The sequence below is a fragment of the Notamacropus eugenii genome, chromosome 5 (genome assembly GCF_028372415.1).
Source record: "Notamacropus eugenii isolate mMacEug1 chromosome 5, mMacEug1.pri_v2, whole genome shotgun sequence".
Lineage (NCBI taxonomy): Eukaryota > Metazoa > Chordata > Mammalia > Diprotodontia > Macropodidae > Notamacropus > Notamacropus eugenii.
This window is the reverse complement of record NC_092876.1, coordinates 250,167,860-250,312,038: the sequence shown is the minus strand read 5'-3', so window position 1 is coordinate 250,312,038 and position 144,179 is coordinate 250,167,860.

Here is a 144,179-nt window from a genome sequence, read left to right as displayed (position 1 = left end):
CATCACATGCTCACTGAGAAATTTCTCTTAATTAATTTGAAAAGAGAAAACTTCTGGAAAGCCAAATCAATGACTTTCATTCATAAAAATCACAATTTTCTTAAATCATGCATATTGAAGTTTCCAGAATTTCCTAGGTATTTGTTCAGTTTTTCATGTGCTTTGCTAATATATATATATTATCATCAGTGAGACACATTTTACTTTGTTATTGTTTTTATTTTTTCCTTCATGATCATTTCTAGAGTATACGATCATAGTTCTAGCCTTAGAAAAGAGGATAGAGGTTATCTACATCAATTCTCAACTTTACAGGTAATGAATTTGAGTCCCAGAGAGCTCAAGTGACTTTCCTAAGATCACACAGGTAATACATGGCAAAGCTGGGATATGAAATACGGTTGTGACTCTAAAATGAATGCCCTTTTGCAATGAAACCAATCTTACTAGCTTATGAAAACAGACATGACCTTCTGGCCAGTTGTTTAATTGAGATTCAGTTTCCTTAGTTCAAATTTTAATGGTAGGGGAAAAGAGTGTATTTTCTTTTTCATTTATTTATTTACTTATTTATTTGTTTATTTTAATGTTCTATAATCACTACATAAAACTCAGATTTCTCCCACCACCACCCCCCTCCCTCCCCAAGACGGCACACAATTCTATATGAGATTTACATATACTTTCCTATTGAATACATTTTCACTGTACTCATGCTGTGTAGAACAACTAAAATAAATGGAAGAAATCATATAACAAATCAAAACATAATACACACACACACACACACGTACACACAAACATGATCTGCTACATTCTGCAGATGAATGCCACAGTTCTTTCTCTGAGTATAGAAGACATTTTGCCTTAGAAGATCATTGGGAATTTTTTTTAAATTCTTGCATTGTTACAAGTTTCAAGCTTACCAGAAAAAACTCTTGCACGCTGTGGTCGTTGCTGTGCACAAAGTTCTCCTAGTTTTGTTCCTTTTGCTCAGCATCAGATCATACAAGTCCTTCCAGACCAATCTGAAGTGTTCTTGTTCTTCATTTCTTATGGGGAAATAGTACTCCATTACATTCATATACCATAATTTATTCAGCCATTCCCCAGTTGAAGGGCATCACCTTGATTTCCAGTCTTTGGTCACTGAAAAGAGTGCTGCCATAAATATTTTTCTACATGTGGGACCCTTGCCCATTTTTATGGTCTCTAGAAGCACTATTGCTGGGTCAAAGGGTATGCACATTTTTGTAGCCCTTTGAGCACAGTTACAAACCACTCTCCAGAATGCTTGGATGAGCTCACAGCTGCACCAACAATGAATTAGTGTTCCAACTTTCCCACATCTTCTTCAACATTTATCATTTTCCTGTTCTGTCATGTTTGCCAACCCTATAGGTGTGATGTGGTACCTCAGAGTTGTTTTGATTTGCATCTCTCTAATCAAAAGTGATTTAGAGAAGTTTTTCATGCGATTATGGATATCTTTACTTTCTTCTTCTGAAAATTGCCTGTTCATATCCTTTGACCATTTATCAATTGGGGAATGACTTGTATAGTTGTACATTTGAGTCCGTTCTCTATCTGTTCTAGAAATGAGGCCTTTATTCCCGAAATTAGCTGTAAAAATTTTTTTCCCAATTTACTACATCCCTCCGAATTTTGGTTGCATTGGGTTTGGTAGTGCAAAAACTTTTCAGTTTAATGTACTCAAAATTATCCATCTTTCATTTTATAATGCTTTCTGTCTCTTCTTTAGTAAGAAATCCTTCCCTTCTCCATAAATCTGAAACACTATTACTTGCCCATCTAGTTTGTCCATGGTATCAATCTTTGTAACTAGACCGTGTACCCATTTGGACTTTATTCTTGTGTATGGTGTCAGGCATGGGTCTATGCCTAGTTTCTGCCACACTGTTATCCAGTTTTCCCAGCAAATTTTGTCGAACAGTGAGTTCTTACCCCAGAAGCTGGGGTCGTTGTGTTTATCAAACTGGAGGTTGCTATATTCCTTGCCTTTTGTGTCTTGAATGCCAAGTCTATTCCACATGGCTACACTTCTATTTCTTAGCCAGTAACAAGTGATTTTGATAATTGCTGCTTTATAATACAGTTTGAGATGTGGTAGTGGTAGGCCACCTTCCCTAGCATTTCTTTTCATTAGTCCCTTTGATATTCTGGAACTTTTGTTCTTCCAGATGAATTTTGGTGTTATTTTATCCAGCTCTAGAAAATAATTATCTGATAGTTTAATTGATATGGCACTAAATAAGTAAATTAATTTTGGTAGAATTGTCATTTTTATTATATTAGCATGGTCAACCCATGAGCAACTGATGCTTTTTCTGCTTCCTTAAATCTGACTTCATTTGTGCAAAAAATGTCTTGTAATTGTGTTCATATAGTCCCTGGGTTTGTTTTGGCAGGTAAACTCCTAAGTATTTTATAGTGTCTCCCTTAGCTTTAAATGGAATTTTTATTTCTATCTCTTGCTGTTGGACTTTATTGCTAATACATAGGAATGCAGAAGATTTTTGCAGGTTTATTTTGTAGCCTTCAACTTTGCGAAAGCTATTTATTATTTCAAGTAGTTTTTTAATTGAATCTCTGAGATTCTCTAAATATACCATCATATCATCTACACAGAGTGATAACTTAGTTTCTTCTTCACCTATTCTTATTCCTTCAATTTCTTTATCTTGTCTAATCGCTACAGCTAACATTTCTAGTACCATATTGAATAATAGTGGTGATAATGGACATCCTTGTTTTACTCTTGATCTTATTGGAAATGCATCTAGCTTATCCCCATTGCATATGATGCTTGGTAAAGCTTTTAGGTCGATACTGCTTATTATTTTATGGAAAGTTCCCTTTATTCCTGTGTTCTCCAGTGTTTTTAATAGGAATGGGTGTTGTATTTTGTCGAAAGCTTTCTCTGCATCTATTGAGATAATCATGTGGTTTTTGTTAGGTTTGTTGTTGATATGATCGATAATGCTAATAGTTTTCCTAATATTGAACTAGCCCTGCATTCCTGGTATGAATCCTACGTGATCATAATGTATTATTCTTGTGATAGGATGCTGTATTCGTTTTGTTAAAATCTTGTTTAAAATTTTTGCTTCTATACTTACTAAAGAAATTCATCTTCAATTTTCTTTCTCTGTTTTCTCTCTCCCTGGTTTAGGTATTAAAATCATCTTTGTATCATAGAAAGAATTTTGGAGTACTCCTTATTCCCCAATTTTCAAAAATAATCTGTATAGTATTTTAATTAACTGTTCTTTAAATGTTTGATAGAAGTCACTTGTAAATCCATCTGACCCTGGAGACTTTTTCCTAGAGAGTTCATTGATGGCTTATTCAATTTATTTTTCTGAGATGGAGTTGCTAAGTATTCAACTTCCTTTTCTGTTTATCTGAGCAATTTGTATTTTTTAAAATACTCATCTACCTCATTTTGATTGTCAAATTTGTGGGCATAAAGTTGGACTAATGAATTTCTAATTATTGTTTTAACTTCCTTCTCATTGAAGATGAGTTCACCCCTTTCATTTGTGATATTAGTAATTTGATTTTCTTCTTTGTTTTTTTTTAAATCAAATTGAACAAAGATTTATCAATTTTATTAGTTTTTTGTAAAACCAACTGTTAGTTTTATTTATTAATTCACTAGTTTTCTTTATTTCAGTTTTATTAATCTCTCCTTTGGTTTTCAGTATTTCTAATTTTGTACTTTAATGCGGATTTTCAATTTGTTCTTTTTCTAGCTTTTTCTGCTGCATGCCAAAGACATCTCCTCTTTCTCTATTTTATTTATATAGACATTCAAAAATATAAAATTTCCCCTAAGAACTTTTTTTGCAGTATCCCTTAAGTTTTGGTAGGTTGTCTCATTATTGTCATTCTCTTGAATGAAGCTGCTCATTGTTTCTATGATTTCTTCTTTAACCCATTCCTTCTTTAGGATTAGATTATTTAGTTTCCAATTGATTTTTGCTTTATCTTTCCATGAACTTTTATTACATATATTTTTTATTGCATTATGATCTGAGAAGGATGCATTGATTATCTCTGCTTCCCTGCACTGGATTGTGAGGTTTTAATGTCCTAGTGCGTGGTCAATTTTGGTAAATGAGCCATGTACCACTGAGAAAAAGGTATATTCCTTTCTATTCCCATTCAGTTTCTTCCAGAGATCTAACATATCTACTTTTTCCAGAGTTTTATGTACCTTCTTATCCTCTTTCTTGTTTATTTTGAGGTTATAATTATCAAGTTTACAGAAGGGGAGGTTGAGGTCCCCCACTAGTATAGATTTGCTGTCTATTTCTCCCTTCAACTCCCCCAACCTCTCCTCTAAGAATTTGGATGCTATACCACTTGGAGCATACATGTTTAACAATGATATTTCTTCGTTGTCTATGGTACCTTTTAGCAGTATATAGTATCAATCCTTATCTCTTTTGATTAGATCTATTTCTGCTTTTGCTTTGTCTGAGATTAGGATTGCTACTCCTGCTTTTCTTGCATCAACTGAAGCACAATATATTCTGCTCCAACCTTTGACCTTTAACCTGTGTGTATTCCCCATTTCAAATGTGTTTCTTGTAAACAACATATTGTTGGATTATGGCTATCTGTCTCCATGTTATTGGAGAGTTCATTCCATTCACATTCACAATCTGTGTATTTCCCTCCATCCTCTTTCTCACCATTTGTGCTTTTAGCTCTTCAGTCTCCCTTCCCCTGCTCAATAGTTTTCACTTTTCACCACCATCTCCTGCACCCTTCTATTCCTTCTTTTAACCTCCCTCCCTGTTACTCCCCTTTATCCTTACTGCTTCTTCCCTCCCTTTTATCTTCCCTCCTCTTTCTTCCACCTTCCCCTCCTACTGCCTACAGAGCTAGTTAGGCCTACAGAGCTAGTTAGGATTATCTACTTGAGTTTATTGTTCCCTCCTTGAATGAAATCAGATGAGCATACCTCTCACACAATGCTCATCTCCTTGTCCTCTTACCCTCTATTGTAATTTTCTACTCCTTCCTATGATGTAATTTACCCTTTTCTGCTTCCTCCTTTTCAAACCTCCTCTTACAATCCCTTCATGTACTTAAATCATATTTTTAATATGACCTCATTTACTTTATACCCATTCCCTCTTTATATATCCCTTATCTATATTCTAATAGATGCACAATTCTCAAGATTAACAGGTATCATCTTCCCTTACAGGGAATCAAATAGTTTGCCCAAATTGAATGACAAGTTTTTTTTTTTTCCTTCCCTTCCTCCCCCTTTTACCTTGTTATGCCTCTCTTGAGACCTGCACTTGAATATCAAATTTTCTATTAAGTTCTAAGGTTTTTGTCAGGAAGGTCTGAAAATCCCTTACTTGGTTGAACCATCTCCTTGCCTGAAATGTTATGCTGAACTTTGCTAGGTAGTTGATCCTTGGATGTTGTCCCAACTTCTCTGCCTTGTGGAATATTGGATTCTAATTCCTTCTATCTTTTAACGTAGAAAGATTAATGCAGAAAGGAGAATCTGACCAGACTTTGGAGGTGTAGAATCCAGTGGGTGACAGACGTTAACAGATTCGGAGCCCAGGTTGGACTGGAAGGTCCACGGGAAGGATCTGTTCCGCGGGGGTAAGCCCCCAGCGCACAGCGCAGCGTGGTCAGTGCAGCAGGGCGGAAGGGACCTGAGAAACCCGAGAGTGGCAGCCAAAACCAGCGGAGCAGGAGACAAGCCAAACCAAGCCGGTGAGAGCCGCTGAGCGCCAGATATCAGCGCAGCAGCCCTTGCAACCTTCAGCCTGAAGACTAAACTTCGTTAAGTCACCTATTGGAACTTCCGGGAGCTAGGATGGCGGAGTGATCAGTAAATGCTCTCTCCTCCCCCCTGATGACCGTGAAAGAACCATAAAATTCTTCCCCAGATAAATCCTGGATCAGCGGGAACAGCAGAAGGGGGCAAATAGTCTCATAACACCAGAGGCTAGAAAAATAGCAAAGGGGGATTCTTCCTATTGTGGCGGAGGTGATCTGGAAGGACAGATGACCCAGGGCAGAGAAAATTTGCACTGAGACCCAGCCTCAGCACTGGGAGACGAGCCCCAGGAGGGGCGGGAACACGCGTTAGCTTCTAGGCGTGCCCCAGCCCTGCAGGGGAAAAGGGAAGACAACAGGGAAGCTGGGATCACCATCCCCTGACCTTGCCTTTGCCTCAGGTCAGCTGAGGAGATCTCCTGAGACCAGACCACCCCTCCCACACACCTAACAAGCTAACCCCAGGGTTGATCTGGGAAACAAAAAACAAAAGCCTGCTGTTAGCCTAGACACATCAGCTCAATTTAAAGATCTGTACCTTCTGACTGAAAGAACCAGAAGCTACAACACTCAGTCAACATCATGATTCGGAAAAAGCAGACGAAAAGTGAAAAAACCATAGAATCTTTCTATGGGGATAAGGACCAAAACACAAACACCAAAGAGGTCAGAGCTGAGACTGTACTTCCATCAGAAACCTCAGATGGGAGTATGAATTTCTCGCAAGCACAACTAGATTACCTGGAACATCTGAAGAAGGATATAAAAGAAAAACTGGCAAATGATCTTAAAATTATAAAAAAAGAATTCACTGATAAGAACATCACTCTGAAAAGGAAAATTGAACAAATGGAAAAGGAAGTTCAAAAATTAACTGGAGAGAATAATTCCCTAAAAGGAAGAGTTAATCAAATGAAAAAGGAAACCCAAAACCTAATTGGGAAAATTGATCAGATGGAAAAGGAAACCCAAAACCTAACTGGGAAAATTGGTCGAATGGAAAAAGAAGTACAAAAATTAAATGGAGAAAATAGCTCCTTAAAGGGAAAAATTGGTCAGATGGAAAAGGAGATGCAAAAGTTAACTGAAGAAAACAATACGATCAAGATTAGAATTGGGCAAGTAAAAACTAATGACTCAATGAGGCAACAAGAATCAGTCAAACAAAATCTAAAGAATGAAAAGATAGAAGAAAATGTAAAATATTTAATTGGAAAAACAACTCACCTGGAAAATAGAGCCAAGAGAGAAAATTTAAGAATTATTGGCCTGCCAGAAACCCATGATGAAGAAAACAGTCTGGACAATATCTTCCAGAGAATCATCAAGGAAAACTGCCCGGAACTACTAGAATCAGAGGGCAAAATAGTCATCGAAAGAATCCACCGTTCCCCTCCCGAAAGGGATCCCAAATTCAAAACCCCAAGAAATATAGTTGCCAAATTCCAAAGCTATCAAGTGAAGGAGAAAATACTACAAGGAGCCAGAAAGAAACAATTCAAATATCAAGGACACACAGTCAGGATCACACAGGACCTTGCAGCTTCTACATTAAAAGATCGAAAGAATTGGAACCCAATATTACGTAAGGCAAAGGAGTTGGGACTTCAAGCAAGGATCAACTACCCAGCAAAGTTCAGCATAGCCTTTCAGGCAAGGAGAAAGTCATTCAACGAAATAAGGGATTTCCAGAGCTTCCTGACCAAAACACCAGAACTCAATAGACAATTTGATCTTCAAATGCAGGTCTCCAGAGAATCATAAAAAGGTAAACAGAGGGGAAAAAACAAAAACAAAAACTTGCTACTCAATTAGGGCAAACTGTTTACCTCCCTATAAGGGAAGATGAAACCTGGTAATCTTGAGAACTGTGCAGCTATTAAGATAAAAGGGATATATGTAGAGGGAACAGGCAAAAAGTAAATGATGTCATGAAAAAAATATGACTTAAGTATAAGAAGGGATTGTAATAGGAGGTGTGAAAAGGGGGAAGCAGAAAATGGCAAATTATATCACAGGAAGAAGTACAAAACTATAGTAGAGGGAAGGAGGTGAGGAAGATGAGCATTGTTTGAGAGGTACTCTCATCTGATTTGTTCAAAGGAGGGAACAATAATCTTAAGTAGATAAGCCTAACTAGCTCTATAGGTAGTAGGAGGGGAAGGGGGAAGAAAGGGGAGGGTGGCTAAAAGGGAGGAAAGAAGCAATAAGAGTAAAGGGAACTAAAAGGGAGGGGGGTCAAAAGAAGGAGGGGAAGGCTGCAGGAGGAGGGGGAGAAAAGTGAATACTATTGAGGAGGGGAAGGGAGACGGGAGAGCTAAAAGCACAAATGGTGGGAAAGAGGTTGGAGGGAAATACACAGATTGTAATCATAACTGTGAATGTGAATGGAATGAACTCTCCCATGAAACGGAGACGGATAGCAGAATAGATTAAAAGCCATAATCCAACAATATGCTGCTTACAAGAAACACATTTGAAATGGGGGGATACACATAGGATAAAGGTCAAAAGATGGAGCAGAATATATTGTGCTTCAGCTCATGTAAGAAAGGCAGGAGTAGCAATCCTAATCTCAGACAAAGCAAAAGCAGAAATAGATCTAATCAAAAGGGATAAGGATGGAAACTATATCCTGCTAAAAGGCACCATAGACAATGAAGCAATATCTTTACTAAACATGTATGCTCCAAGTGGGATAGCATCCAGATTATTAGAGAAGAGATTGGGGGAGTTGAAGGAAGAAATTGATAGCAAAACTATACTAGTGGGGGACCTCAACCTCCCCCTGTCTGAACTCGATAAATCCAACCTCAAAATAAACAAGAAAGAGGTTAAGGAGGTAAATAAAACTCTGGATAAGGTAGATATGATAGATCTTTGGAGAAAATTAAATGGGAATAGAAAGGAATATACTTTTTTCTCAGTGGTACATGGAACATTTACAAAAATTGACCATGTACTAGGACATAAAAATCTCACAGTCCAGTGCAGAAAGGTAGAGATAATCAATGCATCCTTTTCAGATCATAATGCATTAAAAATTACATGTAATAAAAGGCCATGGAAAGAGAAACCAAAAATCAATTGGAAACTAAATAATCTAATTCTAAAGAAGGGTTGGGTTAAAGAAGAAATCATAGAAACAATCAACAATTTCATTCAAGGGAATGACAATAGTGAGACAACATAACAAAACTTATGGGATACTGCAAAAGCAGTTAGTAGGGGAAGTTTTATGTCTTTGAACACTTACATAAATAAAATAGAGAAAGAGGAGATCAATGACTTAGGCTTGCAGTTGAAAAAGCTAGAAAAAGAACAAACTGAAAATCCCCAAGTAAATACCAAATTAGAAATACTGAAAACTAAAGGAGAGATTCATAAAATTGAAATTAAGAAAACTATTGAATTAATAAATAAAACCAATAGTTGGTTTTATGAAAAAACTAATAAAATTGATAAACCTTTGGTCAATCTGATTAAAAAAAAGAAAGAAGAAAATCAAATTACTAATATTAAAAATGAAAGAGGTGAACTCACCTCCAATGACGAGGAAATTAAAACAATAATTAGAAACTACTTTGCCCAACTTTATGCCCACAAATTCGATAATCTAAACGAGATGGATGAATATTTTAAAAAATACAAATTGCCCAGATTAACAGAAGAGGAAGTTGAATACTTAAACAACCCCATCTCAGAAAAACAAATTGAAGAAGCCATCAATGAACTCCCTAGGAAAAAATCTCCAGGGCCAGATGGATTCACAAGTGAATTCTATCAAACATTTAAAGAACAGTTAATTCCAATACTACATACACTATTTTTGAAAATTGAAGAAGAAGGAATCCTCCCAAATTCTTTCTATGATACAAATATGGTTTTGATACCCAAACCAGGAAGAGACAAAACAGAGAAAGAAAATTGTAGACCAATTTCCCTAATGAATATAGATGCAAAAATTTTAAATAAGATTTTAGCAAAACGAATACAGCACCTTATCACGAGATTAATACATTATGATTAGGTAGGATTCATACCAGGACTACAAGGCTGGTTCAATATTCGGAAAAGTATTAGCATTATCGTTCACATCAACAACAAAGCTAACAAAAACCACATGATTATCTCAATAGATGCAGAAAAAGCTTTTGACAAAATACAACACCCATTCCTACTAAAAACACTGGAGAATGTAGGAATAAAGGGAACTTTTCATAAAATAATAAGCAGTACCTATCTAAAACCTTCAGCAAGCATTATATGCAATGGGATAAGCTAGATGCATTCCCAATAAGATCAGGGGTGAAACAAGGTTGTCCATTATCACCACTATTATTCAATATGGTACTAGAAATATTAGCTGTAGCAATTAGACAAGATAAAGACATTCAAGGAATAAGAATAGCCAAAGAAGAAACTAAGTTATCACTCTTTGCCGATGATATGATGATTTACCTAGAGAATCCCAGAGATTCAAGTAAAAAATTACTTGAATTAATAAACAACTTTGGCAAAGTTGCAGGTTACAAAATAAACCCACACAAATCTTCTGAGTTCCTATATATTAGCAACAAAGTCCAACAGCAAGAGATAGAAAGAGAAATCCCATTTAAAGCTAGGGTAGACAGTATAAAATACTTAGGAGTCTACCTGCCAAAACAAACCCAGGGATTATATGAACACAATTACAAGACACTTTTTGCACAAATAAAATCAGATTTAAGTAAGTGGACAACCATTAGTTGCTCATGGGTAGGCTGTGCTAATATAATAAAAATTATAATTCTACCTAAATTAATATACTTATTTAGTGCCATACCAATTAAACTATCAGACAATTACTTTCTAGAGCTGGATAAAATAATATCAAAATTCATTTGGAAAAACAAAAGGTCCAGAATATCAAAGGGGCTAATGAAAAGAAATGCTTGGGAAGGTGGCCTAGCGCTACCAGACCTCAAACTGTACTATAAAGCAGCAATTATCAAAACCACTTGGTATTGGCTAAGAAACAGAGAGGTAGACAAGTGGAATAGACTTGGCACTCAAGATGCAGTAGGCAAGGAATATAGCAACCTTCCGTTTGATAAACCCAAGGACCCCAGCTTCTGGGATAAGAACTCATTGTTTGACAAAAATTGCTGGGAAAACTGGATAACAGTGTGGCAGAAATTAGGCATAGACCCATACTTGACACCGTACACAAGAATAAAGTCCAAATGGGTACATGATTTAGGTATAAAGATTTATACCATGAATAAACTGGAGAAACAAGGAATAGTGTATTTATCAGATCTATGGAGAAAGGAAGAATTCTTTACTAAAGGAGAGATAGAAAGCATTATGAAATGCAAAATGGATAACTTTGATTACATTAAACTGAGAAGTTTTTGCACAACCAAACCCAATGCAACCAAAATCCGGAGGGATGTAGTGAATTGGGAAAGAATTTTTCAGCTAAGCTCAGGGACAAAGGCCTCATTTCTAGAATATATAGAGAACTGACTCAAATGTATAATCATACAAGTCATTCCCCAATTGATAAATGGTCAAAGGATATGAACAGGCAATTTTCAGAGGATGAAATTAAAGCTATCTATAATCATATGAAAAAATGCTCTAAATCACTATTGATTAGAGAGATGCAAATCTAAACAACTCTGAGGTACCACATCACACCTATAAGATTGGCAAACATGACAGAACAAGAAAATGATAAATGCTGGAGAGGATGTGGGTGAGTTGGAACACTAATTCATTGTTGGTGGAGCTGCGAGCGCATCCAACCATTCTGGAGAGCAATTTGGAACTATGTCCAAAGGGCTACAAAAATGTGCATACCCTTTGACCCAGCAATATCGCTACTAGGACTATATCCCCAAGAGATCATAAAAATGGGAAAGGGTCCCACATGTACAAAAATATTTATAGCAGCACTCTATGTAGTTGCCAAAAACTGGAAGTCAAGGGGATGTCCATCAATTGGGGAATGGCTGAATAAATTATTGTATATGAATGCAATGGAGTACTATTGTGCCATAAGAAATGATGAACAAGAAGACTTCAGAGAGGCCTGGAAGGACTTATATGACCTGATGCTGAGTGAAAGGAGCAGAACCAGGAGAACTTTGTGCACAGCAACGACCACAGTGTGTGAGAGTTTTTTCTGGTAGACTTGGAATTTTGTAATAACGCAAGAACTTCTTAAAAAAAAAAATCCCAATGGTGGTTGTCAAGGCAAAATGCCTTCCACACTCAGAGAAAGAAATATGGAAGCCATTCACAAAATGTAGAAGATCATGTTTGTGTATGTGTTTGTGTATCATGTTTTGATTTGTTATATGATTTCTTTCATTTATTCAGTCTGACTACATAGCATGACTATAGTGAAAATATACTCAATAGGAAAGTATATGTAGAATCTATACAGAATTGTATGCAGTCGTGGGGAAGGAGGGGGTTAGTGGGGGATAGGTGGGGGGATAAAATCTCAATTGTATGGCAGTGATTGTTAAACATTAAAAAATAAAAAAATAATAAAAAAATAAAAAAAAAGATTAATGTAAAAGCTGCAAGGTCCTGTGTGATCATGACTGTAGCTCCTCGATATTTGAATGGTTTCTTTCTGGCTGCCTGTGGTATTTTCTCCTTCACTTGGTTGTTCTGTAATCTGGCAAAAAAAAAATATTTCTTGGGGTTTTGTGTTTGGGATTCCCTTTGGGAGGTGCACAGTGGATTCTTTCGATGACTATTTTGCCCTCTGAATCTAACACTTCTGGGCAGTTTTCCTTGATGATTTCCTGGAAGATATTGTACAGACTCTTTTCTTCATCATGGGTTTCTGGCAGGCCAATAATTCTTAAATTTTCTCTCCTGGCTCTATTTGCCAGGTCAGTTGTTTTTCCCATTAAATATTTTACATTTTCATCCTTTAGATTTTGTTTGACTGATTCTTGCTCTCTCATTGAGTCTTTAGTTTCTACTTACCCAGTTCTAATCTTTATCAAATTGTTTTCTTCAGTTAACTTTTGCATTTCCTTTTCCATCTGTCCAATTGTTCCTTTTAAGGAGTTGTTTTCTCCAGTTGATTTTTGTACTTCTTTTTCCATTTGTTCAATTTTCCTTTTCAAAAAGATGTTCTCATCAGTGAATTCTTGTTTTTTACTTTTAAAATCATTGGCCAGTTTTTCTTCTATTTCCTTCTTCAGCTGTTCCAGGAGAGCTCTTTTTGCATGTGAGCAGTTCATAGTCCCTTCTGAAGTTTCAGATGGAAGTACAGTCTTAGTACTGACCTCTTTGCTATTTGTGTTTTGATCCTTATCCCCATAGAAAGATTCTATGATTTGTCATTGCTTATTTTGCTTTTTCTTGTTCATAATGGTGATTGTGTGTTGTAGCTTCTGGTTCTTTCAGTTAGAAGCTGCAGAACTTGGTGTTGAGCTGACTTGTGTGAAAAACCTAGAAGCAGGTTTTTGTTTTGTGTTTCCCTGATCAACCCTGGGGTTAGCTTGTTAAGTGTGGGGGGTTGCCTTATTGTCTTCCCATTTCCCCTGGAGTGCTGAGGCAAGCCTAGATGCTAGTGCAAGTTTCCACCCCTCCTGGGGCTCCTCTTCTGGCGCTGATGCTTACCTTGGTCCTAGTGCGAGTTTCCTCTGCCCTGGGTCCTCTGTCCTTCTGATTTGCCTCCGCCACAGTAGGAGGAATCCCCCTTAACTCTTTTCATAGCCTTAGGTATTATGAGACTATTTGCCCCCTCTACTGTTTCCCCAATCCAGAATTTTTCAAGGAAATATTTTATGATTCTTTCAAGGCCATCGAGGGGGAAGGAGAGAGCATTTACTGATCACTCTGCCATCCTGGCTCCCAGAAGTTCAAGTAGGTGACTTACAGACATTTCATCTGTGGCCTGAAAGTCTCAGAAGCTGCTGGGCTGATATCTGATGCTTAGCGGCTGTCACTGGCTCTGCTCTGCTGGTCTCCCACCCTCAGCTGCCAGTCCTCTGGTTCCGCCTGCTGTTCTCAGCTTTCCTAGGGTCCTCCTGCTCCACTGTGCTGGACATGCTGCACTCTGTGCTGTGGCATCACTCCTGTAGAAGAGATCCTTCCTGTGGACCTTCCAGTCTGTCCTGGCCTCCAAATCCACCACAGTCTGTTTCCCACTGGATTCTGCACCTCCAAAATTTGGTCAGATTCTCCTTTCAGAGGTATCTGAAGGAATTTGTCCAAGAGCTTAGGTGAGTCATTGCTCTCACTCTGCCATCTTGACTCCACCCCAAAAGCATGTATTTTCAATTGCTTGGATGATTTATCTCAAGAAATCACTTAAATTTGACTTGATATATTTTTAACCAGACATTTTGGTGGCTTCCTAGAAATTGTTATTGTTATCATTAAAGAAAATTCCAGATTGAATTATGTGATGGAGAGGATTCATTATGTTCTAATTTTCTATGCTTAAAATGTAGAAATTAATATAGTTGATCTTCCAGACATATTAATACTGTATGTGAACATTAATACAATTTCTCTATTAGCTTCACTTTTCCATTTGCTAATTTAATTCTTAAATGCAAGATTTGCATTACTGATGTTTGATGACTGAACAGCTCTAGTGTGGAAACGAATTTATCTGCTTCTATTCTGGTCCAATTTGCTAAGTGTCATCATTGGAAAAATAATTTTAAAGGATAGATGAAGTTAATGGTATGTGAGGATTTTTAATAACTGTAGAGTTTGTCCTAACCCAGAAATACCATGGTGAACTCCATGTAACACATATTTGGAAAGTGGATGATTGTAGATAACTTGGGCACTAGCCACAACCACTTCAATACTTGAAATTGGTGTGACTTTAAAAGCAGAAATCATATATCCTATGATATCTTGACCCTGAAATACCCTCAACACCTTGATAATATATTGTAGATTAAGATAAGTAACTTCTTTGGAGAAAAGGGCTTTTTAGGTTAGTAAATTCTACATTTTAATTCAGAGTTAAAATAATGCCTATAATTATTAAAGTGAAACATGAAAAAACTGCCTTTGTGGAAAACCATAAAATGTGAATTTTAGTCCACAAAATTTGCAGAATAACATTTGAAATTTTCCTCTTTCCAGAAAACCAATTAATTATTTGATAAATGGAGGGCATCAACATATAAAAAAGAATTTAGTCTAATTTTACCCTGCTTTGTGGGAAAAACAAAAAAAGGTAAAAATTAGTTGATAAGAATCCTTGAGAAATAGAGAATCCTGATAAACTACCTCAGCTAATTATAGGCTAGTCATTTATACCTATTACAACAAAAATTCAAGTTAATGAAATGATGATTAATAGCAATATCTCAATCTATCCAATGAAGAAATTAAGTTTTTTCACATCAATGCAAGGAAAACACAGAATGTCATAAATTCTTTCACTAATAAGAATAAAATAACATGGATTTTCCTTTGGAACACCTTTTACTATGAATTCAATGTGGAGGTGCTTTCAGTGTTGTGCTAGTGTCAGTTCTAACCAAATATCTTGACCATTGGTATATTTTCAGTGTGAGAATTTATACCTCAGATATTTGCATTCACAACAAACCAGGCCTTGATTTATCTTATTAGTTGTCTAGATTTAATAAAGTGTTACAAAGCAGATTAAATTGTAAAGTGTGTACATTCATTTTTTTCATAGTGTTCAGTTCTTAAATGTTTACCAAAATGTGCCTGTAAGGCTCTATAAACACCTCTTGAGTTTAGTAGAAGTTCAATAGGAGGTTTGGAGAATGAAGTCATAATCAGAATGAGGTCTGATTTCTATTGAATCATCATTATCATCATCATCATCATCATCATCATCATAAGATAACAGTAATAATAATCAAAGCAATAATAATAGTAATATAATGGTGATGATAATGCTGTATCATTTTAAGTTTCCCTCAGTGTTTGACATATATTACTACATCATTTGACCTTCACGACATCCTTAGATCTTTTGAATAGTATAATTGTACAAAGGCAGCTCAAATTCTATTAGATGCATTAAATATTTTTAACCTATTGACATGCTTTCATGACATTTAAAAATTATTTGTACTTTGTGAAAAGTCTTTCATAACAAAGTAAAACAGCTTCTTAATATTAACAATACGTTGACTTCTTTGGGTGGTTCATGCAACATTTTGCATCTGTAGGGGAAAAGAAAGAGAAAGGGAACGCACATATATTACAGTCAAGTCCTACAAATAGTAATTATCTGAAGGTGCATTTGAACTCAGGTCTTTCTGATTGCAGGCCCAGTGCTCAATTCGCTCTGTCACCTCACTATAGTTTGTTAAAGTTAACAGAAAAAAGTTCCTGTAAAAAATACCTATGCTGATGGAATTATAAGCTCTGCTAGGTCTATACCCAAAAGAAATAAAAGAAATGAAAAAGTACTGTGCACAGAAATTTTGAGAGCTTTACGTGGTTATAAAACACTGGAACTAAGGGGATACCTATCATTTGAGGATTGACTGAAGAAATTATGGTATATGATAATGATAGTGATGTGTATGTGTGTGTGTGTGTGTGTGTGTGTGTGTACTTGGACAAATATTTGTGTGTTTATTGTAAAGGCACATATTTATATATAAATGTGTAGATTTCTGTGCATATGAATGTAATTCACTTGCAATTAATGGCATCATATTGATGATGTCATGATCCTCTTCAAGAATGAAGGGCAGACAACAATGTGTGTACATACAACCATCTGGGAAATTTGCTTTGTTGAACTGTGCATATTTGTTATAATGCATTTTGTATCAATTGATCAAACAGAAACCACACATTAAGCAGGAAAAAAAAATCATTCAATCAAGACAGAACAGCAAAGGGTCCCCACCATCCTGGAACACCAACAGAGACGTGGTGATATGTGTCCCTTAGCCCCAAGACAGAACCAGTCACCCTGTTGTGGGCCCTGGCAGAGTACCAGATCAAGTAATATCCACGAGTTCCACACAGCCTTCATGCAACACCAGACAAGAGGACAGCCACCTCCCTCCTCACCCTGGACCTGGTGTAGCACCAGGCTTCTTGTGGCCCTACTGCAATTTCTGCCTTTCTGCTCCCTCCATCATGCCATGGGCCCAGTACAGCACAAGATATAAACACACTCACTCACACACACACACACACACACACACACACACACACACACACACACAAATTCTGGCTCCAATGCAACACCAGGCAAGAAGTTAGGTCACTTTTTGGCTCCAGTACATTGTCAGGCCCCCCTGTGGTCTCAACACAAGACTAGACTAGAAGCTAGGGCCTGCAGTCCAATAGGAAGTCCCCTGACATACACAGGGGAGACTTGTTATCACAGGATCTTAGATGTGCATTTATAAAAGTTCAGGCAACTTATGAGAGGGCAATAATCACTTAATCAAGCACATGTAACATTCACTTAGTTCAGGAAAAAAGTCAGCATCCTTAACTTCAGAGAAAATACAGAGACATCAAAGGTCAACAGACATGCTTCCAAATGTCTTACATAAGCAATACATACATAATAGATCAACAGATAGATCCAACTGTCTGACCATAGTTATCAGACAGGGAGTATCAACAACTGGGTTTTCAGAGCTGGGGCAATTCTTTTCTTCTTCCCAGAATCTCATCTCACCAAATAAATACTGCCAGTAAGTAAGTCACAAAGTAAAACCCCACCCATAGAATATTTATGTACTTTTTAGAGCTGGAGGGCATCACAACCCTTGAGAACTAGTGCTTCATTAACAAGAGGTGTGGACCTTCCTACAACTCTTACCAGGCCCATTTTTGGGTAAGCAAGATCTTCTTTAAACATATTCAATCAGAGGCACTTGATTGTACTAAAACAAAAACAGCCAAAGATCTTACTTTGCTTTCCATCACACGTTTCCTGCAAGAGAAGTTTGAGACAGTAATCCCTCAACCCCAAGAGCAGAGCTCAATTTTAAAAGTAACAAAATAGGCTAGAAAAAAATGATCCAAAACCAAAACAAAAGTAAGTAAAAAATGAGAATCAGATCCTAGAAAGCTGTTATGGTGATGAAGAAGGTCAAAAAATCTCAAAAAAGACTTCAAAAATCAAATAAAAGAGATAGGAGAAAAACTGGGAAAACAAATGAGAACAATATAAGAGAATCATGGGGAAAAAGTGTCAAAAGCTTGAAAAAGTCAGCATGAAAAATGCAAAAAGATGGATACCAATTTGCTGAAGAAAATAACTCATTAAAAATTAGAATTATACAAGTGAGAGCTAAAACTCCACGAGACATCGAGTCAATCAAACAAATTTTAAAAATGAAAAAAATAGAAAAAAATAAAGTATTACATTGAAAAAACAGCTGACCTGGAAAATAGATTCAGAAAGGATGATTTTAAAATCATTGGAGTACCTGAAAGTTATGATAAAAAAGAACAATATGTGCCTGGACAATATCTTTCAAGAAATTACCAAAGAAAAACTGCACTGACATCCTAGAACCAGAAGGCAAAATAGACATTGAAAGAATCCAAATTATGTCTTGAAAAAAATCCCAAAATGAAAACTCCCAGGAACATTATAGCAAAATTCTGTAATGCTTAAGGGAAGGAAAAAAATATCACAAGCAGCCAAAAAGAACATTCCAATACTGTGGAGCCATAGAAAAGAATACATAGAATTTAGCAGCTTCCACATTAAAGTCTCAGAGGATATGGGATGTGATATTCCAGAAAACAAAAGAGCTAGGACTACAATCAAGAATAACATATCCAGTGAAAGCAAGCATAATCATTTGGGGGAAAATGATCATTCAATGAAATAGAGCAATTTCAAGCTTTCTTGATGTAAAGATCAGAGTTAAACAAACAAATTGATCTTTAAACACAAAACTCAAGAGAAGAATAAAAATGTTAAAAAGAAAGAGAAAACATATGGATTCAATAAGGCTAAATTGTTTGCATTCTTACATGGGAAGATGATACTTGTAACTCTTAAGAAGTCTTTTCATTACTAATGCATTAAGAGGAGAATACAAGGAAGAGAGTGTGGGAATCAGGACAATTTGATGGAATGACATAAAAAAAAATTAAGTGATGAGAAAGAGGGTTATACTGAGACCAAATGGAAAGGAGAGATAAAATGAAGCAAATTATCTCAAATAAAGAGGTGGGAAAGACCTATCACAATGGAGCAGAAGATAGGACAGGCAGGTAAGAGGCATCCCTTGCACCTTACTCTTACAGGAATTGACTCAAAGACAGAATAATATATGCAATAAGTTGGATATAGAAACCTCTCTCACCCTATAGGAAAGTAGGAAATGAAAGAATAAGAAAAAGGGTGGCAATTGACAGAAGGGAGGGCAAATTGGAGGAAGCAGCAGTCAAAACCAAAACACTGGTGAGGAGAGAAAGGATGAGAGGAGAGAAAAAAACAGGAGGAAATTTAAGATGGGGAGAAATATACAGCTAGCAATCACAATTATGATAGACAGAAGAGTGGATTAAAAGCCAGAATTCTGCATTATGCTCTTTACAAGAAACACACTTGAAGCAGCAAGACACTCAGGAAAGGTGAGGATCTAGAACAAAATTCAGTACACTTCAGCTGAAGTAAAAACTTAAAAAAACAAACAGGGGTAGCAATCATGATCTCATATAAAGCAAAAATATAAATAGATCTAATTAAAAGAGATTAGGAAAGAAACTGCATCATGCTAAAATAGACAATGAAGTAATTTCAATACTAAATTTATATGTCTGAAATGGTATGGCATATTCAAATTCTTAATGAGAAAATTGGGGGTGGAGCTAAGATGGCAGAATGGAAAGATGTACATAAACTGACTCCCCACACAGCCCATAAAACACCTGTAAAGAAAGACTCTCAACAAATTCTAGAGCAGCAGAAGTGGAGAAAAACAGAGTGGAGGAGATTTCCAGCCCAGGGTGACATGAAAGACCGAGGGGAAATGTCTATTGCACCAGATGCGGAGCAGAGCCCAGCCCAGCCTTGACAACTGCTCTGGGAGGAGGACACAAGCAGGCCTCGAGGCTGGAATCCCCAGTCTCAGTAGCAGCAGTTCACAGATTCCCTCAACCCACAGGCACCAAAGGGCAATGATAGGGTTTTTTCAGCTGACCGAGAAGGGCCGTCCCATAGCTCCAGCCTCAGGCAGCTGCCCCAGAGGCCACAAGGGGCAGGCAGCAGTAGTTCCTCCAGGAACCACTACAGCGGCATCCATTGTTGGATCATAAAACCCCTGGGGGCACTGAGCCTCTGATTCTTACCTCAGCCCTGTGTAGAGGCCCTGAAGCAGCTGATCTTTATCTCACACTGAATGGTGGCCCTGCCCCCACAGCTTAAGTGAAAATCAGCCCCCAGTGCTGGCTTGGCTGAAATGGAGGCAAAGTGGTTGTGAAGATGAAACTCTACTAAGATTCTGGGCACAAAAATCTCTGCTTGTTCCCAGACCAGTATGCATGCTTGATTGTGCCACCTTGGAGGAAATGAGATCTTACAGATCCCCAGAGTATACCCTACCCTTGATAAAGGACCCAAAAGTCAAGGAACTGGTTGGGAAAATGCCCTCAAAAAAAAGGAAAAAAATTAGACTATAGAAGGCTACTTTCTTGATGAACAAATATCTCCTTCAATCCTTTCAGATGAGGAAGAACAATGCTTATCATCAGGGAAAGACATAAAACTCAAGGCTTCTGTATCCCAAACATCCAAAATAAATATTCAGTGGGCTCAGGCCATGGAAGAGCTCAAAAAGGATTTTGAAAATCAAGTTAGAGAGGTAGAGGAAAAACTGGGAAGAGAAATGAGAGAGATGCAAGAAAAGCATGAAAAGCGGGTAAACACCTTGCTAAAAAAGACTCAAAAAATGCTCAAGAAAATAACACCTTAAAACTAGGCTAACTCGACTGGCAAAAGAGGTTCAAAAGCTAATGAGGAGAAGAATGCTTTAAAAAGCAGAATTAGTCAAATGGAAAAGGAGGTTCAAAAGCTCACTGAAGAAAATAGTTCTTTCAAAATGAGAATGGAACAGATGGAGGCCAATGACTTCATGAGGAATCAAGAAATCACAAAACAAAACCAAAAGAATGAAAAAATGGAAGATAATGTGAAATATCTCATTGGAAAAACAACTAACCTGGAGAATAGATCCAAGAGAGACAATTTAAAAATTACGGGACTACCTAGAAGTCATGACCAAGAAAAGAGCCTAGACATCATCTTTCATGAAATTATCAAGGAAAATTGCCCTGAGATTCTAGAACCAGGGGGCAAAATAAATATTCAAAGAATCTACTGATCACCTCCTGAAAGAGATCCAAAAAGAGAAACTCCTAGGAACCTTATAGCCAAATTCCAGAGTTCCCAGGTCAAGGAGAAAATATTGCAAGCAGCTAGAAAGAAACAATTCAAGTACTGTGAAAATACAATCAGGATAACATGAGATCTAGCAGCTTCTACATTAAGGGATTGAAGGGCATGGAATATGATACCCCAGAAGTCAAAAGAACTAGGACTAAAACCAAGAATCACCTACCAAGCAAAACCGAGTATAATACTTCAGGGGAAAAATGATCTTTCAGTGAAATAGAGGACTTTCAAACATTCTTGATGAAAAGACCAGATCTGAAAAGAAACTTTGACCTTCAAACACAAGAATCAAGAGAAGCATGAAAAGGTAAACAGGAAAGAGAAATCATAAGGATCTTACTAAAGTTGAACTGCTTACATTCTTACATGGAAGGACAGTATTTGTAACTCTTGACACTTTTTTCCAGCATCTGGGTAGTTGGTTATCACACACACACACACACACACACACACACACACACACACAGAGCACAGGGTGAATTGAATAGGATGGGATCATATCTTAAAAAATGAAATTAAGTGGTGAGAGAGAAATATATTCAGAGGAGAAAGGGAGAAATGGAATGGGTGGGTTATCTTTCATAAAAGAGGCAAATAAAAGACTTTTCAGTAGAGGAAAAAAGAGGGGAGGTGAGAGAAAAAACATGAAGCTTACTCTCATCACATTCAACTCAAGGAAGGAATAAAATGCACACTCATTTTGGTATGAAAACCTAACTTACAATACAGGAAAGTGGGGGAGAAGGGGATAAGCAGGGTGCTGGGGATGATGGAAGGGAGGGCAGTGGGAGGAGGGAGCAATTTGAAGTCAACACTTGGGGAGCAACAGGATCAAAAGAAAGAATAGAAGTAATGGGGGGCAGGATAGAATGGAGGGAATTATAGGTAGTGTTACACAATTCAACTATTATGGAAGCCATTTGCAAAGCTACACAGATATGGCCTATATTGAATTGCCTGCCTTCCCAAAGGAAATGGGTGGGAAGGGAGGGATGGGGAGAAGTTGGAGTTCAAAGTTTTAGGAACAGTTCTGTTGAGTATTGTTCTTGCAACTAGGAAATAGAAATACAAATAATGGGGTATAAAAAGTTATCTTGCCCTATAGGACAAAAGAGAGGATGGGGATAAGGGAAGGGAGGGCTGTTAGAAGAGAGGGCAGATTGGTGATAGGGGCAATTAGAATGCTCGGTGTTTTGGTTTGGGGAAGGGGAGAAATGGGGAGAAAATTTGGAACTCAAAATTTTTTGGAAATTAATGTTGAAAAGTTAATAATAATTTATTTAAAAAAAAAAGAAAAGGAAAAAAAAAGAAAAGAAATGAAAGAGCCGGGATGACAGAGGAGGCAGTCTGTTGGAGGAGACAGAATGAAATAGCATAACTTGAACAAGATTTAATTGCCATCTTTGTGCTGATGATTTTCAAATCTGCCTATTCTGCCCCTAACTCTTTGCAGATCTCCTAGTTTACATGTCCAACTGCCTTTTAGACATTTTGACCTGGATTTCAGCAGACATCTTAAACTCACCGTGTCCAAAAAGATCATATTAACTTTCTTCCAAACACTCTCCCCATTTATACCTTCCCTCTCACTATAAAGAATAATCCTAGTCCCTCAAGCTCACGAGCTAGGAATCATCCTCCATCCCTCCTAACCTCTCATCCTATATGTCCCAATTTTTTTTGAAAAAGCCTGATGCTTTTATCTTTGTCAGCTCTCTCAAATATGTTCACAACTCTTCTCTGACTTTGGTGCTACTCTAGGGCTGGCCCTTTTCACCTAATGCCTTGATTGCTACAATAGCTTTCTAACAGGTCTTCCTGCCTCAGCTCTCTCCCTATTCCATTTCATCATCTATTCAGACACTAAAATGATTTTCCTAAAGTGCAGGTTAAATTGTGTAACCTCATCTCCACTCAATAAACTCCAGGGGCTGCTTATTGTTTCTGTGATCAAATGGAAAAAGCAACACTGAAGAAAATTAGGAATGAATGAATTTGCTCACTAAGACTAACAATATAATAATGACTATAACAACAATAATAGAATTTAAATAGTACTTAAAAGTCTGAAAAATGCAAATATTATTTCACTTGTTCTTACATCAACACTGAGAATTCTTAGCACCAATTTTACATATGAGGAAACTAAGGCACAAAGAATTTAAATTTCTAGGGTTACATAGCAGGCACTTTAGGAAGGACTTAAACAGATCTTCCTGATTCTAAGTCTAGCACTCTATCCATTTGATATCTGAGCCTTCAGTGATTAATTCAAGTGGAATATAGAACCACACAGACATGCACACACACACACACACACACATACACACACACACACACACACACACACACACTATACCAAATGAACACCTGTCTTGTTTCATGTCTTTTTGAAGCTGATTTTCATTTTAGTTTTCATCGTGTCCATAGAATCTTCAATACTTTTCAGCATTTTCCCTTAGGCCTTTCTTTAAAATTTATCACATTGTTGAGGTTATTTATGTGTCTAATTCAGAATTCTATCTACTGATTTGATTACTTCATTTGAGGTTATATGAATTATAATCATGGAGGGTTTCAGTATTCCCCTTCAGGCACTCCAGTACTCCAGTCATTTGCTACTAAGATTATATACCATTCTGTGTCCACCTCCATTCCTTGCACAGGCTATACTTTAATTCCCAGAGTGTTCTTGTTCACTTCTGCCTCTTGGAATTCTATCAAAGCTGATCTCAAGTGCTACCTTCTATATGAGACCTCTCTAATGTATCCCACCACTTCCCAACTTATCCATGTTTTTATTATTATTTTGCTTATATTTTTAAATTATTTAAACAGCATGTGCTATTTTCCCCCAAATAGAAGGTAAAACAGAGTGAAGGGAAAGATAGTTCTGGTTTTGCTCTTTAATCCCCACCTAACATAGTGACTGCCATATTATAACAACTTATTTGATATAATTGAGTTGTTTCACCGTGACTAACTTTTTTTTGTTTTGATGACCTCCAGATCACAAAAGCAGGTGACTTACTAATAGTAGTCCAATTTGATTGTAAAATATATTACATAAATAGGAGCTATTGCTGTTTTAGTAGTTTGTTGTCATACCTGACTCTCTGTAACCCCATTTGGAGTTTTCTTGGCAGAGATACTTGAGGGGTTTACTATTTCCTTCTCCAATTCATTGTACTTATGAGGAACTGAGGTAAATGGGGTTAAGTGACTTGTCCAGGGTCACACACCTAGTAGGTATCTGAGGACAGATTTGAATCCAGGAAGATGAATCTTCAAATGCAAAAATGCTTTGTAAAATGATCAATTCTGGCAAATACACCTCTGATTCAGATTAAATCTTTTTAAACTTCAAGAATCATGCATTTAAAGCTGGGCAGAGCCAATGAAGTCCTCTAGATCAACCTCTTAATTTGTAAAACGAGGTAATAGTGGTCCTGAAAGAAGATACATGTACAAATATATGTTTATCAATGGTAACCATACTAGCAGGGAACTATCAGATTCAGCACTGAATCCATGTCTTGTGACTACAAGTCTAGCGCTCATTTCAACTGTGCCACAGGAAACTTCCTCAATAATATTTAATAAAGACATGAGTTTTGTGGATTTGTTACTATGTCAATCAATGCTTTCAAATCTTGAGCAAATTTTGCATAATTTTCAGGAAAAAAATGGATTTTTCATCAATTAACTTATTAAACAGACATTTATTATCAACTCAGTGTAAGGTTCAGTGCTAGATGCTTTGGAAGATAAAAAGTTAACTAAGACAAAGGAGTCCCTTTTGTGAACATTATCATTGCTATCATTATAATTAAGGAAATAGATGACATACTAGAGGAACCTAGTACCAATGCAAGATGGAGTTTGGGGACAGGGTGAGAGAAGCGATGAATGGGTTCAGGTTTGTTATTGAAGAATTATATATAAGCAACCAGTTGGTGTGATGTCTTTTGGGCCTCTACTTGCTTTCTCAGGTGTGGAGTTTTTGTTTCTGGTAGCATTTATATGGCTTCTGTGGAGGTGGGAGGTTAATGGAATATGCATCTAAAGTGCTGCCATTCTAGGAACGTATTTTGAGTTAAGATAATTAAGATAACACTTCAAACTAAACACACACACACACAAATGCATGAGATACATAGGTACAAATAAGAACTAATGGTTAATAAGAATATTATTTGGGGAAATGGGATAATACAATTTTACATTTAGACCTGCATGGTGTCATCAAATCCAACCAATTCCCTTATTTTGAAGATGAGAAGATTGAATCCTCGAATGGTTAAATGACTTGCTCAGTATCTCACAGTGAATATTTGAGACAAGGTTCATATCCAGATATTCTTGACTCTAAGTTCAGAACTATCTTGACTATATTACACTAGATATTTTGTTTGTTTCATCTGTTTACTTCATAGCAATATAAATCAGGTTCTTGTGGGAAGGAATCACTTCTTCTCTCTTGTCCTCTATTTACACTGAGTCCTAAACTTCATTTCTCTTTATCTAGGAGTGGATACATGTGCCCCATTTGTTGTAATATTCTGTCATGAAGAAAATCTTTTTAAAAAGTTTTATTGATATCTTCTGTTTCTTACCTCATCATAGATATTTCAAGTATCCTCCCTTTTCCCTCTCCCAGAGAGTCATCTTATAAAAGGAAAATAAATTCATCACAAATGACTTTTCAGCACAACAATTTTTCAATACATGGAAAAATTATGAAAACCTGTGTAATATGCAGCAATAAAGTTACCCCTAATTTATCCTGTGGATGTCTTGCTTGAAAATGGGTTTTGCCTGTTGTTTCCCCATTAGATTGTAACTTCTTCAGGGAAGGGATTTTCTTTAGCTATTATTTGTGTCTGAGGCATTTAGCACAGTGCCTGACATATGGCTTGATAAATGCTAGTTGACTATTTGAAATTTTGAGTGAATTGTATCCATCAGTTTCTATATTCTTCCAGTATTCCCTCAAATCAGATAAAAAAAAAAAACAATGAAGAGGGAAGCAATGGCAATTATTTTAGTTTTAACAATAAAATTAGTTAATTTGATACATAGTATTAGTAAAATGCATTACATACTATAACTTTTGCCCATATATGTATATATATATATATATGTATTATATATATATATATATAATACATATATATATATATAAATTCTATTTGGGCTATATTAGGCACAGTAAATGTATGGATATAATCCGTGGTTAAATACACACACACACACACACACACATACACACACTGTGTGTGTGTATGCATATGTATGGATTGTGCTCATAATTTTAAGTAGTGATTTTTCTGTTAATGCCTACTGAAGCCAGCACGAAAGAGAAGCCAAAATGGATAACAGTTTAAATTTCTCTTCCTAATGTACCTAAATAATTTGGTTTGAAATACTATATGAACATAGAGAGAAACAACAAGGTAGAGGCAAATAAGTTTTTAAAATTCTAGAAATACAAAAGACTTTGTCAAGAACTAAAAGAATATTTATTACCAATGAAAAGAATCATGCCACATATTATACTTTCCTAAACTATATGTGATATATAGTTCCAAAGCAGATTTGTAACAAACTATGCTATGAAGTTAGAATTAACATGAGAAAAGGAATAGTTTCTTTCTTAAAGCATACTTGTGGGAATAAATATTTCATTAGTCTAAATTCAGTGTGTTGAGAATAATTATTATGTGGACAAGAACCTTATAAATTCTGCATAGTTTACAATTCTTAAATTTTAATACATCTACAGCACTGCATTTTCTTTTTATCTTATGATATCTTAGTTTACAAAAAACTTAGTAATGGTAGTTCCAATTATGCTAAGTACTTTGAGGAATGTATTTCTTTCCTTTAAAATAACATCTTATTATGGAAGCCAGGAAACTTCTTAACATTTAGTTTGGAAATAATCAATGGCTTCCATCACTTCCCAATAACTCAATCCTTCTTTTCCTTTTAGAGCATGACATATCTTTCTCAACTTTATCATAGTAGAGGACATATTTTATAGCACCCTCCCTATGAAAATTTTAAAATAACAATGAAGCTGAGGTGCCTTCATATGTATCAGTCTTAAATTCTTCTTAGTAATAAGTTAAATTCAATATATGTGTGCTTTTACATAATTTCCTGTACCCACACTATGTCTATCTATCTATCTATCTATCTATCTATCTATCTATCTATCTATCTATCTATCTATCTATCTATCTGTGCAAGAAATGTTGTCATCTCCCTTTTAGGAGGACAATTAATTTGAAGTGGTTTTAGTAGGAGAAAATTTGCACTAAGCCATACATAAGTTCAATGAAGTTCAATGAAATTCACATAATTTCATGCATAATTGATGTTTTGTAGCTTTTAAATGTTCATAGAATGCTTTACAAGCATGACTTTATTTAATCTTTTCAACTACACTGCAGAGCAGAAGATAATTTGAGGATAATTATGCCCATTTTACAGTTGTGGAAAGTGGAGATCTGAGAGATAAAATAACTTGCTTAAGGCCATAAAGGTAATTTGTCACAGGCAAGATAATCACTGTTTAGAAGGGAGAAGTTAATGGGGTATTCTGGGAGGAGTAACACCCCTGATGTGAGGACTTGCTGAGTCCTTTTCAAGACTACTCATCCAATTATCCTGTTCATCAGGCATTCAATTCTCACCTGTGGCTCTGAGAAGCTTTAGCAAGCACAATGGTCACACCTTAGTTAAACCACCTTGGCAAATGGGCTAAACCATGATGACAGGTCTCAAACCCATTAGTGAGGTGGGGAGTGTCTACCTTAAGCATGTGAAAACCTCCTGAGGAATGGGCCGACAAGAACAATTTATTTCAATATCTATGAAGGCAGCTAAAGAAGGTGATGTAGTAAGCTTAGCGCTCAGTCAGATATTAAAGATGTCAAAGTCATCCAGCGCATCCCAGGCCATTGTCACTTATTTTGACTTTTGTTCTGCAATTGGACTTTGATGTCTCTTGAAGAGAAAGTAAGGCTGATAACTTTTTGCAACAAGTGTTTCCCTTAAATCCAGTTCATGCCCAAGTCAAGAGATCTTTCTATGATGTCATTTGTTCTGTGAGAAACTCAAGATGAACACTCAATAATAGAAGTGAGATGTTCCAGATAAGAGAGCTGATAGTTCTAATGTACTCTGCCCTGATCACATCCCACGTGGAGTGCTATGTTCAGTTCTGAGCATAACATTTTAGAGAAGTCACTGACAAACTAGAAAGTATCTCAAGGATGGCAAACAGGATAGTGAAGGCCTGGAGTTCATTCTGTATCAGGTTAAGTTGAAAAATGGTTCTAAATCTCTCACTGAGGCATCTTTAATGGATTATTAGTTAAAGGAGAAGTACTTTCAGGATTATCTTGCTGAGGGAGTAAATGCTAAAACATCATCATGAGAATGTATCAGACCATTAGGGGACAATGTATATAAAGCAGATGAGAGAATCTTTGGAGACACACAGTTTAGATGGTGGGGAGAAGAAAGGGTACCTGAAAAAGAGAGAGAAAAAAGACTTTCAAAAGATTCAGAAAAAATCAATGAAAATGCAGTGCCAAGTGAAGAAAGCTTCTAGGAGGAGGAGGTGGTCTATTGTGTCAAGTACCATCAAAAACTGAAAGCAGATTTAAAAAAAGGTGATTAGTTTTATTGATCAAGAGATCATTAGTGATTTTGGAGAGAGTAGTTTCAGTAGAGTAGTTGCAGTAGAAGCCATGTTATAAAAGTGCTATAGCTCTGACCAGTAGTCAGTTCCCCCTAAAAGAATTGCTTTTATTAATAGCAGTTTCAATTGGTAATGATTAGGTAAACAATTATTGCTATTATACAGCTAGAATTGAAGGACAAAAAAAAATGCATTTCAGTGTAAGGGAATGCTAAATCTAAGTAGAGATCCTGTCATATTATATCGTTAAAAAAGGGGAAAAGAAGCAAGATCAATAAAAGGTACTAACTGCATGAAGACAATGACTAACACATTAAACCACCTGCTATTTACTTACTGGAAATATGCTTTGAGCGATTCTGAAATGCTTTTCTGAGTTATTCAGGATAAAAATGAGGCTGGGCAAACATCGTGGAAACATCGTCAGACTTAAATCTAAATCTCATCAGCATTCCTGTCCAGATTCTGTAAACTCCTAAGGGAGGGAAAAGGATTAACTGCATCCTTGTGTGTTTGTATGTATGTGTGTGCGTGTGTGTGTATGTATGTATGTGTGTGATATACAATGTATGTATTTGAATCAAGTTCCATATATAATGCACTAAATGATTGTCTGAAAATTTACCCCATCAAACCTGATCATAACTGACATATTAAGATGATAAATTCAATGTAGTTCTTCTGTCACTTTCTGTAATGCATTTTTGCACATATATTCAAACAGATATCTTTGAATTGAAAGCTGTTGCTCCTAGAAACATCTGTGCATGGCTGACTTACAAGCATACATCTTGTTGAAGACTTATAGAATCTATAGCCTAAGACATCAATACCTGCCATGATATCAGCAAGAAGGAAGATCTTGGAGAGAAAAAAAAATGAATGAATTGTCTGAGAAAAGACAGGCATCATGATGTAGTAGATAGAGTTCTTAACTTATAGTCAGGAAGATACAGGTTGAAATCCTGCATCTTGATACTTATTGGCTATATCACCCTGGGCAATTCACTCAGTCTTTTTGCATATTTATTCCCTCATCTGTAAAATGCGGGATTTGAAATCCTTGAAATCTATATTTCCTTCCAGTTCTGAGTTTGTGAGCTAATGTATCAACATTTGCTAGGTGACACAGTGTGTAGAGTCTAGAGTCAGGAAGACCTGAATTCAAATTCAGTTTCAGAAATTTACTAGTTATGTGACCCTGGGCAAGTCACTTAATCCTATTTGTCTCAGTTTCTTCATCTGTAAAATGACCTGGAGAAGAAAATCGCAAACCACTTTAGTGTCTTTGCCAGGAAAATCCCAGATGAGGTCATGAAAGGTCAGTCACAACTGAAGCAACTGAACAACAATAGTTTCGATCTATTAGCAGGCATTTCATAGGAAACGATGATAAGAAAAACAGAAACATTCCTTATTGTATCTATATGTATGGGGTATCTTTCTGGTAGAATGAATGCTTTTTGAGGCAAAACACTTCTTTTTTTAATGTATTTTTTCTATCTTCTGTGCTTATCACAGTGTCATGCACATACTAGGTTCTTTCTGTTCAATAAATTGACAATCTCATAAAGTTCGGAGTTGATGGGCATTATAGGGACGTGAAGAAGAGGAAGAATTTTCTTGTACAGATGGCTACTGTTACCATTACACCTTCCTCATCACTGTCTCTACTGTCCAGCTAAGCAACTGTGAGAGTAAATTGATATGAAAAAGAGAAATTACAGGCATGGAACTGTTTACACTGAGCTTAAGCTAAGTGTATTTGAATTATAAGGTCAGAGTTCAAAGTAGTAGCTGAAAAGTACATAATGGAAAGGACAGGGGAAAATGTCAATTTTTATGGACTGTAAGATAGCTCTACTTGTTTGTTAATGGGTTGGCTCTCAGTCCTGTTGCTGAATAAATTTTTTTTTCCCAATTAGATACTTAATAACTTGCAAAATTTACTTTAAGTTTGAAAATGAGTAAGTAATCTCATAAAATGATTCACTGAATTCTAGAATCAATTCTTCATTTCTCCCGGAAGACTATAATTTCATCTCTGTGAGGAAATAACAACATAGAAATGCCTTCTATCCTCACCAGTCAGCAACTTCTGCAATATGTTGTCTTAGAGAGATGCTCCAGGGACATTGATGGGTTAAGGAACCTCTGGCCATATAGCTTTTATGAGACAAAAGTGTAACTTGAGCCCCTGTCTTCCTGATAGCAAAGTGATCTCTTTATGTACTATCCAATATTGCCTTTCCAACTTTTGATATTATAATGAAATCAGTATAAATCAATGTTAAATAAACTCAATATAGTGTTCTTCTTTTCTTTCTTTTTTCTTTTGGATGTAATTGGAGTTAGATGGCCTGCAAGTGTCACAGAGCTAGTAAGTTTCTGAGATCAGATTTGAATTCAGGTCCTCCTAACTCCAGAGTTATTTTTCTACCCAGAGCACCACCTAGCTGCCTTAGCATTCTTTTTCTAAAAAAGATAGATCTGCGATTTCAATGACATATATAAATTCACTAAGGAAAGATCTTCCCATTTTAAATAGGCAACTTCGGAATAAATATCTACACAATACATATGTGTGTATGTATGTACATTCAGACACATATACACACATACATATATAGATATAAACATGTATATAGATAGATGTGAATCTGTGTGTGTGTTTCTGTGTGTGCATATTCTTAGAAAGTTGTCTAGGAGCATTGAAAAATTAGTTAAGTGACTTTCCAAAGGTCATAGAGCTAGTGTATATCAGAGGTGAGGCTTGAACCTAGGTCTTCCTGACTCCAAAGTTGTTTCTTTATTCCATAACGCTGCTTCTCTCTTACTTGTGTTAATTCTGCAAGCATTTAGCACTATCCACTGCTAGAAAACTGAGGCTTTAAATTCATTCATATTTACAGAAAGCAGTAGTTATCTAAACCGGTAGCTTTAGTACTTGTGAGAATCTGACTTTCTTGTACTTGGTATCTTGTATAGATAGGGGAAAGAAAACACTTTAAAATTAAACCTGTATGAAATGAAAATACTAATTTCCATTTCAAAGCTTATCTATCACTATGATCACACATTAAGTAATCAAGAGAGGGCTTCTATTTGCAGCTGTTTCACTATTTTAAGTGTTCTGAAAATTGAAGGCATCCTCATATTTGAATTTCAGCAGTCAAACCACGTTCCATATTTACTTTGTGTTTCAACTCTTCTGATAAAGTATGCATCTAAAAGCTAAAAGTTGAGCACTCTGCCTGACACATAGTAGGTGCCTAGTACATATTTATAGACTGACTCCCATTCCATGTCAGAGAAGCAGAATTTTTACATGGTTAGACATCTATAAAATAATTATCCTACTACATTGCCTTAGGAATTAGGCATCAGCCATAGAGAACAACTACTTCCTAAAGAGCCAACATATTTTATATTTCTGGAGGAACTTTCTCCAACAATATTAGTTGTTGACATTTCCCCCCCAAGGTGTGACAAAAGAAGCATACATGTTCCATCTCCTAGTCTAGCTCTCCTTAGCAGTGTTCTGCCTATTCCTCTTAGGAAAAAATCTCATTATGAAAATAAAATTGCCCTTAATTCTATTACTGCAGATGGCTCTAGATGACATATAATTAATTCTGTCATTGTACACATTTGAGATAAAAACCACTCACCATTCTCTTTGTTATGTACACTTTAATTGACAAAAATTCTGTTAATCATAGGATGGACTTAAACAAATTAAATGATGGAATGCAACATCCCTTTAACTGATAGATGATTTGCTAGCTTCTTAGTAGACAGTATCTTTATAGAAGATGAAACATTGTACTTAAGGTCACCTAGGTCAATAGAGAAATATAAATTATGAACAGTTCTTCCTCCATTGATCTAACAACAGACCTATTATTGATTCAACAGTCAACATTTTATCTCGATCATGTTTCTTTTTCACATTGACAATTAGAGTAAACTACTCTTATAGGGGAAAGAAAGAAAAAATGCATGTTACCTAAACTCAGATGAACAATACAGAAGTGAGACCTCCCCCCAACAGAATTTTCAGAGAACACAATACCTACAAGTTCTCTTGTCAGGAGAATTCATGGGTACCTGTAATAAAGATATATTGGGAACAAAGATTCTCATTTCCTTTTTTGACAGGCTTACCAAACTGACAAATTAGGAAAATATTAGAGTTTTCAAGAAGAAGTTCTATGAGCACAAAAGAGATTTAGGCTTAAGGTAGTAAAATGAACTAGGTGAACTCTAAGGTCCCCTCCAACTTAACTTTCATTCAGAGGGCACACAGTTTACCAGCCCCTCATTTTAGCATGGGGCAAGTTTGCACTGTTTTATGTCTTAGTCTACAGTCTGTCATTCACCAGTGATTACCTTTACCTGCAGTACCCTCTGATCTAAAATAACCCTTTTCTTTCCTCCTTCACTGCCAAAGATTCATTGATCCTATTGTCAGCTATATATTGATATAATTTAAGCAATCTACCCTAAGCTAAAAATGACTTAAATCTCCTACAGTAGAAGATAAATGCATCCCAAACAATGGTTGTGTTCACCCAAACAAAAGTTCAAGGAAGATGCTTTTGAGCAAGGTGACGTCTGGTACTCCTTGCCCTTTCTACTCCTAGGGGTTTTATTCTCTCCCTAACACTTAACTGGAACAGTGGATAGAAAATTTGACAAGGAATTAGGAAAACTTGAATTTAAATCCTGCTTAAGTCGCTTATTAACTGTGTAAATCTGTACAAGTCACTTAGACTTAGTCAGCCATTTCTCCATCTTTATGATGAAAATAATAATATAATCTACCTCAAGGATACTTGTGAGAATTGAGTGAGGAGAGGAAAAGTGCTTTACAACCTTAAAGTGATAGTTCATATTATTATTATAATTCATTCTCCCATATCCCCTCTTTTCAATGCTGAATCAGCATTGTTAGTGCCTTGTTCTCTTGCTTATTTTTGTGAAATCTTTAGTTTTGAAAAATGTATACTACCTTCCCTCTCTCCTCCTCCCTTCCCATTATCCACTCATGATCATGAATGCAATAAGGTCTTAATTCAGATATTTCTTTTTTTTTTTCTACTGGCACTACATATAGTTTTGCAAATGATCTATTCTCTAAACCACTGTATTCCCATGAGAATCTGAAAAAAATTACCTCTGTTGGAAAAGAGACAGTATATTTTGCCACAGCAAATTTTCAAAGGGAAGATTGCTGAATCCAGACCTGTTGCTCATCTTTGCCTTATGGATGGATTCAAGATACTATTGACTCCCCACTCTCCTCTGCTTCAAAGAATCTCTAGCTTCTTTTAAAGGTCACTTCAAGCCCCACTTCCTCTTTGAAATCTTTCCTGAATTCCTTTCAATTTTAGGGTACCTCCATATTTTATATTTGCTTACATATATGCATTATCCCTCCTCATCCCCAATGTAAGCTTTTTAAAGGCAGAGGCTGGTTTTATGTTTTTGTATCCTCATTGCCTAGTTCAGAACCTGATGTACAAATAATTTATGTGGATGGTTTTAGTTTTTCTATTAGAAACTCTTGATTGGGTTCTGCTATCACACCCAACTCCTAATTATTATCCAAATACTGTTATATAATTTATTAATTTATATAACAACTTTTTGTGCCTTGTGTAAAAAGTGCTATTGATTCTACTTAGAGCTTTATTTGTTCAGCGCACTTTTGCTAGAATTATTGTTGTTCAGTCATATTTCAGTTGTGTCCAACCCTTCATGACACCATATGGGGTTTTCTTGGCAAAGATACTAGAGTGGTTTGCCATTTCCTTCTTCAGCTCATTTTATGGATGAGAAAACTGAGACAAACAGGGTTAACCAACTCTCTCAGGTTCATGCCTTGTTTCCCACAAGACAGATTGCAAGGGTTATTTGTTTTCTCATATGGAAAAGCATGTGATCCATCATCTTGTTATTAAAGAAGATGGTAAAGCATGTCTTCAATATTAGCTTTACCTTCTATTAATTTTAGACTAATTTAAAGAGCAACAATAGCATGCTTCTGTTTTCACTGTGCTGGACTTTACAAAGTTTTAAGATCTTATTGTAACTAAAGTTCCTGCAACAAGATTTAGATAAAATAACAACAACTTACTTCAATCATAGGAGGGTTAAAATATCCCATTCTACAACAGTATATAAATTGGTATTCTAAAATTCACTAAAATTCTCTCTCTTAGCACGTGTGGAGCCAAGAGGACAGTAGGCTCCGCTTCTTTTCTTTCTCTCTCCCCTCCCCCTCTCTCTCCGCTTGTACTTCTACTTCCAATCCCTTAAGCTTAGCCTCCTTAGGAAATCTCTCCCTCTTCCTCCTAAGGAAGACGCCCCTGCACTTGTAACTAGACCCTGTAATAAAGCTCAACCCCTGTTCGACTCTGGAACATCCTTTCTCTCATACGTTTATCCGGTTTGGCCAACCGAAGACCTGGGACAGGTAAGAAAGACTCGGGTAGCCCAATACAGGGCTCTAGGCCTGGCAGTTTGCGCCCCAACAGGGATTGGGAGCGTAGATAATCCTGGGTGCTTTTGGGGTACACCCGGAAGGGGCTGTGAAAGAAGCGAGTCCCGAATCCTAGATTCGGAAGGAGAGAAAGTGGAGAGAAGCTTCCCAAACCCCTGGGAAAAGGGCAGGGATGAGGAATCAATTGCCAGTAATAAAGCCAGAGGAACAGGAGGTCTGGGCTGAGACACTTCACAGGGAAGGCAGGGAGGCGGGGGTCACAATAGAGTTAAACGACCTCAGAGAATTTTGTAAGGAAGGGCCGAAGAGGCCAGGGCGGGATTGGAATAAGAGTGGAAGCGGAGAGAGGGGAGGGGAGGACCCAGGCAAGCAGAAAGTTAAGCGGAAAGTTAAGGAGCGTAAAGAAAAAATAGGTTCGGAGCTCCATCTAGCGGATGGGAAAGGCGAGGCAGGGGAGAATGTACCGTGTCTTCCCTCTGCGCCTCCTTATAGCACGCTCCATACTGGAGTGGATAGGACCTGCCTTAGCGGTCGCTCAGTACCCCGGCACTGGAAGCTCAAAGAAAGCCAAAGACCAGTGTGGGGAATAGGAGGGTGCCAAAATACCTTAGAGACAATGCACCCAGTAAAGTGGGAGACAGAGGATCGCCAAGGGACCGTATGGCCGTTGGTGATTCCAGGACTTAGTTTTAACATCTGGGGCAGAGACATTATGAGCCGCCTCAGGATGAGGTTATCAAATTTTTAGTAAGGGCCATTGCTGTTGCTCTGGAGTCCCCACCCTTGAATTGGAAGTCAGACACCCCGATTTGGGTGTAGCAATGGCCTCTGACTCCAGAAAAACTCCAGGCATTACAAATATTGGTTAAGGAGCAATTAGCACCCTGGAATGCTCCTGTGTTTGTTAAAAAGAAAAAATCTGGGAAAGTCAGGTTCCTTACAGATGTTAATGAAGCATTTGTAAGCACCTGGCAGCAGCTATACCTAAGTAAAGAGCCAGTATGCATTCTTATCAATCTTACCTTGAAGGCGATCCTCGCTAAACAAAGAAGGGGAAAAGGTCGCCTAATACAATCAGAGCTTGATACAGCTGTCTCAAGGAGCGCACATACTACTCCAGCTATGAGACATTTTAAGATACTAATATGGGGTCGAGGGTATGTTTGTGTCTCCACAGGAAAAGGTCATGCGTGGATTCCCATTAGAAGGATCCGTAAGTGGGAACCGATGTCGGAGGGCCCGGAGACCCCGGAGAAGGATCATACACCACCTGAGCCTGCTGCTGACAGCTTTAACCTTGCTGCCCAGAGAGAAGGCAGCACTCATCACAACCACAGACACTGCTGCTGACAGCTTCCCATCTAGGCATCTTTTTCAGTGGCTGAAGGAGGACTTTGATATCACAAACCCAGGACATTGGGGGGGGAAGGGGTGACCAACTTTTCACCTGAATACCACAGGCTTGGCCATTCAGGCTTGGCCGTTGAGATCCATTTGCATGACTGAGGGAGCGGTGATGTAAGGCGCCTACACCAGCTGCTCCTCTTAAAATATGCTTTGGGATTAGTTGATTGCACTTCCCCTGTTGTAACTCAGCCATTTAGTTTCATCTTTGTTTTATTTGATGCCTCCCTTTGTCAGTTGTGCTAGCTGCAGATTTCTGTGTGAATGAAGTCTTGTTGTAGGGTACTCATATGCTAAAGGCCTTCCTAATCCACTCAGCCTCCAGCCACTGTTTGCTCTAGAGCCAGGTGCGCTCCGCACATAACAAAGAAGGGGATATGTTGGGATTGGAAGCTCAATTCCGTGTGGACGGTCTCGGGCGGGTAAAAGTGGGACTTCTAAATCTTAGAGTCTTACGAGGCCCTCCATGAACAGCGGGGATTCGAGAAGGTTAGATTGAGCTAGCTCGGCTAGCTCGGGTATTTCCACCTCTCCCCGGGAGATACGTGATGGGTGGAGTCTCCCTGCCCTCGAGATTGTCCCAGATTGGAGCACACCTAGTTACCTAACAGAATGGTATTGAGATGCAAACTGTGCGGCTGAAGGTTAAGTAGGATTGAGGAAGCCTGAAAGCTCTCTCTTAGCACGTGTGGAGCCAAGAGGACAGTAGGCTCCGCTCCTCTTTTCTTTCCTCTCTCCCCTCCCCCTCTCTCCCCACTTGTACTTCTACTTCCAATCCCTTAAGCTTAGCCTCCTTAGGAAATCTCCCCCTCTTCCTCCTAAGGAAGACCCTCCTGCACTTGTAACTAGACCCTGTAATAAAGCTCAACCCCTGTTTGAAAAAAAAAAAATTCACTAAAATTACAGAAAAATAAATAATAATGTTTAATGCTAAAGCCAAGAGACCAAAAAATTGAATATATAAATGCTAGAGGTTCTGTACATTATACAGAAAAGGCAACATTATGCATCATGTTCTCTTTCTATTTAAAATAATTTTCTTTACTAGACTACAACCAGAAAATTGGCTGGACAGTTTGAGTGGCATGTAGATCTTGGACAAAGTTCAAAACAATCACAAAGATTATCAAAGAGATGGAAAGTAGAATATGGAATTTCCCTTACATGTGGAATGTCATGTAATAAGATTGTTTTTAGGGGAAAAAATTATCTTAAAATGGAAAACAATGATTATAAGTAAAAAGATGGTAGATTTAGAGTTTGAAGAGACCTAAGCAGCCATCTAGTCCAACTTGCTCATTTTAGAGAGGAGAGAACTGAGACTCAGGTTGATTGACTTGCCTGAGGTGTCAGATGTTAGAAGTTAATGTCTTAGGTGCTCTGACTCCAAATATCAAGTTCTTTCCAGTGTACCTTATAGCTTTCTCCATTTTCCCTAGTTCAAATGGAGATGAGGGATTAGTGCACATGTATCAAACTGACTAACATATTTAGAGACTAATTTGTATTTTAATTAATGCTCCATTTTGAAAATATATTTTCAATTATTTTGATTATCCTTCTTTCTTTTCTTCTCTTCCTAAGATCCATACTTGTAATGAATATCACAAAGGTCATAACTCAGATCTTTCTTTTTTTACTGACTCTATATTCAGTTTTGCATGATAATCAGTTCCCTAAATCCCAAACCACATGCTTCCAAATGGTAATAATAAGGAAAAGAAATAAATCAATGCCATATTTCCACTGTGACCTGCCCCTGAAGGATGCATCAATATTACAGTGACAATATCTCATGGCAAAGGGCAAACTGAAACATTCTCTGTCCCTGGTGTCTTCCCCTCTCTTTTGCAAGCTGTTACTCTGCATTAGGATCAAATATGACACTGGACATGCACAGAAATGAGTTCATTTAGGCTCCAGTAGATAGTCATAGTAAAAAATAAAGTGTGAATTCAGGACAGTGAACGGTTATTTACTCCAAGGAGGGTTCACCTTCACTAAAAACAGTTTGAAGTAAAATAGCAAAGGTGAAAATGAAAAATCATAATAGTTCCATGTTATAGAATGGTTCAGTATGATAGAGCCTTTCAAAATTCATTATTTCTTATTATATCACAAAAACTTTGTGAGGCAGGTATTATTCAAAAGAAGAAACAAAGACTTAGAGTATTTATGTGAATAGCCCAAGGTCCCAAAATTAACGGCAAAACTTCATTTTGAACCGATGTTTTAGTTCCCAAGACCAGTAGTCTTTACTGTGCCTAAATCAAACGTTTTCCAAGCAAACATCTCTGGCTAATTTGTTATTCTTTTCCAATTTTGCATATAACTGGATATCATCCACATTCAACAATATCTGTAAATCTGCTTCTGGCTACCTTTTCAACACTGGTAATGAAAGAAAGACTAGAAGTTGTGGTTTACACTAATCAAGAACTATAATTCTGATTATGGTTTGTCCTACTCTTCCTATGTAGAAAGCAGTGGCTATATTAATCTAGATAGTGAGGCCTATTTCTCAGTCTTGGAGCACTGCATTCCAAATATTGACTATAACACTGTCAGACAAATCAGCATATCAATTTTGGAACTCCTAGAACAATTACAAATTAAAAAACAAGTTTATCAAAGAATTCTGATATCTGACTCTGCTACCACTCTAACTTCGAAGCCTGAATATGAGTCAGAACCTACTCTGAGGCTATATACTACAGATTAACTTTCCTTAATCCATTTTTTTCCTCACAAAAAGAAAATAGTTTTAAATCAATCATTGACAGCATCTCATCCTTCAGTATTAATTAAATGTAGAAAACAACATTATCTTCTATGTCATCTGGGGGTATTTCCAGTCACCCTGAGATATATTTTACCATTTAACCCAGATGATTCCATTGAAGAGAGTGAGACTGTGGATCTTGCACAGCCTTCCTTCACTTAAAGTCAATTCACTTGCAAGTCATAGCATCACCTTCCTGATGTCATGATCCTCTTCAATAACAAAGGACAAACAAAGTATGATAGAAGGGGATTTCCCACCAATTAAGCTGCTGAGGTATATTTTTTCTCATATTTACCTTTTTATTAGTTCTTAGGATGCAATTGTATTTTAAAAAATGGTAACAACTTAAATACATTCACACATATATGTATATAGGTATGTGTATATATATATATATATATATATATGTATACACATATATTTATGTATGTATATATACACACATATGTTTATCTGTCCATACACATAATGCATATGCAAATGCATATGTATCTATATATATGTGTGCATATATGATACATATTTTTCTAATTCAATAAAACACACAAATTGCAGAGACATTGACATCTATAGATCTTTCTCTGAACATAGTATTTTTTTTAATCAAAATGACAGATTGAAAATTAAGTTGCTAGAACTGTATGATGTGATCAGTGAATCATTTCATTCCCATATAGTAACAGTGACTCAGAATCGCAGTGATTTGATCTTTGAGCGGGGGGCAGAGCCTAGATGGCGGAGTGAAGGCAACGACTCACCTAAGCTCCTGGAAAAACTCCTCTAACAACTTTGGCAAAGTTGCAGGTTACAAAATAAACCCACACAAATCTTCTGCATTTCTGTATATTAGCAACAAAGTCCAACAGCAAGAGATAGAAAGAGAAATCCCATTTAAAGCTAGGGTAGACAGTATAAAATATTTAGGAGTTTACCTGCTAAAACAAACCCAGGGATTATATGAACACAATTACAAGACACTTTTTACACAAATAAAGTCAGATTTAAGTAAGTGGAAAACATTAGTTGCTCATAGGTAGGCCATGCTAATATAATAAAAATGACAATTCTACCTAAAATAATTTACTTATTTAGTGCCATACCAATTAAACTATCAGACGATTATTTTCTAAAGCTGGATAAAATAATATCAAAATTTATTTGGAAAAACAAAAGGTCCAGAATATCAAAGGGACTAATGAAAAGTAATGCTTGGGAAGGTGGCCTAGTGCTACCAGACCTCAAACTCTACTATAAAGCAGCAGTTATCAAAACCACTTGGTATTGGCTAAGAAACAGAGAGGTAGACAAGTGGAATAGACTTGGCACTCAAGATGCAGTAGGCAAGGAATATAGCAACCTTCTGTTTGATAAACCCAAGGACCCCAGCTTCTGGGATAAGAACTCACCGTTTAACAAAAATTGCTGGGAAAACTGGATAACAGTGTGGAGGAAATTAGGCATAGACCCATACTTGACACCGTACACAAGAATATAGTTCAAATGGGTACATGATTTAGGTATAAAGATTGATACCATGAATAAACTGGAGAAGCAAGGAATAGTGTATTTATCAGATCTATGGAAAAAGGAATAATTCTTTACTAAAGGAGAGATAGAAAGCATTATGAAATGCAAAATGGATAACTTTGATTACATTAAACTGAGAAGTTTTTGCACAACCAAACCCAATGCAACCAAAATCCGGAGGGATGTAGTAAATTGGGAAAGAATTTTTAAAGCTAAGCTCGGGGATAAAGGCCTCATTTCTAGAATATATAGAGAACTGACTCAAATGTATAATCATGGGGGGTGGAGCCAAGATGGCGGAGTGAAAGCAACGACTCACCTAAGCTCCTGGAAAAACTCCTCTGGATATCTCTGCGCGGAGAGTCTGACCAGACTTTGGAGGTGTAGAATCCAGTGGGTGACGGACTTTGACAGATTCGGAGCCCAGGTTGGACTGGAGGGTCCACAGGAGGGATCTGTTCCGCGGGGGTAAGACCCTGGCGCACAGGGCAGCGCGGTCGGCGCGGCAGGGTGGAGGGGACCTGAGGGGCCTGAGAGTGGCGAGCGAGACCAGCGGAGCACGAGATAAGCTAGGCCGAGCCGATGAAAGCCGCTGAGCACCAGATATCAGTGCAGCAGCCCTTGAAACCTTCAGCCTGAAGACTGGACTTCGGTGGGTCAACTACTTGAACTTTCAGGAGCTGGGATGGCAGAGTGATCAGTAAGTGCTCTCTCCTCCACCCTGATGACCATGAGGGAACCATAAAATTCTTCCCCAGATTAATCCTGGATCAGCGGGAACAGCAGAAGTGGGCGGGTGGTCTCATAACATCAGAGGCTGGAAAAGTGGCAAGGGGGGATTCTTCCTACTGTGGCACAGGCGATCTGGAGGGACAGACGACCCAGGGCAGAGAAAATTCTCACTGAGACCCAGGCAAGCCTCAGCACCGGGAGACGAGCCCCAGGAGGGGCGGGAATACGCGTTAGCTTCTAGGCGTGCCTCAGCCCTCCAGGGGAAAAGGGAAGACAATAGGGAAGCTGGGATCACCATCCCCTGACCTTGCTTTTGCCTCAAGTCAGCTGAGGAGATCTCCTGAGACCAGACCACTCCTCCCACACACCTAACAAGTTAAATCCAGGGTTGATCTGGGAAACAACAACAACAACAAAAAAAGCCTGCTTTTAGCCTAGACACACATCAACTCAACTTAAAAGATCTGTATCTTCTGACTGAAAGAACCAAAAGCTACAACACTCAGCCAACATCATGAATCGGAAAAAGCAGACGAAAAGTGAAATGGGGATAAGGACCAAAACACAAACACCAAAGAGGTCAGAGCTGAGACTGTACTTCCATCTGAAACCTCAGATAGGACTATGAATTTCTCACAAGCACAACTAGATTACCTGGAACATCTGAAGAAGGATATAAAAGAAAAACTGGCCAATGATTTTAAAATTATAAAAAAAAGAATTCACTGATGAGAACATCACTCTGAAAAAGAAAATTGAAGAAATGGAAAAGGAAGTTCAAAAATTAACTGGAGAGAATAATTCCCTAAAAGGAAGAGTTAATCAAACGGAAAAGAAAACCCAAAACCTAATTTGGAAAATTGATCAGATGGAAAAGGAAACCCAAAACCTAACTGGGAAAATTGGTCGAATGGAAAAAGAAGTACAAAAATTAAATGGAGAAAATAGCTCCTTAAAGGGAAAAATTGGTCAGATGGAAAAGGAGATGCAAAAGCTAACTGAAGAAAACAATATGATGAAGATTAGAATTGGGCAAGTAGAAACTAATGACTCGATGAGGCAACAAGAATCAGTCCAACAAAATCTAAAGAATGAAAAGATAGAAGAAAATGTAAAATATTTAATTGGAAAAACAACTGACCTGGAAAATAGAGCCAAGAGAGAAAATTTAAGAATTATTGGCCTGCCAGAAACCCATGATGAAGAAAAGAGTCTGGACAATATCTTCCAGGAAATCATCAAGGAAAACTGCCCAGAAGTACTAGACTCAGAGGGCAAAATAGTCATCGAAAGAATCCACCGTTCCCCTCCCAAAAGGGATCCCAAACTCAAAACCCCAAGAAATATAGTTGCCAAATTCCAGAGCTATCAAGTGAAGGAGAAAATACTACAAGCAGCCAGAAAGAAACAATTCAAATATCAAGGACACACAGTCAGGATCACACAGGACCTTGCAGCTTCTACATTAAAAGATCGAAAGAATTGGAACCCAATATTCCGTAAGGCAAAGGAGTTGGGACTTCAACCAAGAATCAACTACCCAGCAAAGTTGAGCATAACATTTCAGGCAAGGAGAAAGTCATTCAACGAAATAAGGAATTTCCAGAGCTTCCTGACCAAAACACCAGAACTCAATAGACAATTTGATCTTCAAATGCAGGTCTCCAGAGAATCATAAAAAGGTAAACAGAGAGGAAAAAACAAAAACAAAAACTTGCTACTCAATTAGGGCAAACTGTTTACCTCCCTATAAGGGATGATGATACCTGTTAATCTTGAGAACTGTGCAGCTATTATGATAAAAGGGATATATGTAGAGGGAACGGGCATAAAGTAAATGATGTCATGTCAAAAATATAATTTAAATATGAGAAGGGAATGTAATAGGAGGTGTGGAAAGGGGGAAGCAGAAAATGGCAAATAATATCACAGGAAGAAGTACAAAACTATAGTAGAGGGAAGGAGTTGAGGGAGATGAGCATTGTTTGAGAGGTACTCTCATCTGATTTGTTTAAAGGAGGGAACAATAATCTTAAGTAGATAAGCCTAACTAGCTCTATAGGTAGTAGGAGGGGAAGGGGGAAGAAAGGGGAGGGTGACTAAAAGGTAGGAAAGAAGCAATAAGAGTAAAGGGGAGTAAAAGGGAAGGGGGCTAAAAGAAGGAGGGGAAGGCTGCAGGAGGAGGGGGAGAAAAGTGAATACTATTGAGGAGGGGAAGGGAGATGGGAGAGCTAAAAGCAGAAATGGTGGGAAAGAGGTTGGAAGGAAATACACAGATTGTAATCATAACTGTGAATGTGAATGGAATGAACTCTCCCATAAAACGGAGACGGATAGCAGAATGGATTAAAAGCCATAATCCAACAATATGCTGCTTACAAGAAACACATTTGAAACGGGGGGATACACATGGGATAAAGGTCAAAGAATGGAGCAGAATATATTGTGCTTCAGCTCATGTAAGAAAGGCAGGAGTAGCAATCCTAATCTCAGACAAAGCGAAAGCAGAATTAGATCTAATCAAAAGGGATAAGGATGGAAACTATATCCTACTAAAAGGCACCATAGACAATGAAGCAATATCATTACTAAACATGTATGCTCCAAGTGGTATAGCATCCAGATTCTCAGAGGAGAGGTTGGGGGAGTTGAAGGAAGAAATTGATAGCAAAACTATACTAGTGGGGGACCTCAACCTCCCCCTCTCTGAACTCGATAAATCCAACCTCAAAATAAACAAGAAAGAGGTTAAGGAGGTAAATAAAACTCTGGATAAGGTAGATATGATAGATCTTTTGAGAAAATTAAATGGGAATAGAAAGGAATATACCTTTTTCTCAGCGGTAGATGGAACATTTACAAAAATTGACCATGTACTAGGACATAAAAATGTCACAATCCATTGCAGAAAGGTATAGATAATCAATGCATCCTTTTCAGATCATAATGCATTAAAAATTACATGTAATAAAAGGCCATGGAAAGAGAAACCAAAAATCAATTGGAAACTAAATAATCTAATTCTAAAGAAGGGTTGGGTTAAAGAAGAAATCATAGAAACTATCAACAATTTCATTCAAGAGAATGACAATAGTGAGACAACATACCAAAACTTATGGGATACTGCAAAAGCAGTTATTAGGGGAAGTTTTATATCTTTGAATGCTTACATAAATAAAATAGAGAAAGAGGAGATCAATGACTTAGGCTTGCAGTTGAAAAAGCTAGAAAAAGAACAAATTGAAAATCCCCAAGTAAATACCAAATTAGAAATACTGAAAACCAAAGGAGAGATTAATAAAACTGAAATTAAGAAAACTATTGAATTAATAAATAAAACCAATAGTTGGTTTTATGAAAAAACTAATAAAATTGATAAACCTTTGGTCAATCTGATCAAATGTATAATCATACAAGTCTTTCCCCAATTGATAAATGGTCAAAGGATATGAACAGGCAATTTTCAGAAGAAGAAAGTAAAGATATGTATAATCATATGAAAAAATGCTCTAAATCACTGTTGATTACAGAGATGCAAATCAAAACAACTCTGAGGTACCACATCACACCTATAAGATTGGCAAACATGACAGAACAAGAAAATGATAAATGCTGGAGAGGATGTGGGAGAGTTGGAACACTAATTCATTGTTGGTGGAGCTGCGAGTGCATCCAACCATTCTGGAGAGCAATTTGGAACTATGCCCAAAGGGCTACAAAAATGTGCATACCCTTTGACCCAGCAATATCGCTACTAGGACTGTATCCCTAAGAGATCATAAAAATGGGAAAGGGTCCCACATGTCCAAAAATATTTATAGCAGCACTCTTTGTAGTTGGCAAAAACTGGAAGTCAAGGGGATGTCCATCAACTGGGGAATGGCTGAATAAATTATGGTATATGAATGTAATGGAGTACTATTGTGCCATAAGAAATGATAAACAAGAAGACTTCAGAGAGGCCTGGAAGGACTTATATGACCTGATGCTGAGTGAAAGGAGCAGAACCAGTAGAACTTTGTGCACAGCAACGAGCACAGTGTGCAAGAGTTTTTTCTGGTAGACTTGGAATTTTGTAATAACCAAAGAACTTCTTAAAAAAAAAATAGAATCCCAATGGTGGTTCTCTAAGGCAAAATGCCTTCCACACTCAGAGAAAGAAATATGGAAGTCATTTGCAGAATGTAGCAGATCATGTTTGTGTATATGTATGTTTTTGTGTATCATGTTTTGATTTGTTATATGATTTCTTCCATTTATTTTAGTCCGACTACATAGCATGACTATTGTGAAAATGTACTCAATAGGAAAGTATATGTAGAACCTATACAGAACTGTATGCAGTCATGGGGAGGGAGGGGGGTAGTGGGGGGTAGGTATGGGTGGGGATAAAATCTCAATTGTATGGCTGTGATCGTTAAACATTAAAAAATAATTAAAATAAAAAAAAGAATTGCAGTGATTTGATTATTGTGTTTACATAGGTTTGTTCATCTGTCTAGGGATTTGGGGGGGTGCTTTTTTTTGCGTGTTCTATATTTAATCACAGATGAATTAGTGCTCTAGTATCTCTCCCAGACAATGAGACATTTAAAAATTCTGTTAAACAGATATTTATTGAGTATTACTATGTTCAAGTCACTGTGCTTGCTGTTAGGGATGTAGAGACCAAATGGAAAATGATTTCACATTCTACTGGAGTAGGGGAGGGAATGCAATACCTACACAAAGAAGAAAACACAAAGAAAGAAAGAAATGTGATTGCAGTTTTAGGTTTGCATGAGAAAAAATATTAATTTATCACACTTCTCAATTCAAATACATTTTGAACAGGACAGTGAAGAGCTAAAATATCTTGTAAACATTTTAGGAGATATTTAGTAAACATCAACAATTATCTATGAAATTCCTTTATTATTATTACTTCTCTTGAAACCTTTACATTTTACCATTTTAATTGACCCTGCTATACATTGTGGTATTGACAGTTAAAAATATGCTAAAGAGCTTTCATGATATTTTCGACATAAATAGCTAAAACACTAAAGTGTGACAGGATTGTCAGTAAGAAGCAGAGGATTTGTGCCTTGGGCTAAAACTATTGAAACTGTGTTTGAAAGGATTAAAGTGCTACATGTAGGGAAATATTTAAAGCAGGGAGGTTACAAATGGGCTTTATCAAATTTATAAATTGATGTTTTCTTTCCTAACCTTTGTGTAACTAAACTGTAAATATTTAGATTATGCCCTTAAATACATAGGGTAATTTAATCATTCTTAAAAGATTTTGTCATAAAATTCCCTACCTTTTCTGTATGTCTGTGTTCCTCATGTTTTTATCACTCATTCATTCACTCTTTCAGTCAACAAACACTCCTAAGCACCTAAAGGATATAGACCATAATACTCCGGATAAAATAGTAAGGATAATAAAACATGTTCTCTGGACAAAAGGAGTTTTTCATTTTAGAAATGAAGAGAGAACATATACAAAAATATGTTCAATACAACACTGACCATAAGTATGTAACAGAAATGCTAACAGTGAGTTCAAAGGTGAGAAAGGTCACTTCTCTCTAGCAGGGTCAGGGAAGGCTTTTGATCATAGACATTTTAGGTAGATCTTAAAGGATTTAAAGAATTTGAAAATATTGAAATGAGGAAGTGGCATTTTAGATATCTGGCCCAATATGAGTGAAGGAACAAAAATGAGGATAGCACAGAATGTATTAGATGGACAGCAGGCTTGTTTGAACTGTCCACCGAGAAAGGATGAGAAGGAAATAAGATTATGTTATACAGTTGTTCTAAAGAGAAAGCTAATTCTTTATGAATGGGATCAAGAAAATAGTGTTACATTGGTTGTAGTCTTCACAAAAATAATGCTAGAGTAAAGATACCATATTATCCTTATCTGGGATAATTTTTCATTGTTTTTGAGTTGTTTCATCTACATCTGACTCTCTGTGACTCTTTTGGATTTTTTTTTTTGGCAATGTATTGACAAGTTATAAGGTATGGCTTATTTTACAAGTGAAATAACTGAAGCAAACAGTGAAATGACTTAACCAGAACCATAAAGCTAGTAAGTGCCCATTGCAGGATATGAACTCATGTCCTCCTGACTCCAGGGCTGGTCCTCTAACCATTGAAATGTATTTTCTTTGGCTTCATGAACTTTCTAATTTGTTTTCCTACTTGAATTTTAAGTAACTTTGTACTCATCATGCATGAGTTTGTTTGGAATTCACATTCATTTTGAGTAGACTTTAAATGTAATATGAATTTAAAAGGATAACAGGAATTGTTTAAATATGTAAAACAAGTGTATTTTATTTTAATAATATCAAATTTTCTGTTTAGAGTTAAATGGAATAGAAGCAAAGCATAGAAATCTCTGTCAAGTAGGAATTTTGATAAGTATAAGGTATTCCAGGCTTCTGAATCATGAGTTCCTCTGTTTAAATATTTTTAGATGACCAAGTTATCATTTCAGAAGTTGCCAAATAGCCCACAAGATAATACTACTACTCTTTAGAAAATAATCACACTGTCTGGAAGAGGAGTATGAAAAATGAGAAATTGGTTCCTCCCCTTTTCCCCTTTAAAGACCAGCCTTGACTGAAGCCAGTTTTGAGCATATGCCTAGGTCCTGTGCGGAAGAACCCCTTTGAGGAAGGGAAGGTGTTCAGTGTTCAGCGCCCTTGACCCATCAGTGGGTCCTTATTGTTAGATTAACATACATTGGGTTACCATGTCACTAATGCTTGTAATGTAAACTCCTTGACATTAGGAGATATTTTACTTTTGTCTTTTATCCTCAGTACTTTTTTAGAACAGTGTCTGCTGAGAGAATTCTGGGAGGATAGAGGAGTAGGTCAGAAAACTTTTGTATCTCCAAATTTCCTTCAGAGGAAAAGACAGGTTATTGCCTCAAAGGGAGTGTAGAGGAGAAGAAATAAATAAAAGTCAGAGTAAAGCAATTGGTCTTCTAGGACAACCTGAGAAGACTCCAAGAAAGACCTGACCATGGTTCTGGGAATGCTATATTTCACAGAGCACAAGAGCTGGGATTACAATGAAGAATAACTTTATAAGCAAAGTTAAGTATAATCATGAATGAAAAAAATGGACATTTAACAAACTGAAAGACTTTCAGGTATTTGTGACAAAAACAGCAGAACTCAAGGGAAAATTTGGCATATAACATCTAGGAGAAATACAAAGTAAACATTAAGGATCAGTTATAAATAATTTAATAAGGTAAAACTGTTTACTTGCATATGAAAATATTAATAGTTCTTTTATGAATGGCATTTTGATTTGGGTAGTTTGAAAGAAAGACTTGGGCTGAGCTGATTATGATAGGGTGATTTTTAAAAATATCGAAGGGAAAGTTAAAAAGGAGCAATTATCTCATACAAATGAAGCAAAATATATATAGATATACATACATATATATAATATACACATAGATACATATATATACATACACACATACACACACACACACACACATACACACACACACACACACACACACATATATATATATATATACATATATATATATATATATATATATATATATAGCTAATGGAGAAAGGTGGATAGGGCTGAAACCTTAGTCTCATTTGGAAAGGGTTAAAGAGAGAAGAACAATTATGTCTACAAGGGTATAAAAGTCTTCCAAATTCAGAAAGAGGGCAAGGGGATAGAGTAGAGGGAGAGGATAAGGTAAGAATTCTTGGAGGGGTGAGTAATTTAAGGAACACAAGGGCAAGGTAGTGAGTAGAAGGAAAGCAGAGGAGGGATAGGATGAAAAGGATAGTGAGGCAAAATAGAAAGGAAGAAAATATACAAGTGAGAATGGGAATGGGATAAATTTACCCATAAAATGAAAACTGATAGCAAATTTGAATTGAGCAATATGTTGCTTTCTGACAATGCTACAAAAATGAGAAATGCACACAAATGTAAAATAAATATCAGGTGTAGAATTTATCATGCTAAAACAGGAGTAATAATAATAGTAGTCACAGACAAAATTAAAGTTAAATTAGACTTAATCAGAAGAGAAAACCAGGGAAACCACACTATGTGTTGGGCATATTATTCAATATTGTGTTAGACCATTTAAAATAAGAACATAGTAGAAAATATCTGAGATTATGCCTACCAAACCAGATACAGGGACTATGGGAACTTAAGCATAAAACAATTTTTATACAAATAAAATTAAATCTAAATAGTCAAAGTAATATTTATTGCTCATGGGTAGGTAAAGCCAATATAATAAAAAAAAATACAGTTTTACCTAACACCTATTTATGTAATGACTTCTCAATTAAATTAATAAAAAATGTATGTTAATGAGAAAAATAATGATAACAAAGTGCAGCTGAAAGAATACAAGGTCAAGAACTTTGGAGTGGTGTGCGAGCCAAGATGATAGAATACAAGGATGAAAGTGCTGTAGCTCTACCCCTCCCATAGTCCATAAAATACCTGTAAAAAGTGACTCTAAATGAATTCTAGAGTAGCAGAAGTCACAAAACGACAGATTGAAAGAGATTTTTCAGCTCAAGACAGCCTGGAAAGCTGAGAGGAAAGGTCTATTGCATCAGGCTTGTAGCAGAGCACATCCCAGCCTTGGCCATGTGTCTTGGCTCAGACAGGAATTGAGCAGGATTTAGGGCATGAAATCCCAGGTAGAAGCCTTATACATCCCTAGAGTACACCCTCCATTTGACAAAGAACTCAGAAGTCAAGTAACTGCCTGGAAAAATACCCAAGAAAGGGAAAAAAAATAATACTATAGAAAGTTACTGCCTTGATGAACTGGTATTTTCTGTCATCCTTTTGGATAAGGAAGAACAAAGCAGACCATCAGAAGAAGATGTAAAAGTCAAGATTTCTGCATTGAAAACCTCCAAAATAAATGTGCAATGGTCTCAGGCCATAGAAGAGGTCGAAATGGGCTTTGAAAATCAAATAAGAGAGGTGAAGGAAAAATTGGGAGGAGAAATAAGAGTAATACAAGCAAATAATGAAAAGCAAGTCAACAGCTTGCTAAAGGAGACCCCAAAAATGTTGAAGAAAATAACACATTTAAAAATAGCCTAACCCAAATGGGAAAAGAGATCCAAAATGCCAATGAGGACAATAATGCTTTAAAAATAATTAGTCAAATTGGAAATGGAGGTTCAAAGCTCACTGGAGAAAATAGCTTTTTAAAAATTAGAAAAGAGCACATGGAAGCTAATGATTTTATGAGAAACCAAGAAATTACAAAACAAAACCAAAAGAATTAAAAAATTGAAGACAAGGTGAAAAATCTCATTGGGAAAACAACTGACCTGGAAAATAGATCCAAGAGAGACAATTTAAAAATTCTGGATCAACCTGAAAGTCATGATCAAAAAAGTAGCCTAGACATCATTGTTCACGATATTATCAAGGAAAATTGTCCTAATATTCTAGAACCAGAGGGTAAAATAAATATTGAAAGAGTGCTCTGATCACCTCCTGAAAGAGATATGAAAACAAAAACTTTTCGGAATATTGTAGCCAAATTTCAGAGTTCTCAGGTCAAGGAGAAAATATTGCAAGCAGCCAGAAAGAAACAAGTTGAGTATTATGGAAATACAATCAGATTAACACAAGATCTTGCAGTTTCTACATTAAGGGATCAACAGAGCTTGGAATATGATATTCCAGAAGTCAAAGGAACTAGGATTAAAACCAAGAATCACCTACCCAGTAAAACTGACCACAATACTTCAGGGGAAAAAATGACCATTCAAAGAAATAGAGGTCTTTCAAGCATTCTTGATGAAAAGACCAGACCTTAATAGAAAGTTTGACTTTCCAACACAAGAATGAAGAGAAGCATAAAAAGGTAAACATGAAAGATAAACCATGAGGGATTTACTAAATTTGAATAGTTTATGTTACCACATGGAAAGATAATATTTCTAACTCTTGATACTTTTCTCAGTATTTGGTTAGTTGGAGGAATTATATACACACATATAGACATAGAGCACAAAGTGAATTGAATAGGAAGGAATGATCTAAAAAAATAAAATTAAGGGATGAGAAAGGAATATACTGGGAGAAGAAAGGGAGAAATGGAATGGGGTAAATTATCTCTCATAAAATAGGCAATAAAAAGCTTTTTCAATGGAGGGGAAAAGGGCAGAGGTGAGAGGGGGAAAATTATATCATATTTGGCTTAAGGAGGAAATACTATGCACACTCAATTTGATAGGAAAATCTATCTTACACTAGAGGAAAGTAGTGGAAAAAGGAATAAGTTAGGTGTGGGGAGGGATGATAGAACAGAGGGTAAATTGGAGGAAAGAGTAATTAGTAATAAAAATTTTGGGAAGGGACAAGGTCAAAAGAGAGAATAGAATATGTGGAGGAGGGAGTACAGGAAGGAGGAAAATATAGTTAGTCTTTCACAACATAATTATTATGGAAATCTTTTGCATAACTACAAATATATAACCTATATTGAATTGCTTGCCTTCTCAGTGGGGATGAATAAGGAGGGAGGATGTGAGAGAAATTGAAACTGAAAATTTTAGGAAGGAATGTTGAGAATTGTTTTTGTATCCAATTGGGAAATAAGAAATGCAGGTAATGGGGCATAGAAATCTATCTTGCCCTACAATAAAAGAGAGAAGATGGGTATAAGGGAAGGGAGGGATGTGATAGAAGGGAGGGCAGATTGGGGAAAGGAGTAATTGGAATGCACAGAGTCTTGGCATGGGGAGAGGGAAAACATGGGGAAAAAATTTGGAAATCAAAATATTTTGGAATTGAATGCTGAAAACTAAAAATAGATAGATAGATAGATAGATAGATAGATAGATAGATAGATAGATAAATGAATGAATGAATGAATGAATGAATGAATGAATGAATGAATGGATTTTTAAAAAGGTCACCAACTTCAAAGAAACCAGCGAAAGAAAGATGTAAAGGAAAGAGATTCAGTAGTATCAGACCTTAATCCATATTATAAGGTGAGAGCACTTTTGAAGTGTAAAATGGATCATTGTGACTACTTTAAATTAAATTGTATTTTTTAAATACAACCTGTGCTCCCAAGAATAGGAGGAATGCCCCCAAATGGGGAATCAATTTCATAGATAATTTGTCAGATATAATATGATTGGATTTCACCATTGCTGCGGTATAAGAATAATGAACTGGTTTATTTAGAAAAAAGTGAAAAATGTTGGATCTATGAATGAAGATGCTATCAGCTTTCAGAGAAAGAGATAATAAGTAGAAATAAGAATAGTACTGTCTTATATATATGTGTATGTTTATAGATATCTATGTATGTATGTATGTGTATGTATGTATGTATATATACATATGTACACTTGATCTCAACCTTCTTTGGGGTGAGGAAGAGGCAGGGAAAAACAAAATAAAAAGTGCACAGCATAAAACAAAAGAAAACCTGCAAAGAAGCAAAGAAAATCTGGACAGCTTTGACAACAATGTGTAGTATTTATTATAAAGATTTTCTTGAAATGGAAATTTATTGTTTTATATTGAATCTTTTCTTTTGTTGTGCTGTGTACCTAGCAATATTTTTTTTTTATTTTCTTACTTTGTATTTGTTTCAAATACATTAACAACTTAGAAAATAAAAAGAACAGATAATGCCTGGCAGAAGGCAGGTATTAACTAAATTGTATAGCAAGCCTGTCTCCCAATGGGTATCATGGAAATATCATTATATAGCTCAAAGGCAGGCAAATTGACCTCTCTAGTCTTTTCTCTCAACACTCTTCAAAAAGGGGAACTTTACTTCCTGGAAGGGTTAGAAACAGGAGGTTGGGATCAGAAACTTGCCCACATTGTTTTCCTCATTGAGAGGAGGTACTGGACTAGAATTATGTCTCTTTACTGTCTTACGTATTCAAGTCAAATTTCTGATTATAATTTTGAATAACATTTTATTGTCACCAATTACATATTAAAACAATTTTAAACATTTGGGGGTTTTTTTGTTTGTTTTGAATTCCAAATTTTACCACTGCCTCCCTACCCTCTCCTCTCCTTGAGATGGTAATATAGATGCAATCATGTAAAACATTCCCATATCAGTCATTTTGTACAAGAAGACTTGAAAAGAAAAAAAAAAGAAACGAGAAGGAAAGAAAGGAAGGAAGGGAGGAAAGAAAATGAAAATAGTATACTTCAGTCAGTATTCTGATAATATCAATTGTTTCTCTGGAAACAGCATATTTCATCATGAATCCTTTGGAATTGTCTTGGATCACTGTGTTGCTGAGAATAGCTAACTCATTCATAATTCTTCATTATACAGTATTTTTGTTACTGTGTACAATGTTTTTCTGGTTCTGCTCGCTTCACTTTGCATCAGTTCATGTAAGTCTTTCCAGGTTTTTTCTGAAATCAACCTGCTTGCAATTTCTTATAGCACAAAAATATTCCATTACAATCCTATACCACAATTTGTTTTGCATTTACCGTACTGATAGACATCCTGTCTGTTTTTAATTCTAGACCACCTCAAAAAGAGATGCCATTAATATTTTTGTACAAATATTATTTTTATTGTTTTGGGATAGGGATCTAGTAGCATCAAGCTGCTTCAAAGGGTATACACAGTTTTGTAGCCCTTTGGGCATAGTTTCAAATTGCTCTCTAGAATGACCACATGTTCACAGCTCCACCAACAGTGCATTAGTGAGCCAGTTTTCCCACATTCTCTTCAACATTTATCATTTTCCTTTTCTGTCCTATTAGCCAATCTGATGGGTGTAAATTTTAATTTGTATTTCTCTAATCAATAGTGATTTAGAGTGCTTTTTTATGAGTAGACATGGTTTTGATTTATTCATTTGAAAACTTTCTGTTCATATCCTTTGACCTTTTTCAATTGAGGAATGACTTGTATTCTTATAAATTTGACTCAGTTCTCTATATTGTACAAATGAGACCTTTATCAGAGATACTTCTTGGAAAAATTTCCCCAGTTTTCTGCTTTCCTTCTAATTTTGGTTGCATTGGTTTAATTTGAGCAAATCTATTTAATATGATAGAGTCAAACTTATCTATTTTAAATTTTATAGTGCTTTATTTTATTTGGTATAAACTTCTTTCTTTATCTGAACATCTGTCAGGTAAACTATTCAAGTCTCTTCTAATTTGCTTATATTATCATGCTTTATGTACTCATTTTGACTTTATCTCAGTACATGTTGTGAGATGTTGATCTATACCTAGTTTCTGCCATACTATTTTCCAATTTTGCCAGCAGTTTTTGTCAAGTGGTTTTGTCCCAAAAGCTTGGATCTTTCAGTTTATCATTTCCTAGATAACAATGGTCATTTGCTGTGATGCATGATGCACCTAATCTATTCCAGTGATCTGTCACTTTATTTTTTAACCAATACCAAATTGTTTTGTTAGCTGCTGCTTTATAATACAGTTTGAGATATGATACAATTAGGCCACCTTCCTTCACAATTTTGTTTTCACTAATTGCCTTCATATTCTTGACCTTTTATTCTTCCAGATTAATTTCATTTTTTCTAGCTCTATAAAATATTTTTGATAATTTTATTTGCCTGCCAATGAATAGATCAATTACAGAGAATTATCATTTATATATATATATATATATATATACACACACACACACACACACACACACACACACACACATACACACATCTATACACACATGGATACATGCACACATTTATATATATGTGTACACACACACACATTATATATATGTAAAACAGAATTTTGCTCTCTATTTCTTCCTATTGGTTTTCTTGGTAATATATAAAAATTTTGATGCTTTGTGGGGGTTTATTTTGCAACCTGCAACTTTGCTAAAGTTTTTAGTTATTTCAAGTAATTTTTATTCCATTCTCTAGGATTTCCTAAGTATAACATAATATCATTTATAAGGAGTGATAGTTTTGTTTGTTTATTGCCTATTCTAATTTCTTCAATTTTTTCTTCTCTTAGTGCATTGCCAGTAAAATATTGCATAATAGTGGCAATAATAGGTATCTTTACTTCATTCCTTATTGTATTGGGACTTACCCACATTACAGATAAGGCTTGTGGAAGGTTTAGAGAAATATTACTTGGGGGTCAGAGCCAAGATGGTGGAGTGAGAGTAAGTACTCACCTCAGCTCTAAGACAAGCTCTTTCAGATACCTCTAAAAAGTGAATCTGAGCAAATTTTAGAGTTACGGAATCCACTAGGAGACAGTGTGGCAGCTTTCCAGCCCAGAAGAGACTGGAAGGTGGATGGGATAGATATGTTGCACAGGATTGGAAGAGTGCACAGTGCAAAGGCTGTACCAGTGCAGACCCCACCATAGCAAAGCTGAGTAGAAAGTCCCAGGCATTCTGAAGCAGAGGCAGAAATGCGAATTATCAAACATACCAGCCCAGGATGGGAAGCCAGTGGAACTGAGTGAAAGAGAAAGGCAGCACCCCATGTAATAGCAGCAGCCCTTCTGAATCTATCAGCCCACAGATTATTTGTAAGTCACCTACTTGGAACTTCCAGGAGCCAAGATAACAGAGTGATCACTGGATGTTATCTCCCTCTCCTTGTTGACCTTGAAAATCCCAGAGAATATTTCCACAGGAAAAATCCTGGAATAGTGAGATCAGCCAAAGGAGTAACAGTTTCTTACCCCGTTAGGCTAGCAAAATCACAAACAGGGGTCGCTCTTGCTGGGGCTGAAGGAGACCAATAAAGGATGAGAGCTGTCCCAGACAGCCCCATCCCAGCAAGCAGGAAGAGATCCTGAGCCTCAGAAGGGGATGGACCCTGTATGTGCCAACACTAGGACCCCAGGTGACTTAGCACAGTCAGGGGAATTGGACAGACACCAGCACAGACTGAAGTTCACCAGTCACTGAGTCTGCCTGTGCTTTAGCACAAGAGAGACCAATTCTTCCTCTCTCCCACACCTCACAAAGCAAGCTCCAAGGTAACTCTAGGGAAACTCAGAAAGACATCACCTGTCCTCTACTCTGGCACATTAGCCAGCTCAAACCAGGTAAGTTGCAGCATTTTAGCTTCTAACTGAAATCTAGAGACCACAACACACAATGCATAAAGCCTCAACTTCCAAACACAGGAACCGTGGGACAGAACCACCATGTGCCCCAGAAGCAGAAAAACACTTTAAAAGGCAAAAAATGGCAATCACCATCAGCAGGAAGCAAGCTAGAAAAGAAAAGAACATATCTTATTACTGTGGGGACAAAGATCAAAGCAAGAATACTGAAGAGGGCAGCTTTGAAACTGTACTTCCATATGAAAATTCAGAAGAGAATATAAACTGGTCTGAAGCCCAAAGAGCATTTTTGGAAGAGCTCAAGGAGGATTTTAAAAGCCAAATTAGAGCGGAAAAAAACTGGGCAGTGACCTTAAAAATATGAAAAAAGAATTCACTGAAGAGAACAACTTCTTAGAAAGGAAAATTGGACAAATGGGATAAGAAATGCAAAATCTAACTGGAGAAAATAACTCCCTAAAAAGAAAAATTGGAGAAATGGAAAAGGAGATGAAAAAGTTAACTGAAAAACATTATCTATTAAAAATTAGAATTGGGCAAGTAGAAGCTAATGACTCTATGAAACATCAAGAATCAGTCAAACAGAATCTAAAGAATGAAAAAAATAGAAGAAAATGCTAAACATCTTATTGGAAAAACAACTGACCTGGAAAATAGACGCAGGAGAGAAAAATCTAAGAATTATTAGTATACCAGAATGTCATGATGACAAAAAGAGCCTGAGAAATACATTCCTAGAAATCATTAAGGAAAACTGCCCAGAGGTCCTAGATCAAGAGGGAAAAATAGTCACCAAAAGAATTCATCAATAAACTCCTGAAAGGGATCCCAAACTGAAAACACTAAGGAATATCCTTGCAAAATTCCAGAAATATCAAGTGAAAGAGAAAATACTGCAAGAAGCCAGAAAAAAAATAATTAAAATATCAAGCAGCTGTAGTCAGGATCACACAGGACATACAGCTTCTACTTTAAAAGATCATAGCATTTGGAATATGATAATCTATAAGGGAAAGGAGCCGGAAGAACAACCAAAGATCAATTACCCAGCAAAACTGAGCATTATATTTCAGGCAAGGATATGGACCTTCAGTGAAATAAAGGATTTCCAGACCTTCCTGATGAAAACAGAGCTCAATAGAAAATTAAATCTTCAAACACAAGTCTCAAAAAATGCATAAAAAGGTAAATTGGGAAAAAAAACCCATTGATATTCAATATGGGCAAATTGTTTATATCACTATAAGGGATGATGAGACCTGTTAATCTTGAGAATTCCATATTTATTATGATATTCAAGAAGCATATACATAGATAGAGGGAGTACGTATAAATTAAATGATGTGATGATAAAAAATGTGATTTAAATGTGCAAAGGGATTATAACAGGAGATGTGAAAAGGACTAGGCAGAAAAAAAAATGAATTACATCACAGGAAGAGGCACAAAACATATTACAGTAGAGAGAAAGATGGGAGGGAGATGAGCACTGTTTGAGATTTACACTCATCTGATTTGGTTCAAGGAGTGAACAACAAGATCAATTAAGTATAGATATCTAACTAGCTGTACAGGCAGTAGGAGGGGAAAGGGGAATGAAAAGGGAAGGGAGGCTTAAAGGGCGGGAAGAAGAAGTAAAGGAAAAGGGGAGTGAAAGGGAGGGGGGCTGATAGAAGATAGGGAAGACTGAGGGAGGTGGTGGTCAAAATTTAAAACTCCATCTTGGAGGGGAAGGGAGAAGAGAGAACTAAAAGCATAAATGGGGGGAAATAGGATGAAGGGAAAGACACAGATAATATTCATAACTGTGAATGTAAATGGGATGAATTCTCTCATAAAACGGAGGCAGACAGCAGAATGGATAGAAAACCATAATCCAACAATATGTTGTTTACAGGAAACACATTTGAAATACGTGGATAAACACAGAGTCAAGGTGAAAGGTTGGGGCAGAATATATTGTGTTTCAGCTGATATAAAGACAAGCAAGGGTAGCAATCCTAATCTTAAACAAAGCAAAAGCAGAAATAGATGTAATCAAAAGGGACAAGGAAGGAAACTATGCCCTGCTAAAAGATACCATAGAGAATGGAGCAATATCATTACTAAATATGTATGCAGCAAGTGGTATATCATCTAAATTCTCAATGGAGAACTTCAGGGAGTTACACGAAGAAATAGACAGCAAATCTATACTGGTAGGGGACCTCAACCTCCCCCTTTCTGAACATGATAAATCTAATCTAAAAATAGATAAACATTACTTATTATCTTAAGGTAAACACCATTTATTCTTATTCTTTCTAGTGTTTTTTTTAATAGAAATGGGTGTTGTATTTCTGCATCTATTGAAATAACCATATTATTTCTGTTGGTTTTGTTACTGATATGGTCAATTTTGCTAATAGTTTCCTAATATTGAGCCAGCTCTGCATTGTTGGTATAAATTTCACCTGGTCCTGGTATATGATTATAGTGATATATTGTTGTGATATTCTTGCTATTATTTTATTTATAATATTGTGTCAATATCCATTAGAGAACTTAGTCTGCAATTCTGATTATAATTTATTAATATTGAAAGGAATCCCCAACTCTATATCTAAGGTTTGATTTCCTTCCCCCCAAATGCCGGTTTCACAATGAACAAATAAAGTAAGTAGCAAAGGAAATAATTTGTCCACAGTGATAACAAAACAGAGGTCAGAGAAAGTACACAGTGAAAATGTATACCAGACAACACAGAGTGAAGGAGCTCTCCCCCTAAGATAAGGGTAACTCAAAGAAGAGTCTAGTGTAGTGAGCTTAGGACAGGAGCATGATGATTACTGACAGCTCTTTTTATATTGGATTCATACTTTTATTTTCTCTGTAGCAACCTGAAGTGGCATTGAAATTATCCAAATTCTTTTGAAGTTGGAAGTCAGAAGCACCTGAAGAGATGCATGGGACATAGAGAAACTCAAAAGACATAAAGATAGTTAACAGACTGGAGAAATTGGAGTTTTTCTCTCTACTGCCCTGGGCAACTGCATTCTGTCTCTCATGAAAGGACAGTATATTTATCTTCATCAAAGGAGAGAGAGTCCCATAGCAATGGGCTTTGAAACTTGGTTTAAAAATGGTGATAGATCAATTATTAATTAAGTAGTGATCTGTCAATTAAGAACTTTTGTATTACATTTTTCAATAGATATTTAGATACGATGCTGCCTAAAGGTAGTAGCAGAAACTGAATGATTTTTGTTCCTATTTATTTCTACTATTACTATGAAATACAGAAACATAATAAGTACTTTCAAATTTAAACTAAGTAATTTTTTCATATCATAAACTTTGTTAAATATAACTTTGTTATATATCATATAGGATAGAAATTCAATAAATGTTTATTTAATATATCCTGTATGCCAGGTTTCATACTAGGTAATCTACATGCAAAGATTAAAAATTACGTAGTTTCTGCCCTCCAAGAGTGTGCAATGTATTCTAGGGGAATATAGCATAGATAATTATGATATAACATAGCCTCTGATAAGAAAAAAGGAGAAATCTAAATAATGTACACCACAAAAATTTTGGAAGGGAGAGGTCACCTTCAAATTGTAGAATCAAAATGGAGGAGAGGCCATCTGAACCGAATCTTGAAGATTCCAACAGAAGCTAATCAAGAGAGAATTTGTTCCAGGTATAGGAAATAGTTTTCTCAAATGCATAATAAGAAGGCCAGAATTAAATTAGGGGAAAGCTAAGTTAGTTGTGAAGGTTGATAGAAATTAGGTAACGTGGAGGAAAGTGTAAAATTTATCTAGAAAGAAGAGTAGATTTGAGCTACACTTTAGGTTCCGAGTCTCTACAATGATAGGATGATTTCCTTCAGCTCTACAGCTATGATCCTGTCTGATTTTAGATCTCTCCCTATTAGCTAGATGTCTCCCATTTTCTGCTGTTTCTCTAAATGTATTATGTGCTAGAGAAAGAGATCAAATGAATACATTTGAACAAAAATAAGCCCTATTCAGACATTCACATTAGAAAAACATAATGAAATTACAATTATAATCCTAAACATCAAATTTGCACAAAATTGTATTATACATATCACCAAAATGTAACTTTTTCCAGGGCAAAAAATCTTTCTTTTTTTAATAACAGAGGAATTTATCAAAACAATACCCAATAAAGAAGCATGTTGTTGATATGGCTTCAAGGCCAACCAAGAATTTACTTTTTGAATACATACTGTATGTTTGCCTAATGAAATGGATTTCTTTTCAAAATCTATGTTACAGTTATATTTGAAACATATGCTAGTCATTTTAGGAATATCAGTGGATTTTAAAATGTCTTAACATATTTAGAGTGACATTTTATGACGTACAAACCTGACTCCAGGGATGATTTAGAATAATATTCTAGTTGATATCAACTCTTTTTGTTTAACTGAAAATACTAAGAAGCATATAGTAATCCTTTCCAAACTTAAATCTTGTCTGGTTCAGAAAACAGTAGTATTTAAATCATGTTTTCTTTTTCCACTTATTAATTTTATGAAGTTAATTAAATTCTTTTTCAGACAACATGTAACATTTTTACCACTATCAACTTTATACAATGAGATTTTTTTTTTTAAATCCAACAAGAATTAAACAAATGGGACAAAAAAAACTTGGCATGAAAGTATTTTTCCCCAGGAACTGGGCCAAAAATCTGTCCTCTAAAACCCTCTTGGGTTTCACTGACCTGAAACTCAGAGCAACCACTCAAGCTTTGAGTTATTTTTAATTCAATAAATTCCTCTGTTGGGATAAATAGGATGACTAGGAGATGGGGATGGGAATTCATGTCATTACTGAATGCTAATGAGATTTTTCTACTGAATCATGTGTGGAGGTTACACAGAGGTGCCCATAATTAGACATTTCCAAATGTTTCTCTGTTAGGTTCTGGTCAAAGTGTGACTATAATGTGGGGGCGGGGGGGATGCACACTCCGAACTCAGAATGACCTTCACAGTGGTTGTTTGGTATTTGAACATATCTTAATGTCCATTCAAGATGTATAAATGGGATGTTGGGTAGGGATGGGGACAGGAAGAGGAAAAGAATTTGGAACTTAATTTTTTTAATGTTAAAGGAAAAGGATTTATACATATAAAATATTTATAAGAACATTTTTTGTGGTGGCAAAGAACTGGAAATTGAGAGTATGGTCATCAATTGGTAAATAAGATAACAAACCATGGAGAATGATTGTGATGGAGTGATATTATGTTATGGAAAATGACAAGGGAGTGTGAACGGGATTTATTGGGGCCGTTCACCCCAAGCCGACAGGTTTATCTGACCAGCAGAGCCTGTTGACCCTGAAGGGTGAGTAACGGATGAGGCGGGAGGCAAAGATGTAAGGCAACTCCGTTTATTCAAACTAGCTCAGGCACTTATATAGCATCATGTACGCCTTAGTTACGTAAGCAGCACAAGCAAGATTAAACTAGTTTAAGCAAGTTTTGCTACTGCTTTCCAGCCACGTTTCAGGAAGTATCTGGTGGTGAACAGGGGCAGAACCCTTCCTCCCAGCGCCATCTTGTTCATGCCTTACCAATCTCCCCTCAGATTACCTGAGCCGTGATTGGTGTACACCGTCCAAGAGAGCTGAGGGTTGGCAATTCCCTTACAGGAGTGGGATCAGAAAAACATGGCAAGGACTATATGAATTGAGGCAAAGTAAAATGAGCAAGACTTAGAGATAATTATGGACAGAAACAGAGATGATCAACTGTGATAACTTGGCTACTCTGATTACCACAGAGAATGAAGAAAATGACAAAAGACTTCTGATTAAAAATGCTATCTACCTCCAGAGAGGTAACAGTTAAACTCTGAGTGCATACTGAAGTAAGGTTTTCTCGCTTAATTTTTCTTGCTTTTAAAAATATGGTTAGGGGTCAGAGCCAAGATGATGGAATAGAAGGATGGACCTGTAGAAGTTCCCCATGCATAGCCCATAAAATACATGTAAAAAATGACTCTAAACAAATTCTACAACTAGAGAAACCACAAAAAGACAGTGAATGAAATTTCCACCCCAAGGCAGCCTAGAAGGCCAATAGGAAAAGTTTATTGCACCAGGCTCAGAGCAAAGGGCAGCCCAGACTTGGCCATGCCTCAAGGCAGGGACCAGACTGGAGCAGGGCTCAGGGTGCATAGAGTGCCTGACAGTAGCTATAGCTCCCAGATCCCTGAACCCACACACATGAAAGGCAGCTTCAAAGATCAGTGAGAAAGCACTTTCACTTGCATGAGAAGAGAACTTGGTTTGCCCCCAAGTTTCTGCAGCACAGCATCTATTTTAGGGGCCCTCACCCTAAAGCCCCTGGAGGAATCACTCAGTTTATCTGGATTTCAGCCCTAAGTGGTGGCCCTGGGGTGAAGAAGCATGCTGGTAGATGTGGTGGAGGTTGTGGAGGCTCTGGAGAGGGAATTCCATACACAGATCCTGGGCAGAAAGGAATGCTTGTGGTTGCTCACAGACAAGAGCACAGTCCAGGAAAGTGGTAAACTGCTCTCCCCAGATTGTGATACCTTGGAGGAAATGTGAACATATAGGTCCCCAGAGCATACCCTCCTCTCAACAAAGGACTCAAAGGTTTGGCTGGGAAAATGCCCCAAAAAGGGAAAAATAAGACTACAGAAGGCTACTTTCTTGGTGAACAGGTATTTTCTTCCATCCTTTTAGATGAGGAAGAACAATGCATACAATCAGAGGAAGAAAAAAAGGCAAGCCTTCTGCATACACAACCTCTGAAATAAATATTGAATTGTCTCAGTCCATGCAAGAGCTCCTAAAGGATTTTGAAAAACAAGTAAGAGACTTGGAGGAAAAATTAGGAAGAGAAATGACAGCAATGCAAGAAAATCATGAAAAGCGGTTCTCCAGCTTGCTAAAGGAGACCCAAAAAATGCTAAAGAAAATAACACCTTTAAAAATCGAACAAACCAAATGGCAAAAGATGTTCAAAAATCAATGAGGAGAAGAATGCTTTAAAAAGCAGAATTAGCCAAATGGAAAAGAAGGTTCAAAAGATCACTGAAGAAAACTGTTCTTTAAAAATTAGAATGCAGCATGTGGAAGCTAAAGACTTTATGAAAAACCAAGAAGTTATAAAATAAAATTTAAAAACATAGAAGATAATGTGAAATATTGGAAAAACAACTAACCCAGAAAATAGATCCAGAAGAGACAATTAAAAAATTATGGGACTAAGTGAAATTTATAATCAAAAACAAGAGCTTAGACATCATCTTTCATGAAATTATCAAGGAACAGTGCCCTGATGTTGTAGAGCCAGTGGATAAAATAAATATTGGAAGAATCCTCAGATTACATCCTAAAAGAGACACAAAAAGATAAACTCTTAGGAATATTGTGGCCAAATTCCTGAGTTTCCAGGTCAAGAAGAAAGTATTTCAGTCAACTAAAAAGGAACAATTTGAGTACTGTGGAAATAAAGTCAGGATAACACAAAAGCTAGCAGCTCTACATTAAGGAATTGAAGGGCTTGGAATATGGTATTACAGAAGTCAAAGGAACTAGGATTAGAACCAAGAATCATCTGCCCAGAAAAACTAAATAACATTTCAGGGGGAAAATGATTACTCAATGAAAAATAGGACTTTCAAGCATTCTTGATGAAAAGACTAGAGGTGAATAGAAAATTTGACTTGCAAACACAAAAAATCAAGAGAAGCATGAAAAAGTAAACAGGAAAGAGAAATAATAAGGGATTTACTAAAGTTGAACTGTTTCCATTCCTACATGGAAAGATAATATTTATCACTCTTGAGAGTTTTGTCAGCATTTGGTAGTTGGAGGGATATATATATATATATATATATATATATATATATATATATATATATATATATATATATATATATATATATATATATATATATATATATATATACATACATACACACACACACACACACACACACACACACACACACACACACACACACACACACACACCACACAGAGACAGAGAGAGAGAGAGAGAGAGAGAGAGAGAGACAGAAAGTTGAGTTGAATAGGAAGGGATGATAGATAAAAAATAAAATTAAGGAGTGAGAGAGGAATATATTGGAAGGATAAGGGGAGAAATGGAATGGGACACATTATCTCTCATTAAAGAGGCAAGAAAAAAGCTTTTTAAATGAAGAGGAAAAGGGCAGAGGTGAGAGAGAAAAAGTGACGCTTGCTCTCATCACATCTGGCTTAAGGAGGGAATAACATGCACACCCCATCTGGTATGAAAATTTATTTTAAACTGCAGGAAAGAAGGATAGAAGGGGATCAGTGGGGTGTGGGGGTGGTAAAAGAGAGTAATTAGAAGCAAACATTTTTGGGGATGTACAAGATCAAAGGAAAGAATAAAATAAATGGGGGGCAGGAGAGAATAGAGAGAAATGTACTTAGTCTTACACAACATGATTATTATGGAAGTCTTTTGCAAAACTACACACATATAGCCTATATTGAATTGCTTACCTTCTCAGTGGGAATGGGTGGGGAGGGAGGAAGGGAGAGAAGTTGGAACTCAAAGTTTTAGGAATGAATGTTGAGAATTGTTTTTGCATGCAACTGGGAAACATGAAATAGAGGTAATGGGATATAGAAATCTATATCACCCTACAAAAAAAGGGAGAGAAAATGGAGATAAGGGAAGGGAAGGGTGTGATAAAAGGGAGGGCAGCTTGGGGGCAAGGGTAATCAGAATGCACAGTGTTTTGGAGTAGGGGAGGGGAGAGATGGGGAGAATATCTAGAACTCAAAATTTTGTGAAAATGAATGTTGAAAACTAAAAATAAATGAATAAACATTAAAAAATAAATAAATAACCAAAATATAATTACTTTAGGAATGTTTTGCATGACTTCACATATATTATTGCCATTATATTGGTTGTCATCTCAGTGAATGGAAATGGTATCAGTTGAAGGGAGAGAATTTGAAGCTCAAGATTTAAAAAGTAAAGAATGCTAAAACTAAATGAATATTTTAAAAGAATAAATAATGTGACAAATAAATAATAAAATTGAGTGAAAAGAAAGAAAAGTGCTATTATATTAAGACCAAACAAACTTGCACATGGCAGTGCCTTGCTCTCAGCGTCACACAGGCAGGTCAATTAATTCTTATTTGGTCTAAGGATTATTCCATGGACTTTCTTCTGGTTGCCCCATTCTTAAAATTTCAAGTAAGGGGATACTAGAACACAGCAAGATAGTCTTAGTCACTATAAACTTGAGGTTTATTTTGGACATTTCCTTTTTTGGCAGGCAGTGTCATACATAAATCATTGCCAAAACTATTTCTAGAGTAGAACAATAAGGATTGTGTCTATCAGTGAGTTAAATAACTTTTTTTCAATACTTACTTTGTGGCGAGTTCAGTACTATGTGCTGGATATATATATATATATATATATATATATATATATATATATATATATAAAAGCAAATATAATGACCATACCTAGCCACAAGCAATTGACATCTTAATATAAACAACAGATAAAAAGGAACAGAAAAGCAAGAAAAGCTTTCTCAGAATTCTGAGAAGAATGAAGGCATAGTTACATAGTCCATTCTTTAAATGAGTATGGGAGGACTTAACCAATGGGAAATGGAAGTTACAAGCCAGAGGAATGTACGAGGACCCTCTTACAGGTACTAAGTGGAATTTCCAAGATAAGAAAACCAAGAAATAAGTCAAGTTCTAGACTGAGATGGCTGATAATGCATCATGTCTAGAAAGTCAGAATCAGATCTGCAAGAACAATTTTGTATAACTTACTAACATGGAGGGTGCACAATCTCCCAGTTCCAGACAACTGATAGACTAGTTCTCTTGCCCAGTTGCTGGATGGTAATTTCAACTCCTTGTCTTGGAACCTTTTGCACAGGAGAGGAAGACTGTGTTCAACAATATGAGTACTTCTTTACTTGCAGATTAACCTGGTCATCTGTAACAGAGGAAGGAGGCAGGAGCCACCACAGGTTCAACAAAAATGGGGGTTGTGAGCCTTGAACCATCTGAATTCATCAGGAAGCTCTCACTCCCCTAACCACAGTAAATTTAGACATAGTCCTATTCCAGTCACTATCATTTCTCTGTATTCCTTATCCAGTGTTTAATCTGAGATCTTTCATCCATGGTAGTACAGTGGAAAGTTCATTTACATAGAGCCACAGAGATCTAAGTTCATTTTGATTTGGGTGAACAAGGGTAAAGTCACTCACTTCCTTGCATCTCAACTTCCTTATCTGTAAAATGATCAATTAAACTAGGTCATCATAAGAATCTGTTCAGCTCTAAATCTGTGATTTTGTGATGCTCTTATATTTCTTCTTATCAGATTCCTCCCATCTTCTTGTGCTCATTGAATTATACTTTCTTCTGAAAATAACCTATATCCTGGTATTCCCTCAAAAATCAGCTAACCCTGAGGAAGTAGCCTACTCTTTGCTCTTCCTTCAAAACCACTGTCAAAGAGACTGATCCCCTTATCACTATTACTTAGTAACCTTCTTTCCAAGTTTAAAGTTCATTTCATCCTGTCCAAACATGTATCCTCTACATACCTCTGGGTTACTCTTATTCCTTCTAAATAATTTCAGCCCCTGCTTTACAATCTTCTTTCCTATCTCTTGCCTCCTTAGAACATACTGAACTAGATGGTGAAGTCAAGATGGGAGAGAAAAGGCAGGGACATTCCTAACTCTCTCAAATTTCCCTCCAAACAACTTTAAATATTTCCTCCAAACAAATTCTGGAGTAGCAGAAGGCATAAAAGTACAGGGTGAAATTTTTTTTCCACCTAAGACAACTTAAACAGTTGGCAGGAAATAGCTGGGGTATACTGGGTTGAGAGTGGAGCTCAGCCTATGCCACCACAGACCTTACATCAGAAAACCAGCAGTCACTTGGACGTGACTGAATGAACAGTGTCATGAGCTACTGCTTTTAGAGGTCTCAAGAGGTAGGTAGGAAGTGGTGTCAGACCACTGGTTAGAAGGAGATTGCAAGGGTCCTATTGCTCACATTGCATGAAGGACTGTGTAGCATTACCCATATTAAGATCTAGGTTGCAATCCTGGGTCAGAGTCTGAGGGCAAAGAAGAGCACTAGCACACAAGAGTTTGCAAATACAGGGGAGTAGGGATCCTTATAACAGTTCTAGGACAGAAAAGAGTACTTGTGGTTGTTCAGAGATCAGAGCATGGGTCAGGAGCATAGTAAACACTCATGTCCCTATATCATTCCACCTTGGAAAAATTGAAAGCTTTCAGACCCTCAAAATTAGTTCAGAAAATAACTGTTTAAAATAATCTGAAGGTTGGGGAAGGGCTCACTCCACCCTGGGAGCAAAATCTAACTTTAATATAAACCAAAAAGTAAAGAAATAGGCTGAAAAATGAACAAACAACAACAAAAAAGATCCTGGCCATAGAAAGTTGCTATGGTGATAGGAAAAATCAAATCACAAACTAAGAAACAAACAACAAATTCAAAACTACTACATTTAAAGTCTCCCCCAAATTGCAAAGTGAATTGATCTCAGGCACAAGCATGAATTCCTGGAAGAGCTCATAATGGATTTTTCAAATCTACTAAGAGAAGTAGGAGGAAAATAGTGAAAAGAAATGACAATGCAAGAAAATCATGAAAAAAGACTACAGATAAATACTGAAGAACATAGCACTTTAAAAACACAATAGTTCAAATGATAAATGAGGCCCAAAAATCCAGTGAAGAGAAAAATGCCTTTAAAAGCAGAATTGGCCAAAGGGAAATGATGTACAAAAATTTACTGAAGAATGTAATTCCTTACAAATTAGAATCACCCAAATAAAAAAGGAGCTACATATGCTCCATGAAGAAAATAATCCTTTGAATATTATAATTGGACAAGTGAAAGCTAACGACTATGTGAGGCATGAAAAAGCAATTAAACAAAATCAAAAGTAAGAAAATAAATAAAAGGAAAGGTAAAATAAATCATTGGAAAAACCACTTGTCATGGAAAAGAGATCAAAGAGAAATGATTGAAGAATTATTGGACTATGTGAAAGCCATGATAAAAACAAAAGGAGGATAGACATCATTTTTCAAGAAATCAAGGAAAACTGCATTGATATCCTAAAACCAGAGGATAAAATAGACATTGAAAGGATTCAAAAATAATCTCCTAAAAGAGATCCCTACTCCCAGGAACACTATAGACAAATTCCAGGGCTCCCAGCTGAAGAAGAAAATATTGAAACTAGTCAGAAAGAACCAATTTAAATATCATGGAGATGCAGTCAGGATAACCCAGAATTTACGAGATTCTACATTAAACGATTTGAAGGCTTGGAATAGTATATACAAAGGAAAAAGTAGCCAGGTTTACAACCAAGAATCACTTACCCAGCAAAAATGAACATAATCTTTTGGGATGGGGGTGGGAGAAGAAATGGATATTCAATGGATTTCCAAGCATTCCTGATGAAAGGAATAGAGTTGAATAGATAATTTTATTTTCAAATACAGAACTCAGAAAGAAGTATAAGAAATTAAACAGGAAAAATCATCATAAATAATTCATTAAGGTTAAATGGTTTACAATTCAACACGGGAAGATGATGCTTGTAGCTCCTAAGAACTTTCTGATTATTAGGGCAGTTAAGGGTATATATACAGAAAGGGCATGGGTGTGAGTTGAATATGATGGGATTGTTTCAAGGCATGGGAAAGAGAAATGAGCTGGAAATGAAAAGGGGAAAGCATAAAAGAGCCAATTACCTCCCATAAAAGATGCGTGAAAGAGCTTTCATAGTGGAGGGAAAGATGAGGAAGGTGGGAGGAAGCCCTTGAACTTTATTTTCATTGGAACGGGCTCAAAGAGGAAATAATTACTCAGGTATAGAAATGTATCTTTTTCTACAGTAAAGTAGAAGGGTAAGGAAATAAGAGAAGGGGAGCTGATAAAAGGGAGGGAATATTGGGGGAGTCAGCAGTCAGAAAGATGAACAAGCTGAAAGGAGAGAGACAGTAGGATAAACAAGGAAAACAAAATGGAGAGGCTGTCTTGCTTTGGCCTCTTCTGATCAGTTCAGTGTTTGTTAGCACAGGATGCAGTGTAAATATGGCTAAGTGTGAGGACAAACAAAATAGGATCTTTTGCTGTTCTTATTTAGTGTATTCTAGTACCTCTGATTGAACATTGCTTTTATCAATAAAGAGTTTTTATTAGGAGTAAAGTACAGAAACAACCGTTTCTTTAACTAGAAAAATTATATGTATTTGTATTGTTCACTATTTCAATGTGATTAAAAATCTTCCCCACACATTAATGGGCCTGTCCATTAATGGGAGTTTGATTAGGAATGATTTGTGGGAAGGTCCAAGCCTTCTCTTAATGAGGCACTGGTTCTCAAGTATTGTGACGCTCTCTGGCTCTAAAACAGTTATAAATACTCTGATTTGAGGATTTATTTTGGGGCTTACTGACTGGGAGTATTTGTTTGACCAAATGAGGTCTCTGGGAAGCCACTTTAAAGAACCCCCTGGCTTTGAAAACCCAGACGTTGGTGCTTCCCTCTCTAGTAACTATGGTCAGACAGTTTGACCTGTCTGTTGAATTCAGGCAGAGGAAGCCATGTCAGTTGATTTTTGATTTCTCAGTATTTTCTTTGAAGGTCAGGGTGATGACTCCCCTGAACTAGGTGAATGATTGATGTGCTTGGTTAAAGGAATGATACATGTGCTTGATTAAAGTGATTGCTATCCCTTTGAATATTGCTTTCCTTTTATAAATATAGATCCAAGAACCTGTGAAAGTAGACCCCATTATGCATGTTGGGTTACTTACCGATATACTAAATCTAAGAACCATATCACCCACAACAAATCACAAAAATGGCACAGAAATTGCATCAAGAGAACTAGGTCACAGAGATATGAGACTCTGAAAGGGACTGCTCCCAAGTTTATAAGAAACACATGCTTTGCCAAGAAAAGCAGTTTAAGAAGATGCAGGCCAACAATGCCAAAGTCATCAAGGCCCTAGCAGAGGCCATCAGTCTTAAGCACAGAGTCCTCTAAGGCCAAGCTCTTTAGGCCCATGATCCCCAAGGCCACAGCCTGGTGTTGTGGTCAGAAGATGACCACCAAGCATCTAGACCATAGGCTTGGCACTAATAGTCTAGGCCCCAGGAGTATAAAACCTGACTCTAAGATTACCAGAACCACTGACACCAAGGCTGTCAAGCCCACTGACCCAAAGGTCACGAAGTACGCTTTCAAAGTCAGGAAGTCTGATCACAAGGCCACCAAATCTGACACCAAGATCATCAAGTCTGACACCAAGGTCACTAAACTGAATTCCAGGACTGCCAAATCCTAGCCCATGGTAGCCAAGTTTTATTCTAATGCCACAAAACACAGTAATTCCAAGCCTGCTAAGCCTACTGACTCCAAACCCTCTAAGTTCAAACCTAAAGATGCTAGGCTATAGCTGCTTGTCCCAAGCCTTCAAAATAGATGCTTCAGGACAGAAGGACTTGTTTAAACCCTGAACCACCATTTTCCCCCAGCCACTGTATTTATTATTTTGTACAAATAAAGGAAATGGTGAGTCATAAGAACAAAAAAGAATGGAGAGCACTACACAGTTAGTAATCATACCTTTAAAAAATAAAGTGAATGTCTCTGATAAAGGCCACATTTGTCAAATATGTAGAGAACTGAGTCAAATTTACAAAAAAAAATAGACCCATTCCTGAACTGATAAATGGTCAAAGAATAGGTGCAGGCAATTTTCAGATAAAATATTCAAAGCTATCTATATTCATACAAAAATTGACGCTAAATCGCTATTGATTAGGGAAATGCAAATTAAAATAATTCTGAGGTACTAGCTCACACCTATCAGAATGGCTAACATGAGATGAAAATAACAAATATTGGAGAGGATGTAGGGCAATTGAGATACTAATGCACTTTTGGTAGAGTTGTGAACTGATTCAACCATTTTGTAAAGCAATTTTGAATTATTTCCAAAGGGCTACTAAAACATGCAAAGAAATGGAAGTTGAGGGGATGCCCATGAATTTGGGAATGGATATAGTATATGATTGTGATGGAATATTATTGTGTTAATATAAGAAGCTATGCACAAGATGCTCTTTAAAAAACTGGAAAGACCTACATGAAATGATGCAAAGTAAAGAGAGCAGAAGCAGGAGAATGTTATATATAGTTATAGCAATATTTTACAATGATCATCTGAATAGCTTTTCTCAGAATGTAATGATCCAAGACAGTCCCCAAGGACTTATTATGAAAATTTTATTTTTCTCCACAAGGAAAAAAACCCTCCACAAAACTAATGAAATCTGAATGTAGATTGAAGCATCCTTTTTTTAAAACAATTTTTTTCTTTTTCTTTTAAATCTGTCTTCTTTTACCAAATGACACTAGGGAAATATGTTTTACATGACTACTCATTTATAATCTATGACAGATTATCAGATTTCTTACCTTCTCAATGAGTGAAGAGAGAAAGGGAGGGAAAAAAATTGCAAATAAAATGGATGTCAAAAATTGCTTTTACATGTAATTGGGGAATTTTTAAAAAATATTCTGATCTCCCAATTCCTCACCCTCCTCAATTCCCTTATCCTTATCTCCAAACCATTTAAAACATTCAAAAACTAGTCATATTTCCTCACTTGGGCCCATTCAATTGAATTTGCCCCATGTGATGTAATTTTAGGTAAAGCTCAGAATATTGCCTTTTTTTTTTTATTGTTCTTGTTGTTAATAATAGCTATCATATACATACATACATATATATGTATATATACACTTACTATGCCAAGTGTTGTATAATGGTTATTTGATCCTCACAACAGCTGTGCAAGGTAAAATGTTATTATATATTTCTCCCTGCAACATCCCCGACCTCTCTTCTAAGAATTTGAATGCTATAGCACTTGGATCATACAGGTTTACTAATGATGCTGCTTCATTGTCTATGGTGCCTTTTAGCAGGATATAGTTTCCTTCCTTATCTCTTTTGATTGCATCTATTTCTGCTTTTGCTTTGTCTGCAATGAGGATTGTTACCCCTTCTTTTCTTACATTACATGAAGCCCAATATATTCTGCTTCAACCTTTTACCACTACCCTGTGTGTGTCCCCAGTTTCAAATGTGTTTCTTGTAAACGGCATATTTTTGGATTATGAATTTTAACCCATTCTGCTATTGGTCTCCCTTTTATGGGAGAATTCATTCCACTCACATTCACAATTATGATTACAATCTATGTCCTTCCCTCCATCCTCTTTCCCACCATTTCTCCTTTTCATTCTCCCATCTCCCTTCCCCTCCTCAATAGAGTTTTTATTTTTGAATACCACCTCCTGCAGTCTTCTCCTTCTTCTTTGAGCTCCCTTCCTTTTTACTCCCCTTTTCTCTTACTACTTCTCCCCTCCATTTTAGCTTCCCCCCCTTTCTTCCTCCTTACTGTACTACTGCCTACAGAGCTAGTTATATACATATATATATACATACATACACATATATGTGTGTATATATACATACATACACATATATATGTGTGTGTATATATATATATACACATACATATTTATGTATATATGTGTGTGTATATACTTAATTAAGTTTTTTGGTCCCTTCTTCAACCAAATGAGATGAGAGCACCTCTCAAACAATTCAAATCTCCCTCTCCTCTTTTCTGCTATTATAGTATAATTTTGCACTTCTTCCTGTGATATAATTTGCCATTTTCTACTTCCTACTTTTCACATCTCCTGTTACAATCCATTTGCATGCTTAAATAACAATTTTATCATCACATCATTTACTTTATACCCGTTCCTCCATATATATTCCTTTTATATTTCATAGTACATGTACAATTCTCAAGATTTAGAAGTATCATCTTCCCTTATAGGGAGGTAAACATTTAGCCCAAATTGAGTAACAAGTTTTTCTTTTCCCCTGTTTACCTCTTTATGCCTCTCATGAGTCCTGTGCTCAAAGATCAGATTTTCTATTGAGTTCTGGCCTTTTTGTCAGGAAGGTCTGGAAATCCCTTATTTCATTGAATGTCTGTCTCTTTGCCTGAAATGTTATGCTGAACTTTGTTGGGTAATTGATCCTTGCCTGTAGTCTCAGCTCCTTTGCTTTACAGAATATCATATCCCAATTCCTTCAGTCTTTTAATGTAGAATCTGCAAGGTACTGTGTGATCCTGACTGTAGTTCCTTGATATTTGAATAATTTTTTTTTTTTTATGGCTGCATGTAGTATTTTCTCCTTCACTTAATAGTTCTGGAATTTGGCAACAATATTTCTTGATGTTTTTAGTTTGGGATCCCTTTCAACAGGTGAATGTTTTATTCTTTTAATGACTATTTTGCCCTCTGGATATAGCACTTCTGGGCAGTTCTCCTCGATGATTTCTTGGAAAATATTGTTCAGACTTTTTTCATCATGGCCTTCTGGTAGGCTAATAATTCCTACAGTTTCTCTCCTGGATTTATTTTCCAGGTCAGTTGTTTTGCCAATTAGATATTTTACATTTTCTTCTACCTTTTTATTCTTTAGACTTTGTTTGACTGATTCTTGATGTCTCGTAGATTCATTAGTTTCTGCTTGCCAATTCTAATTTTTATCAAATTGTTTTCTTCAGTTTTCTTTTGCATATCCTTTTCCATCTGTCTAATTACTCCTTTTAAGGAATTATTTTCTCCTGTTCTTTTGTACTTCCTTTTCCATTTGTCCAATTTTTCTAGTTAGGTTTTGTGCTTCCTTTTCCATTTGTTCAATTTTCCTTTTTAAAGATCTGTTCTCCTCGGTGAATTTTTTCATCCTTTTCAAATCATTGACCAGTTTTTCTTCTATTTCCTTCTTCACCTGTTCCAAGGGAGCTGTTTGTGCATGTGAGCAGTTCATAGGCCCTTCCGAAGTTTCAGATGGAAGTACAGTCACAGTACTGACCTCTTTGGTATTCGTGTTTTGGTCCTTGTCCCAATAGAAAGACTCCATGCTCTTTTCCTGCTTGCTTTGCTTCTTCTTGCTCATGATGGTGAGGTTTTGTGTGTTCTGGCCTCTGTTTCTTTCAGTTAGAAGCTGGAGAACCTGGTGTTGAGCTGACTGGTTTGAAAAAGCTAAGGGCAGGCACCTTTTTTTCTTTCTCTATTGTGTTTCCCTGGCTCAGCCCTGGGGTTAGCTTGTTAAGTGTGGGGAAGGGGTGGTCTAGTCATGGGATATCTCCTCAGCTGAGCTAGAACAAAGGCAAGCTTAGTGCTTGGTTATCCTGGCTGCTCAATTGTGTTCCCATTTCCCTTGGAGTGCTTAGGCATATCTGGGTCCTAGTAAGAGTTTCTACCCCCCAAGGCTACTGTCATTCCAGTTCCCCTCGCCACAGTAAGAGGAATCCCCTTTAGCTATTTTCCTAGCTTCAGGTGCTACAAGAGTGTTTTCCCCTTCTGCTGATCCCACTGATCCTGGATTTTTCTGGTTCTTTTGAAGTCAGCAAGGGAAAGGGGAGAGAGCATTTACCAATCACTCTGCCACTTTGGCTCCCCGAAGTTCAAGTAGGTGACTTACAGACGTTTAATCTCCAGGCTGCAAGTCTCAGGAGTGACTTTGGTTGATTCCTGGGACTCAGCAGCTGTCACATACTTGGATCCTTTTGTCTCCTGCCCTGGGTTCCCACTCTGCTGTTCCGCCATACTGTTTTGTGCTTCCCTGGCTTAGCCCTGGGGTTAGCTTGTAAAGTGTGGGGAAGGGATGGTCTGGTCATGGGAGATCTCCTCAGCTGAGCTAGAACAAAGGCAAGGTTCAGGCAGCCCTAGGGCTTTCCTGGTCGGTAGTGCTGCTGTGGTGGGACGTGTTGTGCTGTGTGCTGTGGGCTCACCCCTGTGGAACAGATCCTTTCTGTCAACCTTCCAGTCTGTCCTGGTCTGTGAATCTGCCACAGTCTGTCTCTTATTGGATTATGCATCTCCAAAATTTGGTCAGATTCTCTTTCTAGAAGTATCTGAAGGAGTTTGTCTAAGATCTTAGGTGAGTAGTTACTCTCACTCCACTATCTTGGATCTACTCCCAATATTTTTGATCTGTCTAAAAAGATCAGAAGAGAAACAAGGATTATTCTTTTCACAACTCCTACTTGATATAATTATAGAAATACTAGTTATAGCAATAAAACAATAAAAAGAAATGAGAGAAAAGATATAGGCAAAGCAGAAACAAAATCAATACTATTTGAAGATGATTTGATGGCCTACTTAGAGAATCATAAAAATGAACCCCAAATCATTGAAACTATTAATAATTTCATAAATGTTGCAGAATAAAAAAATAGACCTATATTACTTCCTTCCTCCCAATTATCAAAAGTAAAAAAAAAACTATGATCATCACATCTGTAGATTTTCTGTCATATCTCAGGTACATACTCCAGGAAGACAGAAAACTCCTTGGTTGTTTATGTGTAATAGTGATTAAATTATTACTAATAAAAACAATAATAATTATATAGAGCATTAATGTCTGTAAGTGTTTTGTATATGTTATTTCATTTCTTCACATGGTCTGATAAAGATGTTACTATTACTGATATTTCACAGATTAGTAAAAATTAGGCTGCATTGGAGTCAGGAAGATTCATCTTTGTGAGTTCAAATCTGGCCTCAGACAACTTACTAGTTGAGTGACTCTGGGCCAGTCATTTAACCCTATTTGCTTCAGTTTCCTCATCTACAAAATGAGCTGAAGAAGGAAATGACAAATTACCCCAATATCTTTGCCAAAAAAATCTCAAACAGAGTCACGAAGTGTTGGGTATGTCTGAAAATGACTGATAAACAGCAACGAAAATTTGGGCTTCAAGAGGGTTAGGTGACTTCCCAAGGGTCATACAACTATTGTCTGAGGGAGGATTCCAACTTAGGTGTTTCTGACTTCACATCCAGTGCTCTGGTTCATAAATAGCTATCTTTCAAGGGAGTTTCCTAAGACTTCTACTGTTCTCTTCTTTTTTTAAAATGAACTTGCACATGGTGGTACTTGTGTATATATGTCATCTTTCATTGAAGTTTTTTATCTTGTATATGTAGTATTTTTACATAGTTTGCATAGTAGCTCCCTCATTAGACTGTGAATTTCTTAAGAGAAATCCCTGTTTTTGCCTTTCTTTTAAAACCTGATAAATACTTCATGACTTTATTTGTTGGTTTGGAGTATAAGAAATTATCTTTTCTGGAGACAGAACAGCTACAGTCTCTACAAGAAGAGACTCTATTGGCCACCTCTTGCTTCTAGTTATTCTCCTTTCTTTTGGTTTCATTTGCAATAATTTCTTCTGGTTCTCCTCCTACCTTTCAATCATTTTTTACTGATTACTTTCACTATTTTGTCATGATTCTCTCACTCCTACATGGTCACACCTCATGCCCTTTACTTTGCAATCTTCATTTTAACCCTTTCATTAGGCAGTTTCTTCCAATCACAGTTTCTTTTATCGTTTTCATATAGGTGAATTTTCAATCTATATAATCAGTCGTAATTTCTACCCTGAACTTAGTGTCTATCTCCAATTCCATATTAGACCTGTCTCCCCAAATATCCAATCAGAGCATCAAACTCAATGTGTCCAAAACTGTTCTTCATCTTCCCTCCTACAAACCTCCCTAATTCTATTGATGGCAATCACTATCTTTCCAGTCTTCTACACTCAAAATTTTGGAGTTAGCTTTGACTTTTTACTTTCTTTTATCCTCTACAACCAATAAATTGTCAAATATGTGTTCTATCAAGAAATATCTGTTACATCCGTCACATTCTCCCATTACATACTGCCAGAACACATATTCACTCTCTATCTCTCTTCTAGACTCCAATAATAGCATCCTGTTTTCTCTGCCCCTAATCTCCTAACTCACCAGTCCATCACTCACTTAACTGCCAAAATGATCCTTTTAATACACAGGTCTACATTTCCTAGAATTTCAGCAACTATTTTATCTATTTTCACTGATATTTCAATTTTGCCAAAATCTTCTTCCTCAATTACTATTCTTAATAAACCTAGTACAAGGAAATCTTAAATTATTTTATTTTATTTTGTCTTGCATCTTGTTTAATCTTATCTCCACCAGGCTTTTTTCCTGGATTCTGGATTTCAAAGTTATGCTTCTGCAGCTGTCCCATTTTAGCACCAGTGCTATATTCACAGCACCTACATCTGCTACGAATATCCTGGCATAATTCTGAATTGTAAAATGTAACAGACTCCCCACATGGAAGACAGAACCAAAACGTTTATTTAAACACCAGAAAACCAAATTCCAACACCAGAAAACCAAATTCATCACAGAAACAAAGAAATCTATACTCAATAACAATGCTGGGGGCACCACAATCCCCACACCTTCCCCCTACTAGGGCCTTCCCACAAACAAACACAGTTTATTGCCTGTTTCCTCTTTCTCCCTCAGTTCTAACTGCTGTAATCAACTTCTTCTCACCTCCAACTTCTTCTGCTCCACCCTTTCTGCTCCACCCATTCAGTAAGCTCCTCCCACCACAGATTGATTGGACTCAGGCTTCCATATTATTCAAGTAGGGCACATGAGTCTGTTAATGGATGAGAAAGATCTTCCGATTGTGCAAAAATCCTTTAAAAATTTATACATCCTGGAAACTTCCTTAGAACCAAGGAGCTTCTCACTTGGGAGCATCCAACCTCTCTGTGGCCATCTCAAGTTGAGTTAACCCCCTGTAAAACCTGCCCAATTTTCAAATTGTTGAGCATCTCTTGGGGCCTTCATTCTGTCAAAGGGTCATAGTTTGCCTTCATCTCCTACTGGTCCTGTTTCTGGCTTCCAGACTTCAACCCTTCACACTTTTCAGCCTCCTTTTTTTGTGCTGTCTTCCCCATTAGAATGCAAGATCGCTGAAGGCAGATTTCTTTTTGCTTATATTTGTATCCCCAGCTCTTGACGCAGTCCATGAGTAATAGTAAGCACTTAATAAATGCGTGTTTCCTTCTTCTCTCCTTCCCTCCCTCTTTTCCTTTCCTCTTTGAATATTTAAGAGCAAAAAATAAATAGTATTATGAATAAAGGTAATCCTATTATTTTAATATTTTTAAAAGTTTATAAGCAGGCAAGAATACTTGTCCTACTTTATGCTACATGAAGAAGTTAATGTGGCAAAGCAAGGAAGGGTACACCTTTTAATTTTTTCCAACATTACACATCTGAAACAATAAGTATTTAAGGCTAAATCTTACACTATTTTTTTCTCATAGATTATAGCTCCTACCACATGATGTGATTTTTTTTCCTATTTCACTTATGAAAACAATAATAGTTGCCTTAAATCTGAAAATACTTTTAAAAAATTTAATTCCATCTTGAAGCTTTGAAATAGCACCTCTAAATTTGTTCTGGACTCTATTTCATAGTACTATGTGTCAAATATAGCTAAAATGAAGTATATTGGAAAAATGTTCTTATTGTATTGAAAATCAAGTGTATGGATTATTACCTGAAATACTGCTCAGGCTTAGAACTCTATTTCTTGCTTAAATTGAGATTTTCATTACAATAGAATTTAAATCATTTCATTTCACATATCCCTTAATCTTCTCTACTCTATTCACAGTTATACTTCAGCACAAAGCCGCATCAAACTAGGAGATGCTGATTTTGTTCTCTATTTCGTTGGCTAAATTCTTCACATAGTCACATAGTACTTGCAGGATCATTATAATAATTCCATAGTTTCCAATGCTGCTAGTTGGCCTTGGGCAAAAGCTACTATTTTAACACAGTCCCGCATCTGTCAGAAGTTTCTATGTTGCCTCATTGCTGCTTGTTACAGAATGACTATTAGAGTCAGTGGGGTCTTTGCCTGCATAATGACCTGAGAATCAAACTCACTGGTTTTAAATACTGTGCAATCACTACTTAAGGTGACTTGCTAATTGCAGTCATTTGTTCCACTGACCAGTAAAATTTCACTCCTTGTGGGAATTCCTAGTTCTTGCATAAAAAAATCACACTGTCTTCTCGGTGCATTCAAGGCCACCCACATAAAAAGTCACAGAAGCCATTGTGCTCTATCTACTAAAAGGTCTCATGATTGAAAGCTACATGCACCTCCAAACATCTCAAATAGAAAATGGCAAATTCAATACATGTATGTGCTTCTTTCTGTGCAGTAAAAACTTTTTTATCCTACTCACTTACATAAATTGACTTGGATTAAAAAAATCTCAAAAAGTAGAGGAAATCTATAATTCATATATCTGATGATCTTTTTACTGATCTTCCAATGTTGAAATTATTTGTAATTTATCAAAACCTTTAAAGAATAATGTTGTATTGTTCTTTGATGTTATTTTCCCCCTTCCTTCTTCCAAATAAAACCTTTTGTGGATTTGTCCATGCTGAAATACTACAATTTGAAATATTTAAAATATGATTCTGAGGTGAAAATTCACAGGTTACACTTTACAGTGCTAACATCAGAAGTATCACTTGCAAAGATGTCTGAGGGGATAAACCTGGAAGTCTGGTGAATTTATGAGACATCCTAGAAATAGCTTCACATGTATATTTGGGGAGAAAAGAAAATTGAATGAATTAGAACCAATCACTTTGTTTAGAAAATCTCAATTTTCAAATGTGTAAAAAATGTTTTAACACTAATTCACATTCCTAGAACTTTAAAACATAAGTTGGGTTAATTTCATAAGCATAATAGAATGCTTTCACTTGTTCTCTATGGGAAGTTTTCATCAAGGAAAGGTTATGAAATTCAAACTTCAGTATTAAATCATAATAATAAATGCCCACTGGTGTTATATTTACTAAGCACCACAGGTTTCTGTGCAAGTCATTATAAGTTTAAATTGAAACAGTTGTTTTCCTCTAAAATATTTCATTTCACAACATTTACCAGCTTTAAAAGAATACATTCAATCTAACATTCATACAAGAATGAATCAGATTAGATACCTTTGTAGAGTGAAAACATTTATCAGGCAGATGGGCAGATGAAAACTATTTGTTTCAATGGTCATGAAGTTTGCTGAAGTAGGTGCTGCAGAGTACTTAGACCTTCAGCAGATATTCAAGACATGGGTCATCTATTGTATCCTAGGCCATTGCCAGTTCTTTTAACTTTCATCTTTCCACTGGACTTTAATGAATCTGGAAGAAAGAGTGGGCCTGACAATTTTGTGTAAGTCTGCCTCACTTAAATTGAATTCTTACAAGAATTCACCCCATGATGTTACTGGTCCTCTCTGAAAATGAAGGATGATCAACAAGTAAGCACATACTACAACAGTCACTGTGTTAGGCACTGTGAAATTCATGAAAATTGCATGCCATCAGTGAGATTAAAATAGCTGTATGGATAATACACATATGTAACTATAAACTGAGGTAGAATATAAGTGCCATAAGAACAGTACCAAAAAAGTGCCCTGGAATTTCAGAGGAGAGACAGAAAGAGCAATCAGAATTAGAGGGTCATAGAATTTCAGAGTAGAAAGGGTGATCAGAGGCCAAATATTATGATGTCGACCTGAAGTATGAAACACTTTCAAACATTTCAGGCAAGCTATTATTCAGTCAGACCTGGGGGTCACAAAGACCTGGGTTTCAATTCTATCTTATGTAATTCTTAGCTGTGTGATCATTGGTAAGTCACTTAATTTTTCCCAGGCTCAGTTTCCCCATCTGTAAAATGAGCTTAATTATCTCACACAATGTTGTTTAGAATTTGCATACATACAGTGTCCATTAAATCTTATATTTTTACAAGAACTACTATTAACTAAATTCTTTCTAATCCTGAATTTAACCAGTTGTTTAAAAACAACTCCCCCCAATAAAGCAATACCAAAAAATCTTAGGCGCTTTCCAGTTCTGCATTGTGAATTTTACCAGTTTTCATTCACTCCATAGTTCTTTATTGTTGTAATCTTTATGGATCGGGCAGAGCCAAGATGGCGGAGTGAAAGCAACGACTCACCTAAGCTCCTGGAAAAACTCCTCTGGATATCTCTGGGGGCAGAGTCTGACCAGGCTTTGGAGGTGTAGAATACAGTGGGTGACGGACTTTGACAGATTCGGAGCCCAGGCTGGACCGGAGGGTCCACGGGAGGGATCTGTTCCACGGGGGTAAGACCCCGGCGCACAGCGCAACGCGGTCAGCGCGGCAGGGCGGAGGGTACCAGATGAGCCCGAGAGTGGCGGGCCAGACCAGCAGAGCAGGAGATAAGCCAGGCCGAGCCGGTGAGAGCCGCTGAGTGCCAGACATCAGCGCAGCAGCCCTTGAAATCTTCAGCCTGAAGACGGACTTCGGTGGGTCACTACTTGAACTTCCAGGAACTGGGATGGCAGAGTGATCAGTAAGTGCTCTCTCCTCCACCCTGATGACCATGAGGGAACCATAAAATTCTTCCCCAGATTAATCCTGGATCAGCGGGAACAGCAGAAGGGGGCGGGTGGTCTCATAACACCAGAGGCTGGAAAAGTGGCAAAGGGGGATTCTTCCTACTGTGGAGGAGGCGATCTGGAGGGACAGATGACCCAGGGCAGAGAAAATTCTCACTGAGACCCAGGCAAGCCTCAGAGCCTGGAGACGAGCCCCAGGAGGGGCGGGAACACGCGTTAGCTTCTAGGCGTGCCCCAGCCCTCCAGGGGAAAAGGGAAGACAATAGGGAAGCTGGGATCACCATCCCCTGACCTTGCCTTTGCCTCAAGTCAGCTGAGGAGATAGCCTGAGACCAGACCACACCTTCCACACATCTAACAAGCTAACCTTAGGGTTGATCAGGGAAACAAAAAACAAAAGCCTGCTTTTAGCCCAGACACACATCAGCTCAACTTAAAGATCTGTACCTTCTGACTGAAAGAACCAAAATCTACAACACTCAGCTAACATCATGAAACGGAAAAAGCAGACGAAAAGTGAAAAAACCATAGAATCTTTCTATGGGGATAAGGACCAAAACACAAACACCAAAGAGGTTAGAGCAGAGACTGTACTTCCATCTGAAACCTCAGATGGGACTATGAATTTCTCGCAAGCACAACTAGATTACTTGGAACGTCTGAAGAAGGATATAAAAGAAAAACTGGCCAATGATTTTAAAACTATAAAAAAAGAATTCACTGATGAGAACATCACCCTGAAAAAGAAAATTGAAGAAATGGAAAAGGAAGTTCAAAAATTAACTGGAGAGAATAATTCCCTAAAAGGAAGAGCTAATCAAATGGAAAAGGAAACCCAAAACCTAATTGGGAAAATTGATCAGATGGAAAAGGAAACCCAAAACTTAACTGGGAAAATTGATCAAATGGAAAAAGAAGTACAAAAATTAAATGGAGAAAATAGCTCCTTAAAGGGAAAAATTGGTCAGATGGAAAAGGAGATGCAAAAGCTAACTGAAGAAAACAATACGATGAAGATTAGAATTGGGCAAGTAGAAACTAATGACTCAATGAGGCAACAAGAATCAGTCAAACAAAATCTAAAGAATGAAAAGATAGAAGAAAATGTAAAATATTTAATTGGAAAAACAACTGACCTGGAAAACAGATCCAGGAGAGAAAATCTAAGAATTATTGGCCTGCCAGAAACCCATGATGAAGAAAAGAGTCTGGACAATATCTTCCAGGAAATCATCAAGGAAAACTGTCCAGAAGTACTAGACTCAGAGGGCAAAATAGTCATCGAAAGAATCCACCGTTCCCCTCCCGAAAGGGATCCCAAACTCAAAACCCCAAGAAATATTGTTGCCAAATTCCAGAGCTATCAAGTGAAGGAGAAAATACTACAAGCAGCCAGAAAGAAACAATTCAAATATCAAGGACACACAGTCAGGATCACACAGGACCTTGCAGCTTCTACATTAAAAGATCGAAAGAATTGGAACCCAATATTCCGTAAGGCAAAGGAGTTGGGACTTCAACCAAGGATCAACTACCCAGCAAAGTTCAGCATAACATTTCAGGCAAGGAGAAAGTCATTCAACGAAATAAGGGATTTCCAGAGCTTCCTGACCAAAACACCAGAACTCAATAGACAATTTGATCTTCAAATGCAGGTCTCCAGAGAATCATAAAAAGGTAAACAGAGGGGAAAAAACAAAAACAAAAACTTGCTACTCAATTAGGGCAAACTGTTTACCTCCCTATAAGGGAAGATGATACCTGTTAATCTTGAGAACTGTGCAGCTATTATGATAAAAGGGATATATGTAGAGGGAACGGGCATAAAGTAAATGATGTCATGTCAAAAATATGATTTAAGTATGAGAAGGGAATTTAATAGGAGGTGTGGAAAGGGGGAAGCAGAAAATGGCAAATGATATCACAGGAAGAAGTACAAAACTATAGTAGAGGGAAGGAGGGGAGGGAGATGAGCATTGTTTGAGAGGTACTCTCATCTGATTTGTTCAAAGGAGGGAACAATAATCTTAAGTAGATAAGCCTAACTAGCTCTATAGGTAGTAGGAGGGGAAGGGGGAAGAAAGGCGAGGGTGGCTAAAAGGGAGGAAAGAAGCAATAAGAGTAAAGGGAACTAAAAGGGAGGGGGGTCAAAAGAAGGAGGGGAAGGCTGCAGGAGGAGGGGGAGAAAAGTGAATACTATTGAGGAGGGGAAGGGAGACAGGAGAGCTAAAAGCACAAATGGTGGGAAAGAGGTTGGAGGGAAATACACAGATTGTAATCATAACTGTGAATGTGAATGGAATGAACTCTCCCATAAAACGGAGACGGATAGCAGAATGGATTAAAAGCCATAATCCAACAATATGCTGCTTACAAGAAACACATTTGAAACGGGGGGATACACATGGGATAAAGGTCAAAGGATGGAGCAGAATATATTGTGCTTCAGCTCATGTAAGAAAGGCAGGAGTATCAATCCTAATCTCAGACAAAGCAAAAGCAGAAATAAATCTAATCAAAAGGGATAAGGATGGAAACTATATCCTGCTAAAAGGCACCATAGACAATGAAGCAATATCATTACTAAACATGTATGCTCCAAGTGGTATAGCATCCAGATTCTTAGAGGAGAGGTTGGGGGAGTTGAAGGAAGAAATTGATAGCAAAACTATACTAGTGGGGGACCTCAACCTCCCCCTCTCTGAACTAGATAAATCCAACCTCAAAATAAACAAGAAAGAGGTTAAGGAGGTAAATAAAACTCTGGATAAGGTAGATATGATAGATCTTTGGAGAAAATTAAATGGGAATAGAAAGGAATATACTTTTTTCTCAGCGGTACATGGAACATTTACAAAAATTGACCATATACTAGGACATAAAAATTTCACAATCCAGTGCAGAAAGGTAGAGATAATCAATGCATCCTTCTCAGATGATAATGCATTAAAAATTACATGTAATAAAAGGCCATGGAAAGAGAAACCAAAAATCAATTGGAAACTAAATAATCTAATTCTAAAGAAGGGTTGGGTTAAAGAAGAAATCATAGAAACAATCAACAATTTCATTCAAGAGAATGACAATAGTGAGACAACATACCAAAACTTATGGGATACTGCAAAAGCAGTTATTAGGGGAAGTTTTATATCTCTGAATGCTTACATAAATAAAATAGAGAAAGAGGAGATCAATGACTTAGGCTTGCAGTTGAAAAAGCTAGAAAAAGAACAAATTGAAAATCCCCAAGTAAATACCAAATTAGAAATACTGAAAACCAAAGGAGAGATTAATAAAATTGAAATTAAGAAAACTATTGAATTAATAAATAAAACCAATAGTTGGTTTTATGAAAAAACTAATAAAATTGATAAACCTTTGGTCAATCTGATTAAAAAAAAGAAAGAAGAAAATCAAATTACTAATATTAAAAATGAAAGGGGTGAACTCACCTCCAATGAGGAGGAAATTAAAACAATAACTAAAAAATACTTTGCCCAACTTTATGCCCACAAATTCGATAATCTAAATGAGATGGATGAATATTTTAAAAAATACAAATTGTCCAGATTAACAGAAGAGGAAGTTGAATACTTAAACAACCCCATCTCAGAAAAAGAAATTGAACAAGCCATCAATGAACTCCCTAGGAAAAAATCTCCAGGGCCAGATGGATTCACAAGTGAATTCTATCAAACATTTAAAGAACAGTTAATTCCAATACTACATACACTATTCTTGAAAATTGGGGAAGAAGGAGTCCTCCCAAATTCTTTCTATGATACAAATATGGTTTTGATACCCAAACCAGGAAGAGACAAAATAGAGAAAGAAAATTATAGACCAATTTCCCTAATGAATATAGATGCAAAAATTTTAAATAAGATTCTAGCAAAACGAATACAGCATCTTATCACGAGATTAATACATTATGATCAGGTAGGATTCATACCAGGACTACAGGGCTGGTTCAATATTAGGAAAACTATTAGCATTATCTATCACCTCAACAACAAAGCTAACAAAAACCACATGATTATCTCAATAGTTGCATAAAAAGCTTTTGACAAAATACAACATCCATTCCTACTAAAAACATTGGAGAATGTAGGAATAAAGGGAACTTTCCATGAAATAATAAGCAGTATCTATCTAAAACGTTCAGCAAGCATTATATGCAATGGGGATAAGCTAGATGCATTCCCAATAAAATCAGGGGTGAAACAAGGTTGTCCATTATCACCACTATTATTTAATATGGTACTAGAAATGTTAGCTGTAGCAATTAGACAAGATAAAGATATCCAAGGAATTAAAATAGCCAAAGAAGAAACTAAGTTATCACTCTTTGCAGATGATATCATGATTTACCTAGAGAATCCCAGAGATTCAAGTAAAAAATTACTAGAATTAATAAACAACTTTGGCAAAGTTGCAGGGTACAAAATAAACCCACACAAATCTTCTGCATTCCTATATATTAGCAACAAAGTCCAACAGCAAGAGATAGAAAGAGAAATCCCATTTAAAGTTAGGGTAGACAGTATAAAATACTTAGGAGTCTACCTGCCAAAACAAACCCAGGGATTATATGAACACAATTACAAGACACTTTTTGCACAAATAAAGTCAGATTTATGTAAGTGGAAAAACATTAGTTGCTCATGGGTAGGCTGTGCTAATATAATAAAAATGACAATTCTACCCAAATTAATATACTTATTTAGTGCCATACCAATTAAACTATCAGGCAATTACTTTCTAGAGCTGGACAAAATAATATCAAAATTCATTTGGAAAAACAAAAGGTCCAGAATATCAAAGGAACTAGTGAAAAGAAATGCTTGGGAAGGTGGCCTAGTGCTACCAGACCTCAAACTGTACTATAAAGCAGCAATTATCAAAACCACTTGGTATTGGCTAAGAAACACAGAGGAAGACAAGTGGAATAGACTTGGCACTCAAGATGCAGTAGGCAAGGAATATAGCAACCTTCTGTTTGATAAACCCAAGGACCCCAGCTTCTGGGATAAGAACTCACTGTTTGACAAAAATTGCTGGGAAAACTGGATAACAGTGTGGCAGAAATTAGGCATAGACCCATACCTGACACCGTACACAAGAGTAAAGTCCAAATGGGTACATGATTTAGGTATAAAGATTGCTACCATGAATAAACTGGAGAAGCAAGGAATAGTGTATTTATCAGATCTATGGAAAAGGGAAGAATTCTTTACTAAAGGAGAGATAGAATGCATTATGAAATGCAAAATGGATAACTTTGATTACATTAAACTGAGAAGTTTTTGCACAACCAAACCCAATGCAACCAAAATCCGGAGGGATGTAGTAAATTGGGAAAGAATTTTTACAGCTAAGCTGGGGGATAAAGGCCTCATTTCTAGAATATATAGAGAACTGATCCAAATGTATAATCATACAAGTCATTCCCCAATTGATAAATGGTCAAAGGATATGAACAGGCAATTTTCAGAGGAAGAAATTAAAGCTATCTATAATCATATGAAAAAATGCTCTAAATCACTCTTGGTTAGAGAGATGCAAATCAAAACAACTCTGAGGTACCACATCACACCTATAAGATTGGCAAACATGACGGAACAAGAAAATGATAAATGCTGGAGAGGATGTGGGAGAGTTGGAACACTAATTCATTGTTGGTGGAGCTGCGAGCGCATCCAACCATTCTGGAGAGCAATTTGGAACTATGCCCAAAGGGCTACAAAAATGTGCATACCCTTTGACCCAGCAATATCGCTGCTAGGGCTATATCCCCAAGAGATCATAAAAATGGGAAAGGGTCCCACATGTACAAAAATATTTATAGCAGAACTCTATGTAGTTGCCAAAAACTGGAAGTCAAGGGGATGTCCATCAATTGGGGAATGGCTGAATAAATTATGGTATATGAATGTAATGGAGTACTATTGTGCCATAAGAAATGATGAACAAGAAGACTTCAGAGAGGCCTGGAAGGACTTATATGACCTGATGCTGAGTGACAGGAGCAGAACCAGGAAAACTTTATGCACAGCAACAACCACAGTGTGTGAGAGTTTTTTCTGGTAGACTTAGATTTTTGTAATAACACAAGAACTTCTTACCAAAAAAAAAAAAAAAATCCCAATGGAGTATCTCAAAGCAAAATGCCTGCCACACTCAGAGAGAGAAATATGGAAGTCACTCACACATTGTAGCAGATCATGTTTGTGTATGTGTATGTGTTTGTGTATCATGTTCTGATTTGTTATATGATTTCTTTCATTTATCTTAGTCTGACTACATAGCATGACTATAGTGAAAATATACTCAATAGGAAAGTATATGTAGAATCTATACAGAATTGTATGCAGTCGTGGGGAGGGAGGGGGGTAGTGGGGAGTAGGTGGGGAGGGATAAAATAGCAATTGTATGGCAGTGATTGTTAAACATTACAAAATAAAATAAAATAAAATAAAATAAAATTCTGCAAAAAAAAAAATCTTTATGGATCACAGTTCTGTTATATGGTATTTTAGGTCTTCTTTCATTTTTCTTCATGATAGAAAAAATAGAAACAAGGTAGAATTTAAAGGGTTCCATCCCCACCCCTCCGGGCCTTATACATTAGAGTCATTGCTCAATCATTTCCATGAAGTGGAACTATCATTTCTGTGTTCTTTCTTTCTCCACTGGCATGGATTCAATGAGTCTTCATTCTTAGTGGTAATGGTCTTAACTCTCTTGAAAGCCTCAACTCATTCATTTTATTTTTTAGAGGATTGTGCTTTTTTGTTATCATGATTCATTTAGTTTTGTTTCTGTTTTTCCTAGTCCATCCACCAGTTCCTCGCTTTTGGTCAGATTCAGATTCAGAATTTCACTATTTTCTATATCTTCTGAAAGAAGAGATTTTTATTTTAACATGTAAATAACTCATCAGATAAAAATAATTATCAAATCAAGACTTCCAATAGATATGTAGATCATTGACCTCCCCTCCCCCTATAATCATAGCCTTTTAATGTCAGCATAGTGTAGTGGAGAGAAAGCCAGTCTTGGAGTAAAAAAAGACCTTGATGGATGTCTCTAAAGATACATACTAACTACATGATCCTAGACATATCGTTTTAAGGTCAGTGCTGCCAAGCAACTCTCCAAGACTCGAGGTTTTAGATTGTGTGTCAATCTGCATTGGAAGGAAGTCTCAGCATTTTGATATGAGGAGGTTCTCTTTGCAAGTTTCCTGTACTGATGAAATGACATATCTAGTCTTAAAATATAGATAGATAGATAGATAGATAGATAGAGATATAACTATATACATATTAATATCTATATTTATCTACCTATATCTATTGACATAAGCATATATCTATGCATAAGCATATTGATATATCTATATCTTTCATACACATGTGTTTATGTGAACATATACATATATGTATATATATATATATTTACACACATATGTGAGTATACACACATATGTGTCTCTGGCTATTCTTTATGCTCTGTATCAGGTATTCTTTCTTCATAGTTTTTCTCTTTCCAGAAGGTATAAACTTTGCTACAAAAATTATCAAGTTGCTATCATCATCAAAGTCGTCTTCTTGTTCTTGTTCTTGTTCTTGTTCTTCTTCTTCTTGTTCTTGTTCTTCTTGTTCTTGTTCTTGTTCTTCTTCTTCTTGTTCTTGTTCTTCTTCTTCTTGTTCTTGTTCTTCTTGTACTTCTTGTTCTTGTTCTTGTTCTTCTTCTTCTTCTTCTTCTTGTTCTTCTTCTTCTTCTTCTTCTTCTTTCCAAAATCTCTCTCTCTCTCCTTGTAGCCCCTTTCCCACGCACTGAGAAGGTAAACAATATCATGTTCATTATACATGTGAAGACATGCAACATGTATTTTCATATTAACCATGTTGCAATAAAAATATAATGAAAAATATGCTTCAATTTGCATTCAGCCTATCTATTCTCTCTCTGTCTCTGTCTCTCTCTGTCTCTGTCTCTCTCTCTCTTTCTCTCTCTCTCTGGAGGTAGATAGCATTTTTATCATGAGTCATTTGAAATTATCTTTTATCATTTTATTGATCAGAGTAGCTAAGTCTTTTACTGTGTGTCAGTGTTACAATATCATCACTTTGTACAATGTTCTCCTGGTTTTGCTCACTTCACTTTGCATAAGTTCATGTACGTCTTCCCAGATTTTTTTGAAACCATCCTGCTTGATATTTCTTGTAGCAAAACAGTATTCTATCACAATCATATACCACAACTTGTTCAATGGTTCCCCAACTCATTTGCATCCCTTTAACTTCCAATACTTCGTCAATACAAAAAGTGCATCTATAAATATTTGTGTAAATGTAAACACTTTTCCAATTTCTTTGGAAATATATCTTTTTGTCTTTCATCTTGACTCACTTTCTTGTCTTCTCTACCTCCTCACCAGTCAGTTACTTTCTCTCTAAGACCATCTCTCCTAATTGATGACTCCCTATCCTGGACCCTCGTTTCTTGAGTAGGCCTTTTCATGTTCACTTCATTCCTAGATTAATTTTCTCTCTGGAATTTTCCACCTCCCTGACAGTTGCCTTGTTCTAATATTGGTATTTTACTATACTCTGCCAACAATCCAACAGTTCCCCAAAAATGTACTGTTTTTTCATATTAGAAAGTAAATTCTTTGATGATGGGGACTCCCTTGTTTGCTTCTACAGCATTTATCATAGCGTCTGGTATCATATGGCAAACACTTTATGAACTCTCTGTCTCTCCTATCTTCCCATTTCCTATTTACATATATTCTGTGATTCAGTGATGCTAGAATTCTTGCTATTCTTACATAAGATACCCTGACTTCATGCCTCCCTTGACTTAAACTCCCTTCTCATCTCCACTCCCTGGGTTTCTCTTTCCAATGTCACCTAAAGCTTTGCTTTCCAAGTCCTTAATATTCCTGCCTTTTCTTTAAGACTATCCTCAAATTATCCTGCTTATATCCTACTTGTACATAGTTGTCTGAATGTCGTCTCATGCATTAAACTGTGAGCTTTTTAAAAATATGGATTTCTTTTGATTTCTTGTGCTTCTTTGTATGATCAGCTTTTAAATACTACTTTGAACATACCTGGCATTTAATGAATACTTGTGGAATGAATATTGCTGTATCCAAGGCCCTTCTAAATAATAATTTCTTTTAAACAAGGTGTACTATTATATTACCATATACTCTTCATAATGCTCATGTCACTATATCTTGGTAATAATGATATGGTAATTTTTAAAACACTATTGTACCTCAGAATGTCAAGTTCACTATGTTTAACACTCATATTCTGTACATTATTATATAGATATTTCAGGGCATGGGAGCATAGAATCTATCTTACTTCCTACTAATGGGTCATTATGATTTCTAGATAGATCCACTGTCATTCTTCTTCTATTGCTTTCTTCTTCTTCATTTTACACACTATTTGCCACTCTCTATCATGGTGACCTCATGAGGAAACCTGTGGTTTTAAATATCATTTCTCTGCAAAAGACTCCCAGGTCAGTCCTACTCTCTCTCCGAAGCTCCAGTTCCACATTATCAATTGTCTAGTGGACATTTCATAGTAGTAATATTTAATATATTTAAAAATATTGTATATTTATGAGAATTAAATGGAGAAGTGAAAAGTATAACCTGACCTGAGTTTGATGAAACGTTTGATACGAGAAAGGAATTTTGAAGTTTTCTTTCATAGCTATAGAATATGTATATTAAAGACATAGAGATCTCAGAATTTTATTCTTTTCAGTTGACTTGGTAGACAATATATTTCCTTGATGGCTGTGTATATATATATATATATATACATATATGTATATTATATATGTATATATATATATGAATGTATATATACACTATATATATAGTAGATATAGTATAATAAGTAGATATATAAATTTATTCATCTGATAATTCATATAAAATAAAAAGCACAAGACTTCTGCATAATTATGGGTGCCACTTTTTATGCTTCTGTAAGGCATGAGGAAAATTAATATTATGCTGTATCATTTCATAATTAATATTATCTTGTAATCCATCTTTCCCCCCATTTTGTCAAAATCCCATTTCTTAGTCTAGTTCAAATGGTAATCTCTAAAGGAATGGTCTAGTAATGTGATTACTCTTAACTCCCAGGGCACTTGCGTAGTCACCTGGGACCCTTGCTTCAGAGATAGTAGAAAACCAGATTGAGCTAAACTCTCCCCGTGGTATAATTCTACTGTCCTTTTCTCTCCCCATCAAAATTAAACCCCAACAACAACAAAGGTCTCCAAGAGTGAGTCCAAACCCAAGGAAACCTGATTGGGATAGCTCTGGTTTTCTGGTCAAGATTACTAGAGGTAGATGTGTCACATAAAGCAATTAACATTCCTTAATGGTCAGTGATCATCCACACCTGAAGGCCACCTCACTTTCTCCTGCTACAGACTGTTATCACCTGAGAATTAATCACCCAAAGAGGATGCAATAGGGAGGAGATGAGGTAGCTTTTAACCTACCTCCTTATTAAAACGTTTTCTAAGTGGGATTATCTTATCTCTCCTAGGGGAGGTGGAAATTAAGTACTAGAAGGAAAACTCATCTGTTTGGCCCTTAATTGTGGTCTTTGATAATTAAGAGGAGTCTATTGACCCAATTTATTGTTTTTTGTTAGCCTAACTACTAAATTGACCATTCCCAGGTCCTGGTTTTTTCAGATGAGATGGCCAGCATGACCCACTCTACTAACAGTTAATGTATCACTATTGATAAATTGTGATCCTACCTTGGGGAAAACTATGTCGGAGCCTGCCTTTGTTGCAGTTTTGCTTGCCATTTCCTTTTAATGGCAGAATTTATTCTGTCTGAAAGAAATTACTTGTGAAATCTTTAAGAAAATGCATTGATTATAATATATTCACTTAAAGTGTAAGCTGTTTGAAAGGAGTAATAATTTCTTATTCGCCATTGTTTCCTTCTAGCCAGTAGCAGTGTCTTGAAACATAGTAGCCAAGTCACTCTATTAGTCAACAAGTAGTTGTGTAATAAATGTCTGACTGAGTTGCTTTGATAGATGTGGTTTTTTTAATATAGTTATTGAAATACCTGCCATTCCCCTCCTTGAAACAGTCCTGTAATCTTAATTTAAGGTATTAGACTATACTCACTAAACCCTATGATTTATTCGGTTATCTAAGAAAGGTGCTGACTCATTAAATATCCTGTACATGTAAAGCGTCTTCAGAAGAGACTCCTGTAAATATTTTTAATTTTCCAAATAGGAATACAGATTCCAATTTTCTCTTTAGAAGTGCAAGAGTGACTTCTTTTTCTTCAACCCTCCCTTCTATCTAAGTGACAACTTAGAGGTGCCAAAAGTAGCTTTATGACTTGGATCTCAGACTGTGAACTATTCAGAATATTTTGATGAATTTAATTTGCTCATGTGAGTGAAAATAAATTGGTTAATTCAGTTCTTTATAAAAAACTACTAACCAGTCATGGTTGGTATTATCTATTAGCAACCCATAAATTCACCTAAAGAGATGGAAGTACTTCATATGTAAACAAGCAATCTTACTTTTGAGCTTCTGAGTTAACTAAAATTTAATGATATTTGATTAACAATAATCACTTTTTCCAAGTATTTTTTGTGGGGAAGTACAAAGGGGACATGTGAATTACAATGATGATCTCTATAATGTTAATGTCTGAAACATTTTATGATTTACATTGTAGGATATTTAATTAATGCCTGGTTTACAGCAGCATTGACATAAGGAGAGACAGGGATATCAAACAAGTGAAAACACAGACAATTGAAAGGTCAAAGCAATATTGAAAAAGTGATGAAAAAATAACGGGCATTCAAACAGAGATATATCATGTTAATGTGAAAGTTTGTAATGAGAATGGAAGATGATTCAATGTGTATCCATTTTCATGACAAACTCTATAATGAAAATGGAAAATATTACAAACCATCCAATTTCATTGTAAGTGAAGTGATTTTAAATTAAAATAATTTCTGTTTCACTTAGATGAATGTTGCTTTGTTGTTTCCATAGATAGGCAGACTATGAGATATTTATCATCAGACAATCCCCCAAAATGTTATGTATAACTAGCACTTTAAAAGGACCACTGAAGGAATAAGGTAAGAGAAAATGGGATAAATATTCATTTTTCAAGGCATCATACTTTAGAGTTAGTAAAAACTTAATCTAAATCTATATTATCATAAGAGTGAAGTCAAGAGAAATGCAGCATGGCACATTAAAAATAACATTGGAAGTGGAGTCAGAAGGGCTGGATTCAAATTTAGTCTTGGGACAGTCGATTGGCCTCTGTGGAGATCAGTTTACTTCATTGTAAAATGAAAGCATTGGGATAAATTATCTGTAACACCACTTTTGGCTCTAAACATATGACCCTATGATTTGAGCAAAGTTTTGGTTGTTTCTGTGAAATGGCTAACAGATCCAGGGTTACTAAACTCCAGCAAGAAGTAAAAATTAGCATTAAGATATAATCTAGAAAGATCTTCATTATCCCTGGTTGTAAAATATCTCAAGCAGGTGTGGAAATCATCACTTGGAAACCAATGCAAGCAAGAGTTGCAGTTGCATTTATAGGACAGGATTTACTTTCCTTTGAAGCATTGCTTCCGTTGAAGATTAAATCTCTTTTATCATATTAAGTTTCTAAAGTTGACCATTTTCTCCTACCATTTACTAGAAATGAAATGCAACATTACTCCATGCGTCAGGATCACTGTGAATGTGTTTTAAAATGCAAAGCGGCTTGCTACTTTTAATTCCCAAATTATTTGTGCAAATTGCAAACAATACTGACTTTTTGAAAGACTTAATTTCTATGCCCTTCTATTTTCTAAATTCTTGTATTTATACACAAAGATTGCTAGATGTGAACAAAAGTATAAAATGCAAGAACAAGTCCAGAGACAAATCTATCGAATTTAATGTCTCTTTATTAAGATCCGTAAGGTCCACTATAATTGAACTAATCATATAATAAGGGTGCCTTGCTCGCAATGTTTGAGTCATCACAAAGAGCCAGACTTCTTTGGCAGATGTCTCTTGGTAAATCTAAATGGTTTAAGCAATTTGATCATTGGCTATTAGGTAAAGTCTTACAAAGTATGGACTGATAGTACATGATGGAAAAAAATATATATTTATTTATATATATATATATATATATATATATACAATATATATATTTTTTTCAACTAATAACATAAAAAAATGGGATTAAAATAGGAAAAGTTTATATTCTGTTTGAAAAGTAAGTTCTTAGGTGATCAATAATGCAATCATTAAGCTTATAAAGACAGTTATTGATCTGGTATTTAGTATATTCTAGTTCATAGTAGACACTTAAATTCTTATTAACTTGTCTTATTCACTAACTTCTAAAAATTCCTGATAAAAGAATTGAACATTATGCTATCAAAGGATAATCAATCTTTTATTGTTTGTTGTTTTAGGGTACTCTTTAGAAATATAACTTCAAAAGATCATAACTTTTTTAAATTAAAATTATTTCTATTTCACTTTGATAAATGTTGCTTTGTTGTGTCCATAGACAGGCAGCCAATGAGATATTTATCATCAAGCAATCCCCCAAAACATTATGTATAACTTGCACTTTAAAATGACCACTGAAGGAATAATGTAAGGGAAAATGATATAAATACACACTTTTCAAAGTGTCAGACTTTAGAGTCAGGAAAACTTTAATCTAATATAACTTCATTTTACATACATATATACATATATATGTATATAGTGTTTTAACATTTGAAGAAAAGACAATATATAATATTAGATATGAGTATGTATATATGTATATATGCATACATATATATACACACATACATATGCATTTATGTTAACTTATTTAAGCTCCACACACACACTTTCGTGAGAAAAGCATTCCCATCTTGTAGATAAAAGAACTGAGTCTTAAAGACCTTAAGTAGTTTGTTTATCATTGCACAACTAGTATCAGAAACAGGATCTGAACCCATATGAGGGCTGTCCTCCTGAATCTAAATTAAGCACACTATCTACAACACCAAGCTGTTAGAGAGCGGGTTGCCTAAACAGTTTCTTAAAATGAGATACCAGTTGTAGAAATGTTGCTTAACACTACTAAGCTATTCAAAGTTGAATTATTGTACTTCTTTGAATCACAAGAATTTACTTGTTTTGTTAAAATAATGTGTGTTGGTGGGGCAGACTTAAGATAGTGGATTAAAGGCAGGGATTCACCTTAACTCTCCCCAGTTGTTGCTAGTAGCATGCTTTGGGAGTAATTGAATGAGGTTGCAATAATTTCTAGAGCTCACAACCTACACACAATAAGGAGATTGGACATCTAGTCAGAAGGAGATTGCAGGAGATTCATTGGCATAGGGATCAGGATTCTGTTGCATTGCCCATAAGAAATTCCATAGACCCATAGTGAAGAGGAGTACTAGCAGAATTTGACATGGTTAAACTGTTTGAATTCCTATATAGAAAGATGATGCTTGTCACTGCTAAGAACTTTATGATTATTAGGAGAGTTAGCAGGAGTATAAACAGAGGCCACAGGTGCGAGTCAATTACGACAAGATGACTTCAAAAAAAATTAAGGGGTGAGAAAGAGGGAGGCACTGGGAGATGAGAAGGGAAAGGCAGAAAGGGGAAATTTATCTCACATGAAAGAAGCAGGAAAGAGCTTTTACAGTGGAAGGGAATTTGGGGGTGTGTGTGCATGAATCGTACTGTGACCATAATTAACTCAAGGAAGATTTAAGTGGATGAGCAGCCCTATCACAAGCTATCACAGTAGGGATATAAAGAAAGGTCACTTAACTGTACCAGTTATCAAACTGTTTTACAAAACAGTAATCATCAAAACAATCTAGTATTATATCAGTGCAATAAATTAGGAATATAATACACAGTAGTAAAGATCATAGTAATCTAATTTTGGATGAACTCAAAGATCCAAACTTTTCAAACAAGAACTCACTGTTTTACAAAAATTTCCGGGAAAACTGGAATTCAGTTACCAAGCACTAGGGACAGATAAACATCTCACACTATATACCAAGATATGGTAAATGATGGAGACATAAAGCAAATTAAGGGAGTGTGCAAGAGTTTACCTGTCAGATCTATGGATAAGGGAAGAAATTACAAGTGAGCAAATGAGATAAAGAGCATCACAGGATGTAAAATGGATAATTTTGATTACATGAAATCAAGAAGATTTTGCACAAGGAAAACAATGCAACCAAAATGAGAAAGAAAGAAGAAAAGTGGGAAAAAATTTTCACAGAGAAAAATAATTTGGAACATAAATTTTAAGAAATGAATGTTCAACATTTTTATATGTGATTTGAAAAAACTAGAAAAAATGCTTGTATATAAAACTGTAGACCTCTACACAGACATCCATTAGATTATCCTACCTACATATACAAGAGAAGTATAATCAGATAATCCACAATATTAAATCCCTACCATGGTCCAGTCACTATATTATTCACTAGAAAGACAAACACAAACTCTCCAAACCCATCCTTTAACAATGGGAACAGAAGAGGCAGAACCAAGATGGCCAAGTGAGAGCAACTACTGACCTAAGCTATTAGACAAGCTCCTTCACATACCTGTAAAAAGAGAATCTGACCAAATTTTTGAGGGGAAAAATCCAATAGAAGACAGAGTAGCAGATTCACAACCCAGGACAGAGTAGAAGGTTAATGGGAAGAATCTGTTCTGTGGGGGTAGTGGAGCACACAGCACACGTTGCAGTGCATTATGTCACTGCAGTACCAAGCAGGAAAGTCCAGAGGCAGTATGAGGCAGCAGAAGCATGGAGGAATAGCAGCCTAGGGTGGGAGTCCAGCTAAGCAGTGCGAGGGAGAGCCGCAGAGCCCCAGGTGTCTGCAGCAGCTACTTCTGAGACTATCAGTGCACAGATTAAATGTCTGAAAGTAATTTACTTGAAATTCTAGGATCCAAAATGGCAAAGTGATAGGTAAATGCTCTCACCCACCCTTTAATGACCTTGAAAGAACCAGAAAATATTTTCCCAGAAAAATCCTGGATCAGTGGGATCACCAGAAAGAGCAAACAGTCTTGTAGCACATGAGGCTAGGAAAATTGCTAGAAAGGACTCCTCTAGCTGTGGTGGAGGACTAGAGATGTCCAAGACAGCCCCACCTCAGCGAACTAGGAGGAGATCCTAAGTCCTATGGGGGTGGAGTCTCACAAGCATTAATACTAGGACCCCAGGCATGCCTCAGCAATCCAAAGGAAAGGAGAAGACACTAGGGCATCCAGGATCACCAAAAGCTGAGTGTGTCTTTACTCTAGCTCAGTTGAGGAGATATCTGTGACCTGCCAACCCCTCCCCCACTCTTAACTCTTAGCTCCAGGGCTAATCCAGGGAAACACAAAACAAAACAAAAAAAAATTCACTTGGACTCTGCTTTCTCACATCTCACACCAGCCAGCTCAGCACCAGGTTCTTTAACTTTTATCTCAAAGAATCAGATGCCACAATACACAAAGTGTCATCATCATGAGCAAGAAGCAAAGCAGGAAGGAAAAGACCATAAAACTTTTCTAAGGGAAAAAGGACCAAAACATGAATACCAAACAGATCAGTATTGAGACAGTACTGTCATCTGAAACTTTGGGAGGGACTATGAACAGGTCCCAGGCACAAAAAACACTCTTGAAGAGTTGCAGAAAGTAATACAAGAAAAACTGGCCAAGGATTTTAAAAGTATGAAAAAAAAGATTTCACTGAAGAGAACAGTTCTTTAAAATGGAAAATTGGACAAAGGGAAAAGGAAGCACAAAACCTAACTGGGAAAATAGGACAAATGAAACAGGAAGTAAAAAATATAACTGGAGAAAATAATTCCCTAGAAAGAATAATTGATAAAGGAGATGCAAAAGTCAACTGAAGAAAACAATTTTATATAAACCAGAATTGGGCAAGTAGAAGGTAATGATTCTATGAGAAATCAAGTATCAGTCAAACAAAATCTAAAGAATGAACAGATAGAAAAAAATATAAAATATCTAACTAAAAAACAATTGACCTAGAAAATAGATCTAGGAGAAAAAAATCTAAGAATTATTGCCTTACCAGAAGGCAGTGATGAAGAAAAGAACCTGCATAATATCTTCCAAGAAATTGTTAAGGAAAACTGCACAGAAGTACTAGAACCAGAGGGCAAAATAGTCATCTAAGGAATCCATTACTGACCTCCTAAAAGGGATCCTAAGCTAAAAACATGAAAGAATTTGGTTGCCAAAATCCAGAACTATCAAGTGAAGGAGAAAATACTACAGGCAGCCAGAAAAAAACCATTCAAATATTGAAGAGCTACAGTCAGGATCACACAGGACTTTGTGGCTTCCACATGAAAAGAATGAAGGAATTGGAATACAATATGCCATAAGGCAAAGGACATGGGGTTACAACCAAGGATCAATTGCCCAGAAAAGTTCAGCATAACATTTCAGGCAAAGAGATGAGCATTCAATGAAATAAAGGATTTCCAGACCTTCCTGGTCAAAAGGCCAGAACTCAAGAGAAAACTCTGTCTTCAAATGCAGGTCTCAAGAGAGGTATAAAAAGGTAAATGGGGGGAAAACATGTTAGTCAATATGGGTAAGCTGTTTACTTCCCTGTAAAGGAATATGAGATTTGCTAATCTAGAGAACTGTATATTTATTATGAAATATAGAAGGGACATACATAGATAGAGGGAGAGGTTATAAAGTGATGTGATGATAAAAATATGATTTAAGGATGTGAAAAGGAGGAGACAGAAAATGATAAATAACATCACAGGAAGAGGGACAAAAGCATATTACAGTAGAGGAAATAGGGGAGGGAGATGAGCCTTGTCTGAGATATACTCCCATCTGATTTGGTGCAAGGAGAGAACAAGAAGCTTACTTAAGTATATAAATTAAGTATATAAATCTAACTAGCTCTATAGGCAGTAAGAAAGGTAGAGGGAAAGAAAGAGGAGGGGAGGCTAAAAGGGAGGGAAGAAATAGTTAGGGTAAAGAGGAATAAAAGGGAGGGGGACTGAAAGAAGAAAGGAAAGACTGCAGGAGGTGGTGGTCAAAAATTAAAACTCTATTGTGGAGGGGAAGGGAGAATGGAGAACTAAAAGCACAAACAGTGGGAAAGAGGATGGAGGAAAAGACATAGAGGGTAATCATAACAGTGAATGTGAATGGGATGAAATCTCCCACAAAACACGGACAGATGGCAGAAGAGATTACAAACCATAATCCAGCAATATGTTGTTTACAAGACATACATTTGAAAAGCGGGGTAAAGGTAAAAGGTTGGAACAGAATTTATTGTGCTTCATCTGATGTAAAAAGGCAGGTGTAACAATCCTAATCTCAGACAAAGCAAAAGGAGAAATAGATCTAATCAAAAGAAATAAGGAAGGAAGCTATATCCTGCTAAAAGGCACCATAAGCAAAGAAACTATATCATTACTAAACATATATGCCCCAAGAGGAATAGCATTCAGATTCTTAGAGGAGAAGTTAAGGGAGTTACAGGAAGAAATAGACAGCAAAACTATACTAGTGGGAGACCTGAACTTCCCCTCTTCTAACTTGATAAATATTACCTTAAAATGAACAAAAAAGATGTTCAGGAGGTGAATAAAACAGTGGATAAGGTAGATATGATAGATTTCTGGAGAAAATTGATTAAGGATAGAAAGGATTAAACCTTTTTCTCAGTGGTCCACTGCACATAAACAAAAATTGACCATGTATTAGTGAATTAAAACCTCAAAATCCAGTGCAGAAAATCAGAGATAGTCAATGCATACTTCTCATATCATTATGCAATAAAAATTATATGTAATAAAAAGCCATGGAAAGATAGACCAAAAATTAATTAGAAATTCAATAATCTTATCCTAAAGAATAAGAGTTAAACAACAGACCATGGAAACACTGTACAACTTCTTTCAAGAGAATGGCAATAATGAGACAACCTACCAAATCATATGGGATAATGCAAAAGTAGTTCTTAGGGGAAGTTTTATATCCTTGAATGCCTAGATGAAAGAAATAGAGAAAGAGGAGAAAAAGCTCAAAAAAGTATAAATTGAAAATCCCCAAATAAATATCAAATTAGAAATACTGAAAACAAAAGGAGAGATTAATAAAGGAAACTATTGAACTAATAAATAGAATTAAGTTTTGGTTTTATAAAAAACATAAAATTGATAAACCTTTGGTCAATTTGATTAAAAAAGAAGGAAACCAAATTATGGATATCAAAAATGCAAAAGGTGAAATCACCTTCAATGAGGAGGAAATTAAAAAAATAAATTAGAAATTACATTGCCCATCTCTGTGACTATAAATTTGACAATCTAAATGAGATAAATGATTATTTTTAAAAATATAAATTACCCAGATAAACAGGAGAAGAATATGAATACTTAATCATGTCTCAGAAAAAGAAATTGAATAAGCCATCAATGAACTCTCTAGATAAAATTCTCCAAGACTGGATGGATTTACAGGTCAACTCTATCAAACATTTAAAGAACAATTAATTGCAATACTATATAGACTAGAGAAGAAGGAATCCTCCCAATTTTTTTTTTATGATACAAATATGGTTTTGATATCTAAACCAGGAAGAGACAAAACAGAGAAAGAAAAATTATAGACCAATTTCTCTAATGGATATAGATGCAAAAATTTTAAATAAGATTTTAGCAAAAAAAAAAATACAGCAACTTATCATGAGAATAATACATTATGATCAGGTAGGATTCATGCCAGGAATGAAATGCTGGTGCAATATGAGGAAAACTACTAGCATTATTGTTCATATCAACAACAAAACTAACAGAAACCACATGACTATTTCAATAGATGCAGAAAAAACCTTTTCTAAAAAACTACACTCATTCCTATTGAAAAGAGTAGAGAGTAGAGGAATAAAAGGAACTTTCCATAAAATAATAAGCAGTATCTACCTATAACCTTCTGCAAGCAATATATCTAATGGAGATAAGCTAGATGCATTTCCAATAAGATCAGAGTGAAACAAAGATGTCCATTATCACCACTATTCCATTCGGTACTAGCAATGTTAGCTGTAGCAATAAGACAAGAAAAAGAAATTGAAGAAAGTAGAATAGACAAAGAAGAAACTAAGTTATCACTCTTTGAAGATGATATGATATACTTAGAGAATTCCAGAGAATCAAGTAAAAAACTACTTGAAATAATAAAGAGTTTTGACAAAGTTGCAGGTTGCAAAATAAAGCCACACAAATCTTCTGCATTTCTATATACTACTAACAAAGCCAACCAGGAAAACATAGAAAGAGAAATCCCATTTGAAGCTAGAGTAGACACAATAAAACATTTGAAAGTCTTCCTGCCAAAACAAATCCAGGGACTATATGATCACAATTGCAAAATATTTTTCATACAAATAAAGTGAGATCTAAGTAAGGGGAAAAACATCAGTGGCTCATTGACTGGGCAAGCCAATATAATAAAAATGACAATTCTACTTAAATTAATTTACTTATTGTGCCATACCAATTAAACTATTGATAATTATTTTATAGGCAGAAAAATAATATCAAAATTTATCTACAAGAAAAAAAAGGTGCAGAATATCAAGGGAACTAATGAAAAGAAATGCTAGGGAAGGTGGCCTAGCTCTACCATATCTCAAATTATATTATAAAGCAGCAGTTATCAAAACCACTTTGTACTGGCTAAGAAACAGAAGGGTAGACCAGTAGAATAGGTTAGGTACTCAAGACACAGTAGTCAGTGAATATGACCATCTACTCTTCAGTAAATCCAAGGAATCCAGCTTTTGGAATAGAACTCACTGTTCAACAAAAATTGCTGGGACAAGTGGATAACAGCATGGCGGAAAGGAACAATGAACAGGAAGACTTCAGATAGGCCTGGAAATGCTTATGCGATCTAATCCTGAGCAAAAGGAAAAGAACCAGGAGAACTTTTTACATAGCAAGAACCACAGTGCTCGAGGATTTCTTCTGGTAGACTTAGTACTTCATTGCAATGCAAGGACTTAAAAAATTCCCATTGATTTTTTAAGGCAAAATGCCTTCCACATCCAGAGACAGAACTATGGAAATCAATCACAGAATGTAGCAGATCATTTTCTTTCGTATTACGTTTTGGTTTGTTTTGTGATTTCTACCACTTATTTTACTTCTTCTATGTAAGATGACTCAGGTGAAAATGTATTCAATAGGAATGTTTGTGTAGGACCTATATAAATTATATGTCATCTGATGGAGAGAGGGGGGAGATAGAGGGAAGGAGGGTCAGGGAGTGGAAAAAATCTAAGTTATATGGAAGTGATTGCAGAATACTGAAAATAAATAAGAAAAACTTTTTTTAAAAAAAGTTAATCTATCTTGGGAAGGCAATGTAGACTGGACAATATACAATAAGTTGGCACCAAATTTGAGATGTGGAGATCAGGATGGATTATATTTATAAAACTGCACTGCATTTTCAGTCACTCAAACTGTTCACTCTCACAAAAGCTAATCAATATTCTTCTAATAATTATGTACAGCTGGGTATCATGAACCACTAGATTTCAGAAGAACAAAAATTATAATTAATTCAAAAGGCAATGGAAAGAGGTTTCGTGGGCTGTAGTTCATTACCAGTAATGACTTGCTCATGAAAAGTGATATAAAATATCTTTTCAAGCATACATGTGAACAGAAATACAAAAGAACTTGCCCTATAGAAAGAAAAAGAGGAAACAGAAAAACAGCTGGAGTACTGGCTCTATCTTTACCCTTGAGACATATTCTAAAACCAGAGGAAAGCTTCTTGTCCAGTGAATTTGGATGCTGTAACATTTGTAAAAAATGAATAAATATGCATACTAGAATTATCCAGGATAAGAAGACATGAAGATGTGGTGACCCCCACTAGTGGAACTCAGTGAATCAGTAGTGAGATTACAGATTTATCAAGGTGTGGAAATATGTGAATGATATTAGAGTCCATAGCTGGAATGTAACCCTCATTATATAATTTTATCAAATCAGCTTGGAACCCTGCTATGAATTATTAGTACTGTGGCATTTAAAACTATTTTTGACAGTTCAAATACAATTATATTTGTTTCATGACCATTAATGGATTTAATGAGGGCAAAAGACTTTACTTTAAACCAATTGTTCTTGCAAAAAAAGAAGTACAAATACAGTATGTATTAATATATTTTCTAATTGTTATTCCCTGTCCTGATATTATCAAGTTTTCAATAAACTATTCAATACAGTCTAATGTAAATACAAAAAGAAAACAATGGGAACAGAATCTCCTTCCCAACTTGGCAAGGCCACAGGCCCTAGAGCTGTACTGATTGTGTTGCAAGAGCAATACAGAAAATATTTTCATTGAAAACAAAATAGTAGGACAGCTTTGAAACCAACACATTAAATTTGCTATAAGCCTTGTTTGTAATATGTATTATATTATCCTCTTTTTTTCTGTTTGTACTTAGAAATTCAGGGTACCTGGTGTGTGTCAAGCTAAAAAGAATGTTTTTTTGTTTGTTTGTTTTTTTGTTGTTTTTTTTTAATAAAGCAAGTAGGAAAGGGGAAAGGGCTGGACAGATCATCTTAAGGATTCTCAGAAGTTTCAAGCAAGGCATTATGAGAATCTCCAGTATAGCACAGGACATGATTCCAGTGGCTACTCATCTTAAGGGATGGGATCAAATCTCTCTTGTTTGTCTAAGTTCTACCTTATTCATGGTCTTTCTGGGCTATTCATTTCTAACCTCAGTCCTCAAAGAAATTGTTTGTTTACTCTTCAATTTAATTTTTATAAAATAATATTTCTGAATCTTTCCTTTGTCCCTACCACACTCATACTTTTTGGCTATTCATTGTGCAACCTCCTGTGTCATTAGATTAGAAGCTACTTAAGAACAAGAACAGTGTCCTTTCATATCTTTTTTATCTCCTAGCACTGTACCTTACACATAGTGGATGCTTATAAATGTTCCTTTAATGGAATTAAATAAATGTAGCACACAAAATGATGGAGTGAAGCGAACAGAACCAAGGAAACATTGTGTAGAATGAGAGCAATATTTTAAGAATGACTTTGAGGAAGCAGAGCCAATATGGCAGAACAAGAGCTCATACTCATGTAAGTTCTAATACAAAGTCCTTCATATACCTCTAAAAACAGAATCTGAACAAATTTTAGAGTGTCAGAATCCACTAGGAGACAGAGTGTGGCAGATTTTCAGCCCAGGAGAGCCTGGAAGATAGACAGGAAGTATCTGTTGCACAGAGCTGGAGGAGCACATAGCACACAAGTTGAGCAGGAAACTTTCAGAAGTCTGAAGCAGCAGTAGCACTGCAGATTCTCAAATATATCAGCCCAGGACATGAGTCCAGTGGAACTGAACAAGAGAGAAGTACACAACCCCAGGTAACAGCAGCAGTGCTCCTGAGAATATCAGCCTACACATTAAATGCCTGTAGTCACCTACTTGAACTCCCAGGAGCCAAATTGGCAGAGTGATTTGTAAATGTTCTACCCCTCCCACTGTAAACCTTAAAAAATCCAGAGAATATTTCCCACGAAAAGATCCTGGAATGGTGGGATCAGCCAAAGGCATAAACAGTCTTATAACCAGAAAGGTTAGAGAAATCACAAAGTGAGAGTCCCTCTTGCAGTCATTGAAGGGGACCATTGCAGGACTGGACCTGTCACAGAATGCCCCACCTCAGAGAACCAAAAGGAGATCCTGAGCCGCAGGGGAGTGGAGCCTGTAACCAGCAACACCAGGACCCTAGGCATACCATAGCGCAGGCAGGGCAATTAGGAAGATACTAGCACAGATGGAATTCATCAACTACTGAACCTGCCTGTGCTCTAGCTCAGGAGAGGAGACCTCCTATAGCTAGACCATACCTCCCCTACATATTTTTCAGAGAGCTATAAGGTAACTACCAGAAAACTCAGAAGGATTTCACTTGGTCTCTCCTTTGACACACCAGACAGCTCAGCACCAGTTAAGCTACAGCATTCTAGCTTCTAGCTGAAAGAAACAGAGCCCACAATACACAAAGCTTCAAGTTCTAATCACAAGAACAGTGGTACAGAGCCCCCTGTACCCCAAACTCAAAGATCAACTCTAAAAGTCAGGAAAAGGGAGGTCATCATGAGCAGAAGCAAACCAGAAAAGAAAGCACCATAGAATCTTACTATGTGGACAAGGACCAAAATACAAATATCAAAGAGTTCATCGTTGAGATTGTATTCCCATCTAAAAGCTCAGAAGGGAATATGAACTGGTCTCAAGTCCAAAGAGTATTCTTGGAAGAGCTCTAGAAGGATTATAAAAGCCAAATTAGAGAAGTTGAAGAAAAACTGGCTAATGATTAAAAATTTTACAAAATGGAAGAATATACAAAGAAAATTGGACAAAGGAATGATGAGATACAAAACCTAACTGGAACAATTGGACAAATGGAAAAAAAAAAAAGGTGCAAAAATCAACTGAAGGAAACAATCTACTGAAAATTACAAATGGCCAGGTGCAAGCTAATGACTCTATGAGACATCAAGAATCAGTCAAACAGAATATAAGGAACGAAAAAATATAAGAAAATTTCTCATTGGAAAAACAATGGCCTGGAAAATAGATGTAGTAGAGAAAAATCCAAGAATTATTGGTCTGCCAGAAAGCCATGATGAAAAAAAAGGAACCTGAACAATATCTTCCAAAAAATAATCAAGGAAAACTGCCTTGAAGTCCTAGATAAAAAAAGCTAAATTGTCATCAAAGAATGCATTGAAGACCTACTGAAAGAGATCCCAAACTTAAAACACCAAGGAATATCATCGTGAGATTACTGAACTATCAAGTGAAGGAGAAATTGCTGCAAGTAGCCAGAAAGAAACAATTCAAATACCAAGGAACTACAGTCAGGATCACACAGTAAATTGAAGCTTCTACATTAGACAACTGAAATGATTAGAATTTGATATTTTGTAAGGCACAGGAGTTTGGACTACAACCAAGGATCAATTACCCAGCAAAATTGAGCACAATATTTCAGGCAAGGAGATGGACATTCAAAGAAATAATGGATTTTCAAACTTTCCTGATGACAAGGCCAGAGCTGGATAGAAAATTTTATCTTCAAATACAAGTCTCAAGAGAGGCATAAAAAGGTAAACAGGGAAAAAAACAACAACTTGCTATTCAATAGGAGCAAACTCTTTACATCCCTATTAAAGGAAGATGATACTTGTTAATCTTGAGAATAGCATATTTATTATGATATTCAAAAGGAATAGATAGAGGGAGTGAGAGTAAATTAAATGATGTGATGATAAAAAAGATACTTAAGTGTGCAAAGGCATTGTAATGGGAGATGTGAAAAGGAGGAGGCAGAAAAAAGGTAAATTACATCACAGGAAGAGGGACAAAAGTATATTACAGTAGGGGGAATGAGAGGAGGGAGATGAGCACTATTTCAGATTTGTTCTCATCTTATTTAGTTCAAGGAGGGAAGAACAAAATCAGTTAAGTATAGAAATTTAACTATCCTAAAAGGCAGTAGGAGGTGAAAGGGGAAAGAAAAGGGAGGGGAATCTAAAAGAGAGAGAAGAAGTATTAAGGGAAAAGGGAAAATAAAACGAAAGGGGCTGAAAGAGGGCAGAAGACTGAGGGAGGTGGTGGTCAAAAATTAAAACTCTATAGTAGAGTGCAATGGGTAAGGGAGAACTAAAATCATAAATGGGGGAAAATAGAATGAAGGAAAAGGCACAGATAGTAATCAGAACTGTGAATGTTAATGGGAGGGACTTTTCCATAAAACTGGGGTGGATAGCAGAATGGATTTAAAAACCATAATCCACTAATATGTTGTTTACAAGAAACATATTTGAAATGGGGATACACACAGGGTAAAGGTAAAAGGTTGGAGTAGAATATATTATGCATTAGCTGATTTAAAAATGGAGGAGTGGCAATCCAAATCTCAGACAAAGCAAAAGCAGAAATAGATCTAATCAAAAGAGATATGGAAGGAAACCATATCCTGATAAAGGCACCATAGACAATGAAGTAATATCATTAATAAACATATATACACCAAGTGGAACTGCATCCAAATTCTTAGAGGAGAAGTTAGGGGAGTTACAGGAAGAAATAGCAAAACTACATTAGTGAGGACCTCAACCTCCCCCTCTCTGAAACTGATAAATCTAACCTCAACATAAGCAAAAAAGAAATTAAGGAGGAGAGAAGAACTCTGGATGAGGTATATATGATACATCTGGAGAAAATTGAAAGGGGATATAAAGGAATATCCTTTTTTCTCAGTGGCACATGGCACATAAACACAAATTGACCATGTACTGGGGCCTAAAATACTCACAATCTAGTGCAGAAAGGCAGAGATAGTCAACGCACCCTTGTCAGATCATAATGTAATGAAAATTATATATAATAAAAGGCCATGGAAAGACAGACCAAAAAATAATTGGAGCTAACTAATCTAATCTTAAAGAATGAGTGGATTAAGCAACAAATCATAGAAACAATCAATAACTTCATTCAAGAAAATGACAATAATGATCAACCTAACAAAACTTATTGAATGCTGCAAAAACAGTTCTTAGGGGAAATTGCACATCCTTGAATGCCTACATTAATAAAATAGAGAAAAAGGAGATCAGTGACTTGCGCATGCAGCTGAAAAACTAGAAGAAGAACACATTGAAAATCCCCAAGTAAACAGCAAGTTAGAAATGTTGAAAACCAAAGGATAATTAATAAAATTGAAATTAAGAAAACTATCGAACTAATAAATAATGCTGAGTTGGTTTTATGAAAAAGACTATAAAATTGATAAACCTTTGGTCAATTTGATTTGAAAAAAGAAGAAAACCAAATTACCAATATAAAAATGAAAAGAGTAAACTCATCTCCAAAAAGAAGAAAATCAGAACCACAATTACAAATTACTTTGCCCAACTGTATACCCATAAATTTGACAATCTGAGTGAGATGGATGAATATTTAAAAATTCATAAATTGCCCTGGTCAAAAAACAAGGAAACTGAATACTTAAATAACCCCATATCAGAAAAAGAAATTGAACTCCCTATTGATTCACAAGTGTATTTCATCAAACATTTAAAGAGCAGTTAATTCCAATGCTACATAGAATATTTGGGAAAATTTGTGAAGTCCACCAAATTATTTTTATGATACAAATATTGTTCTGATTCCTAAAACCAGGAAGAGTCAAAACAGAGAAAGAAAATTATAGACAAAATTATCTAATGAATATACATGTAAAAAATTTAAATAACATTAACAAAAATAATACAGCAACTTCTCATGAGAATAACACATTATGATCAAGTAGGTTTTATACCTGGAATGCAAGGCTGGTTCAATATTAGGAAAAGTAACAGCGTTATTGATCCTATCATCAACAAAAGCACCAGAAACCACATGCTTATCTCAATACATGCAGAAAAAGTTTGGCAAAATACAACATCCCAGTTTTCTGCTTCACTTCTAATCTTGGTTGCATTGTGTTTGTTTGGGCAAAACCTTCTCAATTTAATGTAATCAAAATTTTCCATGTTGCACTTCACAATGTTCTCTATCTCTTGGTTAGTCAAAAATTTCTCCATTCTCCATAAATCTGACAAATACACTGTTTCCTACACCCCTACATTGTTTATAGTATCAGTTTTTATACCTGGATCATGCAAACATTTGGACTTCATTCTTATGTATGGTGACAGGCATTGGTCAATGACCAGTTTCTGCCACACTGTTATTCAGTTTCCTAACAGTTTTTGTCAGACATTAAGTTCTTATCCCAGAAGCTTGGTTCTTTGGGTTCGTCAAAGAGTAAATGGCTCCATTCATTGATTATGTCTAGTCGTTTCTGCTAGTCTACCCTAGATATTATTAGTATCCAGTAGTTTCCACTAGTCTACCCTTCTATTTCTCAGCCAGTATCAAGTGGTTTTGATGTTTGCTACTTCATAATACAGTTTTAGATCTGATAGGGTTTGGCCACTTTTCCTAGGATTTATTTTCATTACTCCCCTTGATATTTTGGACATTTTGTTCTTCCAGATGAATTTTGATGTTGTTTTATCTAGCTCTGCCACATCCTCTCCAACATTTATCATCTTCCTGTTTTCTCATGTTAGCCAATTTGACAGGTGTGATGTAGTACTTCAGAGTTGCTTTGATTTGCATCTCTCTAACCAATAGTGATTTAGATCATTTCTTTCATATGACTATAGATAGCTTTAGTTTCTTCCTCTGAAAACCACCTGTTTATATCTTTTGACCATTTATCAATTGGGAAATGACTTGTATTTTTGCAAATTTGACTTAGTTTTCTACTTATTTTAGAAATGAAGCCTTTATCACTAACACTAGTTGTAAAAATTCTTTCCCAGTTGGGATGTGGCAGAGTTGGAATAATAAACCAATATTTGTGGAGCTGGGAGCTAATCCAACCATTTTGGAGAGCAATTTGGAAATATGACCAAATTGGTAAAAAAAAATTGAGCATACCCTTTAAACCAGTAATATCACTTCTAAGAATGTATTCCAAAGAGATCATAAAAATGAGAAAGCGTCCCACATGTACCAAAATATTTATAGCAGCTCTCTTTGTTGTGGTCAAGAACTGGAAATCAAAGGAACGTCCATCAATTGGGGAATGGCTGAACAAGTTGTGGTATATGAATGCAATGGAATACTATTGTGCTATAATAAATGATAAGCAGTCAGACTAACTTTCCTGGAAAAGAATTATTTGAATTGATGCTGAGTGAAATGAGCAGAAACAGAAAATTATTGTACACAGTTACAACCACAGTGTGCAAGTAATTTTTCTGGTAAACTTAGCCCTTCACAGCATTACAAGGACCTAAAATATTCCCAAAGGACACTTGAAGCAAAATGCCATCCACATCCATAGAAAGAATTGGAAAGCAGAGTGAAGCAGAATATTTTCTCTAGTATTATGTTTTGTTTTGTTTGGGTTTTTCTCATGATTTCTCCCATTCATTTTAGTTCTTCCATCCAACATGCCTAATATGAAAATGTATTTAATAAAAATGTATGTGTAGAACCCATATAATATTGCATGCCCTCTCAGGGAGGGAGTGGGAGGAAGTGGGAGCAAATATAAAATTTATGGAAGTGTTTGTAGAAAACTGAAAACAAATAAATTCAAAAAATTTTAAAGAAGAATGACTTTGAGCAACTAAGTCATTTTGAGTATTATAAAAACACAAATTAAAAATATAGGACATGTGAATAAAGACACCATATGCATCCAGAGAAAGAAGCAATAAATACAAGTACTTATGGAAGAACTTTACACACACACACACACACAAACTCACACCTCATATATATTTAGTAGTAGCCTTTTCTAGGGCTGTAGTGGGATGGGAAAAAATGGAAAAAAAGAAATTCACATAATAACTTTGTTGTATATTTGAAGGAAATAGCTAGTTGTACATGGCAGGTTTGCAATTTCATGTGCAATCATCTTTTCTATCATACTGCATTGTGGAAATGCTTTCTATCAGTTTCCATGAACTGATAGCAAAATAAAATATAAATAGATGCGTCAATGAATGAAAAAATATGAAACAAAATATTTTAGAGGAAAATGAAAAACAATTTAAAATGAATATGTAGTGATAAAAATATCTGGACAGAAAGTTATAAGTCTGGAAGAATCAGTAGTTGTATGACCTTTAATTAGTCCATGTAAAAACAATATTGACCTGGAAATCAGGAGCCCTGAATTCTAGTCTTGTCTCACTGTGTGTTTTTGGGGAAATCATTTCATTTCTTGGGACTTGGTATAACATCCATAAAATGGGTAGGTTGAACTACAGGATATACGACCTTCTATGCACTTAGAATGCATTTGATAGATGTCTACTGACTATATACCAGATAAAATAAGGCATTAGACAACATGATCTTTTAAAAATTGCAAGCATTAGCATCCTCCACTTTTGAAATTCATATTTCAGGCATTTATAAATCAGGTACAGCCTCTAGAGGAATGCTTCATATTTCTAAAGTTGATTTTCTTTTATTTCACAACAAAAAACTAATCAATAATTTGAATTTCTGCAAAACCAACTAATCTATTCTAAATGGTGCTCCCACAACACTTAAACTAACCTCTTAACCTTGGATAGAGCTGGTTTACCTACCCTACCATTTCATTTTTGCTCTTTGAAATCTTCTCCTTTAGGGACCTTCATAAGTTGGTAGAGTGAGAAAGCACAAAGAAATCTACCTCTCAATACTCCACAAGAGTAGTGATAGTAACACACCACAAAATAAAATTTTAATGAAGAATGGAAATAATCAAAGAGTTTCAGAAGGAAAGATCACTCCTATCCACAGAAATTCTGCCCATCAGGGCTTTTCACTACAATATCAGACTTAGATACCGTTTACAAAGAACATACTCCTATGCTATGCACAGAGATAGACAAAATACCCATAAATTAAAAAAGTGAGGAGCAATACAAATTAGCAAAAGATATTCAAGAGTTATTAGTAACTCTGGAAAGAAAAAAGAATGAGTAACCATGGCAAATACTAACAAAGAAAAATCATCCATTGCAATGAAAATATATTAAGAATTAAAAGAATTTAAAGTAAAGAAAAATAGAGAATGAAATGAAACAACCATGACATAAGCAAAGTTGGAAATTTCAGAGGACATACCAAATTTGATAAAGAGTACTTTAAGAGAGATGATGGAAGAATTGGCATGAGTGAAACAATAGCAAAAAAAGAACTTGTTATTTTTCCACATAGATTTGTTACCAATAAAAAGAAACAAGAAGAAATTCAGTTGTAAAGTAGGGAGAAATCTATGGAGCATTAAAAATTAAAAAAAAATAATAAACATCAATTCATCTATAATCTCATCAATGTATTTTTTCTCCCCAAATGTGTAACTCACAACCTCTCCATATCTTCTCATTCTCTTTAAATGAGGGCCAAACTTTCTTATAAGCCCTCCATATAAATCCTCTCAACAATGTTACTGAGAGCTGACAAAATGAAAACTCACCCTTTTTCTCAAGGAGCATACATTCTATTGGCAAGATATAACATGTAGACAGCCATACATACACATATGCATCGTATCAAAAGCTTTCTATATGAGACAGAACATTAATTGATCTCTTAAGAAACCTGAGGCAGAGATAAGTAGAAAGCACACTCTAGACAAACAATTTGGGAGGGACGACCTCTTATATAAAAGCACAAAGATACATCAAGGAATTCTAACATCAGTGATGAGCACATGAGCAAGACTGACTGAGGCATACAGCAGGAAAAGGAATAATGTCAAACAACCCTGGGAAGATAGGTTGAGTTAAACTTGAAAGGGTTTTAAATTCCAAGCTGAGGGGTTGTTGTTGTTGTTGTTTTTGTTGTATTTCCTGGAGTCAATAGGAATCCACTAAAGTATTCTGAGCAAGGAACTGCCATGATATTTTCTATGTGTGCCTGTATGTATATGTGTATATGTTCTATGTATATGCACATATGCATACATGTGTGTGCATGTGTGTACATATATGCATACATTCTTGATAGAGCTCCTTGAGGAAAGAGACTGTAATATTTTTGTTTTTGTGTCCCAGCTTTTAGCACAGCCTTGGGCATACAGTAGAAGCTTAATAAACATGCTATTGAATGAAAGTCAGACTTATGCTCTGGTATGACTAATTTGGTACTTTTTTGTAGGATCTACAGAAATGAAGAATAGTCTAGAAACTAGAGATCAAATTAAAACTTACAAGACTATAAGAAAGTCCATGAGATCACAAACTCTCAAAGTAAGAACAATTTCCTACAGACTTTTTATCCTCTCAAACATGTTATGGATCCATGTGTGTATGTGTGTGTGTGTGTGTCTGTGTGTGTGTGTGTGTGTGTGTGTGTGTGTACAGTGTTATGAATGAAATTCTATCCTATTTTATTGATACAAAAAACTTCTCCTTTCAGCTATACAGGTAAATAAACTATATCAATTATATCATGCTGTAGTGAGTGAGTAAGGTCAATCTTGTGTCTTGGTTATAGTTATTCTGATTTCCCCGAAACTAAGGACAAAGAGGGTCTCTGTTGCTTCTCTGAAATTTAGATGTTCAATTTCACTTCAGAATCAAGATTACATATAAGTATCCTTACATGCACCCTTTAAAGATTGACCAAGACCCCTTCCAGCCCTAGTAGTTTATGAGATATGTCAATATTTGTGACCTTAACAGAAATTATATATATATACACATATACACATATATACACACATATATGTATACAAACATTTTATATATATGCATATATATATACATGCATATATATATATACATATGCAAAGTCTTTCAAAGTAGAATCAAACTAAAATCGATTGATTTAACATAAGGCATTCCATTGACAACACTTGACTTTACATGTCATGTCTTCTCAAAGGTTTTTGATATTATTTTCTAACTTTTTCTTCCAGAAGGTGGGTGTTGAGTAACAGCATGGAGTAATGGAAAGAGTTTTTGGTATTAGGTTCAAATAGTGTCTTTATCACTTATTAGCACCAGTCCCTTTACTTCTTGGTGCCTCAATTTTCTCATCTATCATAAGAGGAGGTCATACCAGATTACCACCGGAATTTCTTTCAACTCTATCTCAAACTCTATAAGTCTTGGCTATAATGTATGAAAATTTTAAAACTGAAAAACTAAGATTGAGGACAATGATTCATACCACAAAGGAATTAATTGTTTACCAAAGGATTAAAAGCAAAGGAGTGCTTACAAAATTTGATTTGGTTTACCAAAATTAGATTTCTAGACTTCTGTTTTGGAATCTTAGCAATGGTATAATGAAATATATATTTAAACTAAGATTATTGGTTTTAATTTCACCTTTAAAAATATTTCCCAAAAGGACCCACATGTACAAAAATATAGCAGCTCTTTTTGTGGTGGCCAAGAACTGGAAATCGAGGGGATACCCATCAATTATGGAATGTCTAAACAAGTTGTGATATATGAATTGAATTGAATACTATTGGACTACAAGAAATGATGAGCAGGTGAACTTCAGAAATACTTGGAAAGAATTATATGAACTGATACTGAGTGAAGTGAGCAGAATCAGGGAACCATGTACACATTGTTCTATTACTGACGTTGATAGACTTAGCTCTTTTCAACAATACAAAGACCTAAAACATCTCCAAAAAGACTCATGATGGAAAATGTCATCCATATCCAGAGAAAGAAACATTGAGTCTGACCTCAGACTGAAACATACTATTTGTTCTCTTTTTTGGTTTTGTTTGTTTGTTTTTTTTTCTTTCTCATGGTTCCTCCCACTCATTCTAATTCTTCTATACAGCATGACTAATGTGAAAGTATATTTTATAAGAATGTCTATGGAGAGCCTATATCAGATTTCATGAAGTCTTGGGGAGGAAAGAGTGGAACAGGTGGAGAAAATTTATAACTTATGGAAGGCAATGTTGAAATCTAAAACTATGCTAATTAATTTATCAAAAAATAAAAATGTTTACCAATATATGGCTTTGCTTGGAGGCCACTTAATTTCTCTTAGGCTTTACACACGTAGGCTAAACTAATAGGATCATAGAGATAAGAATGGAAAAGAACACAGATGCCATCTACTTAACCATCTCATTTTACAGAGGCACTCAGGGAGGGAATAGCAAAAGCAGAATTTGAATACAGGACCTCTAATTGTAGAGTCAGTATTCTTTTCACTGTATCAAGTTTCTTCCTCCTTAGAGAGTAAAGATAAGACAGGTCTTTCCTATAGGATATTCAAGCTCTTTTATCATATCTACAAAACAAATAGCTTTCATTTTTCATCTTCCTACTCCTGTTCCTTCTGGAGCCCCTATGAATTCTTCTTCTAAGTGACTGGGCTCTGACAGCTAGGCTTTTAGCTTACTTTTTCCAGAACTAGGGCTCTAAGTCACTTTATGGACTTTTAAAACCATGTTGCCTCTACTCTAGCCATTCTCTTCAACTCATTCCCACTAGAGCTACCTGGACTCTGTCCTGGACTCTTACAGGTGAATTTCATCATTATCTTTCTCAGAACCAGACCTCCATGTTACTTCACAGCTTTTTCACTTCACAGGCCCAGATCCTGCTGGCACAACCAATTCAGGTTGTTCAGTCATTTCATTCCTTGTGACCTCATTTGGGCTATTCTTGGCAAAGATAAGGGGCTGTGTGATTTGGCCAGAGTCACACAGTTGGTAAGCATCTGAGGCTGGATTTGAATTCAGGTCTTTCTGACTCCAGGCTCAGTGCTCTAACAACTGTACCACATAGTTGCTCCTTGATCATCCTATTCTGACTTCCTTGTATATGCTGTCGTTTTCTCATAAGAATACAAGCTTCTTTAGGGGAATCTCACTTTAGAAGCTTTCTTGGTTGTATTTATATGTCCAGTGGTTAGCACAATGCCTAGCACGTAGTATGCAGTAACAAGAAAAGATAGCAAACACTTATATAATTTTTAAGGGTTGAAAAATACTTTGTGTATGTTATCTCATTTGATCCCAAAATAACAGTGTGAATATAGTACTATTATTTTTTAAATATAAAGTTTATTTATTTTTCAGTTCTCAAAATTCACTTACACAAAAATTTGAATTCAAAATTTTCTTCCCATCTCTCCCTACCTTCACCGCAGGACAGCATGCACCCCTTCCACCCCTTCCTCCAGTCTGTCTTCCCTTCTATTACCCTCATTTTTCTATATTCCTCCTCTCTATTTTCCTGTAGGGCAAAATAGATTTCTATACATCCTTACCTGTACATCTTATTTTCCAGTTGCATGCTAAAAATTTTTTTAACATTTATTATTCAGACTTTGAGTTCCATATTCTCTTCCTTCCTCTTTTCCCACTTACCCTCATTGAGAAAACAAACAAATCAATACAGGCCATACATGTGTAACCATACAAAACACTTCCATAATAGTTATGCTGTGAAAAACAAACCACATTTCCCTCTATCCTATCTTGCTCTCCATTTATTCCATTTTCTCCCATGACCTGAACTCCCACAATAATTTTTGATTCTGATTATTCATTTCCCCAATTTTTTGTCCCTTCCATTATCTTCCCTCTCCTATCCCTTCTCCCGACCCAGTTCATTCCTGCAGGGCACAATAGATTTCCATATTCAATTGAGTGTGTGTTATTCCCTTCTTAAGCCAAATCTTGTGAGAGTCAGGCTCACTTACTTCTTTTCATCTACCCCCTCTTTCCCTCCATTGTAAAAACACTTTCTTATCTCTTTTATGAGAGATGATACCTCCCCCTTTCTCTTATTCTTACTATATTCCACTCAACAGTAAATTTTATTTTTTAGTTATTATCCCTTAATATTCAGCTCACCTATGCCCTCTGCACAAATTATATATATATATATATATATATATATATATATATATATATATATATATATATATATATATATATATACACGTATATATGTATACATATATATATGTAGTTACATTCTGTAAACTATATTGCCTCTAACTACCCTAATATTAAAAAAGACAATGAATTACAAATATCATCTTTCCATGTAGCAATGTAAACAATTCAACTTTAATGAGTTCCTTAAGACTTCTTTTTCCTATTTATCATTTCATGTTTCTCTTGATTCCTGTATTTGAAAGTCAAATTTTCTATTCACCTCTGTTCTTTTCAACAAGAATGCTTGGAAGTCCTCAATTTCATTGAAATTCCATTTTTTTCTGAAGTATTATACTTATATTTGCTGGGTAGGTAATCCTTGGTTTTAAAGCTATCTCCATTGATCTCTGGAATATCATATTCCAAGTCCTTTGATCCTTAGTGTAGAAGTTGTTAAATCTTGTTATACTGATTAAATTTCCACAATACTTGAGTTATTTCTTTCTGTCTCCTTGTTATATTTTCTCCTTGACTTGGGAATTCTGCAATTTGGCTAAAATATTCCTAAGAGTTTTCTTTTTGAGATCTCTCTCTGGCAGTGATCAGTGAATTCTTTCCATTTATATTTTCACCTCTGGTTCTAAAATATCAAGGCAGGTTTCCTTGATAATTTTGTGGAAGATGATGTCTAGGCTCCTTTTTTGATCATGGTTTTCAGGTAATCCAAGAATTGTTAAATTATCTCTACTTGCTCTATTTTACAGGTCAGTTGTTTTGCCAAAGACATATTTCACTTTGTATTCTATTTTTTTTTCATTTTCTTGGTTTTGTTTTATAATTTTTTGGTTCCTTATTAAGTATTTAGCTTCCATCTGCTCCATTCTAATTTTTAAAGAATTATTTTCTTCAGTGAGCTTTTGAACCTCCATTTACATTTGAACAGTTCAGCTTTCAAAATTGTTCTTCTCATTGATTTTTTGAACTTCTTTTGCCATTTGGGTTACAAAGTATCACACAACTAGTAAATATGTGTGCCTGTATTTGACTTCTTTTTGACTCAAAGTCCGACATTCTGTCCATTGTGCAATATAGTTGTCACCATTCATTCATTCATTCATACAATGAACTGAGATAATTAATAAGTTGTTTTGGAATTATTTAGACATAGTCTAAATCACACTTATGAGGAGGGAAATTTATTAGTGACTATATAAAATATTTCAAGAATGATTTCATCAAGGAGAAAAGGAAGAATGCTAATCACAAAATGGAATTCACAGAGGAGAATTAAAAAAATTAGGTTAAGTTTATGGCATTAGGGGCCAAATTTTTTTTTCAGCTGTTCTGAAAGCATCTCTTAACTCCATATTCTGGAAGCAAAGAGTTTTGAATTTTACTATCTTTCTTTCCCAGGTGCACATTCTAGTAGGACCTGACTCAGCTTTAAAGTCATTAATTTACAATCTATTGGTAGTCTCAAAATGAAAATTGTCTTGATCTGCAATTCAAGTAAATGTAAATGGTCGAAGTTATGTGTTCTAAGTATCTACCTTATAAATCCAATGAAAAGCAATTAAAGTAAAGTGATTAAAATGCCTTTAAAGGCAACTATGCACAGTGGCAAAGTTGTAAACTGAAAAGAGCCTCTTATGTTTCATTTACAGGGCACTGATATTTCGAACTATTTTAAAACTCCATCCTTTGCAGTCTATCAGCAAAATTGCCAGTGGTCTATAGTGACACATTAACTTATCTTGATCACCTGTCTGATTGTTTCTGCACTCAAATAAGCAGGGTAATAAGTTGAAAATGAGTCATGTTACATAAATTTAAAAAAAATGGAATAAAAATAGTCAAGAGACAATCATTTGGAACTTAGAGTTTTAAATCATTTGAGGTCTGCTGTTGATGAACAGATAAGAAATAAGCAAAATATTTATTTTTCTACGGATCTAAAGCAATCTCTTCCATACTTATCTATAATGTAGCAGATTTGGCTGGAAAAAAGATGAAATATGGAAAACTCGAAAAGATTCAGTGGTTTCACAAATGATTTTAGAAGCAGAAAAGTTACATCTTCATAAGGATTAAAATAAAATAGATGTGTCTTTGAGAAAAAAGTGCTATGTGTTAGCTCCTTTGATATGGGCTGCAGAATCAGATCATTTTAAAGTTTCAAGGGACCTTAAGAGCCTTATCAAAATCTACCTTAAGGAGATTTTCTTTGATAATTTAACTGAGAATCACTGATTGAGAAAAAGATGATGATTGAGCACGGGCTAGATATATTTTAAAAATGCCAGCAATGAACCTTGTTAATAAACAAATGCATGGTTTATCCAAATGTTTGTGTGTCTATCTTGGGAGATTTTTACATTTGGAGGGACAGTGCTAATTAGGCACAGGGATAGTAAAAAAAAATTACCTCTCAAATAATAAAATTTATTTAGACTTCTGTGGAATGTCTATGAATAGAAATTTCACAGTCTTGTTAGGATGGGAAAAATGATTATGATTCAGTGTGGTAGACCTCTTGAACACTGAAAATAATATATTTTAATAATTCTCTAAGGTTCTCAATACAGGACAATTGTCAATCTACATTGGCATATTGGAATACCCTCACCTCACAGCTGTCTATGCTTATGAAATAAGATGGCTTGGTCAAAATAAAACTGGGACAAATGACAACAACAACATGAATAAAAGGACTAGTTTATGTGCTTATTCTGTAAAAACTGAAGTGTAAGATTAAGGAGTATCCGGTTTGAAGGATTCCATTATAATTCAGAGTTCAGAATGGAGGACTGTGGGAGTAAGTTCAACTGGTATAAATTCAGTAGTCAACATTGACAAACCTAAACAGTCAATCATATTTGAATGAAGTTTCCTACTTCAAGATAACCCACAGTTAAATCATCAGCTGACAGGACTGAACAGAAGATCATAGTAACAAACTTTGAAAGTAAATTATGTTACAGTCACTACACTCTAAGTAGGAAACATTTGGATAATTCATAGTCCTTATCTTGATTTGTTTTCATACATAGGGTAAAATAATGATGCAATTATGATACTTAATATGTTGAATAGGACACTTGAATCTCAAATTTTTACCTAATTTTCAATTGCCTACTGGCTGCTTTTAGGACAACTCCACTTCAATGTCCCATTGCAATCTCAAGCTTTGTGTGTCAAAGACTGAAGTTAATTTTTTAACACTAGAATTTTTCTTGACTTCCCTGTTTTTCTCAGAGAAACACCCACTGGTCTCCCAGTCACTTGTAATATGAAGATTTTCTCCCTTACCTCAAGTATCTTAATAAGTCTTATCTATTTTGCTTCCTCAATATCTATCACATCTGTTCCCCCCTTACCGTGTCTCATTCTTATAACTAGATGTTAATTACTTCTAATCTATTTAATCATATTATCTTCTTAATATACATCTACTTTCAGTTTTCTTTTTCCCCTCTTTCATGTTATTGGTGTTCCACATTAAGTAGCCAACCTACTTTGAAAGACTGTCCTATCTTGTGTAATCTATGATTCTGTCAAAAGTGACCAAGCACTCATTTTCCCCTGAAGACTCCAGATAATTTCCCTTCTCTTCACCAGTGCCAACACATTCCCTGTGCTAGAATGTCTCCTGAGCATTTCACTTGTTAAAATTTTATCCATCTGGCATTAATATTTCCTCCATATAGTCTCCTCTGATTCTCTCAGCTAAAAGTGATTCTCCCTCTTCTGATATAATTCCTTTATATTTGCCTTATATATTCTAATTTGCATTATCCTTCCATGTCTTTTTTTATCTTATTAGATTGTAAGTTCTTACAGAACAGGGCCCATGTATGTGTCATTTCTATCTCTGTGTTGTAAGGATGGTGCTAAAGCTACTACACCTTATTTTGGGTTGGATGGTGGGAATTAATAAACCACTTGCAAATCACTTCAAATATATAGGAGGATTACTTTACTAACATAAGAGGCATATGAAACAAAGACACAGTATCACTTAGCTTCTCTGGAGGTGGCCTCCTTTGCCTTCCTCTGGAAGTGTATGTCTGGTCAATCATTCATCAAGGTACAATGACTTATCCAGTCTTGAATACCTACTAAGTCTGAAAGGCCATGACTTCACAGGTTGGCACCTTTTATTCCCTCAGGTCAGAAAACTATATCAGATATCTTGGGGTCAATCAGCTTGCGTGTCAAAAGTCAAAGTTATGTCAGAAAATCTCTGGTTCTTCCACACTGTGCCTCCCTTGGGGTACTATAACTAAGAGGCGCTTAAACTTAGGTGTGCTGGTAAATATTTAACAACCAACTCTCCAGAAAACAAATTGCATATGACACACTTTTAAATTTAATCTGCATTAACATTTTCTCCATCTAGTGTGGACAATCAACAAAATAATAAATCAAGCCCTGACTGATTTGTGAGGTGTAAATGCTCACATTAAAAAATTTAACAATCTGTCTCAAGCAGGTACAAACTGTTTCTAACACACCCAGAGGCTTAACTAAAATGTGTTGAATAAATGAATAAGTGGCTCTGTGTAATTTAAAGCATTTGTGAAATTTATTAAATTTTTCGTCCAAAGTGAGAAGCAGTAATTAAAAAGATGCCACTCAGGAAGATGATTAAGGAAGTTGTAGGAAAGCCATGAAAGAATATAACTGGGCAGAAGAAAATATGGAATTTTAGCAGGAAGAGGGAAAGAAGAGAAATTGAAACAGTTCATACTCATGTAGGGTGCAAGATAGGGAGAAAAGCACATAATTAGCAGAGGATTGTATTTTGTCTTTTAAAATCTAATCAAGCCAAACCAAATCAACATGCAACTGTTCTGTAGCACTGGGAATAGCTCAGGAGTCAGGAAGATTTGAGTTCAACTTTGATCTCAGATACTTACAAGTTGTGCAACCTGGGGCAATTAAATTAACTTTTGTTTGCCTCAATTTCTTCATCTGTAAAATGAGGATAATATAAATGTCTCTCTCCTAGGATTGTTTGGAGTCTCAAATGATATAATGTTTATAAAGAGTTCATAATATTGCCTGGAACATAGTAGTCACTTAACAAATGTTAGCTATTATTATTAAGCATTTATGATTTGTTAGATAGTATGATAAGTCATACCTAAGAGAGTCAACTAGAGGTAAGATAAAAAGGGATGGAGGTTACACCTGGAAGAGGAAGCACAAGAACTATGATCTCAAATGTCAGTATTTGAACATTTAGAAGAGCTAGACAAAATGACAATACAGAGATTTGAGAATTTAGAATCTTCCCTCTGCAACTTCTGGAAGTTGTTGCATCCAAGTTATGTGCTTTGTAATATAATGATTTATCATCTCTAAAAAATATTACTTCCTAGTTTTCCATGATCAATATCTGTTTTTACTCTCCATTGCAGATAAAAATTTTCATGTGTTTCAACATGAAAAAAACAATTTGAGTACTTATATATAGTACTTAAATATATACTTAGAGTTACCTTGGGAGATGATGCTTCCACAACTGGAACTTATCAGTCTTCAAGTACAATTCAATGAGCATTTGTCAGAAATGCTTCCTATTTGAGTAAAGTTGGATTCTGGAATTTGAGGATTATGTGAATTTTATTGAGAAATAACTGTCAGTAAATCCTGAGAAGAAGGAAGAATGAAAAGTTTAGCAGAGGCATCTCTCCTTTTCATTACATCAAATAATGCCAGTAGAAAGTCACCCAAATCCAGTAAACTCAGCAATGATGATAGGAATGTAAGTGAAAAATTTACCACAAGGTAATTTTTATCAAAAAAAAAGAAAGAGAGAAAAAAATAACTACAAATGAACTCATTATTCTTCCATTTTTGGTGCTGTCATCATATTGACCTCCCTCATTACTACAGTGCTCACACTAACCTAGGTCAAGCACCTGTCCCCATATGGCTATTGCTCTAAATTTAGGGACAAGACTTAAGGCTTTAAATCCCCTTCATTTTCCCAGGAGGTCATAGCTCCTAGAGCAGGTAAAGGTTCAATTGTCCCATAGTACTCTTGTTGTCTTCTCTCTTCCCTCTCCACTCTCTGAGTTCAGGTATAGGCAAGGACCTAGAGGCTCAGATTTGCAGTTTCAGGCATCAGGTCTCTGGAATTAATCTCATGAAAGTGACCAGTGAGGAACCACTCTGTGAATTGAGACCAATGAAGCAAAAGAACCCTTACTCCTGGCAAGAAGGAAAGGCAATTCTGTGGATGAATTTGAAGTCTTCAGGGACAAGAAAGTAGAAGAGGGAGAGATGAGAACCCTGTAGCTGACTGCAATTGGTTGACGTAGTACAGGAGAAAGTAATCAGCCATAAGAGGGATTTAAAAAACTAAAAGGTGAAGAAGAGATCCAATGGAAAAGACTTTCCAGCATTCCTTCCAACAAGATTTTGAAGTACAATCCTTCTACTACTTTATGAGTATTGCTTAAGATCCAATCTAATCAATGAAGAGAGTTGCTTAAACAATGATAAAATCTGGAAGTTTGGGAATGGCCAAAGTGGAGAAGAAAAGGTCCACTGAGAGTAGCTCAGCAACTCTCTCAAATGATCACCATCACTCTGAAGGCAACAGATTTCTTACAGTGATAATGAGAACAGGTAGGAAGGTCCAGGGGAAACGGTGTAATAATATTGGTGGCTCTAAAGGAAAAGGATTTGCAGATAACCTACTATCTAAAACTCCTGGAAATAATAATGGAAAAATAGAAAAACAAAGAATTAAGTAAAATTATCAAAGAAGGGCAGAAATTATTTTACAGTTACTATTTATCATTGTCAATTTCACAAACACCAGCAAATATTAAAGTTTCCTTATATGAAAAATTTACATGAAAGAAGACTAATTAAAAACTATGAATTTCTGTTGTACATATCTTATTTTATATGTGTATATTATCCATTTTTGTGTTGCTATATTAATTATTATGCATGTATATTAATACACACAAACACATATATGTCTATTGACACTTCCAAAACTCTCTTGTTTGTCTTAGTCTTCATCTGAATTTTCTGCTCTCTTCTCCGTCTGTCTCTCTCTGTATTTTTAAATGTTTAAATCACAGTCATGTCTTATTTTTATTTGAGGAAGTATCACTATTCTTAACTCTATTTCCTATAATTCTTACTCCCTTTACAACACTTATGAAAAGCTTTGCCAAGCAAAATAAATCCATACCTTGTTCTTATCTGAAAATATATTCTTGTTTTGCAAATATAGCCTATTTTTCTCTTTGCCAGGTTAGAAGTATATATACTCATTAGTCTCCTGGATTTGTGACTGCAAATTACATTTAGCATAATTATTGAATCTTTCAAATTTGTTTTCCTTTATAGTTTTTAAGGTATTATGTAAATTAGTTTTCTGGTTCTATTAACTTCATTTGGCATCAGTTCATGAAATTAACTTCAGATTTTTCTGAATCAGCAGCTAGCTGGCACAGTGGATAAAGTATCAGAGGTGGAAACAGGAAGACCTGAGTTTAATTCCAGCTTCAGACACTTGCTAGTTTAACTGTTTGCCTCAATTTCCTAATCTGTAAAATGAGCTGTAAAAGAAAATAGTAAGCCACACCAATATCTCTGCCAAGAAAACCCAAATGGAGTTGCAAAGAGGTAAACATTACTGAAGTGAATCAGCTTAGTTACTTCCTTGCCTGAATCAATCTCTGTAATCATTTCTTGTGGAAAACTAATATAATATTTGATTACATATGTAATAATACAATAATTATTGCTAGTTTATATAATACTATTATCAATATTTATAATTACATCATCCATAATTATTTAATATTGCTTATATAATTGCATTGCATAATACTTCTAATAATCATGATCAGAAGTACTGTGTATTATACCTTAAGGTTTTCATGGCATTTTTACAAACATTATTTCATTTTATCCTCACAATAACCCTGGGTATTATTCTTACCTCATTAGATTGTAAATCCCTTCAGAGAAAGGACTCTCTCTCTCTCTCTCTCTCTCTCTCTCTCTCTCTCTCTCTCTCTCTCTCTCTCTCTCTCTCTGTCTCTCTCTCTCTCTCCCTCATTTATATCGACAGCACTATCCCTAGCACACAATCGATGCTTCATAAGTGTGTATTGTCTGAGACTCCATTCTTTCTCATGCCAGATACCCAATCAGTTGCCAAATCTTGCTATTTCCACTTCCACTAAATCTCTCCCATCTGACCCCTTCTTTTTAGACAGTAGCTAGCACCTTAATTTGATACCTCATCTACTTGTCCCTACTCTATTGCAGTTGTATCTTAAGCATGTTTTCTTTATTGATGATAAAAATGATTTCTTTAAATTCAGAAGTTAGCATGTCACTCAATTTAATGAACTCCTGTGTTTCTCAATGCCTCTGTGAAGAAATATAAATTAATCTATTAAGCATTTAAAGTTATTTACAATCTAGCTTCAATCTATTTATCGTAATTGTATATTGTTTCCCCTTCCACACTCTGAAGTTCAGACAAACTGTTCTTTTCTCAAATTCTCACACACAAACCTCCATCCTCCAACTGTGCTGGGAATGTACGACCTTTTCACATCTACCTTAAAGAATTTCTATCTTCCTCTAATATGCAGCTCAATTATGATGTTCCACAGATCCTTTCCTGACCCTCTGAACCACTTTTAAGTACACCTTCTAAAATTACCTTCATTTAACTACTTTTTATTCAGTTTCTTTATATTTATTCTTTTGTTCAGTTTTGTTTTTTTCATTTATTCAAGAAACATTTATTAAACAATTACTATATACAAAGTACTAAGCAAGGCACTGAGGGAGTTACAGGCACAATCATTTCCCTTGGGAAACTGTCATTGATTGCCTCAAGATAGTTGAATCTGTCCTGTATCACCCATTTTTTTTCTTTTTTTAAAAAAATTAAATTATTGGTTTTCAGTTTTCAACAGTCACTTCCATACATCTTAAAATTTCTCCCCCTCCACTCCCTTCCTGCCTCGAGAGAGCTTTCAATCTTACATGGGGTCTATAAATATATTCTTATTAAACATATTTTCACATTAGTCATGTTGCATAGAAGAACTTAAACAAAAGAAAGAAATCTGAGAAAAATCAAACCAAAACAAAACACAACATGAGAACATAATCTGTTTCATTCTGCATTCCGATCCCAATGTTCTTTCTCTAGATGTGGATGGCATTTTATCTCAAGAATCCTTTGAAAATATTTTACATCCATCCATTGCCGTGAAGAGCTTAGTCTACCAAAGACAGTCCTCACACAATGTGGCCATTACTGTGTATAATGTTCTCTTGGTTCTGCTCATTTCACTCAGCATCAGTTCAATTAAGTCTTTCCAGGCTTATTTGAAGTATGACTATTATTTCTTATAGGACAATAATATTCCATTGCATTCGTATACCACAATTTGTTCAGTCGCTCCCCAATTGATGGGACTTCCTTTGATTTCCAGTTCTTGGCCAGGGCAAAAAGTGCTGCTATAAGCAATTTTGTAAATGTGAGAACTTGTCTCATTTTTGTGATCTCTTTGTGTTACAATCCAAACAATACAACAATATCACCCCAGTAGTGAAACTGCTGGGTCAAAAGGTATGCACTTTTTTGTAGCCCCTTGGGCATAGTCCTAAATTGCCCTCTAGAATGATTGTATCAGCTCACAGCTCCAACAACAATGAATTAATGTTCCAACTCTCCCACATTTTCTCCAACATTTGTCATCTTCCCAATTTGTGATGTTAGCCAATCTGATAGGTGTGATGTGGCACCTCAGGGTTGTTTTGATTTGCATCTCTCTAATCAATAATGATTTAGAGCATTTTTAAAATGACTATACATAGCTTTAATTTCTTCATCTGAAAACTACCTGTTCATATCCTTTGGCCATTTATCAATTGGGGAATGACTTGGATTTTTTGTAAATTTGACTCAGTTCTCTATATAGTTTAGAAATGAGGCCTTTCTCACAGACACTAGTTGCAAAAATTCTTTCCCAGTTTTCTACTTCCCTCCTAATCTTGGTTACATTGGATTTGTTAGTGTTAAAACTTTACAGTTTAATGTAATCAAAATTATCCATTTTGTACTTCATTCTGTTCTCTATCTCTTATTTGGTCATAAATTTCTCCATTCTCCATAACTCTTACACATACATTATCCCTTGCTCCCTTAACTTTTTCATTTGATCAGTGTTTATACCTAGATTATGTAGCCATTTGACCTTTATTCTAATTTATAGTGCCAGGCATTGATTTATGCCCAGTTTCAGACACACTGTAATCCAGTTATCCCAGTAGTTTTTTCAAACAGTGAGTTTTTATTCCAGAAGCTGGGGTCTTTGGGTTTTCAAAAAGTAGAGTGCTATATTCATTGACTACTGTGTCTTGGGTACCCAACATGTTCCACTGGTCTACCCTTCTATTTCTTAGCCAGTACTAATTGTTTTTGAGGATTGCTGCTATATAATACAACTTGACATCTCATAAGGCTAGACCACCTTCCCTTTCCTTTCTTTCCATTAATTACCTTAATATTTGGGACCATTTTTTGTTCTAGATGAATTTTGATATGATTTCCTCTAGCTCTAGAAAATAATTTTGTGGTAGTTTGATGGGTAAAGCACTGAATAAGTAAATTAATTTAGATAGAATTGTCATTTTTATTGTATTATCACAGCCTACTCTCAAGCAACTTGTGTTTTTCCCAATACTTAGGCCTCTGTGTCAAAAGTGTTTTGTAACTGAATTCATATAATCCCTGAGTTTATTTTGGCAGGCAGATGCCCAGGTATTTTAGAATATCTACCATAGCTTTCAATGGGATTTCACTTTCTATCTCTTCCTACTGTACTTTGTTAATAATATACAGAAATGAAGGTGATTTATATGGGTTTATTTTGTAATCTGCAACTTTGCCAAAGTTGTATTTCAAGCAGTTTGTTTTAATTAATTCTCTAGGATTCTCTAAATATATCATCATGTCATCTGCAAAGAGTAATAACTTAGTTTCTTCTTTGCGTATTCTAATTTCTTCAATTTTTTTCTTCTTTTATTGCTAAAGCTAACATTTCCACTACCATATTACATAACAATGGTGATAATGGGCATCCTTGTTTCATCTCTGATCTTATTTGAAATGAATCTAGCTTGCCCCCATTATATATAATGCCTGCTGATGAGTTTAGATAGATACTACTTATTTTAAGGGAGGCTCCATTTATTCTTATGCTCTCCAGCGCATAAGAACGGTTGTAGTATTTTGTCAAAAGCCTTTTCTTTATCTAATCAGATAATCATATGGCTTTTTAGTTTTATTTTTGATATGATCAATAATGCTGATAGTTTTCCCAAAGTTGAACCAGCAATGCACTCTTAGTATAAATACCACCTGATCATAATGTATCATTCTCGTGATAAGGTGCAGTAATCTTTTTGATAATATTTTGTTTAAAATTTTTTCATCTGTATTCATTGATCTGTACTTCTCTTTCTCTGTTTTGGCTCTTCCCAATTTAGGTATCAGAACCATATCTGTGTCACAGAAAGGATTTGGTAGGACTCCTTCACAAATTTTCCCAAATACTCTATATAGTATTAGAATTAGTTGTTCTTTAAATGTTTGATAAAATTCATTTGTAAGTCTATCTGGCTCTGGAGATTGTTTCCTAGGGAGTCCATTGATGGTTTGTTAATTTTTTTCCCTCACATATGTTTATTTAAGACTTTAATTTCCTCTCCTGTTAATATGCTTTATTTATATGTTTTAAAAATATTTATCCATTTCACTTCAATTGTCAAATGTATGGATATTCAGTTGGGTAGCAACTAATTATTGTTTCTAATTATTGATTTATTTTCCTCCTCATTGAAGGTGAGTTCACACTTTCCATTTTTCTTGTTGGCAATTTAGATTTCTTCATTCTTTTTTTAAATGAAAATTGACCAAACGTTTATCAATTTTATTGTTTTCTCATAAAACCAACTCTTAGTTGTATTTATTAATTCAATTGTTTGCTTAGTTTCAATTTTATTAATCTCTTCTTTGGTTGTCAGTATTTCTAATTTGATATTTACTTGATACTTTTCAATTTGTTCTTTTTTGTAACTTTTACCTACATGCCCAATTCATTGATATCTTCTTTCTCTAATTTACTCATGCAGGCATTTAATGATATAAAACTTTCCCTAAGAACTGCTTTTGCAGCTTCCCATAAGTTTTGGTAGGTTGTCTCATTATTGTTATTTTCTTGATTGAAGTTATTGATTGTTTCTATGATTTCTTGTTTAACCCACACATTCTTTAGCATTAGAATATTTAGTTTCCAATGAATCTTTGGTCTATTATTCCATGGCCTTTTATTACATATAATTTTTACTGCATTGTGATCTGCAAAGAATGCATGGATTATCTATGCCTTTCTCCACTGGATTGTGAAGTTTCCATGTCCTAGTATATTGTCAGTTTTGGTTTATGTGCCAAGTACTACTGAGAAAAAGAAATATTCTCTTCTATTGCCATTCAATTTTCTCCAGAAATCTATAAAATCTACCTTATCCAGAGGTTAATTCATCTCTTTAACTTCTTTTTTGTTAATTTTGAAGTTCGATTTATCACGTTCAGAGAGGGGGAGGTTGAGGTCACCCACTAGTATAGTATTGCTGTCTGTTTCTTCCAGTAACTCCCTTAACTTCTCCTCTAAGAATCTGGATGCTACACCACTTGGCGTGCATATGTTTAGTAATGATCTTGCTTCATTGTCTATAGTGCCTTTCAGCAGTATATAGTTTCAGTGCTTATCTCTTTTGATTAGATCTATTTCTCCTTTTCCTTTGTTGTAGATTAGGATTTCTACTCCTGCTATTTTACATCAGCTGAAGCATAATATATTCTGCTTCAACCTTTTACCTTTACTCTGTGTGTATCCCCCTGTTTCAAATGTGTTTCTTGTAAACAACATATTGTTAGATTATGGTTTTTAATCCATTCTGTTATCTATCTCCATTTTGTGGAAGAATTCATCCCATTCACATTCATAGTTATGATTTCTATCTGTGTCTTTCTTTCCATTCTATTTCCTTCAGTTTTAGTTTTAAGTTCTCCATTCTCCTATCTCCTCCACAATAGTTTTATTTTTTACCACTGACTCCCTCAGTCTTCCCTCCCTTCTATCAGCCCCAATCCCATTTGTTCCCCTTTACCCTTATGATTTCTTCCCTCCACTTTAACCTCCCCTCTTTTTTCTTTCCCCTTTCCCCTCCTACTGTTTATAGGGCAAGTTAGATTTCTATAATGAACTGAATATGTTGTTACCTCCTTGAACCATATCAGATGAGAGTAAACCTCAAACAATGCTCATATCCCTCCCCTCTTTCCCTCTATTATAGTATGTTTTTGTGCCTCTTCCTGTGATACACTCTATCTTTTTGTGTTTCCTCATTTTCTCTTCTCCCTTTATAATCCTTTTGCACCATTTAATCACATTTTTTATCAACACATCAGTTAATTTTTACCTACTCCCTCTATGTATATCCCTTCTAAATGTCATAATGAAGCTATAGTTATCAAGAGTAGTATCATCCTCCCCTATAGGGATGTAAACAGTTTGCCCATATGAAACAACAAGTTCCCCCACCCCCAGTTTACCTTTTGATGCCTCTCTTGAGTCTTGTATTTGAAGATCAAATTTTCTATCAACTCTGGCCTTTTCAACATGAAGGCATGGAAAACCTTATTTCAGTGAATTTCCATCTCCTTGCCTGAAATACTATGCTCAATTTTGCTGGGTAAGTTGATCCTTGGCTATAGTCCAAGCTCCTTTGCATTACAAAATATATCCCAATGTCTCTGATCTTTATATATAGAAACTGCAAGTCCTGTGTGATCCTGAATGGAATTTCTCAGTATTTTCATTATTTCCTTCTTGCTGCTCACAATATTTTCTCCTTAACTTGATAGTTCTAGAATTTGGCAGCAACACTCCTTGACATTTTCACTTTTGGCTCTTTCAGCAGGAGACTGGTGGATTCTTTTGACGACTTTTTTGCCATCTGCATCTAGGACCTCAGGGCAGTTTTCCTTGATGATTTCTTGGAAGATATTGTCTAGATTCTTTTTTTTCATCGTGGCTTTGCAGTAGACCAATAATGCTTAGATTATCTCTCCTAGATCTATTTTCCAGGTCAGTTGTTTTTCCAATGAGATATTTTTATGTTTCTCTTTGGGTTTTTTGTCATTCTCTAGATTTTGTTTGACTGATTTTTGATGTTTAATACGGTCTTTGCCTTCTACTTGCCCAATTCTAATAATAATAAAATATTTTCTTTAGTTAGCATTTGCATCTCATTTTCCATTTGTCCAATTGTTCCTTGAAAGTAGTTATTTTCTCCATTTAGGTTTTGTACCTCCTTATCCACTTGTTCAATTTTCCTTTTTAAAAAGCTGTCCTCTTCAGTTTTTTTTTTTCCATTTTATCAATTGTATTTTTAAAGCCATTGGTCAATTTTTCTTCTACTTCTCTAATTTGACTTTCAAAGACCTTTTTGAACTCTTCCAAGAATGGTCTTTGGACCTGAGACCAGTTATACTCTCTTTCAAGGTTTCAGATGTGAATATAGTCTCAGTGCTGTCCATTTCTAAATTTTTGTTTTGGTCTTTGTCCACATAGTTAGATTCTATGATCTTTACTTTTCCCTTTTTCTTCTTGTTCATGGTGATTGCCATTTCCCTGGCTTTTGAAATGGATCTCTGCTTCTGGGGTACAGGGGGCTCTCTCCCATGTTTCTTATGCTTGAAGCTTGGGTCCTGGTATATTGGCTTTGTGCATTGTGGCTTCTGGTTCTTTCAACTAAAACATATGTAATGCTGCAGTTTACCTGATGCTGAGATGGGTGTTATATGCCAGGGTGGAGGCAAGGTGAAGTTGTTTTGAATTTCCCTGAAGTTACCCTGAAACTCACTGAGTGAAGTTTGAGAGAGGTCTGGTTTGGCCATAAGAGTTCTCCTCTTCCTTTGAGCTAGAGCACAAGCAGTTTCAGCAGCTGTTGAACTCCCTTTTGTGCTGGTGTCTACCCAATTTCTCTGGCTGTGCTAAGCCAGGTCTGAGGTCCTGGTGTTGGCACTTACAGGTTCCATGCCCCTAGGGCTCAGAAACTCCTCCTGGTTCACCGACGTGGGGCTATCTGGATAGCTCATATCCTGCACTGGCACCCTTCAGCTATGACAAGTGAGTTCACTTTCACAATCTCCCTAGCCTTTCCAACTGAGAGACTGTTACTCCTTTGGCTTATCCCATTATTCCAGTATTTTTTCTGGAGGAATATTATCTGTGTTTCTTAACGCCAACAAGGGGAGGGTGAGAACACTTATTGTTTACTCTGCCATCTTGGCTCCTGGAAGCCCAAGTAATTGACTTTCATACATTTCATCTGTGGGCTGATAGTCTAGGGAGTGGCTGCTGCTGTTACCAGGAATCTTGAACTCCTTGCCAATTCAGTTCTGCTGGACTCCTATCCTGATCTGATATTTTTGAGAATCTGCACTTTTGCTTCTGCTTCTGTCCACCCCAGATCTTCCTGGTCAACTTTACTATGGTGTGGTCTGTGCTGGTGAAGCTTGTGCACTCTGCACTTCCCCAGCCCCATGTAACAGATCCTTCCCATTGAGCTTCTGGGCTGTCCATATATATTTAACTATACGATAAGAAAAGAATTTTCTTAGTTGAATAAGTTGTAAATATAAATTGACAAGACAATTGACAAAGTTGTGTCAGTTTGAAATTATGCTCCCAGGGTATCCAAGTTTCCCCCATATAGCATATGCTTCTGTGATACTAAGATAAGAGAAGTCTCACCACTCTGGTAGCATTCATCCTGTCACAAACAGATTTTTGAAGTTGCTAACAGAGGAAAGGGCATTTTTAGAGCAGAGCAAAGCAGTGTGATTGATTAATTCAGGTTTTGTCCCTTACTGAGGGTTCAAAACATCTGACATGATTGTCAATATATATGTATGTGTACACACACACACACACACGTATACACAGACACACACACTGTTTTCTCCTTATGTAGGCTCCTTAAGAATAGGTACTGCTCCCTTCTTTTCTTTTTTTATATCCCCATTTCCACCAATGATACTAATGGTTATATAGACAGAGATAAATAGGCACAGAAAGAAAGCAAGAGAAAGACACACACAAAGATAGAGATAGAGAAAAAAAGGAAAGGACTCTCCATTTCTCACCCCCACCTCCTTTTCAGGGAACAGAGAGGCAAAAAAGGAGATACATTAGGGGACCCTTTAACAGAAGATTCTATCCAAAATGTGAATATGAAAATTTGCATACATCTTTTGGAATTATGATTACTCATGCCATGATTAATTCATTTTCTGTTTTTAAAGAGAAAAATTGCAATACTGCAGACATTGAGCTTGAAAGTGGAGATTTAGACTTAGGATCTTAGGAAGCATTTTGAATAAGTTTTCTGAGGGCTAATGTGTGGTGGTTACAAGGTAGAAGAGTAAAAACAAAATCATCCCTGGAACCTCTCTGTGTTATATAAAAATCTCTTTCTCAAGGATTACCTTCGTTAAATGAGTGGGTTGTAATAGAATCTTTACTACCTCTTCCAAGATTAAATTGTGAGACCCAAAATATAAACTAGTTTCTAAATTCCTTCCAAAATCCTTTTTAGATCAATGACATCAACTTTTTTTAACAATGGAACTGCATTGTGTGAAATGTATTTGACAGTGTAGTTTTATCCAGAGATGCAGAAGAGGATAGTGCAAAATTCATCTAATCATCTTATCAATAGTTAAAAAAGATTTGGTCACTTCCATAATTCCCGAATTATAAAAATTTATTGCTATCTGTAAAAGGTACTGTTTTAAACAACGTAAAGCAAACTATATGCAAGAAAATTCTAAACGAAAAGATCTTAGTCAACTTCTCTGAATTCAGATTCTCATAACTTTGATTAGTCAGTTAAGTCTACAATATCATCAATATAGGCAGTCCCTCTACTTGGACAAATTTCACCCTCTCTACACCTTCTTCTGTGTGATTTCTGTACATTTCTGTTTTGATAAATCCTCAACAAAATCAAGAGTTATCCCAGTTGATTTAAGTGTAAGGAAAGAAGAAATGAGTAATTCATGTTTTTCATAAAGAAAGCATGAAACTAGTGAAGATGAGAGTAATGCTATATTAATTCTACAAATCTAGGTAAGTTAAATAGATGATTTTATTCTTCATAATGTAAATGCAAGAACCAAATTATGTAAATTTTAAATTGAATTTACTTGGCATTCATGTCAGAGAAATATGTCCCAAGGCAGTTAAAAATTTTCCTTGAGTTTTGTCAATATTTTCTTCCAAGTGCTAGAGATGTAATACCTAAATGTTGTCTTTGGGAATAGCTACTTAAGAAATGTAATAAACGCAAAATATTAGCAACTGAATCTTCTGTTTCAAAGACCTCATTTATTTCAGTTATAACTTAAGAAATACATTTTGTAAAATCCTTTAGATGAGAATCTAATAACCCTAAAAACAGCTACCTTAAATTCAAATACCTTTTTGCTTTGTAGTCTATTCCTCTTTATTTTAATATAATAATGGCCTTGGTACTCCTATCTGAAAGAACATTCCTGGGCAACTTAGTATTGCTAGAAAATTACAATGTCTGGAATACCATGGGACAAAAATCTATTTTAACCATACATTTGATCCACTCTTGCCTTCTCATTTTGTACATCCCTTATCCTTCATGTACATGAACCTGCCATAGAGGTTAGCTAAATTTGCTGCTTGGTGGTGAAGACAAAGGGGTAAACAACAACCTCTTTTTCTCTTGACAGTCCATCAGTACTAATGAAATTTTTTCAGCTATGCGTCAGTTATCCTTCATTCTCATCACATGATTGGGTTACTTTTCTTTGGTCACATGTTTCTCTGATGATATCATTTACATGTTAGCTTTACTTGCATAGTTCTTGCTTGGTAATGTGTTAGAGGTTCATGATAACTGCTTTTGTATCTCCTTTGCTTTATGGTGATGTTCAGTTTTAATTATTTTTTTTACCCTAGGTATCATTTTTTTTTTAAATTGATTTATTTGATTTTTAACATTCATTTTCACAAAATTTTGGGTTCCACATTTTCTCCCCATTTGTCCCCTCCTCCCACCCCAAAATGCTAAGCATTCTAATTGCCCCTATCACCAATCTGCCCTCTCTTCTAACATCCCTCCCTTCCCTTGTCCCCATCTTCTCTTTTGTCCTGTAGGGCCAGATAACTTTCTATACCCCATTGCCTGTATTTCTTATTTCCTAGTAGCAAGAACAGCACTCGACAATTGTTCCTAAAACTTTGAGCTCCAACTTCTCTTCATCCCTCCCTCCACACCCATTACCTTTGGGAAGGCAAGCAATTCAATATAGGCCATATCTGTATACGTTTGCAAATGACTTCCATAATAGTCCTGTTGTGTAAGACTAACTGTATTTCCCTCCATCCTATCCTGCCACCCCCATTGCTTCTATTCTCTCTTTTGATCCTGCCCTCACCCCAAGAGTGTTCACTTCAAATTGCTCCCTCCTCTGACTGCCCTCCCTTCCGTCATCACCCCCACCCTGCTAATCCACCTTTCCCCCACTTTCCTGTATTGTAAGCCAGGTTTTCATACCAGAATGAATGTGCATTTTATTCCTTCCTTTAGTCGAATGTGATGAGAGTAAGCTTCATGTTTTTCTCTCACCTCCCCTCTTTTTCTCTCCACTGAAAAGTCTTTTGCTTGCCTCTTTTATGAGAGATAATTTACCCCATTCCATTACTCCCTTTCCCTTCCAAATATATTTCTCTATCACTGCTTAATTCCATTTTTTAAAGGTATGACCCTATCCTATTCAATTCACTCTGTGCTCTGTGTGTGTGTGTGTGTGTGTGTGTGTGTGTGTGTGTGTGTGTAATCCCACCAACTACCCAGATACTGAAAAGTTTCAAGAGTTGCAAATATTGTCTTTCCGTGTAGGAATGTAAACAGTTCAACTTTTGTGTGCCTTATGACTTCTCTTTGATGTTTACCTTTTCATGCTTCTGTTCATTCTTGTGCTTGAAAGTCAAATTTTCTTTTCAGCTCTGGTCTTTTCATGAAGAATGCTTGAAAGTCCTCTATTTCACTGAAAGACCATTTTTCCCCCTGAAGTATTATACTCAGTTTTGCTGGGTAGGTGATTCTTGGTTTTAGTCCTAGTTGCTTTGACTTCTGGAATATCATCTTCCACGCCCTTCGATCCCTTAATGTAGAAGCTGCTACATCTTGTGTTATCCTGATTGTATTTCCGCAATACTTGAATTGTTTCTTTCTAGCAGCTTGCAATATTTTCTCCTTAACCAGAGAACTCTGGAATTTAGCCACAGTGTTCCTAGGAGTTTCTCTTTTTGGATCTCTTTCAGTTGGTGATTGGTGGATTCTTTTAATAATTATTTTGCCTTCTGGTTCTAGAATATGAGGGAAGTTTTCCTTGATAATTTCATGAAAGAAGATGTCTAGGCTCTTTTTCTGATCAAGGTTTTCAGGTAGTCCCTTAATTTTTAAATTGTCTCTCCTGGATCTATTTTCCAGGTCAGTTGTTTTTCCAATGGGATATTTCACATTCTCTTCCATTTTTTCCTTCTTTTGGTTTTGTTTTGTGATTTCTTGGTTTCTCATAAAGTTATTAGCCTCCATCTGTTCCATTCCAATTTTGAAAGAAGTATTTTCTTCAGTGAACTTTTGAACCTCCTTTTCCATTTGGCTAATTCTGCTTTTGAAAGTATTCTTTTCCTCATTGGCTTTTTGAACCTGTTTTGCCAATTGAGTTAGCCTATTTTTCAAGGTGTTATTTTCTTCAGCATTTTTTGGGTCTCCTTTAGCAAGGTGTTGACCCACTTTTCATGCTTTTCTTGCATCTCTCTCATTTCTCTTCCCAGTTTTTCCTCCACCTCTCTAACTTGATTTTCAAAATCCTTTTTGAGCTCTTCCATGGCCTGAGCCCATTGAATATTTATGTTGGATGTTTGGGATACAGAAGCCTTGACTTCCATGTCTTTCTCTGATGGTAAGCATTGTTCTTCCTCATGTGAAAGAATGGGAGGAGATATCTGTTCACCAAGAAAGTAACCTTCTATGGTCTTATTTTTTTTTCCTTTTTTGGGCATTTTCCCAACCAGTTACTTGACTTTTGGGTCCTTTGTGCAGAGTAGGGTATACTCTGGGAATCTGTGAGATCTCAGTTCTTCTAAGGCGGCGCAATCAAGCGTGTACTGGTCTGGACGCAGAGAAGGATTTTTATGCCCAGAATTTTAGCAGTTGCGTTTCCACACCCACCTGGCCTCCAGTTCCATCAAGTCAGCACTGGGGCTGATTTTCAGATAAGCTGAATGGACAAGGCCACCATTCAGTGTGAGACAAAGACCACCTCGCCAAGGACCTCCACCCAGGGCTTTGGTAAGACTCAACTCTTTGGTGGCACCAGGGGTTTTTACACTCCAGCAAAAAAGGGTCTGTATGGGCTCCTGTGCAGACTCTGTGGCTTCTGCCTCAGGCTGGGGCTATGGCAAGGCCTTTCACCCTTCCTGGCCAGCTGATAAAGCCCCGTCACTGACCTGTGGACCAAAGGATCTGAGGACCTGCTGCTGTGACTAGAGATTCTGCCCCAAAGATGTCCTCCTCCCAGTGTCTCATGTGCCTCCGTGGGACCAAGGCTGGGCTTGGCTCCATGCTCAGCTCCACATCTGGCACACCCGACGTTTCTGTGGACCTTTCAGGTCACCGTGGGCTAGAAATCTCCTCCACTCTGTTGTTCTCCACTTCTGCTGCTGCAAAATTTGTTGAGAGTCCCTCTCTACAGGTATTTTATGGGCTGCGGGGGAAGACGCTGCATAAGTGTGTCTTTCTAGTTTGCCATCTTGGCTCCGCCCCTGTCAGTTCTAATTCTTTACAAGGTATAGCATACCACACCTGGTAGTTGTACAAAATCACGTAAAAGTATTATTTAAAATACAGGCCTTTGTTTTAGGGAGAAATTTGGAGTCATAAATAATGTTGCACATTTTTTCAAAGGGAATTTAACCCATTCTCCTTCTATTCAATTGCAATTGAACATCAAGAAAGCTTATCCTTCAGTAATTGTGTGTGTGTGTGTGTGTGTGTGTGTGTGTGTGTAATTAACTAGGTCCAAAGTGGAATGCCTTAGACCTCTTTTCAAAAGGGAATATCAACATTTAAATAAATTTAAATAGTAAAGGAACCACCAGCAGATTTTTTTTTTTTTTTTGTGGTGACAGCAGGTCTTGATGATTTTCTAAGATAGGAAAGAAGTTCAGATCTATAACTGTTGACCTTTAAAGTACTGAAGGAAATTTTTTTCATTCTAAAAAACCCTAAAATTTATGAACTACTTAAAATGTTTCTTTAATGGTACCAGTGTTTCTAATATGACAAGTATTTCTGAGTTGGGTACATATCTCATTCACTTCATCTCAATATTTAATTCAATTTTTCCTTATATTAATATTTTTTTCTGCTTTCATTCAAGTATTAATATTGCTGTAGGGAGACTATAGAGCTGATTACATCTTTCTGACATGCCTCTATTAATATGACTGTAGAATCAGTCAGGTCATTTCCCAAAAGAACGCAACCAGAATTAGGAGCTGGAAAGTGTTACCCAGGGAGCCAGAATTTATTTGTCCTATTTCTCTGTAAATCTAGGCAGGAAAGAGCAGCAAATGTCTAGGCAACATTATAGGCAGCACAAACTCCATGTAGTAGAGAATTCAGAAGAAATAGTTTTGAATTGTCCCCAATGTTAATGGAATAGTTCAGATGACTGATTATAAGCAGAGAAATGAATGTCATTCTATTTGAAATTATCAACTACCTGAAATATCTAGAAAATTCATTTGTTCTCAATTTTAAGAAACCTTTTTTTAAAATAGATGTGCCTGAATACCTCAAAAACTTGGTCCTAACTCATATTATTGCTATTTTAATGAGAAGCACTGATGAATGGAGTTCATATTCCCAATCCAGAAAGATTTTCATTTTGAAGATACATAAATCACATACTTTCTGTAGGGGACATGTCTCCCTGGGGTGTTTCAACAACCCAGTCAATTGCTTTTGCTTGCTCTTTGTAAATTTCTAGCTGAAAAAATTTAAGAATTGAAATGCATAACACATGGTGATGGAATTCAATAAAGACATATGATATTGTTGCATTCATCCTTTGTTTTTGAAGAAAACCATGACATCAGAGCAACGATGACATGACTTGCACAGGACTTTATTTTGAGAGAGGGAGAGCTATGCAAGGTCACCAGCCTCACTTTCTCCTCCTGAGTCATCTAGATCCAGTGACCAGATATTCATCAAGATGACTGGAGATGGCACAGGATGCAATGGAGACCTTGACCTTTTTTTTCTAAGGTCTCTTCAGGTACTCACTTAGAGTGAGGCGATGCTCATTCAGTAAATAGGTGTCTTAAAGAAATAATCAGGGAATGGCCCCTTTAATGAGCAAAATAAAAAAAAAAATACCAGTAAAGCAAGCTGGGAGAGAAAGAGCGACAGTTACTATTGATAATCCCTGCAAACCTGTCATTAAGTGGAACTTGGGCATTGAAAATAAAAAGTATTTTCACTAGAGGTCCGTCTATGGACTCTGCCTGAAACTGAGGCCTAGAGTGTCTAATGAACATTGTATGAACAACTAAAAATGTTCAAGGACAAAAAATGACAAGTCCTTCAGAGGCCTTAGAGTCCCAACCCTTTATGTGATTCACAAGGAATGAGTCCTAGACAGTTGGATAGCACAGTGTAAGATCATTACTAAGATCCAAGGATTAAAAATGTCAAGTATTTCAAAAGCTTTTGAACCAGAACCCCTACTATGGTCATAGGAGAAACAGAGTCCTAGGGAGTTTCAGGGATCTGTATGTGATCAAGGACAATTTCCCAGACCTGTAGGTAAGAAGGCCTTAAGACATTTAGACTACAAACACCCCTTCAAGGTATCTTCCTGAAACTGAGGTCAAATGAGCCAAATGACCATTGTATTATCAGCCAGAAGGGTGCAAGAAATAAACGTGAGTAGTCCTTCAGAGGCCTTAGAGTCTGAGCATTTCATGTGCCTCTAAAGGAAATTGAGTTCCAGAGAGCTGGAGAGACAAGTTTAAGATCACTCTCAACCTCCTAGGGTGAAAACTATCAAGGCATTCAATGACTTTAGAGCCAGACCCCCTATTATGACTGTGAGGGGGGAGGGGAATCAGGAAAAGAGAGCTTCAGGGACCTGAATGTGATTACCTACCAGTTCCCAGGCCTAGAGCAAAGATATATGATATAATATGCAGTTCAACTGTAAAGTCCTTTGCATGATGCATGATGCATGATGTATATTGTATATTGTATATATATTGTATATGTATTAATATATATTCATGTGAGTGTGTGTGTATGTCTGTACAAACAGAGAGGGGGGAGACAGAAAGAGAGAGAGAGAGAGAGAGAGAGAGAGAGAGAGAGAGAGACAGAGACAGAGACAGAGACAGAGACAGAGACAGAGAGAGACAGAGACAGAGAGAGACAGAGAGAGACAGAGAAAGAGAGAGAGAGAGAGAATGAGAGAGACAGAATGAGAGAATGTGTGATTTGTTTTCTATATGATTTAACTTTTCAGTGCAAAAGTACTCTAGGAAAACTTTCTACTAGCATCCCATGAATATGTAGCTATAGGAAACAAACTGAATAAGAGGAAAATGTACCAGACTAAGAATTAGGAATAGTGGGGTTCAAATGCCATTTTCAGCACATATTCGATATGTGGCTATGACAAAGTCATAACCCCTTTGAACTACACTTTCTTTATCTATAAAATTGGAACAAAAATACCTATAATATAACCTACCTAACAATATCAATGTGAGAGGTAAACGAGAACATGCATTTTAAGTGCCTTAAAATTTTATTATCATAGGAAATTTAAATAAGCAAGGTACTATTAGAAACTTAAAAGGATTAAAATAATTTGCATTATATTACAGTGGCCCATGACAGGCATAAGGCATCCTCATATTTAGTTAACTTATTTTAACTAAACATCTGAACAGATTCAGAAAGACTTGAAGTTCTTGATGGTAGTCAGAGACCATCATATGGTATATTAACACAGCTAATGAGGGAATTTGCTTAGTTTAACCATGGGAATTTGTTACATGGAATTTGTTTCCTTTTTCCTTTTTTCAAAGGGATGGAAATGAGAGAAATTAGATATATTACTAAAATAGTAAATTTTAAAAGTTATTTAAAAATACAGTAATAAGGGCAACAGCTATTACAACTTAGACACCACACTGCCTAGTCAAGCAAACACAATCTGCAGTTTAAGGTCATGTTGTTACAGTCATATTCCTTTTCAAGGGCACTACAACTCCACTTGGAACAGGAAGGGGATCCTCAAACTTACCCTGGCTAACACAAAGGGTTGTGGAGCCAATAATACCTATAAGAAGAAACCATTCTACCTTGCAGTAACAGGAAGCTGAAACCATGATCAACTGAGAGAATAGTGTAGAGAAATTGCCAACTGAGCAAGAGAGAATTACAGGTTGTTACTTAAGATTTGTGAATATGTACCCTGGTACTGGAAGTGTATGATACTTAGAAAATACTTCCAGTGGGACTTTATGTAAACTGGAGTGAGTATTATTGACTTTGAAGAATAAAATCATCTCTAATTCTTTGATTTCTTTTACTAATAATTCCTTTTTATAAATTACAGTTAGCAAGATCATGTTCTGAGAAACAATTTCAATGATCATGTTGTCCACTTATCAAATCTGCTTATGATGTGGTCATGAGACTAAAGGAATATGATATTTTTCACAAGTAACTAGTAGGCATAGGTTATATATTGGAAACAGACAAAGATGGTCTTCAACAAGTCATGTACAAGAGTGCTCCACACAAGCCCAGTCAAATACCTGTAAAAATGACTCTAAAGAAATTTTGGAGTTGCAAAACTGACAGAATGATGGAATGAAGCAAAGTTACAGCCCAAGAGAACCCAGAAGGTCCCCAGAAAGTGTCTATCACACGACCTGGAAGCAGAGCACAGTCCAGTGTGGACCATGCCAGCACAAATGAGAACTGATCAGGCCTCAGGGGAACTGAATCGCTTGTACCTGTGGAGATTTCCAGACATCAAGACCTCAAAACTCAGAAGGTGAGTGTAAAAAAACCTATGAGAACAGTGTGAGAGAGCAGAGTGGTCTGCTCACACCAGGACTGCAGAAGGGGAGGGTGCAGAGGAGCCTGTGACAGCCACACCAGCAGCAGGGACAGCTGCAGCCGTTGTTTCTGGAGCTCTAGGCCCACAGATTATGGGGGGGAAGATCAAGTGGCTGACAGTAAACCCCCTACCTGAACTGGAAGCAGAGAACTACCTTGACAAAGAGCTCAAAAGTCAAGAAATGGCAGGGAAAATGAGCAAAAAAAAAAAAAAAAAGAAAAAAGAAAAAAAGAAAAAGAATCAGACTATAGAATCTTACTTTGGTGACAAGGAAGACCAAAACATGCAAACCGAAGGAACAAAGTCAAAGCTCCTCGATCCAAAACCTCCAAGAAAAATATGAATTGGTCTCAGGCCATGGAAGAACTCAAAAAGAATTTTGAAAACCAAGTAAGAGAAGTAGAAAATTGGAGAGAGAAATGAGAGTGATGAAAGAAAATCATGAAAAATGAGTCAACTGCTTGCTAAAGAAAACCCAAAAATGCTGAAGAAAATAACACTTTAAAAAACAGACTAACTCAAACCACAACATAGATCCAAA